This window comes from Homalodisca vitripennis, chromosome 8 (genome assembly GCF_021130785.1).
Source record: "Homalodisca vitripennis isolate AUS2020 chromosome 8, UT_GWSS_2.1, whole genome shotgun sequence".
NCBI lineage: Eukaryota > Metazoa > Arthropoda > Insecta > Hemiptera > Cicadellidae > Homalodisca > Homalodisca vitripennis.
Window position 1 is genome coordinate 74,582,659 of NC_060214.1, and position 144,179 is coordinate 74,726,837.

General features: G+C 31.1%; 1 protein-coding gene across 1 annotated transcript; it reads left to right on the plus strand.

Annotated features, from left to right (window-relative positions):
* Nucleotides 1–93,556: 93,556 nt before the first annotated feature.
* On the plus strand, nucleotides 93,557–94,501 carry LOC124368233. Its single transcript, XM_046825509.1, has one exon. It carries the CDS (start codon nucleotides 93,557–93,559, stop codon nucleotides 94,499–94,501), a length of 945 nt encoding a protein of 314 aa, XP_046681465.1.
* Nucleotides 94,502–144,179: the final 49,678 nt, after the last annotated feature.

Here is a 144,179-nt window from a genome sequence, read left to right on the forward strand (position 1 = left end):
CAGTAAATTTTTATATGAGTTTGTATTGCAATTTATCATTGCAGAATGTTCTTAAAGACTTGAAAAATGGTTTTGAAAGGAAGAGTTATATTGTTCCTGTAAGAGTAGGAAAGTTGCTTCCTCCGTCAGTTTCGTGGAGACTTTATTGAAATTCTGTCTGGTTTTTATATATTCAGATAATGTTTCTTATATTTCATTACTTAAATCATTTTAAAATTTTGCAAATTAGTTTTGTATGCATTATTATGTAATGAAATTTAGCTTTTGGAAAAAAATTGCTTCTTTTAATGTAGCACAACTACCGTAGTACAAAATATCACAGTTTGAAATAAATAACGGTTAAAAATAGTGTCAATAAAATATCGATATTGCAACTTTACCTATTAACTTCGTTATAGTAAAAAATATTACAAATCATTGCATCCATATCATGCACCTTATCGATGGTTTCCTATGTGGTGACTTCAACAGCCCGATCGGAGCGTGCTTCATTTTCCCCGCTTCTCCGATCTCGTTTAAGGTCATTGATACAAAAGTAAATATCTTATATGTTGGTGCAAAACCCACATGGACTTCATCCAAGTCGGATTTGATCTGCACCACTCTCCAACCATTGAAATGAAAGTGTTTAATGACCGCAAGTAATTTTATTTTTCCACCATAAGAACTAACAACGCAGTTACCACTTCAGCTGGCTGCCAACAATCAACTACTAAAAACCGTCACTCAAAACTAACTTTCTGTAATGTCCGAGGAAATATTAGGCCTACTACACATATATGTATATATATATATATATATATATATATATATATATATATATATATATATAATTTCAATAAACATTGAATCACAAAAAGTATTTGCTCCGCCGGGAGTCGAACCCGGATCTCTCACTTGCCGGGTGAATGTGCTACCATTACACCACAGAGCGTATTCACCCGGCAAGTGAGAGATCCGGGTTCGACTCCCGGCGGAGCAAGTACTTTTTGTGATTCAATGTTTATTGAATTTAAATAAGGCTATTGCCATTTATACAATTTAATGTATACATATATGTATAAATGTAAATATATATATAAATAAATAAATATATATATATATATATATATATATATATATATATGCTTATTTCTGTTTTGATACTACACATGTCCCATAGTTTATGACAACACATCGGTTACGTACCTTAACTGAAAAATTAAGTGATTTAAATTTTTTATTCATCCACAGTGGCCTATAATACACTGGTAACTACTGGAATTGCTGGAAAAACTCAATAAAAATCATAGAATGTTTTCTAAATAATTTTAAATATTTTACCGGTATTAAGAAAACCCGACTTCAGGTTTCCAAGGCAATGTTTTTTTTCAATGCCATTTATAATGAATGAGAAGATTTGATTATCTTCTAGAGACTATAATTTATCTCTGGAGTGTGAAAAAATGAATTTCAGAAAAGAAAAATGCGCATGGTGTTCCTGTTTTCCATTACTAATAATATTTTCAAACATATATTAAGTCTAAATAATCACAAAGTCAATAATAATAATACACATAGTACTGTCATGGTTGAATTAATCTTTTGGGATTGTTTTAAAAGAAATATTTATTCCAGGAATATTGCTACGTCAGAAACAACACATCGTGTAGTAGAAGGCCTATTGTATCCTCGAAGTTATTCATTTCTCCAGCTTTAATTAGATTAAACTGAGGCAACCCGACCTGTCTTCACGCGCTTTTGTTAAACAGATTCAATAACCCTCCCTCGTGTTTTTATTGCATAAACCTGTTTACGTTTCCATACATTGGAGATAAAACCTTGAATTGTTTATGTTTTTTATATTAACATTAAATTTACTTCTGTACAGACCATAAACATTAAGATTACAATATTTAAAAAAATATTTCTTGTATGAAAAGGATTTTATGTGATGTCAAATTTGAGATTATAAAGGGCATTTTTAAGATTTCTTGGCTTTCCAAGCTTCGTTAAGTAAAGCTTTATAATTATTGAATCTCCTTAATATTCACACATTGTATTAAATACTAGCTGTTTATAGATACCCATTGTCCTGTCAGATGATTTAGAAAATCATATAATACATTTTGCAGCATTATCATTATCATCTAGAAGTTGAGCTTTAAAACACAACCCCCTTTTTCTAATTATTTTAGTTCTAATTTTTTAATGGATTTATAAGACTAAATTTGTTTCAGAAATTGAAGTTAGGAAATGCTTATTGTCGGCATCAGAAACAAGCGAGATAGGAACTGAACTAATATTTTATTTGTTTTCCTTAAAATTACTGGCCATTTTTCTTTGCAACAATATTAACAATTTTCAAATAAAGTGATATTTAATAACCACCCCGTTTCATAAAAATTTGTAAATTTAGGATGGAATTACTGCATAAAGCAATTGCTTCATAAGTAGCTATTAATCAATCGAAAGCACATGGATGTATATATTTGTATATACAACTGTGTTTTCAGGGTTTTGCTTACTTTAACCCAAACAGGGTGGAGTTGAAAACACAATTTTATAGATAAGGCTCTTCGAAGTAGCCACAGAGTTGATAACAACTTTAGAACTTTTTCTAGAACAAGAAGTAAGTTAAGTAACATTAACTTTCACATTGAATCGGACTTGACAGAGAGGAAAATAACATCTGGACCAAGAATTTCTATTTTGTTATTTATGGCATTTTGTTCATTGCAATTTCTATACACACACAAATGTGTCACTGTATATCTGTTTCTTAATATAACCTCTTATATTAAATATATTATATTTATAATAATAAACAATGAACATCAATTCATATGTTATGCAACTTTTCCTGCAGATATTTAAAGGTTGCGGCTATCATATAAATGAAATCAAAATTGTATAGTTAGTCGCTAACCAGCAAACAGTTTAATCTAATAAATCTATTAACTGTCAAGATTTCAAAATCAAACCGACATACACAATATAATACCTGACTTAAGACCGTATATTTATTACTGAGCAACAAAGTGTACGCTGAATTTTAAGCTGATGTACCTTCTATAAGACTATACACGAGGGAGTGTTGTCTAAGAAACGAAATAAGAAATTTAAATTATGAATATTTACTTTTCTTAGTTGTGGTATTTCTGAATAAGGTATTTAATGGTAGGTATTGTAAGTTTTAATCATGTTAAAATGTTTATTTATTTCAAACCTGTTTTACCATTTAGTGTTTTATTACGTTTTCTTTATTATTTGGAATGGTACAATCAAATTTGTAAATTTAAACCCACTATATGTGCTTTTATGCATTTTCTTTCAATATTGGTGATAATTGTCTGAGCTTTATTGAATTTTATTATTTTTTGTCAGTGAAAGCTTTCTTTTCTATCAAACTGTCTCTCTATCTATCTGTCTCTCCCCACGAGATCTCAAAACGTACTGAACTATGGGCTTGGAATTGTACATTAGCTTCATTTTCTATCAAACTGTCTCTCCCCACGAGATCTTAAAACGTACTGAACTATGGGCTTGGAATTGTACATTAGCTTTATTTTCTATCAAACTGTCTCTCCCCACGAGATCTCAAAACGTACTGAACTATGGGCTTGGAATTGTACATTAGCTTTATTTTCTATCAAACTGTCTCTCCCCACGAGATCTCAAAACGTACTGAACTATGGGCTTGGAATTGTACATTAGCTTTATTTTCTATCAAACTGTCTCTCCCCACGAGATCTCAAAACGTACTGAACTATGGGCTTGGAATTGTACATTAGCTTTATTTTCTATCAAACTGTCTCTCCCCACGAGATCTCAAAACGTACTGAACTATGGGCTTGGAATTGTACATTAGCTTTATTTTCTATCAAACTGTCTCTCCCCACGAGATCTTAAAACGTACTGAACTATGGGCTTGGAATTGTACATTAGCTTTATTTTCTATCAAACTGTCTCTCCCCACGAGATCTCAAAACGTACTGAACTATGGGCTTGGAATTGTACATTAGCTTTTTTTCTACCAAACTGTCTCTCTATCTATCTGTCTCTCCCCACAAGATCTCAAAACGTACTGAACTATGAGCTTGGAATTGTACATTAGCTTTATTTCACTGAGTTCGATTATGGTTCCAGTTACTTCGTGACCGACTAACCGTTAAAGAATATTTTGACATTGGTCTTAAGCATAAGCGTGATGGCAACGAGAAAAATGCACAATATTCAAATTTGTAGACTAATTCATGACTATTAAGAGACCAAAACTAGGCAATACATATTGCTTTAAATTTATATACATTGCCTACTAAATAAAGGCAAAAATATATTTATATATTAAAAAAAAATTTAAGTAATTTTTAAACTAAAGTAAACCATATTTGTATTTTCAGACGACTTTTATAAAAAGCCATCATTCACTTCATTTTAATAAAATATAGTACCCTTAGCACTAGCAATATTGTTTATCAAAGTGTTTCCCCTCTACTGATAGCTTTTATATTTTACAGTTATTAATGTTTCAATAGTAAAATAAACCAAAGGAAACATAATAGTTTTTTTATTTTGAAAGCGAATCACTGCTACCATAGTCGTCCGGAATCGGCAAGTAACACGCTCTTGCGGACGACGAAGTTAGGTGCCAATTGCTAAATATTTTTGTTAATCATGTATTTGGTATCTTCACTTGCTGTTAAAAGGGAACTAACGGTATTTAAAAATCTAATAAACGAGCTATATTAATTTCTGCACATTTCCAATTACCGGATATTAGGAATTTAAGCTAGATCTACTATGTCAGGTATGCTAGGCAATGGGATGAAAACGGGTTTATATCATCGTTCTTAGGATTATGAGTATTTGCATTGGATTATGTATTTTGGATTATGAGTATCTTAATGTTATAATATTTATAATATTACGGTATTATTAATTAGTTGAAGTGGGTCACTTTAAAGAGCTGTGTCTCAGAAAAAAGTCTTAAAACTAAAATCAAAGTCATTTATTAGTAGTGGATTTCTTAAACAAATAGCTATAAAGAGTGAAAAGATTCCTAGATTTAGAATCTAATTATGTTAATATTAATATAAAACAGGTTTATAAGATTTTGACGTGCACCAAAATGAAGAAATTTAAAATTCACTATAAATAGTAAAATTGCATTAAAATAAATAATATAATACATTTGGATATTATCTTGACGTTATAATTTATTTTTCAATCTCTGTCTGGAAGATATAATATATCATATCTGGATATATTATATCAATAATATGTAATATATTATATAATACATTATTTTATTTTATACATTATGGTTGTATAAAGTCCACACGAAGTAAACACTTTATGGAGTGTTTTTTAATATTAAAATTTTAATAGAATAATACAGCGTTAATGATTATATTTATGCTACACATAAAATTATTACAGTAATTTATGCCGAAGTAGATAATTTCGTACTGTTGTTACAACGTGAGAAACATTGTGCTTATTTCTTAGTATAAAATCACAAAGTTATACATATGACTTCAGAAAACCTAGCATAAAACTTATAGAAAATTATAAACGATAGAGATAGTTTCTAATCACGGTACATTAACTGGAGCTAACACTGTAGTTTTTAGTACATGCGTCAGGTAATCACATTGTTAGTAATGCCAATAGAACATGTAGCAAGCTAATCACATCCTTAGGTTACCGATTCCAGTTGATTATTGAATTATTACGTTGAATTCTAGTTGCTCAGTTATCAAACTGGTTAATTAAGGGTTATCAAAAAATCCTTAGCAGTGCAAATAGAACATGTAGCAAGCTACTCACATACTTAGGTTACCAATTCCAGTTGATTATTAAATTAAAACGTTGAATTCTAGTTGCTCAGTTATCAAACTGGTTAATTAATTGTCATCAAAAAAATCCTAAGGATTGCAAGTAGAACATCTAGCAAGATAATCAAATCCTTAGGTTACCAATTCAAATTGATTATTGAAGTATTACGTTGAGTTCTAGTTGCTCAGGTATCAAACTGGTTAATTAAAGCTGAACAATAAATCCTTATAATATTTATATATGTCTGTCTAAATAATTTAGGCGAAAGCCTTAGTTTTTATCACAAAAGTCTTGATATTAAAGACAGATTAGATTTTTATATTACAATATTAAAATTGTATATTTAAAATATACATTTACAAGGAAGAGAATGAATGCCGAGTGATTCCTTTCATAAAATTACCAGTAAAAATCACTATGATTAAAAAAATGTGTTTTAGACACTCAGAATCCCATTTTCAGCCCTCAAGAGGTGTGATTATGTACATAATATATTTTGTATTCAAATTATCTTAGGCTCTATTCTTTACACAGTATACATTATTCCATTTTCGGACCCTCAAGAGGTGTAATTATGTATATAATATATTTTGTATTCAAATTATCTTAGGCTCTATTCTTTACACAGTATACATTATTCCATTTTCGGACCCTCAAGAGGTGTGATTATGTATATAATATATTTTGTATTCAAATTATCTTAGGATATATTCTTTAGACAGTATACAATACTCCGTTTTCTGACCCTCAAGAGACGGGATTGTGAGTAATGACAGGTTGTACACACTATGAGTTTTAAATTTTGATATAACAAAACCTAATTGTGAACGAATTTTAATGTAATATATTAAATATTTTATGTAATTTTGTTTGTGTGCAACTCATTAAAAAAAAATCTAGTAGTCGTTCCCTGGTTAACAGTCCGATAGCAGCACTGCTATGTGATTATAGGAGTCATAAGAAGCTTCACTCAATATCTGTAATTTCTCCCTAACATCGTTTTGTTTCATCCATTTGCCTGTGTAATACTATTTTTTTACTCAAATAAATATTTGTATTTTGTATTAAGTGTTCAATTTTATGATAGTATGTACATAATATAACGTAATGTAAAATTTGATACATTTTTGTATTATTTACTAAAAATTATTATAATGCTAAGGTAACAATATCCACAGTATAGGAATTTTAGGATATTATTTAGGGGTTAGGATATCTCAATCTAAGTCAATCACGGCTAACACGTAATTCTACTGAAATAAACTTTGTAGCTTCCACTCATTCACAGTAGCCTGCAAATGCTTACACATAAGTACCTGTAGATATTTATATTATATTTATTGATTCAAACAATTTGTTGGGTGATAATTACCTAAGCTTATCATTCAAGTGGTCTGTAAAATTTCATTTATATATGTATGTATGCCTTCCTGCGGGATAGTAAGGGAAATAACTGACTAACAGATTTCAAACTTTCATTAAGCTACATTTGTATGTAAGCAACATTGATTTTCATGAAGTTACTTTATAAGATTTAGTTAGCATAAGTTACAAATTTTTAAATTGGTATTACAAGGAGTACCTCAAGAATCCAATGAGACATATAAAAATAAATGTGGAAAGGTTTAATTTACTCTTTGTAAATGTTTAGCCAAGCTACACCCCTCATGTTTAAGCCAAAATGACGTCACGGTATATTTTTTGGGAAAATGCAAAAAGGCTTCACTGTAACAGCGATAACGGTTTCCGTATTATTTACGAATATGCTGTATGAATCATTTTCACCATGTGGTAGTTTCTTACCTTTCAGTGCAATAATGGAAATATTTGTTTGGCGTAACTCACTAATTAATTTATGCAATAAGAAAATTACATGTTTAATAATTTGTTCAAATCTAACTTATGCATAATTTACATAATTTATAGACAAAGATAATACTTACAGACTAACTATTACAGTTTCCAGTGCTGGTTGCAGCTGTTGCTATATTACTTATGTATTCTTAATGAAACTTCTTACTGAAGCCCCAAGTATAACTTCTTTACAGCTTTAGAACTGATAATGAACTAAGTGACAGCGTCTGATATTTGTAGACTGATAAATATAAACTTAACTTGATGTCAAATTTGACGGTATAATTTATCTCATTTTTTAGTTGCTTGACTTACGACACACACACACACACACACACACACACACACACATATATATATATATTTTAAATTTATTATTTTGGTTATAGTGAAATTTTTGTCTACAACACAGCATTGCAACATTGCCAGAAGTTTATAATACCGTATAAATATTCATTTTCTTAGTTGAATTTATTTTTCTCCATTTGTGAGAAAAATAAATTGTGGGCTCTTTTATTTTATTAATGACATACTCAGATTTACATTTTCTGAATTATATTATTTTATTAAAAACTATCTTTGAATGCCACCGAATATGAAAATATATTGCCCTTAAACAAAATGTTAAATCTCTGAAAAACATTGTGTATGATCAAGATATACAAGTTTTATGTTTGTCAAATTTTATTTAATAAAAAAAAATATAAACGAAAATCTTATAACTGCGCTTGAAAAGGAAATATATCTCTAGTTTATAAACTATGTTATTGTCACAATGCTATTGAAGAAGCAGAATCGCACAAAAAGAATAAGTTTAATTTTATCAGAGTGTGTGGTAAGGTTTGGTTATTTGGAGAATCTTTGTGGAATTAGTGATATATTGGTGTTTTTAATCTCCTTTCCCATAAAAAAGTATATTGTGGGTAGTACTGAATAATACACAAATTAATATCAATTAAAATGAAGTATATGGATAATATGAATTGTTAAAATTCCTTTATTAAAGAGGTCGAATTAAGACTGTGAAGACCTCTCTACATATAACCTTAAATATACAAAATTTCATTCTAATTAATGGTAGTGGTTTTTTAAGGAAAAGTTTTCTTCATTTATTGCTTTTTGTGAACTTATATGCAGGTGAAACACGCGCCGACGGTCGGGGACCACAGTGAAATGGCTCGACGGAACTTGTCACAGCCGTACACATTTGAAAATTGCAAGCAAACAAAGGCAACGTTTTCTAATAAATTTAAAATTATTTACCTCCCTTTCACATCAGGGCATCTTAATATAACTGCCTTTAATAAAGAAAAATTATGAATATAAAATACCTGTCTAGGTGTAATTGATTCTCTCATTTTTCAATATATCATTATTTCAGTAAAATGAACAAATTTATTTAATATATGCTTTTTTTTGAATGTATTAAATATTTTTTCAAATAACCATAACTGTTTCTTAGCAATGTATGAAAAACACTCTTTTTGTGTTTTTTTATTCGAAAAATCACGATTACGACAGATGAAGAGCAAAAACACAAGCCACATTGCACAGGCGAACATGGGACTCCCCACAGCTGTTTGTATAATCCAGTACTTGACTGAGCCAGTACGGTTCATTGCTAAATGGTCTCTTTACTGTGCAGTAACTGAAGTACTTTGTGCAGGTCTGGACCCGATTGAGTTTATATGTTCCACTACCCGAAGGTATTTGTAGAATTCACTTCTTGACTGAGGCAGTACGGTTCATTGCTAAACGGTTTCTTTGCGGTGCAGTAACTGAAAACCTTTGAGCGGCTCCGTACCCGATTGCGTATATTTGTTCCACTTCCCGATGGTATTTGTACAATCCATTACTTGACTGAGCCAGTACGGTTCATTACTAAACGGTTTCCTTTACGGTGCAGTAACAGAAGACCTTTGAGCGGCTCCGGACCCGATTGAGTGTATTTGTTCTGCCCGATGGAATTTGTGGAAATCACTACTCGACTGAGCCAGTACGGTTCAGTACTAAACCATGTGTGTAAGGCCCAATTCACAATGGTCTCTATACCAATAATCTTAGATGTTTCTTTGGTTACAACTCAAATGCATTTAGTTCCAAGTGCTTTAAACACTGAATATATTACTTACTTCAACGTGTAGTTTAGTTCTGTTTTAACCCAAAAATACTACCACGTAATTTTCTACTAACATGTTTTAAATTATGTGTATCTACATAATTTTATTTAAAATTAGTGTTATATTATTTTTTTAGAAAACCAAACATTTCTAAAAGTTTTTTTACAACGGTTTGTTCTTTTTTTAAATATTTCAATTTCTTTAAAATATGACAAATTTTCCTATAAAAACGTAACAAATGTACTGTTATTTCGTTATTTTCAAAGGAACAACGTAAACTATGCGTTATTTCATTGTTTAACATAAGAAAGGCGAAACCACGACATTCTAGATTGTACCACCTGTTTTTTTTTTTAATACAACATGTTCGGTATAATAAATTATAACATTTAACTTTTAAAGGCTTAATGGTAAAATGAAACACTATGTAATTTTAAAAAGTCTTCAAAATATTTACCCAGGAAGATGTAGATTAAATTGTGTTTAGTTTTATAAAGTTTAGTATAAACATATATATTAACAGAGAGCATAAATACAGTTCATCACCTCAGACAGGTTTACGTGCCAAGGGCGAATTACCGATGAAGTTTGGGCTAGACAGCGTAATTGAGTTATTTACGATTTCATGTCTCACCATACGTTGAATCATCCTGAACCAGTTTTACAGGTGAAATTATACAAATAACATATTTTATTTTAAAAATAATGAACTCTTTTTAAGTGGCTTTACTCTTAGTACGTGGATTATGAGTTTGACAATGCGATAAACAAATGTAAGTATAATGTTTTTATACATAATATGACAAATATAATTTATGGTTTTATAGTCCAGGAACCTAGGGTGAATTTGTATTATGTAGCGACACAACGTGGTCTTCCTAAAAATGCACAGAAGAACTTTTATTAAAAACAAATCTTGAAAAATATTGGTGGAATCAAAATAGTATATAACGAAAAGTTATTAAATGTTCAAATGTTTGTTCTCGGATGTTATTTGTCCTTGCGTATGACTCATAATATTGGTAACATCAACGTCATACAAGTTTTAAAACGATTAAAATCGTCAATTTAAGTGTGCATACATTCATTTACTTTTCTGGTTGTTCGTATGAAGATTGTTAAGCTGAAAAAATGTGCTCTGAGTAAAAATTATTGTTGAATATTTTAAACCATTTCATACACTGCTATTATCTTGAATTCCACTAAAACTAGCGTTGCTGACTAAACATTTTTCTGACGAAAAATTCTTCTATCGATTCCAAGAAAAATGGAATATGTGCTTATGCAATAAATACATGCTCTCAGCTAGTTCCTATAACATTTGTGAATATAAAAGGAATTAATGAAGTGAAAAACGTCAATATGGTGAAGTTAACGGTAAAAGTATGGGAGTGACGATATCCGAGCGGTCTAAGACGTTGGACTTCGAATCTGAGTTAGAGATAGCGCAGGTTCGAATCCTGTCTGTGACCGTTGCAACTTTTATCAGTACCATCGACCTTGTACTGTATCGAATCTCCCTCTTATTCTGCTTGATAAGATCCAGTGGCCCATGAGGATGGGCAGAGTAAGACAAAAGGAAATCGGCTTCTCCTTTAATAATAATAATAAAAAAAATGTTCGCCCGACTCTTTATATATGACTTAGCTGATTGCAACACACAGTGATTGGAGACATGACATAAACAAAACAATTTAAAATCTACTTAGATTTCCAACTTGTCACAATATGATTCCGTATTATTAGAATTTTGGAAAACCTTTTATTTTACTGGTACATTCCAGTTTAAATATTAAACGTTCAATGCATTTCAAGCGATTAAGGGAACTAAGCATTCATAGTTTTACATGTCTCTGATAATACTTTGGATTTGATAATCGTTACGTGATCAAAAATATAATACAATGTACACGAATTTATATTTCTTATAAAATTTCTCACCTTAGTTGGAATTAGAGTATATATATGCATATGTATACTTACTATATATATAACATACTAGGATAGTAGAGATCTATGAAACTACATCTAAAAGTGAACATAAATTGCCTGGTAGATTGATAAAAAGATATATTGAGCAAAATCTAAGAAATAATAAAATTTACTTTGTAAAATATTAATCAGTAATAACGTGGAAAAGTTTCATCAGGGTGTTCACTACTGTAAAAGTTATGTTTTAAACTTATCTGAGCTTAGATGTTATCCCACTTAAAACCGATTTACATAAAATTCAAACTCAGTCGATTGAACAGTGATAGCCTAGTGGAATTACGCAAATTCATTCCTTCCTCTATATGTTATAATGTATCATAGTGGTAATATGTTTTTATTATTTTAAAACAATTATAATTATGTACGTCATTTTTTGCTATATTTTTAACATCATTAACGCATTTTTATTTTATATTCGATCCTTAAAGTAATATTACATTGACGGTTAAGTAGTTGATGCATTAAATTAGTTCGTACTATATTTGATAAATGTTTCGCATAATATTTGTTAATAAAAATACTTACTTTAGTACCTTTTAAAAACTATGCTCAATTTAAAAAGTTTTGTTTTGGAATGTGTGTAGAGGAAACGATATTGATATTAATGTTAAGCATAAAAGAAGTGTTTGCATTTATAAAGAGTGAAAGAGTCTGAGAGGGATCAAATGCAGGTACACAAAAGTACTTGTTTAAAAAGACGTCTTCTATAAATTAAAGAAGATGGAAATGAGAGAAATTTTTGGGAGATTTATTTTCTTTTGAGAAAGCAAAGCTTTATATCAAACGGTGCCTACGACTCGGCATTTAAGCGTCATGTAAATGTTTGAAGAACTGTTCAAAGTGAATCTCTTTGTGTTAAAGAAACATTTCCCTTAAGAGTTGTCATTAATGTTTGATACTTACACTTTTCTGTACTTTACTGTTCAAAATTGTTTGAGGTAAGAAAATAATTTATCATTAACGAATCAAATACATTATATTCAGCTAGAGTTAGTTTAGTATTTACAATATTCTTCGGTATCTTCGTATAGTTCAGATAATCCAAAATGAACTGGTGAGTTGCGCCGTTGACCAATGACCTCATCGTCCAATCTAAAGGCCAACTCGCATTAGTGAACACGCCACTCGTACATCGGAACCGTTCTGCAGTTATAATCCGGTCGCGGTCACTTACAAAGACTCGTACTTTGGTCTCTTTTTGGCAGAGTAGTTCCATCTTAGATCTCTTAGCCCTCTTTTGTCGTACCGTACTCATTAGAAGTTGTACCCTCGGAGTCGATCTGGCCATCACATGCTCCGGTCAACAAAGGCCAAGACCTTTGTTATAGGTTGTATTAGAAGTTTTGTTGTGGGTCTCGATGCTCTTTTTCTCGTTCTCATTTTTATTATACGTGCACTTTGCGAATGCGGTTACCAAAGTAGTGCTAAGCCGAACACACCCCTCGTGTACGATAAACAGATCATTCCTCTCTAAGCCTGCACCCTTATATTAATGCCAACAACAATATACATGTGTTACAAGTGACCCGTTCTTACATGGATGTATTAATTAATTGATAAACTTAACAATGCTATATGTCATATACCTATTGTTTTAGATGTAAAGCATTTTTATTTACTATAATAGTGGTAAGCTACTATTTATATTCTTATTTTATTGTTGTTACACAGTTTAATACTGTTTATCATTCTTGTACATCGGCTGGATTTTTATTGTATTTATGCCTTGGTATTTTTCACATCTTAAACATTTTTCCCCTAATATTGTTAATATATTACATTTTGCACATAAGACTTGAAAAATTTAGCAAGCTGTTGGAATGTAAATATTTCAAATAAATAACCTTTGAAATATTTAGGTTAAGTTAAAGAGCTAAGATTTACTACTTTTAGTCTACTATAAAGTTTAATATTGAATGTATCTAAAACATACGGTACATTTATTAGTTATGTTACTGGTAAATTCAAAGAACAATATTTAGCAACGTATTTATTTACCATGAATTTATAAAGAGTACGTTAAACGTACTTACAAGCTTTGTAAGTTCCATAACGATAAATTATAAGGATTTTAATAAAGCAATGACCTTATAGCATTTGTAAAGAACCAGCCCTATATTGACTGATAATGTTATGTTAATAATTCATTCCAAAAGCGATTCATTAGAAGTAAATTTTTCTTTTAGCATATTACGTGATTCTTATAACAATTATGTTATGTGATTTATACTCCATTATTTCATCGACATTGGCTTTACTAATTTGCACTGTTTTGGGAGGTATCACTTGTAGTTTTCAATACACAGAGAATTGGATCTCGAATTTGTTTAGACGATCGTCTTCTTCCTCAATCGGTAAAGTAGGTAGATTTTGCAAGAAAAGTCTAGTGTTAGCTTTATTTAAATTATTTATCCTCATGGGATTTATATATTATCAGAAACTTAAAAATCCATTCGATATACATAAAAAGACTTGTTTCAAAAAGTTTTAAAAATAATATAGGCATTATGAAACAGTTTAATTGTTTCACTTGGTTTAAAAAGAAATATACGTTAATCTTTTAACTTTAACCAGTCGCCATATTGTAAAGAAATGGTGTACCAAGCTTGTCATCAAATGTAGTCGAGGTATTTAAACATAAATGTTTGTACCAAATATGAACTTCATACATCATTCCTATAGTCAATTGTTTGTAATTTAAAAGTTTTTATGTGATCGACATATAATAGATATCTCGAAAATGTTCATGGTACTAATAAATACTTGTCGCAAACGTTTTTGTAAGGTTTATAAACGTTCTAAAATACCATACAGTACTTAAAATTTTGAAACGTAGTTAGGTTTTAGGCTTTAGGTATCATATTCAATGGCGTTATGTAGAAAGTTTTAATACGAGGATGATTGCAATAGAATGATTTTGTATACAAAATCGACCTGTAATATGAGATGAATTGGAACTAAAAAATTTTTAATAAACCTGTTTTTATTAAATGTATGTAAATGACAGGCGTTTTCTCTGTGAGTATTCATAGCAACAGTGGTAGTTTACTCGAACAGTACTGTATTGCAGATTGAGAGATATGTTTTAGCCAAAGGTGGGTAATAAATATAAGTTATGGAAAACGTCTACAATTGATTAATTTCCGGAGGCCAGGGCATTTTATAGGCCAGAAACTCTTTTGAATATTGCACACCATAGATATGTAAAGCTAAAGTTTTATAAATTCCTGGAGTATTTGATTAATAGGAACTGGCCCATCCAAGAGATTATATCAACTCGTAGAAAATTAACAATTCATGATCCAGTTTTGGTACGTTAATTAACAGGATGACGAATATTTAAACGTTAACAATGTTTAGTAAACCTTTAGTTTGTAAATTTAAGTTCAATTGAAATAAACATACAAAACCAAGTTCAGATCAGCAATTTAATTTAATTTTTTATAAATTACTTGCCGGTATCGGTTCATATGAAGTGTATAAATAAAATTAATTACCCTAATACAGTTTAAACATCCTTAAGAATGTAAGGTAATAAAGTGTATGGTATGATCAACAAGGTTTTAATGAAGGGTAAGAGATGAATTAAATTTCTCAACATTGCAGAGATCTCGCACTATCCCAGGTAGCTCTTCTCTCAACACATTACATCATGTAAGCTATAAATTAAATTCCCGAAATTGTTCCAAGTGTTATTTCATTCCATGGCGACTTTCTACTATCGTGTTTAAAACTTAAAGTGTTGTTCGTGGTTAACTGAACAATTTTATATTAAATTGGTTTAGTTGTAAATGGTACTTCAAATAATACTACAATAGCTTGGCTGACAATGATAAATTTTGACGTTAGGAAATAGTTGAGTACATAGTAATTTATGTTTTTATTATTTCTAAAAATAAAAAAGATTGTAATAATATTTACACAAATTCTCTTCCCAACTATGCAATTGTGTTTTCCATCCGTTCACAACTTGGTGCGCACATAATCAGTGTTTTCAATTACCGATAAAAATTGCATTACATTATTATTATATAAAATATTAGCCTTTGCATATGAAATTCTTGCAAAACTGTTAACCACGAAGGTCTATCCCCTTATCTATGCTAAGTGTTAACGGATTTTCGTGCATATGATGCTACTGGCAGTGCTTTACACGTATGTTCATGCTTTATCTCAACAGATTCATGATTATGGCATGCATGTTTCAGCTTCATATACATGTCCATGCTTTAGATAAACGGGTGCATCTGGTACAAGTTTAATGTTTTATCTTGCATAAGTGGCGACGCTTCAAATCAATAGATCATACTGGGTTTCCACGTAACCTGAAATTGGCATCAAACAAAACTAGTATAAAATACTTACGATTTACCAAACTTGAACTTTAAACGAGATAATATGTATAGCGCATATAAGTACAATTACCCAATACGAAATTTAAATAGTAAAAAATCAAAATATATGTACAAATCAAACTTATAGAATGCTATATAATTTATTTATTTCAATATGGGAAGATTATACACAATTATTCGTCACAAATTTTAAATTAGTTTAATCATTTGAAAAACGTCAGTCGGAACCATACATGGGAGGCACGCCGCTTTAACACATTCACTACTACCTGTAAAAAAACATTTGACGTCATACCCGTGCTGAAAATTTTTTATAAAATAAATATTACCTTTATGCTGTAATTAGACGTCTGCGATGGACAAAATCAGCTTCCAATGTAGTATTTTGACTTATGGGGCAGTTCAAAATGGGGGCACTCCGGAGTCCCCCCACACCGTGCACCTTTCACCATGTGTTGGCACTGTGGAGTGCCTCACGCACTTCATCCACTTGCTGAATATTTCTTGTCCCCGATGTAGAAGGGCCGTTTGCTGCCATTATTATAGTAACTTATTATCACTAAACGTAGGTAATAATACCACAGTACGTCCACAACCACGCGACAATATTGTGCAATATGCCACTCATGAGTGCCGTGCAGCACCGTACGAACCAAACCGTCCACAGAGACGCCACAGATGTTCTAAACACGCACACAATACTACAACCGTCTCAACGGACCATCAGATTAATACTGATAGTCCCAGTTTAGTTTCGTTGTGCGGCACTCTAGAGGCCCAACAGCAATGTACTAGCTTGCAGTGCGGGTACTCATGAGTCCCGCCAGCAGTGTGTTTGTTAAGTAAAAACTATAATTTTTATCATTATTACATTGTTATTTATTCGTAGTTTGCATTACCAATGGCTGCTCACCAAAGTACACATAATATTACATAGTCAATCAATTATCAGTTTATAATAATATGATAAGATATATTAGTTTTTTATTTATTCAAGATTAGTTAGTTGAAGGGAATAGACTAATTAAGAGAATAAAATTAATCTTAGATTCATTTGCAAGAGCACGAATTAATAAATAACTAGGAATGAATTTCAACTATAAATGGAATATGATGAAAGATTATACATCTCTATTACGCATTTTAAAGAAGGTAACATTTTTGTTATGATTTTATAATATTTTAAAATATACTTTTATCTTATAAAATAATCGTGTAATTAGAAATTATGAAATTAACTATTCAATAAATCATTTGATAAATCACTAAATTATATGTTATCTACATTATTATAATATTTTCTGAGTTTATACCGTTGATAACTCCTACTACGGATGATATTGATAGCAACTTTTTGTAAAGCATTCAAGCAGATTACGTAAAAGTTACACCTTAAATTTGAGTAAATGTATACCTATTAATCCGTGACTAATCGGTAATGTTTATCAGGACAACCACGTGCATCATCCTGTACATAATTTTACTAACTCCATAACAAATTGCGGCATGTTAAAGTTTTGATTAAAAGTAGGCTTTTCACTTAACTCAGTAAATTAGACACTTATAGTATAATACAACTTATATGAAATATAATTATATACATTTTATTATATTAAAATTAAAGGAATGTATTTTAATCTATAAATCCTATTTAAAAATAACACATTCCTAATCTTGTATAGTACATAGCAATATATAAGTGCTACCTAGTACTGAAAAACCTCTTTGCTCTTAATATTGAATGGACACTTATGGTATTACTTCAATCCACTTTTGGATTATTTCAATCTATCAGTACACTTGAGGTATTAAATCATAGATCTAAGTCATGTATAAGAGATTAGCGTATTTTAAGTTATAAATAATTTATTCCAACTTTATACTATGTTACTTTGTTCTTGTTTCTTTAGCAAAAGACAGTTAAATATATAAAGCAGTAAAATATTGATTTTTTTCCACCAAAGGCAATCTATACTTGGAGAAAATGTTTGTTGAAACAATTTACATAGCGCGTAATAGTATGCTCTATATTGTACACTGCAATCGCTGTTAACGTATTGTCTTCCATTCTTTATCATCTGGTCCAAGAAAAGTAGTAAGAAACGCTCAATTCTCTGTAATAACTATTTTGATCGTATTTTTAGTTTCCATCTTATAAAATGCTAATGTCCTTATAACGTTGTATTGTAATCATTTGAAATAAGTTCATGCGAGTTAAATACACTTTCAATGTAATGCCGTCTGATTGACGTTTCTCTGGCTCCAATTCGAGAGGTTAGTGAGCCTGACGTTTTGAGTAATATTTTTTCTAATCATATTTTTATAAATAGTATAGCAGAAACTAATATTTGTGTACTTCAAAATATTTCAAACAGTTTGTCTTCTACAACTACATATAATATTTTGTAAGACTAACAGATAATACTTACTCAAATTTCTGTTAGTACCAAAAAATAGGGCCGAAAGTGGCTGCCCCTACCCTTCAACCAGCCAACCATCGCCTTCACGTTTAAGTGTTTCAGATATCCCGCTGGTGTAACGCGTGTTCGTGCTCTTGAGTCATCGTGCTCATTACTTACATTATGTGCATTGACAACTTCTGTGTTCATTTTCACCTGTCTGGACTCCAAGCTGATTCACGTGTATTTTATATTTCCCTTATCTTATTTCTGTTTTTACGACAGGCCATTGTTTCAAGTTCTATATTTCATTTATTAAATACATCTCATTTGATATTAAGAGGATGGATTTCAATACTCGAAATGTTGTTTTATACATGTTTTAATATATAATAATAGTATATATTCAATATCGTACTATCCTTACAATCCTTAGGAAAAAATATGGTAGTATGCGGGTATACACATTTTTCATTGATTTACTTATTTTAATACTCAGGTTCCTGAAGCAGGTCCTATATTTCGATCAATGTTGTTAATCTTTTAGTCATTAGGCGAGTAACATAGTCTAAGTACTCACAATCTTGTTATAAGTACCAATGTGGTCAATACAGCTTTTAAATAAATCTATAAAAACATGGAATAATATTTTATGGCCTATTGAATTGCCGTGAAGTCAAGTTTCATACGAGTGTAAGATAGTGAGAAGCAATGACAATGATGAGGCATTGCTTGAGGCTACTTGAAAGTCTGGAGGCAGATTTTACTAATTGGGCAACGAAAATACCCATAAAATTTAATTTATGTTTCTCTTATCACACTATTACGCACTACCTTTTATGCAATTCCTTTCTATGTTAGTATATTTTAATTTCGCCTAGTCTAGTGATCTCAACATGTCTTCAATCTTGTGTACGTATGTTGTTCTTTATAAACAACCTAAATCATTTACAGCACTAGATATATGAATTAACACTAGTACATAAGTTGGTTTCTAATTCCTACATACGTAGACATCTTTTTAGCAAATGCATATAAACAAAACCAACTGTGTAAGTGTAAATAAATTAGACCGGGTGTAAATTTCAATAGCTGGAATCAACCGAAGTAACCTTGGTTGTGTCGTAATTGATATAAATATTTCACTTTTACTAGAAGCAAAGGTTATCTATGACATTTAAAATACAAGTAGTTTAAACTGGAAGTAGAATAACAGTTCTGATAGCCAAAAATCTTTTCCCGTTAGTTGTTTAAAATTAATGTATGTTGTATATATTTTCTTTTACGTGTCAAAAAGGGAAAATCAACTTATTGCGTAAAGATATAACGAAATTAGTTTACCAGAGACGGAAGCAGCGCTTTTTGTCCGAAGTAGATTTTGGAAACAAGATAGTTGTATTTAATTTAATTGCCCCACCACCATAAATATATTATTAGACCGAATGTAAGTTTCTTTCTTCAGAATGGACACTGCTATACTGTTTCGCGATAAAAACTCTATAAACGTAGAGCTTATCAGTCTTATTGTATATAAAATGTTATAATATAAATTAAAAGAAAAAATAATAAACGTATTTAATCATATACTGGTGTGAAAGTTGTACATTGTTGTGACTATTCACGTGAACGAATAATTTCGAGAATGTAGTATTAAATTTTGGATTTGTATTAGGTAATACTTTACCAAATTGGAAAGAAATCCAATGGATTAGAACGCCTTTCAAAGCAGAGTTCAGAAAAAAGTTAAACTGTCATTGGTTGAAGAAAATTTGCTGGTAGGGTTAAAACTCCTATAAATTGTTTTACTCCTAAGTCGTCTTTAAACGGACATATATTAGTAGTAGACTAATAGTACCTATATTAGTCGTAACTGTTTTACAAGAATATCAAGTACTACTAAACTTGCATTAAAACATTTAATAGGCTTTTCTATTACTTACTTGGGTTAACGTCTTTTTCTACGTACTATTTAAAAAACGTACAGTTTTAGAATAATGTTGAACCGGAAGAATAAAATAGGCAACTTTTAAAGCAGACTTTTAAATATTGTATTTATTTTTATAAATTTTTAATTTCGCATGTACATTAGATTTTTTAACAGTAAAAAAACAATGACTGCATGAACTCACAGAGTTTTATATGTGTATGCGTGTGCACGCAATTGAATATACGTGTATAAATTAACTAGTTAAAAATAAGATTTGGTAGTGGACTTTAAGATACTGTTTAAAGGCATAATATTTTCCACATAAACAAAAATAATAGAACTGATGCCTTAGACGTATTATGACATCCAGCTGGGACATCCAATGAAAATATAAATAATTTTAAATGCTTCTGTAAGATTAAAATAATTTTACGTATAACCAAACGAGCTAATACTTAAAACTTTACAAGATTTCGAAAAATTACAACTAAATAAATATTGTTTAATATTTTACAATATATTATTTAAATATACAGAGGTAAAGAACTTTATCATAGTTAACCATACTTTTTCTAAACGTTTTGTTACAAAACTATTGTATGAAATATATCTTAAAGAAAAAAGTAAAGTATATATTCAAAAGAGTTTTTAATAAAGGGTACAATTATTCCGTTATTTAAACTTTGTGTGAAAGGAGCAATATAAAACAGTAAAGAAATAAAATAACAATATAAATTGTAAGAATCAAATCAAACTCTATAAAACTCTATATTTATTTGTAAATATTTTAAAATTTTTGGCTTTTTAGAAGATGTTGACAGAAATAATATAATCAGCTTAATAGAATTAAAAGTATTTACATTTATTAAGTTACAACAAAAACTTATTTTTAAATTTCAATATTTTTATTGATATTTAATATATAAGGTAAATGTTGTGGGCGGTAAGATAATGTGGCATGTCTCGATGTTAAAGTCAGTGAGGCCCCGCCTCAGTCCATCTGCTACTAGAACATATTTACGTATAATTTGGAATTCTGCCTCACATTATGCTATCTTTCTCCTAAAAAGTTAGTATACTGGGGCATCATTGTTCCAGCTGAAAGAAGAAACATAGCATTATATTTGTTATAAAAAAGGAAATATACAGTAAAATATTTTAAAAGTTTGTTTGATTAAGAAAAATACAAAAAGAAGGAAATAAAGTTAAGTAATTTCAGAAATATATGAAATAAAACTTAGAATAAAAAATAGCTCTAATGACAGTTAGACAAAACTAGTGGATAAGAAACTATAATATTAAATCACTAAATAAATAAACAGACTACAAAATATGATAGAATTGCACTATGTTATGCCGCCACGTAATCCATAAAATATTTACGCTAAAATTAATCAAGTAAATTAAAAAGTGGTCATCATACCAGGTTATTTACAACCCCAAGAATTGTAGTTCGTATAAAATTCTTATCTGGGATATAAACTCGCAAACTTGGATCGCTCGATTAACTGCAACCGCTTACCGCTTCATTAAGTGGTACGTGTAATACCGGTCATTCATAAAAAATTTACAAATATTATGATTTGTAATCCATAGCATGCAATGTCTTCTTTTGTATTTTCTTCTTTAATATTGCAACAGTAAACTTTAAATGCATGGAATTAACCATAACAACCATTATTAATACTCTTTCTAAATAAACGAGTATTGACTAAACTTTCAATCAGTATCTGATTTATAGTTACAGTAATCGTGGCAGTAACGCATCGTGGTTCATTTATAACTATATGGATCATACATATGATTTTATAGAATGCTATAAACACAAGAAAATCTACTCTATATACATTTTTCATTATTAACAGCTATATTTATCAAGTAAAATGTCTATTTTATTAAAATTAGTTTGTGTTTTCATAGCGATGATATATATATATCATATGTTAGTTTGCTGATTTAAACGCATATGTGACAGATACGGCCAAATACAAAATAATTGAATCGGAAAAAGTAAGCGCTCTGTGGTGTAATGGTAGCACATTCACCCGGCAAGTGAGAGATCCGGGTTCGACTCCAGGCGGAGCAAGTAGTTTTTGTGATTCAATGTTTATTGAAATTAAATAAGGCTATTGCCATTTATACAATTTAATGTAAATAAAAGTCGTTTGACAGGTATTTGGTCTTCCGATCATATGTTAGTTTGCTTATTTAAACGCATATGTGACAGATACGGCCAAATACAAAATAATTGAATCGGAAAAAGTAAGCGCTCTGTGGTGTAATGGTAGCACATTCACCCGGCAAGTGAGAGATCCGGGTTTGACTTCCGGCGGAGCAAGTACTTTTTGTGATTCTATGTTTATTCAAATTAAATAAGGCTATTGCCATTTATACAATTTAACGTATATATATATATATATATATATATATATATATATATATATATATATATATAATATTATAAAGTCCCTTCTATTTAGTACTAGTAGGTATTTTATATAAAAAACTTAATTTAGTTTACATTAAATTGTATATGCCTCATTTAGACAATTTTGGTATCAAAAAATTGAGCAACAAAGCTGGATCAAATCTGATAATAATTATATTAGTCTAATACTTTATTGTACACTAAACATAAAATTTTATTGCGAATCAATAATCTATATTCACCTAAAGTTCACTATTTAAGTTCCGGTAGCAATAATTCCTATAGCCTACGTATATGCAACAACACACAAAGCTTCATAGTTGATTAAATACTACATACAAACAAGAATAAGAACAATCTCACAAACAATGAAAAAGGGCCTATTTACATTTTTAGTCTATTATCTGATCAGTTTATTCCGAAATTAAAGTGTTGTCATATGTAAGTTTACTTACTGGCTGAAATATATATAATATTTAGTTTTTAGATATTTACACCATAATTATGAAATTTTATATAAATTGTAATAAAAACAATGTAAATATTTGTTTGCAGAGTCGCCTAACGATGAAATATTATGTTGTTTTAAAGACCCCATGCAAAAACAACAAATTATATTGGAAAAGTGTTGTTTTAGTCAAATTTACTGCTATATTAATATAAATGTTACTCGAACAAGTTATTAGCCACAGAGAAGCCACTACAGACAAGCTGTAAACGTATTTGTCTCAGCCGTGCACTTGGGTCTGAGAGCTTTAATGAGTTTTGTAATACAAGACCCAGCATAGTATTACTGAATGCACTTAACCTAAATTCATCAAATGCTACTACTGCTACAATTTAAGTATCATTCTATGTTCTCTAAATTTTATACTATCTTAATGTCATTCAATAAATTTTTGTAAATTATAAATTAGATATATATATTTTCAAAATTAATTGAGAATATACTTATTGTGCTTTTATATATTTTAGGTAAAACACTGTATGTTGATACTAATAATCAGTTAGAGTTATAGTTAGGTATAAAGCCTGTAAGTGGAAATGTAACGTACAAAGCACTAAAAAAAGTACTAAAGTGATAAATAATTTATACGTTTTAATTTAAATACAGTTTTCAGCGTTATTAAGAAAAGTGTTATTTTTATATTATATATAAGTTATATCTTTGATCATTTATGTCTTTCGTGACACAATGTGTTCAAATGTGTAAGGAAATTTGAAATAACAAACCTTGCATTTATCAATATAAAAAAACCCATTTAACTCTGGAGGACCACATTACATCTATAAATACAGTTATCTTATTATAATTTTAATAAAACAGCTTTTTCACTTTTAAATTTAATACTCTTTAACACAACTAGGTAGAAACATTGTGAGGGGAAGTATCAACATTGTTAGTGGAGCGAATACAACAGGTGCGTGACCATTCCAGTCCTAATTGTTGTTATAAGTATCTCATTACAAAACTATTGTGTCCATTTTTACCTTGTATAAAATACGGGTAGAACCACTTCTAGACTTGAAATCATTATTAAAATCACTTTCTTCGTTTCAGGATAACTGACTAACATGCGTTTCATTGTTTACTATTTGGCAAAGCATTGTCAGGGACCGTACCACATTGTTAGTAAAGCAAATAGTGCAGGTATCTGACTGGTCGGGCCCTAACGTTTGTTTGTTGTTTGTAAGCACCTCATTACCATACTATTGAGTATATGTATGTGCATTAGAGATGGAGCACTAGGTTAAATATTTATGCTTTCGCTCGTTTTAAAATAAATATAAGAGACTTAATATAATAGACCTAAGCTATAATATGCAACTTGTTACATAAATTTTTGACATGCCCGATACTTTTATGCGGCACACTACAGAGGAAATAAGCCAGCGTACTGAGTGGTATGCCTTAATCAGTATTAACAAAATACAAGGCATGCTTGTATATGAAGAAGGGTTTAACAAAACGTTCATATAAAAACTCGAGATATCTTGCCGCATAATATTATCACACTTTTTGCTTTATCAGGTTGTGAATTATATCAATATTTTAATTTCAAATTGTCCCACACCAAGGTAAGAAGTAATAATAATGACCTGTACAAGGTAGTTTGTTTTCCTGACACAAACTAAAATATGAAACACGTGTCTCATGCTCGGCCTTATCAGAAACTTTTGTAGAAATTAAGATAGCTAGAGCTTTTGTTTATAATGTAGTATTCACAGAGAAGAAGAATAGTTATGTGCATTGATATTATAATTGTGTTCATCAAAAGAACATTACTTTTAATAGATTTTTTTAAATATTAATGAGCAACCAAATTCTGGGACTTTTGGAGTCAGAAGGACTTATGAGTTTGAAATATTTGAACCTTCCCAACCTATAAGATTACGCCTTGAACCCTCTAATCAATTAAAGCAGTTTTGCCTTTCTGAAAGATTCTGGTTATCAAATTCTTGAATATACACACTACAAGATATAATATACTAAATAAATATATATATATATATATATATATATATATATATATATATTTGTGTGTGTCAATTGTTTAAATAGTTGTTGAAATCTTCAATTGGTGTAAAGATCGCTGAAGTCCTAGAAGATATGTGATAGAGTATGAATGAGTTTCAGATATCTTTTTATGGCAGGACATTTTCAGAGGCCTACTACTCATATAGGAAATCTTATACAGAAATAACAGTTCTTGCCGTGTAAAAGAAATGAAAGAAGGAATAAAAGAATTTGGTAACCAGAATATTTCAGAAGATTTAATCTTCTTAAGAAAGGCGAAACTTAACATTGACTGGTTAATTTAGAAGTGGGTATCTTCTAAACATTTAAGACAGCCGAGTCACGGAAGCAAACAAACTAAATCAGTGCTGGCCCCGCCTTCTTTTTATTGAGCACGAATGGCTCTTTTCACGCACTATTAAAGGCAATAATTGTTAAACAGCTTTGTAATTAGATACCCTTCCGATATAAAATATTATTTTTATTACATTTTGCAAGTATTAGTAACTTTTTAAACTATCCTATTCGTGTTATAACTGTAAATTAGTATAGGACTATAAATAAAAGTTTGATTCATTACGTGCCATATATGATGGCCGTTATTTTCTGTCTGACGGTCCGCCTGTCTTCCCATCTGTGTTATAACTTTGGAGACAATTAACTTTTTTATTAAATGGTAGACACGTACGTATTGTATTTTATGATTATATAACGAAAATTATAAAATCTTAATTTTAAAGTTGTTACAAGGTAAATTTAAAGCGTTATCACAACCTTTAAGATCTTTCAGAACCTCACACTAGGTGGAATATATATATATATAAAATATTGTCTTGCCACGAGTAAAAAGTGTTGTTAAAATTATACGAATTTTGTATAGGTATGTTCAAACTGCAGCCTTGTGAAAATAAAATTTTGAAACAGACATTAACCAAATTCGTCTAGGCCCTACGGTATTATTGTTTGTTACCGCTCAACAAAAAATATTTAAATGCATTTCTTTTAAATGCAATTCTTTTTGAATTACGGCCAAGTTTTATCTTATATATACAAGATAATATTATATCACCCTATTTACATATATGTATTATATCGACCTATATATATAAGGTTTACCTGTGCGTTCATACAAAATGTTTCAAGTAAATATAAAACAGGTAATGCGTCGAGTGAGTTTTTTTAACGTCATGACGCGACGTCTGAAAGAAGGGCTTGTTTAACTCAAGATGGGAACACTCGAGACAGATTTAGGGCCGGCAGCTTTATTCTATTTGTCACATCAGGCGGTACTGCTGGGCTTGTTAATGGATATTGTTTTTTATGTTATAAGTTTTATAATATAAGTTAAAGATACATATAACTAACTATCTCTTCTAATATTTGTAAAATTATTGGTCCTGTAGAAAATACTTATTTATTACTTGAGACAAAGGCTATAGCTTATTAAAAAAATTATTAGTTATACATTTTCGAGATTAAACAAAATTTTTACCTCATATTTTTCTCTCTACCGTCATAATTCTTTTAATACATAAAGATTTTATTTTATTAATATAAATATCTTCCCCTTCGTATTCAATCATGCATTTCTGGATGTCTTTGTACTGAAAATTGATTGCCTTTAAGGAAATAATATGTGTTAATTTAAATTAAACTAGTTAGGTACGAAATACATAAATATAGGCGGTAAACTTAAATGAATCAATCGTACTATTAATTATTACTTTTTTAATATATGATTAGCATTACCAGGTATTTATTCTTCATTTACTTTTTTTTGTAAATAAATTGTATTTAATTTTTCCATAAATGTACTATATATATATATATATATATATAATTAACAATTATTCATAAATTAATGTTTACAATGTACTAGATGTTTTGAATTCCTCACTGGTGCAATTTATAGTAACAGTTATATGACGACTATGTAGTTACCTCTCTGCATTAAACTACTGATCGAGCACTGTAAAAATAGTATTTTATATAATTCAAATTTAATCAATTGTTACAGTTGAAATTTAGCTGAAAAAATAAAAAAACACTCGTTGTCACTTTAATTTGGCTCTTAAAACATAAATACTACCATTTATAAGAATATTTAAAAATATTCCAATACAATTATAGATGTCCTTCGGTTTCAAGGAATATTAAAAATAACATTAAGCCATATCGGTCTAGCGGTTCTCTAGTAACAAATTTTTAAATTTGTTTTCTCTATAAGATATACTGCTATGAAATATAAGTCAATAAAAATCTCAATCTAGATCAAGATCATCTTCAGTAATTAACATTTTACATGAAATTCTGAATGGAACGTCTGGAATAGCAAGAAGTTTCTATGATAGTGGATCTCCAAATATGGCCTTTTCCATAGTGTCTTTGAAGTCTGCACCTAGCCAAATTATGCGGAATTTATTTTCTTTTTGCAAGACAGAGTGAATTAAAAACTTGTATTTTGGATGATGTACGAGTTTCTGTCCTACCGCAGCAAATCTTGAGGGGAAATTTTATACCCTCACATTTATATCTCCAGCACTAGGCTGCCAACAGTAAATTTCTTAAAAAAACGTTTTCTAAATTTACCTAAATGAAGACTAGGTTGACTTTTTGTACTGTAAAATCGGCGTCTAGTCTTTTAGACAAAATAGCTTTTAGCACTTTTACCACCTTATGTTTCTGTCAGTCTGAAAGTAGTAGATGTTAACTGTAATTCATATTTTTTTATAATTTGCAATGGCGTGTATTACTGAAATGTCAATTAGTGTAAGGATTACGGAGGCTATATAAATTAAATGTTATTAATAAATAAACATTTTAATGTGTAATGATAACTATAAATCTAGACAGTATTTTTTAATATGTATTCCTCACGAGATAGAGTAAAGGCTTTAAATTCCACTTACTACAACTAGTTTAGTGGTCAAAATATAAATAGTCAAAAACTTAATTATAAAAATTGCAAAGAGGTTTTTATATTACAATTAGCTAGATATACTGTCCAAACTACATTAACTTAATCACTGCACATGACATTGGACATGTTGCTTGACTATAGAACGTAAGTGATCCCTGTCACGACACTCTCCGCGAACCTCTGACCTTTACTCTGTTATTTCCAATACTTTGACTGCACATGACATTGGACATGCCGCTCGACTATAGAACGTAAGTGATCCCTGTTACGACACTCTCCGCGAACCTCTGACCTTTACTCTGTTATTTCCAATACTGTGACTGCACATGACATTGGACATGCCGCTCGACTATAGAACGTAAGTGATCCCTGTCACGACACTCTCCGCGAACCTCTGACCTTTACTCTGTTATTTCCAATACTGTGACTGCACATGAAATTGGACATGTCGCTCGAGTATAGAACGCAAATGGTTCCTGTCACGACCCTATCCCCGAACCAGTGACCTTTAAGTTACTCTGCTATTTCCAATACTGTGATTGCACATCACATTGGAGACACTTTTATACCCCCTAATACTATTGGTCACTGCTTTCTTCCATAAATAACTATAATTAAATGGTAGAATTAAGTAACAATATTTATAATTTTCATGGTTAATTTTAAAGTAGAAGTAAATCTATTACCCATTGTAATGAATTGTTAACATTGAACGAAAATGAGTTACAATAGTTTATAATTCCTAACGACAACTTGTAATAAATATATTACCAACAACAATATTTAGGCAATACAATACAGTTTTCTGTGCAAATAAAACTCAGCGATACTGTAATAGTGTTCTTAACAAAGGTATGTGATATCTAAATATTCATTGTTGATACAGTACATAATTTAATTTTACATCTAGATCTAAGTTTTTATGTAAATGCCAGTATGAAGACATAAATGGTTATCAAGAGTATTACACTAGTTACATATTAGTTAAACCGTTCCTAGAAAGTATTTAAAGTATTTTACAAAATATTTTAATTTAATAAAATGTGTGAACAATACATTAAGCGGAACAATTCCATAAATACGAGAGATTGCTATCTGCTCATCTATTTAAAATTAAATTGGAAATACAACAAATAAATCATTAATAATTTGTTCCGGTCCTCGCAGAACTCACTAATGTTTAAATTACCATTCACCACCAGTAAGAGGTAACATGCTTGACTCTGCAAACTACCCATTGTTCCCATTCTTCTCTTGAAATTGTTTTCTTCTACACAAATATGTAATATAAATTTATTAAGTATATAAAATATGATTTGTAACACCCCTATCTTGATTCAATGTTCAATGCACAGTACCTATATTGGTAATCCTAACGGTGAGAAAGGTTCATAGTAACAGCTACATTGATTTATAATATCGCTATTCGTATTTGCATTACTACCAGTAATATATGCAATGATATGATTCATAGTAAGTAATACTATGATTAATTATACAAATAATATGGGTCACAGTATCCCTAATCTTAGTACCGCCAATTCACAAAGCTACATATAATGATTCTATGTAACAAACATTGTGATTCATTGTATCACTAATTGTGGTTAGCAGTACGTCCAATTGTAGTTTATTGTATCTCCAATAGCGTTTAAAATTACAGTTAATCATGTTTTATTTTACCGTAAATCCATATTTATTATTTTATTATTATTATTTGTTACCAAAAGTCTTATTTATTATTAGGGGACTAGATATAGAACTACTGCCTCAGGTGACTAGTCCCTACATGGGCTCGTGCACGAGGTGGTGCAACATTCTAAATAGACAATATTAATGGTTTGAACATTGAAATTATTATTTAGATAAATATTAAACGTCTAGATTTTATAATTTGATTCTTTCACAGCTAGCAATCCATGGAGCTTCAATTACCACATGAGCGTCAATTTCGCATAAATAGTCAACTTATATACTGTAGTAAAAAGTTAGCCAAATATCACCTCTTAACATAACGAAATTCATATCGAAAAAAATTCAACCTTATAAAATGTATTGAATTTGAGGAATTTTCAAAAAATACATCAGCTGATTTAAAACTATAGGCTTCAGATTATCTAAGTTTAACATGAATTGAAACTTTTTAAATGGAATTTATTTGTTGAGACATATATTCTTCATACCAGTCGATGGATATATGTGGGGTATAATATTAATTTACGTTTTTTATTTTCGACCACCACATTTAGTTTGATTAGGAAATTGCGGATGAATTTACTTACGGGTAGGCTAAGTGGCCGTAACCTCTAAGGTAAGTTTCCTCAACTAATATACTTCAAAGCATAGATGAAAGTTGTGTTTTGACGTGCATCCTAATAATAAAAAACCATTATTGTAAGGTCTTAAAAAATCATTTGTGTTGTTTTAATAAAGTTATGGCAATTAATGACTAGTTTATATCACAAATACTAAAGGTAAAACTCACTTGCGTTATTTTGAATTTCACCTTTTTTTCAAAGTGTCTTTCTTAAATCAGCATCATAAATAAATATAAGAGGGTAGAGAGGAAGGCAGTAAAGAATGTTATGTCGTCGCTAGGAGACTGCGGTAAGATAGATTGTACGGGCGGTTTAAACGTCTCTCCTGCGACCAAACTTTGTATAGCGTCTGCTTCTCTTGTTTACACTCTAGTGGTATACACATAAAATGGCAGTTATATTGCAAATATGTGGCACTAATGTAGGATATATCTTTTAGAAATAAGAATTAAAATGTTTTGTATATTAACGATCAGAGTTTTTAAACCCAAACATAGCACAATTCATTATAGGCTGAACGCAAGTTTAAAGGAAATGCAATTCTCTCTGATTGCCTGTATGTCGGTCTACCTGCCTCTCTTTGTCCGCACCATACCTCAGAAAAACGCAGACCTATAGACTTGAAATCGTGAGTGACGTGTCATTTCTAAACAGGAAACACTATGATCAATAATGGTACATGTCACTTTGTGAAATTTTTCTGAGCGTAGTGAATTTTATTACATCGGCGTATGACCACTATGTTAACCGGGTTGGCATTCAGAAATTAGCAGTATAAATGAAATATGTAAACAAACTAAATACTAAATAAATTATGCGACATATTAACACATGTCGTCTAATTAACATATTCTACTTCACTTTAATTTACAATTAAAATTACAATATCTTATTTTCATAATTGTTTTATAAACACAAATACTTTATTTATATGTATTATAGAATATATTACGGAATTTCATCAAGATGATTAACAGAAAAGTAAAATTTTTTGTAATTTTGTAATATTTCAATAAGTATTTAACATAAATAAACCTCATGTAGATAAAATTCTAAACTTTAGTTTTTTTTTTCTTTTATTTAATTACAAGCAGTTTGTTTAACAATTATAATGAGTGGTTTGTGCTATATTTACATTCGAATAAATACTCAAACTACAAATATATAACAAACGATGGTGTTTTAGAACATATAACATGCAATCTATAACCAATATAATGTTCCAGTCCACAAACGCGAAAATCGGCCTGCCACCCACGGAAATTCAGACCGTCAATTAGAGTACTTATACTTTCTCGACCTTAATATTTATTTAAAAAGTAAATATTTTCAACGCTGCTTTCCATAAATAAAAACCAAACGAGACATATATATATATACATATACAGGGTGTTAGAAAAGTATGGGTACGGCTTAATATTTAAAAAACCATAGGAGATAACATCTATAAACTTTGCACAGAGTCATATGGCTATGTAAACTAAAAAACATAGGTATTTATTGTGTTTTATTTATTGTATTATAACTTTATAACATAATTTGCTAACTAAAAAAAGTCAGTGAAAACACATTGGTTATTAGAATGAAACGCCGCCAACCGCATCAGAATACGACGATCCAGTCAGAAATGGCAGCGCGTAATGTACTTCACAATGTGTATCTAAAACAACCCGCCATTTCTGATTGGATAAACCTTTTGGGATGCGGTTTACGGCATTCAACTCTACTAAGTGAGCTCTTTCAAATGAGGTATCACTTGACCCATGCTTCAATTTAAGATTTCCATGTTTTCCTCTGTGGGCCGTCCCTCCATGATTGGCATGTCATGGTAATAGCAAGAAATAATAGTTTACATAGCCATATGACACTGTGCAAAGTTTATAGATGTTATCTCCTATGGTTTTTTAAATATTAAGCCGTACCCATACTTTTCAAACACCCTGTATGTATAACATACTTACGTATAAAACAGACATAAAAACTACTGCTTATATTATTTGATTTAGTGTGGGAGAGAAATGGACGATACATTCGCATTGAGTGATTAAAAAAATATTTGTTTCATTAGGTTTCACTGAACTTTTATAAAAATGTGTAATAAATAAGTTTCAAGCCAATTTAATTACTCAAATTTTGACTTGAGTTGCCAATATCATTCTGTCATCCCAATACAATTCTTTGTTTTAAAACCAATGAAGGCTTATGTGTTGAATACAATTAATTTCAAATTTTTGTAATGATTTAGTGTTATTCAGTGAACAATCTCACTATGTGATATACTGTGTGATATATGTGATATCTGTGAGTGTGAGGAGGTACCTCAGCCTCTTAAGCTATAAGAAAATAATCAAGGAATTTAAAACAATAGTTACATTTAATATCTATCTATAAACTATTTGCTATGTATGAAATAACCTAAGGCTAAATCACAGGCAGATGTACAAGAAAAGGCCATGGTATATCCTTATTTACCATTTACCGGGTTAGTTATAAATAGTAATACCACATATTAAAACTGCAAAATTATTGAATTCAAAAGTTTGGTTATGCAATTTGAGTAATGTACAATTATGTAAATCTGTTGATTAATTAAACAAATTCGACATAAATTGAAGAAGTTGAAATGTAAAACAAAAAAATTACGAATTTTCAACGCGAGTGCTCTTCATATTTCATGATCAGCCTAATCTTTTGGTACAATACCGTGAGTAAAGGACTGAGTGATATACCAGACATCTGCAGATAGCGAAACATAGTTAACCAAACAAAACCACTGCATTTGTATTTTAACAACAATGGCGAGTGGTTCTGACCAGACACACGGATTATCTATTGTTTTGTGTGGAAGTTTATTGCCCACTTTTGTTTGTTTGTGCGCTGTGTAAACTGTTGTAAATATCATACGGTTTCAGAGTGCACTAAATGTGTCTGACATGTAAACTGGTAACCAATAAGAGATAACATGGCTAAACCAGTTACTGGTATTCCCAAAACTTTCTAACGGGCTTCGGTCAGAGAAAACAAAACCTAAGAAGTGCTATGATAATTATGGTTATTGGTGTTTTTTAATTCTTGTCCTAATAAGATATTCATACGTAAGAAACTGCTCAATTGGTCAAATAAACGTCCCCAAAGTGTATAACTTATTAACTATTCATAAGAAAGTTAATATGGCTGGGAATGTGGTACTTAAAAGACACCGGGTATATACGAGGTGTTTCACGAGATGTTAGCACAACCTCAGGATATATTAGTAGACAAAACAGTTTTAATGACCACATATCGTTTTTTACTGTCTGTCTTTTTCTCAGAACTTATGAATCAAAATACATGAAACTTGTCATTCATTTTAAGATACAAATGACATAAAAAACTTTAATACACATTATCACTTTCATTTTAATAAGGAAACATTTATAAATGTTCAAAATTTAAATTAAAAAATTCAATCCTACAAAAACTTTTGAGAATAATTATTTGTTTTGGATTTTATTACAAAATAATTATTTAAAATTTATTTGAATATGTTTTAAAATAAAATAGGTATATTAATTTTAGTTGGTTAGTGTTTATGTTATATTATTATAATTCTTAGAAAGAAGTCATAAATGTTAGTTTGTATTTGGATAAACTTCACTGGCACTATTTATTCTATTAGAGTAGTAATTATGTGCAACCTGGCTACGTAGAGAATTGAGTATTACTTTGATATGCGTTTACGAAAAACAGTGCTGAAATAAGAAGATTTACATAGAGCGGTGTGTTGGCAGACATATCCCTGATAATTTTTAATGATTATTATAGAAAAGGCTGAAGAATTAAAAAAATGAAATAAAAGAAAATATTTATAAATGGTAGGGGAATGTCAAGAAACAATCGAATGGAAAATTTAGTATAGACCAGTTGGTGCAGCATGGTGTCAGATCTATTCCATTGGCGTCATATTTCACCTGAATAAAATTCAGCCCTTCAAGGATCGAATAAAGTAATTGGTAACTTACAAGTTATATTCAGAATATAAATTATTTAAAAAAATACTTTATTTACATATGAATCTACTTTTTCTAGAAATGATATAGGAAATTCTAATAAAATGGATCCTTAAGGCAATAGAGAGTCCTTACGAATTTGTGATTATGTCCAACTAGCAGCGGATTTGTTTTAATGTGTGGTGTAAGAGTAGTATACTTGGAGATCACTTACAGAGTCACATATTCTTCTGCCCCGTCACAATCATAACATTTATCTAGAATGTTGAGTAAAATTGCCAGATTTAATTTATAATATTTGAATTACTGCAATTGAAGACAAGTGGTTTATGCACGATAGTGCACAGATCCATGTCAGTAACATTGCAACGAATAAACTCAATGCCACGCACCTTCTGAAATAGATTGGGTGACTTAGACCAATAACTTCAACACACTGGATTATATTTGATCTGGTTGCGAGTACAGTTATAACAATATAATTGATTGCTGTGAACAGTTAAAAAACTGTATTTCAAACGTAATATTGTTTAATATTAAATATAGTTTTTTATTAATTATACCTAATTTAAGTATAGGTACAGCGAAAGACAAACAGACTTTTACGAAACATTAACTTTTTATGTACAAGAAAATCTGCAGGTGCCAGGAGGATGTGAACCGTACATTGCAGAAAGATGGGCACACATTAAGCAGCGTTTGTTACTTCAAATCCTAATGTTTAATTTAATTTAAAAATAAACTTCCTTGTGCATATACGTGTTGTATCATTTTTTTAAAATAGCCATTGAAATCCAGTGACCTATAAATATAAAAATATGAACTGGTCTAAGAATTCCAGTAAGATATCATACACAGTAACAGAATAAAATTGTTGTAGTTATTTTATATCCTAACCGATTAAAGTAAATGGTGTATTGTTAGTTTTATAATTCAATTTGAAACAAATACAGCATTTGTTTTTAAAACTTTTACGTAGGTATACATTAGTTTATTGAAGTTGCCGTGAGAATGGTTTGTAGCCATTTAAAAAAATGTTAAGTAGTAATAGTTAAGTAGATATTTTTTCTGTTTAGTGGCCCTCTTTTGAGCTTAAAATATATTCAAATTTTCATATTATTTTCTTTACAACTCCAGAAATAAAAATTTCACTAAAAAGACACATATGGACATACAGACAATAATAGGAAGCAGATGAAACATGTGTTTATTTGAATTTTTTTGTATCACTAGTATAATATCCCGAAGTTGTGCCAACCTCTCGTTTCATCTCGTTTTTTTATTGTATACATATATAATACTGTGTATATATTATGACTTAAAATCAACAATAACAGCATCGGATGTACAAAAGAATAACCTAACTTTTAAACATAAACAAAATAAGAAAATTCCGTTTTCACAATCAAAATTTTCTGTTGTGCACCAAAACGCACAAACAGCTTCTAATACAGTTGATGAGCTATCGCTCATGGCTGGGGAGCTCCATCCGGACGTTTTCATAGTCACTGAGTATAGCTTCTCACCTGAAGCGGATATTGTGTTTAAAATTGAAAATTTTCTATTGGCAGCAATATTTCACCGGAAACATTGCAAAGGCGGAGGTGTGGCAATTTTCGTTAAGAAAAGGCTGATATTCCAACCCTTCAAGGTTGATTACAGTTGTGATCTAGACTTTGAATTGGGAGGTATAAAAGTCAATCTAAATTCCGTAGGAAAAATTACAATCATTGGCTTATAAAGATCCCCAAATGGTTGCTCAATAAATTGTTTTGAAAAATTTGAATCCCTTCTAAATTTTCTCTGTTCTTATCCGTTGAAGTTTATCATTTCAGGTGACTTTAACATTGATGTTTTGGACCACACCAACCCCCTGACCCAGCGGCTACGCGATATTCTCAAATCTTTCGGCTTAGTTTGGTCCGTGAACACGCCAACACGAGTGAGTGCTACATCGAGTACGGCCATCGACAACGTCATTACAAACGTATTAGACGTTTCGGTTTCCATTCTGGACGCGGCTATCTCCGACCACTTCGCGCAGGAGGCCGTGATCGGGAATCTCAGGCCGAAGATCGAACCTCTTTCGTTAAATATAAGAAGAGATCTTAAAATTCAAAATATCCAAATTCTTAACAGATTTCTCCAAGAGTAATCCTGGTTTTTTATTGATAGTTTTGATAATGCGGTGGAAGCGTTTTCTGCGTTTACAGACCGTTTTTACTTTTATTTGAACATCACTTGCCCTTATAAGTCATTCAAAGAGCGATCAGACAAAAAGCACTACACTTGGATTAATCAAAACATTCTCAATTTAAGAAAAACATTAAAATTTTATAATTCAATTTACATAGAATCGACAAATGAAGAATTCAAAAATTTCTTACGAGCATACAAGCTAAATTACCGCTAAGAAATAAAAGCCGCTAAGGCTCGGGATATCGAAAATAGACTAACGAATACTGAAAATGTTTCAAAAAGTGTGTGGAATATAATTAAAAATACAACTCAAACACAAGTCCTAAAACATTTCAAACCTAACCTTAAAATACACGGTAAAATATAAAAAAAATCCGCTTGAAGTGGCAATTAAGTTTAATAACTTTTTCTCCACGGTTGCTGGGCCGGACCCATGTTTTAGTGGGAACATCACCCGAGAGGACTCACTTATGGGACCGGTCTCGTCCATGGTCCTGTCTTCTGTGAGCGAGGCAGAGTTGGACAGTGTGGTGCGGGAGCTGAAGCCGAAAAAGTCTGGTGACATAAACGGGATGTCTGTGTGTTTACTTAATCGCTGCTTTAAGCACATTTCAGTACCACTCACAAATTTTATTAACCTGTTGTTCGCCCAAGGCGTCTTCCCGTCCACTTTGAAGACAGCAAAAGTCATTCCAATTTTTAAAAAGGACGATCCTTATGTCGCAAGTAACTATCGTCCAATTTCTATTCTTCCGGTCCTCAGCAAAATTTTCGAAGAAGCTTTCCTTCGACGATTAAAAGATTTCTTTAATCGCTTTGAAGTTATTTGTAATGAACAATTTGGATTTAGAAAAAACAAATAGACTATTGAGGCTGTCAAAATTCTCATTGATTCTGTTGCCAATGCCTTGGAAAAGCGGGAATATGTGCTTAGCAAAGGCCTTTGACTGTGTGCATCAAGAAATACTGTTGCACCAGATATGGTCAAGCGGTGTTCGTGGTTTGCCTCACAAATGGCTCTCGTCATACCTAAATGATAGAGAGCAGTGTGTGCAGATCGCGAATACCCTCTCAGGAAAAGTTAAAATGCCCTAGGGAGTCCCACAGGGATCGATTCTAGGGCCTGCCCTATTTCTCGTCTACGTCAACAGATTGAGTTCATCAATCCATAATGGAAATATGATTCAGTATGCTGACGATACGACTCTCTACATTAGATCGAAAACCAAACCAGATATTGAAATCAAAGCTTTTGAAGAACGCAACTCATGCATTGGTCATTTTTTCAATATCAATTTGAAAACAAACTGTTCAAAAACAGGCGTGATTAATTTCTGTTTTCGGCAACATGAAAACGAAATCCGACCAATTGAGATGGTGAATGAAACCATAATAGTAGAAGAAGAATCCACCAAGTTTCTTGGGATGCACCTTGATCGAGGGCTGACATGGGACGATCACATTGAGAGTGTCTGTTCAAAGGTTGCTTCTGGCATTTATGTCTTACGCAATTTGGCAAAATTCTGTTCATTGGATATTCTGAAGACAGCTTACTTTGGCCTAATACATCCACATTTAGCTTATGGTCTAAAATTTTGGGGTGGCTGTTCTAGATAAAAATTTAATAGAGTGTTTAGAATGCTAAAGAAAGCTGTCAGAATCATTTACAAATTAAATCAGAGTCGTGTAAATTAGCCTTCGGGGAGCTTGGATTACTGACATTGCCTAACCTGTACATTCTCGACGTCGTGCTATACTGCCGATTCAAGTGCGTCTCACTTCGGGGTAGTGACCTACGCCAATACGGAACTAGAGGCTGGGCCAACTTTCGTATGGCACAGCACAGAACTACTGTTTTTGAACGCTTGCCATCTCAGGTTGGTGTAGGGCTAATCAATAGGCTCCCTGAAGAGATAAAACGCGTCAATAACCACAAACAATTTAAATCTCGATTAAAACACTTCTTAGTGTCCAAAGCATTTTACTCATATGACGAGTTTGCGATGGGTCGCTGGGATAGTCTTCACTAACATTTAAAAAAATGCCAACTCCCCTTCTGATATCCAAGAAAATTTGGCCACTATCGAGGAAACGGCCGCAGGTGGCACATACCCAAAGAGTAATTTTTATTTTAAATTTACTTATCTATTATTTTTAGATTTTTTTTTATCAATATGTATTATCTACAAACTAATTAAACAATTATAAAGATTTAATTCCGATTTAACTTTTGAAATCTTTAACAAAAGCCTTGTGTCCAAATTAATTGATTATTTAATTTGATGAGATAAAAAAGATATATGTACGAGTGATTAATTATTGTCGATGAATCGCCATACGTGACGTCATTATTTACATTTTTGTTAGACTGTGCAGGACAAACTTTCCTCTTATAATCTTAGCAGTCATGGATGAATGTATATCATTTAAGAAAAGCTGGAACTTCATAACCTAATACCTTTCAGGTACAATAAAACATTTAGAATTTACAGTATTGCGTATACTCAACAACAATTTTCCATAACTAGATAGAATAAAAAAGTTGATTAATTGTAAGTATTCACCAGTCGTTGAAGTTAATAACTGTAATTCTTTATGTTTTATAAACAAGATAACCAATGCTGATACTTTAATCCTCTATACAGAGCTTAAATGCTGGCCAATTATACATAACAAGGAAAGAGATCAAACGTACATTCAGAATACGAAAAGTAGCTTTACGATACAATCGGATTCCATCTAAATATATATTTTTTTTCACTTAAATTAAGCAATTTATTTTATTATTAAAATATATGGGAATACTAAAACGTTTTTCAGTAATATGTTAAAATAAGACCACTTACAGTATTTTAAATTATTAACCAAGAAAATAATAAAATTTTGTTTAGTTTAAAACAATTGGTTGTAACATTCTAATTTTAACTATAATATGATTTTTCTGGCAACTGTGGCTGGAATAGAAGAAGAAATAACGATAAGTTATTTAGGTAGGTAGAATCGAATAGCACTTACGATTGATTATGTATAGAAGCCAATCTTCGGTGCGGATGTAGAGATGCATGGTGGTCCCATACCCAACAATAGTGAGGTGCTTGTCATATAAAAATAAACCAGTGAAACGGTTTAATAATGGACCGACCGAAAGTAACGAAAGAGTTGGCTTACTGGCGGAAAAAAATAGGTATGCATTTTTACATATTTACCCAAGAAAACTCTTATCTAGACCGAGTGGAACCTATTTCTCATAATTTAAGACTTTAAGACATTTTATTTAGGTGTTGTCTCTGAAACGAGCGGACGGACAGACATGAAGTTTACATAGTGACCAATGGCACCGTACAAGATACCAATATTTGTCGAAAAACAATTATTTTAGAATAACCAAAGTACTATCGACACTACGTCACCGTATTATACTGTTAAGGATATGGTTTATAAATTTAGAAAGGTTTCTTTGGTAATAACAATACAAGTTTAACAATTTGACTTCGAGTAGACGTTTTTAGAAACATACAGAAAATATTAAATAGTTGAATTTATATCGCAAAACAAGATAATGTAGATGCAATTATGATTGGGAGAAATTAATTCTATGAATATAACCACGTGAACCATCGTCATTGGCCAGAGTTTATAACTGTTATTTTTATAATTGAAAACGTAAGTAAATATAAATATATTAAAAATTTTTTTCAAATAGATACATATTTTCAGATAAATGTATTGAAAGATTTATACATAAATATCTGTAAGAAAATTGGTAATTGACATGAACACATCAACCACTTTTGACTGTAAACACATTGAACACGACGGCCAATTTAATTCCGTCAATCATTTCATGTGAGTGGAATATTAAAAAAAACTGCAGGATATTTATTTATGTCTTTGATTGAATTTCAATAATTATATCTTTACTGATATCAAATTAAAATTTAACATGGGTAAACATAATACATAGAGAACTCACTGGTTTATGAGCGTAAGCAAATCATTACTATTTATAGAGATCACAGAAGAAAATATAATGACACGTAGACAATTGTCACAATAATTGTTTATTTACACAAATTAAAAGAAAGTATTTGTAAGAATACACGTTCGAATAAAATAAATTGGTTGCATTTAAATTATCAAAATATAAAAATGAGTTCCATCCCTACTATAATTGAAATAGTGTTTACATTATACTCTATTTCATTTGACTTATACAGGCTATTTGCTTATGATTACAAGAATTCTAATATACATTTTCCGATAGTTTAAAAGACGACAAGAATTATTAAAGTTTAATTACAAGGGGGTAAATTGTGTCCATGGGTGGCACTAAAAATATAATCAAATTGCTTAATAATGCATACTTGTTAGATATTTTGCTTTAAAAAAACCACATGAGTGTGCTAAGAGTTGACGAGGATATGTTATGAGCTACAAATGAAGGTTACGTGGGTTTTCTTGACCATATCAACAACTAATAAAAAGGCCAATAGAGTGTTTAAAGACTTAAGAAATGTAAATGAACAGTTTAAACACTTTCAATTTCAATTTCTGTTGCAAAATTTTGAATGTAAATATTTTACGTATTGATGTTGCTTGTGAGCTTTACAACAACGTAACAACAATACAGACAATGTCCTGTACGCAATCAGTTTCATTACTAATTCTTAATATATTCCTAATTGGTTAGTTTAATTTAACAATAGTTCAGCAATTATAAATAGGATCTTCTTAAAATCTTATTTTTGAGAAAGACTAGATTTTATCAACGAAAGTTGCCTAATGTGGTTGCATTATGTAATTTTTTTATGGATTTATCTTATGTCTGGCATCGAAAACGTAAAATTAAATGGTAATTCATTTCTTCTAACGATTTACCAAATATAATAGAGAATTTAACTTGTCATAAAGCTTCAGTTAAATTCAAATAACGATATATTTTTCAATTGACACATTAAATTCAATTTAATACGTTATAAACTATCAAGTTACATCTAACAATTACTTAAATATTGCGTTATTTAAAATGTGAGATGTAACGTTTATTATTCTAATTTGTTTAACAAATTAGCGCTAGAAGGTTAAATAAAAGGATTTTTAGATATGTTAGTAATGATCTATACTGATAAATAGTAACGGTTCGTCTTAAAAATTGGAAAGCTTTGAATGATGTGACTGGTCAAGCTAAACAATTCAAACAGATAACACTAAACATAAATGACACATAGATTTCTGATCCATTTTCTGTTTTAAGGTATTGTAATTAGTACTTTTTACATAGAGTGAGTAGTTGTGAGTTTAAACCATACACAATCAAAAAGTTTTCCTCCACTGCATTATAAGAATTCTTTTACAAAACAATGCGAAGCAAATTCAATTTGTATTTATCCAGTTATGCCAATGAGCTGGTGAGTGTTATTTAATCACTTAGAAATATTAGCCTAATAACGTTCCCTTTTTAGACATGCATTTTTTCATTAAATTATATCTTTCTACATAAGTTTTAAAGATTTTATTTTGAAAGAGTAGTAACATGCCACAAAATATAGAATACAAGTAAAAATAAAGATCCAAAGATAAATTTACAGTTTTAAACAATTATGTATTTTTTACGATAACTTTTAGTTTTATTGCTCAAAGAACTGTAAACAATAAGCGAACAATATTAAAGATTTACGAAACATTAAAACATTGTTGAAAATACTTACAGAGTGGCTGTGAGCTTTGGAGGACATTTAATTCTTAATTAAAATTCAGCACTTACATTGACGATTGTACACCATTAGTATTTTCTATCATTACTAAATATATTTATCTGAGAGAATATCAATATGAGCAATAATAATTTAGCTATAAGTGGCCTGTAGCAAGGAACAAACGAGTAATTATCAGACAAAATCCCGAAGTATGACGGTGGCAGCTATTGTGTGAGGAGAATTTATTTATTTATATTAAAGTTAGGTGCAGAATTATTGGGATGAATTATAATAAGCTTATCAGTGCCTACTGCAAACCTTATGATAGTATCCTTAATATGTTATGAAATTATTTATATTATAGGTAATTTCGTTTTTCCGTTACTGACTTTGATTTACCTATGTTATGGATTAGTTTGAATCAATACGTAGTTCTTGTATATTTTATAGTCCTTTTTAACTGGAATTACAAAGGGCTACTTAGTCTTATCAATTTCAACATTTTGTAATGATACAATATTTTGAGCCTTTATGGTAGAAACATCTTCTTTTACATTTTTCACTTTTTGTATAAAAACAATATTTCATCAAGATTGGCACCACATTAACAAGACGCCCAAAGGCTCTTGAATTTTTAATCTTTTTTCGAAATATCTGAACATTATCCTGTAAATTCAGTTGAGGTTTAGTCTACAGTTATATTATTATTGAGAAACATACTTATTATTGAAGATACATATAATTGAATAAAGCAATCTTGAGACGTTTGCCAAACAATGATACTAAAGAATATTTTAGCAATCCTTTTACAAATCGCTTCTATGATTAGGTTAGATATTATTAGGTTGGAAAAGTTTGATTACTATTTTTAGTGGCCAACATATTTTACTGAGCGTCAGCGAAGCCTAGAACTTGAGGGGCTGAAAAAAATTAATTTTTTCCTTCTGTTGACACGATATTTCCCAAAAGATTTAAGTAGTGCCCGAATCTTATTTTGTCTTTACTCTGCCTGTCTTCATGAGCCTGTCTGTGCGAGAATCTGATCTAACAGTATAAGGAGAGTAGGAGCAGTACAAAACACTAAACTGATAAACTATGTTACGGCAGACAACATTTGATCTTGTTGTATTTTAAAGAAAAGAAAACTAGTAACAACATTGAAACTGATGTTTCTTCGAGGTACCACTTGAAGATATATAATTAATCTTTATTTAATACGTCTCAGCAAGCATACAATAATATTGTTTCGATATTTTATGCAAAATGATAAATCAATTGACCCTAAAAACAGGCCAACAGTGCGTTTAAGTTTTATTTTTATAATTATAATAAAATCTTTAAAAACTATTTTATATTTAAATATCAAGAAACTAACACAAAAATGTATATTAAAATACAATTATGTATAAAAAGTTAAATGAAAGTCTATCTTTGTGTCAACTCACTAACAAAATGTAACGGTCTCTTTGTTCCTTTCAAATATATCTAATATTAGTCTTTGTTAGGTAAGGTTACGTTTTTACAAAGGCATTTTTATTACCCCTTTAACAGCTAAAAAGCAATTCTCTACCATTAGAGGCAAGAATGTCATAAATTTTATTGAAAGAGTCCTCTAGAGATGTTGATAAATTATTTGTAACATAAAATGTTTTTAACACTCTTATTACATAATCAAAATCACCAACCAAGCTATTTTGCGCATTATTATACTACTAGCCTAAGCTGGCACTTAAATTATCATTAAATAACATATTTATTTAAAAACTGTACTATATTGCAAATATGTCCATTTTCCGTGCAATTTATTTTGATATTATATATAAATTATGCTATAAAATTCGGAACTCGTATGTTGGTCATGCTTTAATGTTTTTATGAGGTAGGCCTAGACATATTCATTACGTATAATACGTTTTTTTTTATTTTGAAAAAGAACTAAATATTATTTGGATTAGCAAATGTTACATGACCGAGTAATAAAATTCATTTATTATAACTATTACTTGTAAGAGTCTACGACACAATTTGGAATGATATGGGTGATTCTGATGTGAAGTAAAAATATTCAACTACGCATAGTGTTTCAACGGTGGTAATGGCTTCCGTTGGCGCTGCTCGCATAGTTTGACACGCAATATGGCATCTAAATTGCGTACTGCTTTACGGTTACTTCTCCCAAGTGTCGACGCCATTTTTACAACATGCCAATACAACTCAATAACTTAGTATTTTATAATTACACAATGCAATGCACAATGAATTTATCAGATTTGTATTATAATGTAAAATTATATTTTTAACTTTCCAAGTTTGAAAGCCAATTATTTCAAATTAAGAAAGAATCAACGTTATAATACCTGATTTGGACCAATACGTTGTAAATGTTACGTATATGCAAATGAAAAAGTTATGAATAGTATGTTTTGTAGTAATATGTAGTAGTATGTAAGAAATGTCACAGTAGAACTCTTAGTGAAGAGCGGGTTAAGAATCAAGGCTTAAGGTGTCTCCTTATCAAATAAGCTTTCCTCATGAGATCATCCTGATACGTTTCTAAACCACACAAACAGAAATGTATAGCTCATATTTCTTCAAAAAATTTCACTAAAACACGATTCAAGGTTTTTACCATTTTAACAGTATGACAAAATGTGTAAAATATGCCGCTCTTAAACTAAAAATCGCTAAGTTAAAAAATTAAAATTGCGGCTAATATGAATATTATAGAGATGTAGAAGTTTAATATAATATTTTGGTTTTAATTTGGAACCAGGAATAATACGTAAAGTGTATGTAGAGAGGTCTAGGACACTATACATTTGGATTATTTTGGTATTAGTTTTAGGGCTTACGACCGGGTAAAATATGTTTTTTAATCTGCTCTGTTACATCAAATAAAGCAAAATTTGAACAATACGGTAATGTGGTAGAATATCTTGGGAGTTTTCCAGTTGATACTGCATGGAATTTTTGTTCCTTATATCACACCAGTATATTCATAAAAACTCTGGCACTTTGAGCTTTTTCCAAATAAACGTGATAAGAAATTAAACATTGATCATTCTTGGAGTGTTGTAAATATTTTCAGGTAATACACCTAATAAATTACTACAAATCTTCCAATATAACTGTTATTTTTGCCAGTTGAAGGATTAAAGGAAAGTTAGAGTATTATTTAGATAACTCGTCACTGAGACTAATTACGACTCATGCGTTCTCAAATTAATGTTGGAGTGTTTTGCATAGCCTGTCTCTAAAAAGCCTATAAACATTTCTTTTAATTTTTTTTGTCTGTTCGCTCATTTTCTCAGTTTAAATCTAACGTAAAGAGATTCCCATGTCATATTGAATGACGCTTCCTATACATAAGAGAAACGTCGAGTAATAGGATTTTGTACGTCGCCCTCTTATATTTTAATGAGTGTTAATAGAAATTTTAAATTAGTGTTATAAATAACCATTATGATAACTTTAAAGTAGCAGATTAGTTATATTCCAAATAAATCTGAAAACAATAACGTGAAATGCTATAACTCGCCCTATTTATTCCCGAAATATCTCAATAATTTGACCAGTATAATTCAAAATTTTAAAAGTGTTTATTTCTACGTAGATTATCAGTAGCGTAGCATATTTCTTTTCTCCTGTAAGGATTATAAAATTGAGCATGCAATGTGGTTTGGCGTCCTACTACCTTGCTATAATAATGTGAATAACAGTAATTAGATTATTGATAATAATAATTGTATTTTATATCTTATACGAATACAAAATATTTTTAATGTGATTATTACAAATGCACAATTATATTGAACAAATAATAAACAACAATTATATTTTAAACTGGTGTTATCAAAACTTTTTTCAGATACGTAGAGAGTTTCATATGACCTATTTCCTAAAGTAAATCATGATGAAAATGAAACGTTAACTTATTATTAATACACAATTTTCACGAAATTTCAGTGTCATATATATTTATTTGATTTTGGTTTAGAAATACCGTAATAAAATATTTGTATTGGTTACTAAATACTCATAACAGTTAATACAGTTTCTTAGTAGTTGATTATGAGTAGTATCAACATGTTTCAAACGATCTGTTACATAACGGCAGTTAATTACATTATATCATTGATATAAACAATACTTTTAGTTACTTTATATACTGATGCATGAATGTAACAGTGGCTGTGCGGTGCTAGGTGTATAAAGTGTGCTATTCCTAACTGCTTATTACCTATTGATTATGTACTTTGATTCTCTAAATTTCGAATCGAGATAGTATTGTGAAAGTGAATAGAATATGTAAAAATTCAATAAAATTATATATTGAAATACGGTTATAGTAAGGTACTACAATAATATAACATAAAAAATGTCTAATTGTAATATTTGTAAAAACATTGTAAAGGCTTATTAACTTAAAATGGTTTGTACTGTCTTTTTCAGACTTTTTCCATGGGGAAAGTGTCAAGAAAAATAATGGCGATATCGAGTTTTGTGAGTGACAATGTGAGGTCATGTGAGCCTTGTACAAATAGGGAGAAAGCCTCACGCTTGAAACCTTTTAGTTTCATGTAACCCAGGTTGATGAGAATAAACACGATTTAGAGGATATCGTGGAGGCCAATTAATGAAATAAACACATATGAATAAGCTGAATAATTTAAAGGTTACTCATAGGGATATTTATGATAACAAATGACTGTATTGGAGAACATTAAGGATATAAGTAACTTGTTGGAAAACATATATCTACTGACGGCCAAGAATAAGCTTTTGAAAGAATTCATCAAAGTTTGCTTTTAGGATAGGATTGAAAACCAGGAGCCTTATGCTATGAGAAACTAAGTTGGAATACAAGCAATATCATCTCATGAATTAAATATTGTAAATCTGTTCAAAGTGTATGCCAACTTTTTTATATGAATATTAATGCGTTTATGTTGGATCCCTGTCACTCGCGTGACGAAACGTTTCTAAGGAGGCGATCAAAGAAAGATGCGTTCTCTAAACATCTTGGTTTGATGTCAGAGATTCAAAAATGCCGAGAATTAGTTTACTAACCATACCATACGTCGTAGGGTACATGATAAAAAACATTTATTGATTCATAGTAACTATTCAAATGTCGACTTTATTGGAGGCTAGTAAGAATGAATGAATGATGGCGCAACGAGACAGATTTGACTTCAAAGAAGTTGCTAAGAGAAGTATTTAGCCTACTAAGGATAACAGAAAACGTTCATATAAAAGTTCATTAAAACACGAGTTTCAACAACAATACAGAATAAGAGGGCTAGTTGATGCGTTCCAAGAGAACAATGATCAAACGATTAAAATTAATTACATCTTACATTTGATTTTAATATGCTTATTTCAAAATAAAGTTTTTTGTTTGCTAATATGAAACTATGAATGATCTTTTAAATGTCCAGGATATTAATATGAAGAATTATCGCAAGAGCTGTCAGACGGAGAAATGGATATAAAAACAATTGTTCTTAAGAAAGGCCTATGGAACTTCAGTAATTCAATTCAAAATGAACCACCGATTTGAAAAGACAATAGTGATGGCCACATTCGTTATCAGAGTGGGTTCAGAATAATTTAATATCAAGATAATAGGTTAACTAAGGTAGTTATGTATAATTTCGTACAAAACACAACACGTTGTTATATTTATCTTATCAAGTGACAGTGACGTCCAATCCCTTAAAATCATAAAGGCTAACAGTTTTTAACTAAGTGTGATTGAAGTCAGAATCTTCTTTGACATTGTTCCTCTGCACGATGTCAGGAGAACAATTTGGCCTATATTAGACGACATTTTGAACAGATGTTAATTTTTTTACAGGAGAGATCGAGTGTAACTGTGGTGAATTTCATGGTAGCTGAACATTATCAAAATTTTCACATTTCTCTTTTGGATAAATATGATGGCTACGATAATGTTTTTGAAAAAAATTTTGTAAACAAATTGAGTTTAATTATTCAAATTTGCAACATATATAGTATAACTACCAGAAATAATTACGTTATACATTTTAACTTTGATATTAACCTCAGCAATGCTACTTTTAACGTGGCAATATTCAACCTTGTTTCATCATGCTTTTGTATTAATGTTCTATATGAAGTTTTCTTTTAAACGGTTTACAAACACCAGGAATGAGATTCACAAAAATTATGACATTGTCTTATCATCTTATACATTGTAGTTCGTATCGTTTAAAATATAGGCATCCGTGTGATAAAAGGTTATGTTTGTAAACCTAAGACTTCGGATACTAACATAAAACAATCTAGCTCTGTTCATGCATCTTATTTATGGTGAATGAATTAAATAAGTTCAGCTCATCTCACGTCATTAGATACTCTATTCAAAGTACTGTTATTAAACCATATTTTTGGACATTCTTCCATGTAGAATCTCTTTAATGATTCAAATATTTATTAGAGACAAAAGGATAACAAAAGCATGGTTGTAAATTCTAGGTATGGCTTTATAATAAACATTCGATATATTTAATATATATGACAGATTAAAATTTATTATCAGAAAGATAAAGATAAATCCTCCAGCTAAGACAATGATATGTTCTTCTTCCATGTCACTCTTTATGAGATGGTACTAGCCATATTATAAATATTGGGGATGTTTTCGTTTGTAAAATAAAGGTAAAAATTACGATATAGAATTGCTATATATTACAACTTAGATGGTAATAACAATAACTCCATAAAAATCCATTATGTTTATAATTAGCCTACCTTATGTTGAACTGATATTTAGGAATAAAATATTATAAGCTGGACGAAATTTATTAGTTTACTAGTACTCTCTTTGTAGTACTGGTTTAGATAAGTTTTCAATGCTTTGCCATTTTGGCCTGGAAACTGCGAAATGAATAATGGAACATTTGTTGGCAAAGTTTAAAAAGTAGATAGTGGTGAGCGGGATTGGAGATTCATCAACAGTATATCAAAATAGTGGCGTAAATCTATTCTTGCAGGTTTAAAAGAAAATTATACTTTCTTATAAAAGTTTATGGCTTATCTTATAGACCCCAAAGATCGGAACTACTGGGCTTTTGATGAGTCCCTTGAATTCTAAAAATCCCGTCAGAATTCATATAGTAAATTCTTTTCCGATATTTATGGTATCCCTATTTATTATAACATTTAGTTTAAACTATGTGCTAGGTTATTTTACATTATTATACTCAAAAAATCCTTTTTTTAAACAACAAATGCCGAAGTATTAATATAAATTGTGTTGTTAAGAAGGGAAACTGAAGGCCTTCAGAGAGTTTTCAAAAAATTATTACTGCAATAATATATATATATATATATATATATATATATATATATATATATATATATATATATATATATATAATTTTGTGTGTGTGTGTGTGTGTGTGTGTGTGTGTGACATCTACAACAATAATTCATGTTACGGTATGATCTTTGTTAATAAAAGCATGGACAACGTTCTTACCGATGGCCGGGTGGTTTAAGACGTCAAGCTTCAGATATGAGTTAGAGGTAGCGCAGATTCTAATTCTGGCCGTGGCGTAACAATTTTTTTCAATACGATACACCTCGTACTGAACTGTATCTCCCTATCATTCTGTATGATAGACCACCGGTTCGTTAGGGTAGGTGCTATAAGACCTAAAAGGGATCAGCCTCTCTCCTTAAAAACAGTGTTTCTTAATTTTAGAATTTTATCCCTGTGTTATATTAAATCAAGTTAACAGAGAACAAAACGACGTTAGAAGAAGATGCAACTCCTTTAACACCTTGCTATTTTGCGTGGCGTCTTGGCGAATAGCAAATCAGATCCATTTTTATTGATACAATAATTTAATTTCTACATATTGTTTATGAAATTTCGTAAATAGATTAACCCTTTAATTTTTTTAAAATTGTTAAATCTAAAATACAAAAGACAGAATAATGCATGACATTTTTATTACCTCATTCATAAAGTAACTATTAGTACAACCAAGGTGTGTATAAACATCAGCGGATGTTACGTTCAGCATATACACATATACAGGAGAAGCCACGGATATTATTACGTGCAGGGATTTGTAAACATGAGGCTTATCAGGAGATGTATGGATGCTAATAATATTAGTTTGCTACACATGTGCGGACGGATAACAACGCCAACATTGTTTGCGATCTTTGTCAAAATGCCTGGTATTACTTCTAATGTGTTTTACTATTTCGTTGTTAAAAAAATATTTAGCAACTACGATTTTAATAAATCTTTGTTATTATACTTATATTGTAAATGAACATTATTTAATCTAACATTTTACAATGCAACTACAAAAACATCTATAACATACAATGTATTAAAATATTTGAATTAACGTTGTTCAATCCAAGATTTTCATAAACATTTTTCTGAAACAAATTTATTTCTCTAGAGATTATGTGTCATACACGTTAAGACAATTGTTTCCAAGTTTCTCACGAATCCTCCAACGAACATACCGTTATATTAGTAAAGAATTATCTGATCTTGAAATGACCTAGTTTTCCACTGTTAGATTGATATTTTTGTTTTTTTGTTATGGAATAAAGAGAATAATAATAGGCTTAGCGTTATTGAAAAGTAATTTTGAATTTCATAAAGCTATATCCGAATTAAACTTGTCACAACTCAACAGCATTCTTTAAGTTATCATGTTCATAAGTAATAACTAATCTTTCGGAATAAAATATTATTATTATTCCGTATATTATTTCATCCATATTTTAATGAACTCATTTTAGTTACCAAAGATTTGTAATTGGTAATATATTTTAAAACTTTTTAGGTATTTAAATTCTAAAAACTGAATGATATTTTTTACTACTTTTGATACGGCTTTCAAGACATTAGAGGTATCGAAATACTTTTTATTTGACAAAGGTAACATTTTTATGGAAAAATATACTTAATAAGCAGCTGAAATATTTTAAAATAAATGTTTTATTTACATTTGTTATATTAAAGAGAAATTTTACGAATTATAACCCTGTAATATTTAATGCGATGTATATCTTCATTTACGTATTAAATACGATACATTTTTACAGTAAATAGTAATAATATTTTTGATTAGAAAAAACTTAATTCCCGCTATTGCTGAGATAATCCTTATTTTATAGATAATTATGTGATAGTATTTATAATATAGCTGCCTGCACGATATATTTAAAATATGCTTATCTTTAGGCTTCAAGTTTTACATTAAGCTTCCTTAGGTCTGCTATAGAGGGCATATATGGAACATAGAGCTCGACGGCAGTGCACGTCTTTCCATGCAACTTGCTGACAGAGCGTTACTGAACCTATTTATATTAGCTTTATGAGAAGCTTTGATAACAATGAGAAAATCCCATAGTTAATAATATTTTGAAACAAACTTCAATCTTAATACAACTACAAACAAATGCAATTACATGGAATTTTTAATTATAATATAAAAAAACGTATATGTAAAGACTAAACATTTTGCACAAAATATCAGAAAGTCAGATGTGAGACACGTGATATGATGTATAGTATTAGCTTACTGATATGTTTTGGAAAGGGAAAGAAAAAGTATTTATACCTAGTCAGTAACATACTAGGTTGTCATGCTCATGGCCAACGACGGAAGGCCTGATAGAATGACAATTGTTTTATTTCATTATAAAAATAATAATAGACACGGAATAGATTACAAGTAGATATCTTCAACTTAGACTTGTAAAATTGAGTGTATTCTCTATAATACCACATATGTTTTAATTCAGTGGGTCACGTATGTATAAGTGTGTGTTTATTGCGTCTATGTAAGATTTTTGGAACCCCGAGAATTGAATTTTAATTGAGAAATGGAGTATTAAATTCCAATTGTACCCAAACTTTTTGTTGAAAGTAAAATGAATTCCAAGTGTGGGGCAGAATGTTATATTATGTAACGATTGGCCTTGATTCAAGTCATATTAACAAAGTTAGTTCGCTCCCGTTACGTTGGTTCCCCTTACCCTATTTGTTTAAGAGATGAACTTCCAGGGATAGAAACTATTCAATGAAGATTATTATTAAAGTATTTACAAGACAACTCTTGTGGTAGTAAAGTGTACAATTCCATTGGCGGATTTGAATTACAGATTATTAGCTAGAATATGACGTGTCTGAATGTTACCAGTTGAACTACAGAAATTTAATCTGCATGCCATTGAATATAGATGGGGATTAGGTTCAAGTTGTGTACATTTGATTGACCAGCGTAACTACAAAGGTCCTCACGACAAGGGGAAATCGACGTGTTGATTCCGTGCTCATAAGGCGTAGTTTAACTCATTTGTTGCTCATAACCGAAAAGTATTTACAATGGTATTAGTATTTCGATCGAAATTTAAGCAATTTAAGATTTTTTAATTAGGCATTTTACCAAAAAAATAGGATAAGTAACATGCTTTCTACAGAAATGCCGGCATTGTTAGAACTTTCCGGAAAGGATGCTTAACACTTTGTTCTTTATTCTAACTATACTCAAAATAATTTCCACTTTTCGAGTAAATATAACAAAATAATAATTAAACATTTAGGAGTGTGCCACATACCACATGTATCGCATAAGAGGGTTCATGGAGATAGAATGCAAAACGCTAATACATACTATAGCTACTTGTATTACTACTCACATGTTAAAATGTCAAAATTTTTATTTAATTTCTAAAAAAAACATTGTTAACCATCAGATAAACGTAAATATGATCAGTAACGCTCTGCTAAATCCCATTGAGTGACATAAAACAAATTCATGGCGTATATATTTTTGATGAAACTTAGTTTCTTTGTTCATTAGACAACAATTGAAGACAGTATCAACTATAAATAATTTAATATTTTTGTACAGTTCAGTTGCCTGTTACAATTATTATTAGATTTGGTTTCTTAGCTCTGTTTCTTACAATTTGGTTTTAGACATAGTTGGGCATTTTTATAGTTTATACGTCCAGTGGATTGTTTGTCTCACAAACGCTTAGTATCCTAGTAACTTTAGGGTACATCCGTGTACATCCCGATCCGTGTCTTATCTTAAACTAAATTTTATAAAGTTTATTTTGAGAGTTACGTATAAATTATATCAAATTTGTAAAACAATAGTATGTTATTGTGATATAGCTTCAATTAAAATTATTTCATTTCAACTAGCAACTCGTCTCTTCACACCTGGATGGCCTTGACCTGCCACTATCGTCCCAGGACGGACCTTATCAGACTTCAACCGATAAGTCTAACTCTTAATTACAACTTTCGACCGTATCGGTGACCTCTATCCTTTGTGTGGGACACATAAACAGACTCAGTATTTGCCACTTTAAGAGTGAAGTTATATGAACTAAGCTGAATAGTATATTGGCTGTTTCCATAGTCTATAATATTGTCATTTTAAACATGTATTAATAATTGTTCTATTTATTCTCTGTTAAGATATATGTGTCCTATTTATTATTTTTCGGTGACCACCGCTAATTATCTATGTATTGGCTAGATTTATTTTGCTCGAGCAAACTAGTACATCCTATCATTTAGCATAGTTAGAGCCTATTTGTTTAAAAAGTATATTTATTTACAGCTGCATTATTAGGGTATAGCTCTGTTTTGCTTGAGCTAACTGTTCTCATTAATTTAGCAAGGTTTATGTTTATTAGGGCATGAACCCATGATGCATGTCATTTCTTTTGTGTGTATTTATTGAGTGGCTTTTACTTTCTATTGCCTTGGCATTAAATTAAGCTCAAATTACCTAAACAGGTGCCTCATTGATTAATCCTCTCTGCTCGTTCAGTTACCAGAATTGTGTTGACTTGCACCCCAGATTGTAGATATTAACATTCGATCATTTTAATCCGAGCAATCGATATTATTAATATTCTGTCAAAGTTAATGAAGAGCTGAGACTAGTTGTGTACTGGGAAGTTTAACTTTAGTATTGATTATAAGTTATACAGTAGGTAGGTTCCATGGGATCGACCTAGACCTGATCTTAGTGATACTGTGTAAAAGCCGGCCTTACCCTCCCGACCCAACAGCGGAGCGAGAAAAATATTCCTTTACTTCTCTAACTCTTCTCATTCTCCCCCTGTGTCCTGTATCTTGCAAATGAGGTGGCGCCCTAAAGACCATTCCAGTATAAGTGCTAGACCCTCTAGGACCACCGACCCCGACCCATCTCTGAGCTAGCCACCATATTGTTTCCTGGGTGGGGTAACAATACCTCTTAACTTATAAAATGTTGTTGATGACAGGGAATTCCTGAATAATCTTTAAAATTTTATTATATTAAAAGAATGATGTATTGTTCGAAAATACTTGAGAAAAACTACTATTCATGCAGTTCACTATATGTTTTTGACAATAAATGAATTAAGTTGAGTTGAATTAATTTATAAGTATTTACTTTGTAATTCACCTCGCCCATCTTTCATTTAATCAATTATTGTTATTTGATTATACCAATCTCGCCCTTGTTTGAATAAGAACGTATGAGATCTAAAGGATGAATATCTGTTAAAATACTCAAAATATTTATTACATTTTAAATACTTTATAAAAATAACAATAAATAATTAATTGTACAAATAAATAAATAATAAAACAGGTACCTAATTTACTTTCAATAAAATAACTCTTGCTCACGTACTTACCCATGAAGAATTGGTAATATTTTAATTTGCTTGTGTTTGATCTAGAATATGATCTATTGCTATTTATCTAGTGACGACTTAACCTATACAATTAATTAAATTAACAAACTTTATTTATTTAGATTATTTAGTTATTGATTGATCTATGATCTGTTTGATTATTATCGTTGACTTATGGTACAACAAGAGTTCTGTTTAATCTTAAAAGAGTAGTTTTCCGTGTATTCCTTGTCTATTTCAGTAAAGAGAAAAGGATATCGTGCAACCGCCCCTCGTTAGCGGTAACATCAATTGCTTACTGGAGCCACGCAGTCATTAGCAGCTTCATCCAACATCAATCAGTTGTTCCACCTTCTTTGTGTTTTCTCTTATTGTATATTCTATACACATAAAATATACTAAAAAACGAACAAGATTTAATATTTTGATAGCATTGGAATTAAAGTTCATTCAACACTGTCAGTTTAGGCAGACTGAAGAAATATAAGTTTAAGACGTCCATGTTACTACTTTAACTAATGTTAAGTAATAATTTAATAAACATCGCTCTGGGCAATCTGATTGTTTGCGTATTCAAATGAGTAGGCACTGGCTACTTTAAATTGCGAAAACCTGCGCTACTATATCTTGATTGAAAATGAAAAGTTTGAAGTAGTAGTTTATAAAATTACACTCACAAGAACGTGACCTAATGAATTCCATAATGAGACTAATTCTGAGGTTTTTACCTACAAGTGACAACAAAACTTTTAACATCTTTTTTCATATGATTCCAAGGAAAACAAAAAAATTACCTGTGACTATTATGTAAATAAATAAATCACAGGTATTCCAGTTGTGAATTTGAAATTTGTAGTTAAGCTGAGCATGTAAAGATAATAGTTTTTTGAAGTAAATATTAGGTTGTTTTATGGATTGCGTTGCATCGGTAAAGGTCCTGAGGCTGGGAAAATGTTGTGCGGGATATTGAACCTTCCCAAGCCTAATACAATTGTTAGGAAGTACACAAATGCTCTCAGGGATTCCCTTTGTACTGTAGCAGAGAATGTGATGAAGAAGGCTAAATTAGAAGCAATTGAAGAGAATAATGAAGCTATAACGCCTACTGATTTTGCTATAGCTTTTGATGGAACCTAGCAGAAGCGGGTCTTCGTCTCAAAATTGCTGCCTGTACTGTCACTAGCGTAGATACCGGTAAGGTTATAAACGTATAAATCCTTAGTAAATACTGCAGTGATTGTGACCGAACAAAAGGTTCAGCAGAGAAAAAAACTGCCCATCCCCCTAACTGCCATAAGAATTATGAAGGAACCAGTGGTGGCACGGAGACAGTTGCTGCTGTGGCTGTTTGTCTGCGATCTGAAGCTAAGCGCAATGTCCGCTACGTTAAATTTCTGGGTGACGGAGATAGTAAATCTTTCAGTGCAGTAGTAGAAATCCGGCCTTATGGTGATTTGCAAGTGGAAAAACTTGAGTGTATAGAGCATGTTAGTAAACATATGGGTACCCGTCTTCGCAAGCTGAAGCAAAAGTTAGGCGGAACATTGCTTTCCAATGGTAAATCAATAAAAGGCGCTGGAAGGCTGACAGACACTCTCATTGATAAGTTACAACTGTACTATGGCAATGCTATCAGAAGTAATGTCAATGACTTGAATAAAATGAGGGAAGCTGTGTGGGTAATTTACTGCCATAGCTTGTCCACCGATGCTGCCCCGAACCATATACTTTGCCCATCCGCTCCCAACACATGGTGCAGATATAACAAAGCCTTAGCTGAAAAAAACATCGTAATGGAAGCCATTAGACCTGTGTTCAAGGATTTAGTTAACCCTACTCTCCTAAGGCGTTGCCTTTATGGCAAAACCCAAAATGTTAACGAAAGCTTCAACAATGTGGTGTGGAGTAGGGTGCCAAAGAATGTTTTTGTTGGGCTGAAAACTGTTGAATTAGGTGTTTTTGATGCCATAGTTATTTTTAATGAAGAAAAAATATGTAGAATAAAGGTTTTAAAACAGTTAGGCCTAACACGCATGGGGAAATACACTCTGGAGGCGCTGAAGACGGCTTATCTGTCGCGAATCAGAAAAGCGGAGATTGCGGCGCAGTTAGGAACAAAAGAGTCTAGGATCAAGAGAAGAAGGCTAAGGCTTGGGGAAGAAGAGGTTGATGATCCAAACTACTGCCCCGGTGGATTTTAAAATGTAAGTGGGGTCTAATTAAAGTTTTGTCTTATATTTATGTTCATTTTATTCAATTGTTTACGTATTTCTTCGATTACCGAAAAGTTCATTTTTTTGCACATAGGCACACTTAAAACAGTAACCGTTTTAAATATCTTAATGTAATTTTTTTACTTGTAGAGTATATCAGAATGCAGGTCTGGAAGTAAAATAATAGGAATATTTTGAAAAATGCCTTCAGAAAAAATTATTTTCACAAAAAAATATACAAAAATTATATGTGAGAAAAAAAAATCATAAGTATCAAAGTACTGAAGATATTTTAACTCTTTTAGTTCCAGATATTTATATAACATAGATAAATAAACATGCACAATTTCATAGCTTTATGTCTAATAGTTAAGGAGAAAAGTGTACCTAAAAAGCGTAAATTTAACATGGAAGGGATATGGACGTTGGACTCCCCTTAAGTGAGTTTTAAATTGATTAAAGCCCTTAGCCTAAGCCAAAGATAGGCTCTCTAAACTACTAGAAATCGCGTGTCCATAGCTGGGATTGCGGGTGTGGCTAAACGTGATTGAGTTATTTACCGTTTCGTGCCCTATCAGAAAATATAGAGAATCAGCTGATTTGGTACCATATGCTTTTGAATGTAATAAGAAACAGGTTTCCAGTTTAATACAAAATTAATGCGCGTTAGACTTACAAGTATTTCACGTTATATTGTATATTATATGCTCTTTTAATGTTTAATATAAATATATTTATAGTTTATTTAGTTATTAGGTAGGTATAACTTGTGTGCCGAAAACTTGCCCTACCTGTCATCGTTTCACGATAATGAAATAATTATCTAGCTTAGGAATACTAAGTTAAAGCATATTAAGCAATAACAGGAGCTCAGGTATATTATATATTGTAAAGCTATTTATTACAGTAAACTTATTTACGCAAGGGTTCAATAACGTATAAATAACACGATACCATGTTGATACCCTAAGACATTCTAAATTACCTACTTTACACAAAGATTTTGCATATTTATTTGAAATACTTGAAATAATCAATATTAAGATTAACTGTATCGAATAAATTATCATCAGTTTATTAAAAGCGCAGCGTTTCTTAAAGATACCATGTTTTTCTCTGATTGGCCAGATTATTAAAATGATTTATTAATCTTCAGGTTATCAACGGGCTTTAATACTGAAAATGTTATTGTTAATTCTTTCAAAAACCACCTACCCTCTAAAATAAAAAAAATTACTTAATGGATGGTTTAAAATAATGAGTTTACATATAATCTAATATATATACGTTCTTACTTATAGGACTACCAGAATGATCTTGGATTAAAATTCATACGGGGACGACAATCTTATTAAATTGTCCCTACTTCCTATTCCTATTATCTGAAATTTAAATTTTTGTATCTTACCGGTCATTTAGCTGTGTCTTCCCAACTTAGTTTTGTATTCTATGATCAATTAAGAAAGAGGACCTCAATCATAATATATAAAATATTATTGGCAAATAGGAAGTTACAGTCAAACCACAAACCATTAAATCCAGTATTATTGATGCGTAAAAACCATCGCTTAGTTTTGTTATATATGGTCGGTAAGTTTTCAGTAACATAAATGTAAGGGGCGTACCTGTATTTATCTAAATACAACTCTGAGGGTTTCATATATCATGTTTTAGTAAGTAAATGATAGTTGGCGTATTAAGTATTATATGGGTCACGCTTAGTGAAATAACAGAAAATATGTTTTAAATTATTTTTTACAGTTGTATGTATCATATCATAAATTTATTATTAGCAGCAGGGTTATATTATTATATTATAATGTTTAATAGTTAATCCAGATTTAATTATTAAAACTTTACCTGTTCATAAATTTATTCCAAAAGAAACCACTTAGCACTTTTAAATCCACTAAAAAAACTAACTTCCACTTAGAAAATACAAACTGAAACATGGATTCAAACAGTTAATGTACATCACTCGGCATTTTGCAGGGGTTTAAACGAATATAATTGAGATAACTTTTATTTATAGTGTAATTATAACATATATGTATACTGAATATTACCATAGATGTATACTTTAAACTCACTCTCAGTAATATTAGTGGCTAAAGCGTGTTGTTTACTCTGCAATGAAATGTAATTAGCAGTGGGGCATTGCTAAACAAACTTAATTATCACACTCTGGTGAAACTGTGTTTATACATTCTCCGTTGTGTACATGAGAGGCAAATTAAATTTGCTGATTTCATCAGTTGATATTTGTCAACTGACTACTTATAAAATATTAGTGCAGTAACGGCAAATGCAAAAACAGCTGTGTTAGCGATCAGAAAATATTGATTGGTAGGGCGTGGACAGCTCTTCATGAGCCCAGCAGGACTAGAAACTTGGAAAGTTTAGTGAAATAAGAGTATTTTTAAAGTAGTTAAGTGATTAATTATTGAGTGATAAGTACATGTTTAGTACAAATTTAGACTTACTGCCACCACAGTGTTGTACTTACATAATGGTTGCGGATCGTACAGTAGACCTAATGCATTTCATATCCAAATGCTACACTTTAAGGAATATTTTTATTAGTTGGTGCTAAGGGCAGAGACTTTTGCTTGCCGCATCACCTTCTGTTTGCATGGACTAGGTTCGGATCGGGGCTGTAAGTCCTTACGCTTGCCATGGAGCGGAGTACCTCCACGGTAAGTTTGCGACGCCAGGGCGTTAGTCTATCCTTCACTCCTCTCCCATACCAACCATAGTTCTATTTATGTTTTGGCTTCGAGTACAACACGTGTACTGGGTAACTAAGTTCTTGTTAGCAAGTATTTTAGGAAATTGATAAATATTTGCTATAATTTAATAAATATAGTTGTAATTAATCATTTGAAATACCGAATATAACAAGGTTTGTAATAGTGAATTTGTTTGAAGTTAAATAAAAAAGAATACACGCAAATAGTTATTAGGATATTTCCAGTTTTGTATTTCGACTCCTTAGGGAATATCATAGATAAAATGGAAATATATTCAGCTTTTTTCTACTCTACAGGAAATAAATATAATGGTATTGGCCTTTTCTTAGACCATATAATCATACTAAAGTTACATACCGTTCAATGAGAAAAAAAAACCTATAACATTACAACTGCATTAAATGTATTTAAAACTCTATAATGGGATTTAAAATCAGTGGACATATTTTCAAGGATTAACCATTTACGGTAAGAGGCTCCGATGGAATAGGATTAACACATAAGAAATCCCATCATTCTTTGACACCTCTGAGCGTGATATTGCCCGTAAGAGGTTCATAACCTAATTTTGACAGTTAGTGGGCCAAATGTCAGATTCTGTTTGACAGGATGTTTGCTCTGGCTGGAACGAACTACGTATAAAAGAAGTAGCGTATAAAAAAACACGTATTCAAAATTGGTCTGCCAATACTCACACCAGTTTGACATCATTGATACGGCTATTTATCATTGCATAAGCGCAAAAGAATACATTTAATACAAATAATTTCTTACGTATATTTTAACATTAGTACGCGTATGTTTTTAAACTAATATATAATTAAAATTTGCATATATATATATATATATATATTTACATTAAATTGTATAAGTGGCAATAGCCTTATTTTTAATTTCAATAAACATTGAATCACAAAAAGTATATTTATTGTAAAAGTATATATGTATATATGTAAATATGTAAAAAGTATATCAATGTTTATTGAAATTAAAATATATATATATATATATATATATATATATATATATATATTTATTTATACATAGAAGAAAAATACTTTATTATCCTTTTTGAGAATCATTAACAACTGCATTTGTAGAAATATTAAAGCATTATATGAAGTCTTTTCTTTTATTGTTTAAATATATATATATATATATATTGGTTGCAGAAAAGTATGTCAGTGCAACCATAGTGAGGAGACCTACACCGACCCCGTCCCAACCATCCACCCCAGATAGTGCTCCCTCATCGACGCCAATAAGGATGTTATACTACGAGGAAGGGAATTCCACAGACGGCATGCCGTTACTACAAAATACTCGTCATATACAGCAGTTCTGTGCAACGCCATCGGAACAAAGACGACCAGAGCGAGGTCTACCCACACCACTTTTAAAGATAAATTGGAAATCGTTAAAGAAATAACATGGAAAGCCAGAATTTACAACTGCATGGACCAATGTTAAGATTTTTATTGATTAGGGGTAACTTCAAAATCTTAGAATGAATATAATAGGGTTTATAATAGGGTATACTATATCTCATACAATAACTTTGGGTTCTCTGGAGCTTTGCAACAAAAGCCACTGTCATATCGTTTTTCATATTGTTACAGTAAGAAGAATGTGCTGTTACTATGAAACTTACTTTAGTCTTTACACCATACATGTAAATACATTTAAAATATTGGTAAAACTGATTAAACATATATTGCATTTACAAAGCAGTTTTTATACATCACAATTGATTATGTTTAGAATGTTGATTCAATTAATATTTTGAGTGCAACATGAAATTTATTATCACTCTACAGATGAGGGGGGTTTACCCCGTAGGGAGTTTTTAACATAAATATTTTAATAAGTAAGCTAAGAATGTCGACTTTGGGCATTATGTTAGTGCAAATTAATTCCAGAGGTAATAACATTGTTGGAACTACTTAAATAAATACATAGATTGAGAAAGCGAAATGAGAACCTTATTTCACACAGAAATCATTAAATACATACATATTTATAAGTGAAATATGTTCGCAGCAAAGGCAAATGCCTGTGTGCTGGGAACGAGCTCTAAAAGTCTACTAAACAAATATAGCAACCATAAAGTATAAATAAAAATATAAGATAGCAGAATAAGATAGCATAATTAATTATAAGAAACAAAAAATTAACTCTTGTAATGAATATATGAATAAGTTTAACATGACTTAAATTAGCGAATTAGAGATAGATGAGAAAAGAAAGGTAATACAATTTGAAACTACTTATTTGGTAAGCTAATTACAATGACCTAATTTGTAAAATTATGTAACACTATAAAATTTCGGCATCCTTTCGTCCTGCATGTGAAACTAACAACTAATACAAGACAAATCATCAATTTCTCACTCTATCTCTTTCTCGTATATAGACCACAAGAAAAAACTTTTCTTATTTTAAAACTTGTGTAACCAAGATTACTATAAGTATCTATGCAAAAAAATCCTAATAATCTTGAAATTAACTTCAATACTAATTCTGCAATCCACTTTTAGACTATACTTGAACTATTAAGATAAAATTAATTAATTATATATTGAGATAGCAAGGAATAAAATGTAACTATGTAACACTTCCTCACCAGTTTACAAGATTAGCTCTAATCAAAAAAACGTTGTATTTTTCCTTCTAAGTAAAACTTGATTAAAAAAAAGATCATACCTACATATTTTAATTGTACTCCTAAATTCCAGAATTTATTGTTTAGTTAATGAAAAAATCAAAATACACCTACGGAATTAACGAAATTCCTCGTTAAATTCTTAAAATGTCATAGAAAAATAAGTTATTAGACTTATAAATTGAGAAAATAAATGAAAACTTAAAGATATTTGATAATATTTTTAAAAGTAAGTAATTTGCTAACTATAACTTAAAACAATATATATCCTCAATTAGCTCAAGATTAAAAAATGTATGGAAAATACGAAAATAAAATGCTTACGTTACATTGTGATGAGCTATGAGCCTATCCTGAAGTCACATTGTCCTCTAGTTACTGTCCTCTAGCTCGTTTAGGCTGCGGAAAATTCTTACTGCACGAGAGTTCTCACTTTTCCGGACGAGGATCTTGCCGTTGCTGCACCAGGCGTACGCTAGCTTGCTCTCTCTGACCATGGCCTTGGCTTCCTGTAGAAGTTCTCTGTTGTGTGGGGAGAGATGCTCGACGACGAACACCGGGGCTGGCTTCAGAGATGAGTGAAGATCAGTCGTCTGGAGTTTCTTTTTCTTCGCCGCAGTCAACCACGAAGTTCTCACTGACCTCCGAGCAAACTGCACATCAATACTAGCGTGGAAGTTGCGGTTCTTAGGTGCTTGAAGACGATGAGCTGTAGATATATCTTCGTTGTTGAAGGGTACTTGAAGTGCATTAGCCACAGACTGCAGAATAGTGTAGACATCTTCATCACTTGTTACCGGAACACCTCTCACCTCCAAGTCGCTCATTCTTGTGTACTGCTCCATGTCCAGGATCTTGCTCTCCGCAGACCACAGTCTTTGGTTCAGTTGTTTGTTGTTCTCCCTCAGCTCACTGCACTCCTCCCTCAGTCTGATGTTGTCCTGCTCAACGTCTGATAACCTTGTGATTATATTCGCCATCGTCTCTTGGATGGACACCATTGACTTTTCCAGAGTGGCGAAAGTTGTCTTGAACTCCTTGCTGTCGACTGCCATCTGCTTTTGGATACTCTTCAATAGTTCTAGGGTGTTGCTGTCATCTGACTCAGACTTAGCGCTGCAGGACTCGCACTTCTACACACCTCCTCTAGCGTTGAGCTGTTTCAACTTCTCAGCAGTTCTGATGCGGCAGCAAGCGGGATGGAACTGGTTAGAACACTCTGCACACTTGGCCAACTCCGCAGAAGAAGACAAGGACTGGTTGCAGCTTGCACACAACATACTTGTCGGTAGTAAATGTAACACGGTGAGAAAAGAAAAACAACAACAAAAAATAACACCAACTTGTTATAGAAAAATGTTTCGAGATAGTAAAAGAAAGAACATGAAAAATTAGGCGGACTGCACGATAGAACTAGTTGGGCAGGAAGGCACGCACACACACTACACGTACGGAGCGCTTATCTCTACTCGACCTTCCAGCTCGGCAGACTGATAAGAACTGGCACAATGATTGATAGGCATAATGCAATGCAGGGGAACTAGGGGAGAAGCGGCGGTAAACAGAATGGTACGGTATTAAATTACTTTCAAAGGAATTAAGTAACTACATTTTTAGAAATAAATAATTAATATTTGTCCTAACAACTGAATAGAGTATAGTACCGGTATCAAAAGTATAGCTATACAATGTAATTGTTTATAATTATTATTAAAGTTACGATTATTTAAAGGTTAATTTTGTTAAACACAAGACAGGAAATGTCTCGTGTTGTCTTGAGGGGAGCTATGAAACTTAAAAAATGTCTATTATCAAAGTTTAATATTTTATTTCACTGAAAAATAAAAAAAAACTGCATCACTAGCTGAACGGCAGTCAGTGAAATTCTTCACGATTTTACTAAACAAACATATTTAACAAATGGTTTATATCTCAGATAGTTTTCTAAATAGTGTTTAAGTTTTAAAATGTATTAAATATATGGTTACTAATGTATTTTACTACATTTATTATGTATGGCACGGTTTATTTCGGTTAAAAATCTGCTGGAGTAGCGCATTATTATAAAGCATATGTGACAATTATACAAAGTATTGCGAGGTGAAACGCTCATAAACAACTTGTTACTTGTTCTTTTTAACATTTTGGTGACGTAATATTGTAAGAAATTTTAGAAATAACTATACACAATACATATTGGAATGTGCACATTATATTATAAATACCTAATATCACTCGATTCATAACATTTTTATTTTAAAACATAAATGAATTTTAGGTCTACAATAAACAAGGTAGTAGTCTAATACTAAAAGTATATGTCAATTAAATAGCACTGTAATTATAAATCTATTTTTAGTTTTTGTTATGAAAAGTATCATTTGACAATAGTTTAATTATTAATTGTTTTATTTACGAAAATTTATATCTTCAAGTTATTACTAAATGTGTATAAATCATAAAATATTTAAATTACAGTACAATGTTTTATAAACTACAATAAATCAATAATAAATATTTGTTAGGGTAAACCATGCTATTTTGCAAAACTCGTACAAAATATTGTTTGTTTGTTAGAAAGAATTGCAGTCAGAACAGAAACGTTATAGCATAGTTTATAAAACAAGCGCTTTAAGTGTAATTCTGACAGAAAGTAAAGATTTGTCATACAATACAAGCAAAGGAAATTATAATGCATTCTCAGTCGAACGCTTGCACAGCAAAGAAAACCTCACGTCCGTCCTACAGTTTCGAATTCATAGTCAGGTTTACAAAGGAGTGTTTTGTTCTGTCGCTGAATACATCATAATATTATGTGACAATGTGTGAAATATTGCTGCTTTTTTGTGTAACAAAAGTGGAAACTTTAGATTAAAAATATTTATGTTTCAGGAAAGTCTTTTTCAGTTATTAACTAACAGGTTTGACTTACATTCTTATCGAAACGACGCAAAGATTTCTTTTGATATTCTTTGCCGCCAAATTCTTTGGATATCTCCATACATATGACTCCAAATTCCAGGAGTGAATCATGTTACAGCGTCTAGATTACGCAGTAACAGGAAGGTGATTTTGAGCTTAACTCTTTATGTATCTTGATTCAAGACTTCCCACCATATATAGGCACTCTTAAGTTAAAGGTAGTTGTAAGGACAAAGAAACTCATAACTGGTAGTATTTTATAAAAATATGATGTATATAAAATATTTAGTTTCGTTTAAATGTGTTTTCTATTAGAAAATGTGCTCTCTAGATTATTCCGTGACAGTCAAAGCAGATTTAAAACTTGTTCTGAAGTCCAAAACTGAAACAAAATATTCTCTTATTTTTATCCTTCGTATATACTTCAACAGAAGTATATACGGGGTCACCAAAGCCACAACAGTAGCTTTGACTAAATGTGATTTGCGGCTAAAAATAAAAAACACAGCAATTCTTAGTTAATTAAATCTGTTTTTGGGAAAGCCAAACTGAATTGATGTTAAGAGCAGCATTAGAAAACCGGAAGCAAATTGAAGGTTTATAACCATTGATTTGGTTTACTGTAGAGTAGTGTATGGAGGGACACGAACATATTCTAGTCCTGGGAAATGCAGGACAGGAGTAAGTTTTGGTCAAGAACTTACTGCCATATAACTATGCAACTATGAACTAAACACTGCGGTAACTATCATTACATCACTTTCAAACATTGAAATCTTTTACATTATTACAAAATGTGAAGACATTTCTAGTAGCTTTTTCATTCTTTGAAAGAAGCCTAAACTTTAATATCCGAACATTGAACTCAGATATCGTCCAGAAATATGGAGAAACGACTGTGAATATGATAGTTCAACATAAAAACAGTCATTGTAAACGCTGTGCTCAATACTTTAAATGGGATTCCTATTCAATTTAGTATTTGGAAAAGAGCTCAAATCTTTCCCTGGCGCTCATTTGTTGTAAGTATAGCTACATATACAGGGTGAGTCAGAACTATGGTAAAATATTTTAAGACGTGATTATAGAGCCAAAATTAAGAAAAACATGTTTCATAAAGGTAGGTCCGGAAACGCTCCTAGTGAGTAATGGCTGGCGAAATATTCTGCTTTGTTTTCAGTTCACCTGGTGAAATTAAGTGATTCTGAAATGTTTTGTTCTTACTTTTTAACTGAAATAAGGTGGATTTATAAGCCAAATCACCTGAAAAATCTAATAAAACCACTCTAGAGGTTGTAGTGTGAACAGTTTATGAGAAAAAGTATGAATTTTGCCTAAAATCTAATAACAAAAATACCGTCTTAAATATTTGATGTCCACTAACATTGTTAAATGACGAATAAACAAATTTTTGTTCCTAACGCAGATTGTATAAAATTTAATTCTTAAAACAACAATAATAAGCAAAGTTAACTAAACGTGTAAAAAGGTATGAAATTGACTTCTCACGTATTGCACTAAACAGCAAACCTTTGCTGTTTTATAATAAGGAACAAGTATCTGATTGGTAACAGCTGGTAAATTAATATAGTAAATATTTTAGGAACACGTATTTCAAATTTTTCATAATCCATAAAAAATAAAAGTTACAAGAAGCAGCTAAACAGATATTAGCGTTAACTTTTGTAACTTTGCATAAGTCACTTGTGGAGGTTAAAAATTATGTTTGAGTTTTAACAGTGCACTTGATCTTTCCAATTGTAGATTACATCGATTTTATTTTCTGTTTACAAAAGTAAAATAGCGAGGCACTTACTATTGGTTGGGATGCGGAAATGGTAAGCACGGAGTAATTATATTATAGCTTATTTGAAAATTAGCATTTAGTATACATGATATGTTCTTGCCTATATGTGTAGTATTGTATCAAAAGAATTTAAAACTTTTTAAGGGAACACAGAGGGTTATTACAACGAACATAGTAAAATTGTATTTCACTACTAATGGACGCTACTGTGGTAAAAATTTACAAAAGAATATAAAATCTATTTATGGATACTACTTACTTTCATAAAAGTTTCTAGTGTTATCTACAATAATATGATGTATATTAGTTTTAATTATAACTGTAGTATTAAATTTTATTTCAATTTCAATTTTTTTTGTTTATATGTCTAATTACAAACAACGAGAAAAATTTTCAAATTAGGTAAAAAATTAGTTAAGCTACCTGTTTTCAAATATGTTTAAAGCGTGCTGGTAATACTCTGACTTAAACGAGACAAGTTTATCACATAACTTGTAACACATAAATAACAAGAGGCGAGATCTATGAGGAGACGTTAAAGTGTAAAGTCTAGTATACTTTCAGGAATGAAGAGGGTCTCTTATTTATGAGGGTGACTTATATTGTAAAGTTCGTAATCTCGAGGAGAATGAGAAATTTCATAGTATATTAACACCAAAAACAATGGTAATTCTCCACAATTTCTGGAAAATATTTATCACATATTACAATTTGAATTTCTTGTTAAATACAAATACATATATTTACAACATATGAATATATATATATATATATATATATATATATATATATTCATACATATACATATGTAACCTTATCATTATATGTACTGATCTGTCCTTGCAAAATCATTATTAATTTTTATAAAAATGCGGTAATGATTAAATAAATTCACAAATTATAAATATCCAAGGCTAAAAATAGTGATCTAGTAAATTGACCTTAATATATATCATATAAAAAACACAACAAATAACTAGTGTAATTTACGGTGTGTAACCATTATAAGGCTAGGCTGGCTGGCATTACGTAGATATTATCCAACAGTAGGATAGTGAGACGATATTGAGATTATATGCACTTAAGATATTATTCATGTAAGCCACTGAACATGTGTGATAAGGCATTGACTATGAATATCTATTAGAGGAGATATGTTGGTCATGTTCTCTGCACTTTACTGTTGATATAGCTGTAAATAACAAGCTTGTCTGTGGTTACGACTGACTATTGCTTTACTGTTAATCAGTGTTTACACTCTAGCCGGTGTTAAGCCTGTTTATAATACTGGCTCAATTATTAAGTGTAATAAACAAGTAATCTGGCAAAAAAGCATCTACAAAACAAATCATTACATTAATAACCAACAAATTATTGTAAATAATAGAAACATGGAAAATATAAAATTTTCTATCGCCCATGATATATTTTTGAATAATTTTGTACGTAGTTGACATTTTGGATCTGGAATTGAGAAATAGGACCTGAAACATGCCAAATGCTTTAATCTTGGTGATATGTGGATTATTATGCTGGGGTTCACATTTTCATTACAATCAGGATCAGAGAACTTAATACAAGATAATTCGAGTATCAAAATGTATTAAAAATACTATAAAAATAGAATTAACATTTAATGCTAGAAATCTATTTGTACCCCATATTGATATAAAACACCTAATGGTGTTCTGGTCACCTTGTCTGTAACCTTTGATATTTAATTACCAAAAATTTTATACCTAAATCAAAATAAAATATTATTTTATACCCTGCTTGCAATATATAGCACAGGTCTATAACAGGCGTCCTATCACTCCATTGAGTTATCCAGATTTTATTGACTAAACGGATTTTTCTGTACCCAAGTCTTACGGAGAAGCTGGATTCTTAATAATAGCTAAACAAAACATGCAACATATCCAATCCGTATCTAAAGTAATTCTCAAATATAACGTAAATATCACTTTATTAACATTTAGCTTAATCCTGTGGGCAGTCACGTATCACGGTTACTATGATATCCGATAGATACTCTTCAATGAATATTGCAGGCATTATATTCTTTAGCTAGAATATTAAAAGATTTTTAATCTCACAAGGCTGTTAGCTATTTACACTTACCCAGGGTGCGTCACGTGGAGGCGAAGAAACAGTACTCCTTGCTATCAGCCATACTGTAAAGAATATAAAGAAATAACTATGGTGCAGTATACCTGGTTCAGTAGTCACCTGGAGAAGTAACAGTCTTTTAGTTTTTACCAGACGTTTATAGTTCCACTACATCAATTTCCCAGCAATATATAGTAATTTAAATTGTATAGTCTAATATTAAATTGTATGGTTTCTTACGTCATTATATAAATTTTATATTTTATGTTGAGCTTTCCAAATTATGTAAACCGAAAATTTGTTAAAAATGTGTTAGACAACTGCTGATATTTTAAAGAATGAACATATACCAAAAATTCACATTAAAAAGAATACTTAATTTATCAATGCCAATAACACGCCAGTTATTCGTTGATGTAAAAATACAATGTTTTAATTTGACTCATTTGAGCAGGGAAAGTCTTATCAGCACAAGTATTGTAATATTTCGGAACGAAATTCACGATATAATCTTTTTAATAATGTATTAAAGAACTGACGATAGAATTTCTTCCTTATAGATTTATTTTAATTTATAAGCAAAAGAAAATTAGATCTATTTTTTATTTTATTTTATTCTATTACCATATAATTTTCCTACTCCATGGACCAATATATGAAACATGGCTACTAAATTTCAAACAGCAATTTACTCCACAACATGCGGTTTCCAGATGCATCTTTTTAAGACCCTTTTAATTATTTTTCACCGAACAACGTAATAACGTTGATGTATTACAGTGTATTTGTACAGTAAATCATTTTGAATAATTTTAAAATAGGATAATATTCATTCAAATTGGTTTTTTACTAAACCGTTTTAGAAAATAAATGTCTTATATTAGGTCCAACGAGTTTTATACAGTTTTATTTATTGTATAATGCGTAAACAATTACAATTATACATCTACCTGTGTAGGAATGTCAAAATTTGAGAATTTAAAATTTATTAATGCTGTAATTGTATTAACTCAGCAACGATATTAGGATACAATACATGTTATCTTGTTATTTACTTTAAATTTTTTCATTAATACGTTAATTCCGTTTATTGCAAGCTATAAGGAGAGCCTTCATATTGTTAAATTTTTTAATAATTTCTGTTACTATTATAATCGATATGCTACTAAAATGTATCTATATGCGTGAAAAAGGTAAAGTTCAAGGCTCATTTCATTAGATACACGTTTAAAAAATCATGTAAAATTGACTTAAAATTGTATTTTTTTCATTGCCTTTACGCATAATAGCAATGTAAAATTTTCGCCAACGTGAGCGACAAATCCAATGGAGTAACATGCATCCAAACTGAAACTTGATCAGCTTATATATCTATATAAATGAAGCTTATGTAACATTTTAACTCTATGTCATTTTATGCACGACATATCATATATAGAGACATCATATATTTTATCATACCTCAGCAAGGGAATCCACACTTAAAATTTTAGTGCTATTTTAACTTACTTGCTCTTACTTGTCTCATGTATAGGAAACAGTTTTAATAAGTTAAATTTTAATTTCGTAAACTTTTACTCAATTTAGGTACTATCGATATAAGAAATTACTCATCGGTTAAGGCTTGAAGTGGCCTGTAACAAGGGAACAAATGAGTAATTATCAGACATAGGCCCGAAGTGTGACGGTGGCAGCTATTGTGAGGAGTTTTCATTGATTTACTGCTAGGTGAAGGTCTATCAGGATTTTTTCTACTTGTAATTGTGCTTCAAAAGTTCAACTTTAACCGTTTAGTGGTTTATTTTCCCCGAATTAATATATTTTTATATGTTTTATATAAAAATATGTACTTCGTCAACATATTTTTATAAACTATTTGAAAATTTACTTAGATGTGTTCTACGGTAATATCACTGTTACAATCATAGTTGTTAATATGTACAGTTATAGAGATCTTGAGACATTAATTAGTCTGCCAAGCAACTAGGCAACAGGTGTTTTTTGGAATCCTGATGTTTTCTGTTCATCTGTTATTAGGTTAAAATTGCATTTATCAGGAATTTAAATTGGGTAATTTATGTAGGAACATCACTTTATTATATTAATTACCATAAAAATTAGCTTGTTGAGCGTTTTCAATCACTTGAGGGGCCAAAAGTTTCATTTGTCTGTCTGCACGATATCTCGGATACAAACTTACCTATTGAATTGAAATGTTACAAGAAATTTAATTTTTATGTACAATAAATTACATGGATTATGTTATATATTGTGTTTATCAATCCATTGGTATATCATTAGGAGTATTCAATATTTTCACGATGGTCTTATTGGTCACCAATAATAGCAACGAGAAAATTGAATAGTTAATAATTTTTTTATTACCTGGCAATAGCAAAATGGCATTTAATTTGTGACACTATCACATGCAATTACGGATTATAAATTAAAATTCTATAAGAATCAACTAATTCATTTTGCTGTAATTTTTAGCTCAAAGTACATTATAGACTTGTTTATTTAATTTACTAATTATTTTATTCTTTATAAAGGAATACCATATTCTATTTTTATTCTTATTTTGCCTAATCATAGGCCACTGAACAGTGCAAGGATATTATCTAACAGGAAAAGAGGAGAATCGGTCAAGTAAAAGAACACTATACTGATAAACCACACTACGGTCTCATACTCCATTTATATCTCTCATATTTTCTACAGAAATTAATTATTCAAAACTGCGTTTCTTTAGCGAACATTAGAAAATGTATATTTAACATTTCTCAATAACTAAAGAATAATAATAATGTTTCAATGTTTATTAGTACAAAATTATAGTTAATAACTCGTACCTTTAAATTTCATTTTTCTCTTTATATTAACGTTATTTATTATTTTTTAAAGCTACTTTAATGTATATGGTTCGTTTTAAACCTCATTAAGTGAATACAAACTTGTTGTTCAAAAAACAATAATGTATACATAAATTAAAATAAAAGTCTATTTTTTCCGTCTCATTAGAGAAATAATGATGACGTCGTCATTATGACGACGCGAAACTACTGTCTCTTCCTTCCTTTCAAACTTGTCTCATATTAGTGTTTTTTTTTCAGTTCATAAGAGTAAATCCATTATTTAGTTAAATGTAATAGTTACATATCTAGACACTTTTTTAAACTTACCGGTTTAAGGAATGAACTTAGATATGAAATTTTATGTGTATATTTCACATGTTACTATCAAACAAAAACAATTAAATAAAAAAAACTTGATCTTTAGAAGACATAAATCGGATAGATTTGTCATGTACCGAACATTTAAAGTTTTGTCAACGCATTCACGATATTTGAAGTAAATTAACTTCTGTTTCTCATGATTTAAAAATTTGATTGTGGTATAAAATAGAAAATTAGAATGCTTACCTCTTAATCATGTGAAACTAAAATTAATTATTCTCCTTATAAAAGGAACCGATTTATGCAAAATAGTCAGTAAATGATCCCTTCATAAGGAATGAGCAAGGGAATTCCAATAAAAGAATAAATTTTTTAAGACCGCATTATCTTGCCAATAGTAAACTTTAACCTTTGCATTCTGTCCTGATTTTATCACATTGTATCAAACTTCTGAAATGAAAAGCCTGTTGGTGAAGGAGGTGAATATATGAATTCAGCAACGCCTACAAAAAATCATGTTTCCTTCATCATTTATCAATCGAAGAAAACAAACTGATAAATTAATTATACCATTCTTAGACTGTTATTTGAAACAATATTTGACCGGTTTGTTTGATATTGCAAGCTTTAAATAAAACTGTTTAAGCTTAATTCAAAATCAAAGTGTCGATTATAAGAAGGTTTTCTTTGAAATTAAATTATAGAAATCGGAATTAGGACCGTATACCATCTTCAAGCCCGATTTGCTTGTGTTGCAATGCTAGGCCAAATCGTTAGCCTTATTTGATCCGGAGATAATATCATTATAAGTAAAGAATGATAGACTGAATACACACTAAGCAAACTCCATAAGTATTAGAATGGCTCTAAAAATTTGGTTAAATTCAAAATAAAGCTTTATGCCACCTTCAAATCGATCTTTTCCTTGTGAAAATAAAGTTTCTTGCAAATAATAACGTTTTTAATCTCAATTAGAGTTTTAAATATAATCTTGAGTGATATAAATGAGATGCAACATCATCAAACTAGATATTTCAAAGAAGAAATTAAAAATTATAAGTCCATAACTCAACTTGTTCACGAAAAATCATGAAGACAAGTATACAAAAATCCTACACCCATTATGCTCAGTCAAATGCATCTTTACCTCTAAGACATTATTGCACTTACTGAATTATGTTCAGTTTCTTTTTGTTATGTTTAATGTCATATGGTAAAATTAATAAACATTACACAAACCAAAGTGGGCACTAAACTTTCAACAACAACATGTTGATAACCCGTGTGTTGCGGTCAGATACATTTGCCATTGTTGGTGAAATTCATCTGCTGTGGTTTGTTTGGTCGACGTTGTTCCACTCTCATAGCTGCCTAGCATACCACACACTTCTTTTATTTACCATAATTTACCACTAGATTAGGTCCATGTTAAATAAAAAGTTTAGGTACTTTAATAACAAAATTGCAATTGTTTTACATTTATAATTTACTAAATACTTTTAAATTTTAAGCTCGATACAGAGTTGACTAATTTTACATTAACTGGTAATTTAAATTTGATTAGTAAATTGGTATTTCAAAGTCAATTACTATTGAAAATTTAATTTTAGGTATTTTGCGGTAAAACCTTCATTAGAAAAGGTCATCGATTTTACAACATATACCTTGAAAGACTGCACACTTTTGTATTGCAGTACGTGTTCAGCCAGAGAATTGTCAGAGAAAGTGTTTTAAGCACGTGTCTATTGTATATTCCAGTAAAAGACAGTCAAAATTGTTTATGGGAGTAAAATTGTAATTGTATCCCATGCACTCTCCTCCAGAAGCGTTCACTTTTGCTAGTTTACAAATTCTAATTGAACAATAATTGATAACCGAAAAATATTATGGAGCTGACATCTGGGTAACCAATTGGATGTTTGGGAGTGGCACACCACCAAACAAATTTATAAAATATTGGGATAATGGTTTAATTATATGTCAATACGTTTAGTATACTGCGAATATGACGGAATCAATGAAGTTCTCTTAATGTAGGTAGTATAGAAATAAGAGAATAAGATCTCTTACCTACCTTATTTAATGGAAGAGAATTGAAAAGAAGTAGCTTCCTCGTCATCCAAGGTGACGTGGCAAAGGTGTATAGCCATCTTGTCTGGAAATACTATAACTCCTGATCAAAATGAAAAGGTCCTTTTTGAACTAAGCAATGAGGGTTTACCTATTTATCTGATCCTAAGAGAAAAAGGTTTTAAAAGAGTCCAAACTAATTAAATCTGTGTTCTGGATTTAGAATAAATGTAAATATTTTTATTTGGATTTCCATTCATATCTGACCTGTTTCAGCCTACAACAGGTCTACACGGTTCCACTATAACACTTCTTCTTATATTTAACAAGTAACCTTAACATCAAAACATAATCTGTCAACTGATATAAAATTATGCCTGAACCATGGACCGATTAAAAACGGCGGTACAATTTTTATAGACACTAGCACTACGAATATTTTTTATTCTGAAATAAAAATTCATATCTTTTGTTTCGCTTCAAAAATAAAAATTCCAGACCTAACAAATCTGTAGTTTTTATTTGGAGAAATGGATTAATTAAGGTTATTTTAGGAAAATCTACTAAAAATGAGTTTGTTTGTAACAAATCAATAAAAATATGCACGCTAAATATGTGAGAGATTACCCTAAATGTTATTTTTTATAAGGTAATGATAACGGTGCTAAATTTTAAAATTAATCTTAAAAGCAAATATTAGTTTATATTATTCATTACGACTTTGTGTTTTAGCATATATTTCCTCCTATTATTGTGAGTCCGGTAGGGCAATATTGAATTCTGAGCCGGGGCTCAGTTTGGACAATTTATTTTTGCTGGTTGATTCCTCTTAGGAGTGCCACGGCGTCGCTCACCGTCAAGGCACTCAAGTCCCGCCTTCTACAGAATTTTGGAGTGCCCGCCACCTTCGTCTCAGACAACGGCACACAATTCGTGTCGAGGGAGTTTCATCGCTTCTGTTTTGGGCATGGAATCAAACATGTTACGACATCTCCTTACTACCCCCAGCCTTCTCATGCTGAGCGGTTCAACCGCAATCTAAGAGCCGCCCTCATCGCTTATCACGCTGAGAAACAAACTACCTGGGATGAAAACCTGAGCTGGCTTCAGTTAGCCTTCAATTCTGCTCTTCACGAAAGTCATGATTCCACGCCTTTCCAGGTCATGTTTAGTCGTCCTCCTTCTGATCCCTTGTCTAATCTCTGGAGTCTGGATAGTCTTCTACCAGTGCCTGGTACTCCCAATGTGAGTGACACTTGGGAGGCAGTCAGGGTTAAGCTCCTACAGTCTAGGGAAAGGGTGAGGAGAAAATTCAATAAGGGACGTATTGCTAACCCCTTCCAGGTGGGGGATCTTGTCTTTTGTAAGGCCCATCCGGTCAGTTCGGCCGTGGATAAACGGGCAGCCAAACTTTGCTATCGGTGGACAGGTCCTCACCGGATTCTTCGTTTTCTCTCCCCAGTTACTGCTGAGTTGGTTGATCCCGTATCGGGGAGGTTGTGGCGGAAGGCCCACGTTTCTCATCTGAAGGCCTTCCGTGGTGACACCTCAGGTCATGCTCTGGATACTGGTGCGGCTGCGGGGGTGTCCGGGGACTGATCACCCCTGGTTTTCCCTGTAGTGTCGTTTTACTCTCTTTCTCTTTTCTTCTTTCTCCAAGAGAGGCGCCTCTCAAAATTTCAGGAGGATCGTGTTTTGTCTGCCTCCTGCTCAGGACTTCGTTTCCTGTTAGGGTTCTCGACTTCCCGTATCCTGTACCAGAGCTTGTGGGTTCTTCTTTCAGTGGGTGAGAGGTTTTGTTTGGGGTTGCACCCTTTTTAGTGGGGGAGGTTGAGCCGGGGCTCAGTTTGGACAATTTATTTTTGTCTATTATTTTTCCCACCTCGGCCACTCTTGTCAGTCGGTGGGGGAGTCACTCCGTCAGAGTATTGATTTTCTGCCTGGTTGGACTGATTGGTTGAGGTCAGCTGGTTGACCTTGACTAGTTTACCGACCAGCTGTTCACCGGCACCGGCACCGGCACCGGCACCGGCACCGGCACCGGCACCGGCTACTGTTCGGAGCGGTCAGACACGTTCGGAGGAAGCTACTGCTTTGCTGTCTGTTCACTGCTCGTCCCGTTCCACATGGCTGGCTAATTCTACTACTTTCGGCAGGTAATTGTCTTTTTCACTCTCCTTACTTAATTAGTTGGCGGTTTTTCTCTCCCACCCAGACATATATTTTCGTTGATTAGTTATAAGTAGTTTATATATATTATTTTGTAACTTGTGTTCCTCGTGTACGTGTTCGTGTCGCAAAGTGTTCTATCCGGTCTTTCGTACGTTCTAAATTTGTTAATTTATTTACTATGCTAGTTAAGTTTTTATTTTTGCGCCGTGCTTTCTAACTGATCCGTTCGGTGAACGGAAATTATTTATTCCGTGTACACACTTTGTCTTTATTTAGTGTAAGCGAGACGGTACAGACTTTGCAAATTTTTGTTACCTCGTGTTTTGTGTTGCGTGCAAAATTGGGTGGCAACATTCATGATTTCAATTTTATTATTTAATTATTGCCTTTATAGTAGCGTGAACTGATTATAATTTAATTATTGTTATTTGGGAAATAATGTATTGTTATTATTTGTAAATTATATAATTATTATTAGGCCTACCTTACAATTAATATTTAATAGCAAAATGTAAATTATTATAATATTATAATAGAATGATTAAAATCCAGCGAAATATAGTTACAAGTAATTGTTATCACGCTTAATCATTTAGTATGGCTGTTCTAGCCTATAAGTAAATGTTTATATATTTGAAAATTTGTTTTGTTTGTAATATTTAATATTGTCACCAAGTGTAATATTTAATATAATACTTGTGTCTTGAGGTATTTTTGGGAAATAGTCTTCTGATACTTAAAAGGTACTGTTAGTTACAGATTGTTATTTTTTTTATTGTTAAATTTAAAAAAAATTTATATATACTTTGTGGCAAACATAATTAAGTTTTTATTATTTCTCAGGTTACAATAAAATTTTTCTAAATATCTACTGGTTATGTTGGGATTCATTAGGGTCCCCGTGAGTGCCGTCAACGGAATGGTGCGGCGAGTCTGCCCAATGGTAACAACTGAAAAATTGAATGCCCTCGCCCTGCCAGCGCTTCTGTACCGGCATCCAACCGGAGTGTATGTGCTCCTATTCATTTCATCTGGAACAAGGTTGGATCAAAAATGTGTTTTTTTTCTTATACCACTTGAGAGGATAGGCTTGTATGGAGCGCTGCCAGATGTTAGATCTGGAGGAGGGCCAGTATATTAGCCAGTATTATTTAGTTTAGTTACATGAACTGAAGGGGAGGATTTCATCTTTAATTCGGATTCGTGGAGGCAACTAAGCCCCCGCCTCCTTCTATAATTGGCTTTAAATATTTTTTTTTTTAATTTTCGGCTACAAACTTGAAACCAAATTACTTTTTAAAATTAGTGGGCCTAGAAATTCTACAACCTTTTCCCTCCCCTCAGTTCATAAAAAATTACCTGTTAAAATTTTTAGATTTACTACTGCCGTACCTGAAATTGTTATTTATATATCAAATCTCTATATTTATTATGTTATTATTTCTATTTATTATGTTATTGTCTATATTGGAATTTTATCTTTTGTTATTTAGTTTTTAAGTTACGCGGTGCACCGTGGTGCTGAAGTAGTTGTATTTTGTATAAAAATGTTTGCCACCTAATTATATCTTGTACTGGAAATTTTGTCTCGCTTTGTGTCTCTTCCCACTAGTGGCATGTGATTGTTTTTTTTGCTTTGCTCCGAGTTTGGGAGGGGCGCGCTTCCGAGACCTCCTGTTATTTTTCGCTAACTCGGAACAATTCATATCATTGTTCGACCTTGAGTCTCGTAATTTTCCGACAGTGTAAGCAGTAACACTATTGTCTGTTCTTGGAACCTCGGAAATTTGTATGTAGTTTCATTTTGCCGCCTATTATACAGTATAACCCTTATATGTCTAAAGTTATTACGTTTTGTATTAAATTAAAACTCCATTATGTTAAGTGCAATAAGCTTTTATAGTTTGTATACATCTTTAAACAAGCTTGTAGCAAACATTGCATAAGTGTTATTTTATTCATTGATTCTTTATTACGCGTAAACATAGTTCAAGTTAAAGTTCAACTGAATGAATATTAAAGTTTAATCTTTCTATATTAATTTTCTGTGTTTTACTAGCAGTATTATGCTGTGTACCTTAACATAATTAACCCCTCACTGTCTGAGATGTGTTTCAGATAAATTATATATAATTATATGTATTACATTTAATTACATAGAATATAATTAATTATTTATTCGTGGCGGAACTAGTACGAGAGAATATTTCCACTTGACGTATTGAATTAAACTCAAAATACAAACAGAATAAATGTTATAAGACATTTATTTAACGTAAAATTATTTCTTTATATGATATATTTGTAACGGCCAATTCATTCTTATTAGGAGTAGAAATAAAGCTGAAAATGGACGAAAGCCTGTAAGGTAAGCTAAGATAGACTTTCAGAACTAATGGTCGGTATTTTTTGTGAGATTAGACACAGGAAATTACGCTCTTTCCCAGATTAAAACTACTTAGAGGAAGATATTGCATAATTGTACAGGCTGAGACTCTCAGCCGACTTTTTACCTTTTGGCTAATTACATTGCTGGACTATCTTGCTCTTAATTATTATTCTTTCTTATTATTTTCAAGCTGTGATGTTGATTTGTGATCTAAAATTGCTATCATTTATGTTTTCATTTATTTATTTATTGAATTTTTTTACTGTATTTTGTGGTGATCCAGTTAAAATTTTGGAACTTGCTATTTTATATTTACAATAATGTTACACTGTCAATAAATTATATCCTCAGCTACAAAAAATAAAATGTTACTTTTCCAATAAGAATTTTACAATCCTCAATAAAATAATTTTTTTACAAAATTAAAAATTTATTATTTGACTCACATTTCATTTAATATAATATATACATTATATTAAAGTAATAATACGTTGTTAATTCTATTAATATCTGCACCTTCAAAATATAATACTATTTGTGAATTTGTAATTTAATCACAAGTATAACTAACTGTCAATCTTAAGTACCACAATTTAGTCAAGTGCGCTGTCAAGTGTAAAGTCTGGCCATTGAATGTCAGACTGAGTTGCGTGTTCTGTGAAATTGGTTTGGATTTTCATTGCTGAACTGAATAGGCCACTGAGCGTTGAATCGATAAACTAAAACATTTTTCACACAAACGTATACTTCATGCGACCGTATGAAAAAATGTTATCGTTATTTTTATTATCGGATTAAATAACTTTCAAATGATAGTAGTAGTAGTTCAATAGATAGAAATCTATTTTGTTAATATATTGGAAAATGTATATAGTCTCTAGATATTATTCAAATTCTTAATGTAAGTCTATCAGAAGCAATAAAATTTTAGAAAAAATTCAAACTCATACTTCAAGCATTCTATAATATTCACTGAGCATAAATCCAAGCACCCAAACCTAACAAGTGAATCCAAGCCTTTATGGATACATAAAAGATTGGTATACTTTTCAACAATACGGACAAAACGGACATCTCTGAGGTTGCATTAATAACTACCAATCTATAACTCATTCAAATATTGAGATGTTGTGTGGGCAAACATACAGACAGACAATCATACATAATATAAATTTACATAATAATTTCGCTCAGCCAAATTACATGGTTTGACAAGCACAATTATTATGGAACACAGACGTTTCTATGTAGAAATAAAATCCTGATGTTTAGAATTTTTAAAATATACTAGTGAAATCTTTCTCGTGTTACCTAGCAACACGATATATTAAAATTTTTGTTCATTAGGTCAGGTTCTCATAGCTAAGTTCAAATAATAAATCTTTCCGTGAGCTAGGGAGGCTACTACGGCACAAGAGTACTCTAAAATGAAATCTTGTCTCAGAATTTTAACATTAAACTTCCACCATATTATTTTTATGTTACCTTATGAGATGGGTGGATATGAAAATCCTATTCGAACCTTTACAAATGTATGAATTCCACTATTTTCCCGTTGCCATTGTGGTTGGCCGTAAGAAGTATTTAAGAATATTTGTGAACGTCCCACTATAACCCTTGGAGTTTGAATGAGGGAATGAGTGAATTTGAATGAACGCAACATTTCTAATCTGTAGGTTATTGAGTTTTCGAGTTATAGTGAGCAGAGCTAGTTTATGAAGTGATATTGAACAATCTCATAAATGATAAGATGTATGTTATTATATACAGCATCCATCTATTCTCTACATACGCTAGAAATTAAGCAAGAGAAGAATGGTTCGTACAAAGTTTGGTCACAGGCCTCTCCAATCCATCGGTCCAATCCATCTGGTGGATTTGCAAAAATTGTTACTGATTTTCCGTTCCTTAGCCCTACTTGTAACGCGTTTACCAAAGCTACTTTTATTATAGTATAAACTGTATTTTAATGCAATAAAATTACTTTTTTATGATTAGGTTATGACTAATTTTACAGCTCCAGATTAAATTTAATACCATTTATACTGTAACTCAGTAAAACTACACTTGTATATTAAGTGTATGAGTTATTTGACAATGCTAGAATGAGTATAATAGAAATGTTGCAGTAACGCAGTAAAACTACACTTTATAACAAGTGTATAAATTATTTGACAACGCTAGATTGAGTACAACATATATTACTGCAACGTATTTAAACAACACTTTGTGTTTGTCACTTATTTGAAAACTCTATATTTAATTAGAGATAATTTTAAATTTTTCTGTACCGTATATGATTTATTTCTCAAAGCTATATTGAATATAAGGTTGAATACACGTTACAAAATATTAAAATTTAATTTAATGTTCTCAATTTATTACATATGACACCTGGTCATATCTCCGTTTTTAGGGGCCTACAGAAATGAATTTATCAATTAATTATCGATAAGGTAAATAAATACTAGAAAAATTATTAATATTCAGCAATCATATAAGTAATACTTTATTTTGATATATACGATATTGGTATATGAACTAACGTATCCATCTTGGCAGCTAAAATATTATATATATATATATATATATATATATATATATATATATCTATATAATATACATATATATATATATATATATATAATCTTATAAAGTAATATGTAATTCCTGATTAAATAATAACTAGGACAAATACGACATTACCCAACGTAAAAGAATTAGGAAAATAAAAGCATATATTACAAAAAAACTATTATATATAGTTTATGAATTAAAAATCATACTTGTTTTAGATTATGATAAATTTATTCCATTTATGTAATTGCATAGTCTTATGTGTATATGATCTTATTAGGATAAAAAAATACTTATAATAAAGTATTTCATTGATTTCCAATTCCAAGTAATAAATTCAGATTGATGTAAAAGAATGTACTCAGAGGAGTCATATACGATTTTATTCAGAGCAAAACACGGTTCTATTAATTGGGATATCTCCATTATTCCATCCATCAGCTGTCAAGCATATTTCGGTTTTGTGTATTATGAATTACTTTATTCAACACCAATATTTCTGTGACTTATATTAGATTTATTAATTGAAACTTGTGTGTATATTAAAGCCTAATTTCCTTATTATTATTTATGCAAATATTTATTTTGAATGATTGACTAAATGGAAATATGGTCGTGTTATTAAAATGGTCTAATACATTCCTGGGCTTCAATATAAAAATAATTGTATACACTAATAAAAATTAAGTTTCCAATTTATTCTATTTAATGTCTGAGATATTAAGAACATAAACTACATTTAAGTATTTCAATATATGTTTATTACCTCGATTTAAAGGTTAAAATTTTGCATGTAAAATTTAGTACTAAAATTTATATGGGTAATATTGGGATGAAGCAAACTCAAAAACAATTAGTTTCATCTGTGTGAAATATTCCATTTTACTACTAGCTTCATTATTTTTGACATAATTACAATGTTAGTTGAATATTTTATTATTAAATACCGGTTGTATATAAACAATATCGATTTGGGGAAAATATAATATCATACCCGTTTTATTCGTTTAATATCTTATTTTATCTTATAATATCTTATAAATACGCCGAATATAGCTGTCAGCCCTAATCTGTCTTCAGTGTTCCCCATTTATAAAACAGGCTCTAATTCGAGTCATCGTGAAAAACTGGAAAAAATAGCCTAACAAATATTATCTGATTAGGTTAGTTGTTGTGCGTTATACCTGAAATCGTACTAAAATTTATTTTATTGAATACATTTATTCCTAGAAAAGCGTTGTAATAATCCTAATTAAATGGTACTTTTGTGTTCTGTTACTGTAATTCAGTCCATTCATCAGACAGCATAAATTATGTTGTTCACTTCTTTTAATTTTGTAAAAGTTATGAACAATATCTATACTTGCTGAAACTTACGTTTGTAACTAAACTATTTATACATGCAATGAGTACATATTCACATTTACGTTACTTTATACTCAGGATTTACAGTCTTCAAAATTGTGATATACTATGGAAGTTTCTTTGTTTGAACATAATTTGAGTTGCACACATAAAAATCTAATAAGATTTGAGACGTAGTGTACTAAGTACAAATTAGTTTAATATCCCCCAATAGTTGTTTGCGTTTAAAATTATCGCAATTTTAAACGCTTATATATTTATATGTCTACCACACTTATAGTCCACATTTTGAAAGCATATAGTAGACTTCACAGCAGCCACACTTATCTAAGCTTTAATTCTACCATTATTGAGATCAAATATCCGGATAATAAAATTTGAAGTTTTAGGAAATATACATATTACAATTTAAATTTTAGTAACTATTGAGTACTGTATTGCTACGTATGTAAGTAGTACTGCTACTATGTAGCAAACAACAAATAAAAAGTTATTATGTAACTTATAATACCATGTCTACAACATTTTTGTTTTAAAAATATAAAATTATATAAATAAATTATATTTTGCTGAATGCTTCCTTTAAATTATTAGGTATTTATAAAATAAAATTTTCATTGTTATTATAAATATTTTCCGAGAGGTATTTTTATATCGAACAGCAGCTATCCGCGTGTGTATATGCGATTTCCTATTGATTAATGCCACCGTTTTATAAAACATATTATTAACTTCTGATAATAAGTAATGGCCGGTAGAATGTATTTTAATCTCTTCATAAATTTCAGCATATTTTACTTTGTTTAAAGAGCAATATATACAGACTATGAATTTGGGGAGTGGATGAGTTTTTTTGAGTAGCAATAAATGTCTCTGCGGCGTTCCATAATACTTTAAGGAATAGCTCCAACATTTTCATAAAGCTTTTAGCCAATAAGTTAGGCCAGTTTGATTCAGTTCTGTAATAGTTTTAAATAGGAAATAAAATTTTTAAGTTATATATTATATCTCAGTTTACTTTAAAGATCAGAATTTAAACAGCATTTCGACTGGGTCTTATTTTAAGTTTAGAGAAACGAAAAAGTACTTATGATTTAAAACTATTGTATTTTACATACACAATAGCATTTCTCTTGTTTCTCTTCACTGAATAAAACGTATTCAATTCGACGGAATACTAGAGCTACGTTGGTAAAAAAAGTGTCAACCCTTTGAAGAATAGGTGGTAAAAGTTGATCCCAGTACCCAATTAGAATTTTCATTGTTTCTCCGATTAAAAAAATATAAAAACCTACTTTTTGCCATTTTTAAATCTTGAAAATATGGAACAAGTTATTCTGAAACATTTACTTCAGCCAAAAATTGTAATATACTTTCGGTCTAATGTATATCCGTGTTGGCGTCTGGCTCAATCGAGAAAATATGTATATATAAATAGGTTTGCAAAGTTTATAGTCGTATGGCAGTCTTTGGTAGAGCTGTTTAGATGTTGCCAAACGGCTTAGGATATAGGTTAATTCTGTTATTAATTTCGTTGTACATTATATTAATGTAATAATCGGAGTTCTGATTTTTTACCGTCAGTTGACAGTTTTGTAAATTATTTATTACGTTTTATTTAGGGTGTTGTAAACCCCGTTCTTATGTGACATACTTGATATTGGTTCCGGCTTCCTACTTGCTTTTCCCTTTGTAGGTGCACCAGGAGGATATCCGAGCTACTGTAAAAAGTGTAAATTTTACAATTAAATATTCCATATATTGTCCTCATGATATTTATCCGTTAATAGGTAATCTTGGTGTTTGATGTAAACCAGTCAGCGTAACGTAGGATACATTGAGACCATTCAAACGCTCTATACAGCTTGCATTCAATCTGTACCTTTTTATACATTTTGAAATTTTACACATAAATTTATACTTCTATACACATGTTTTTTTATAGCCTCAATTCATTTAATATGAGTAACCGTCACAGCAACAAGAACATCACAGAACAGATAAAATTTCGACATTTTGAGTACAATCATTTGAAATTCAACAGATGACATTATAACACATATAGCTATAGACTTTAAATGTTACAACCACAGCAAAACCTGTTATGCGACACTTGGTGTAACTTATTTCTACCTTAAAAATATTAGGATACAAACATATGACATTTATGTTTAAAATTTTCACAGAAAATAAATTAACTACACGCTCAAAAGATTGTTATAAGATATTTATAAAAATTACAGACACATACATATTATGTGGAAGAGTTGGTTTAACGATCCTAACTTCAACTCTCATTAACCTGTATTTTATTTATATTTGTTTCTTAATCACGATAAAGCAAGGTAGGCTTACGCATCAACACAGACCTCGTATTGAAAAATGTGTATATACACAACAAAATAGAGCAAAACCGATGTAATTGTTACACCCAATGGTGTATTTCCAGTTCTAATCAATGAAACTAATTTGTAAATAGGAGTCCAAGATTTTAATAATAGTTCAGGTGGCACTAGTGAAAACAGTAATGAGTACATTTATTTTTATTTTATTTTATTTCTTAAATGATTAGTTATAATGTACATAAGTAATATTTTTTATTTTTATTAATACAATTCTGACTTACATCTCAGTATTACAAACTAATTTATGCTATGTTAAAAAACTTAAAAAAATAGGCAATACTACATAGTTTACTAGTAATAACCCTATTAGTGGAAACGACAGTATATTTAGTTATTACATGACAAATTTGAACATAAATAGGTGTTTGTACCCAATGGCAAGTTAACGAGCTATTTATAACAAATTAGAAAATCGCCAATCTAATTACTTATAAAACCTCTCAAGTGACAAGAGACAAAATTTAACTATTACATGAAAAAGAATTTTGGGATTCATAACTTATTTTATACAATTTGTTTATCCATCGTGAATTGGATAAGATAAACACGATAACTCAAATCAACTATAACAATGGACATACGACGGATATATAAATACAATTTTTTAAATACATCTAATTAAGCTACAAAGATAAATAAGTTACATAAACTTGGTGGGAGGATAGAGCTATAAACTAATTTGGTGGTTTACATTATGGGACTGCTATCACAAAGATCACAGGTAACCAAAAAGTAATCGATTCCTAATAGAGCCAGAGGGGTCTAGATAGTTTCATCTTACCGCAACGTGCATGTTAGTGAAAGTCCATATCCAGGGAGAAAACTTGTTTAAGTTGGCATGTACCGGGAGTGTGGGGTGGCCGAAGGAACCCGAAACACTGTAATAGTGTATACAAACTCTTGTAGGCTTAGTAATTAAAGTTTATGTGGAAAATGTTTTAAATAATATTAATTTGTATTTTGGAACCACAATAAAAATTTTTGTTGAAACTAAATTATCACACTAAAAGTACGTCTTAAAACTGATTATCCTGCTTAAAAAGCTAGTTTAATGAAAAAATAGTGTTATTGATTATAGCAAAAAACATTTTGAGGAAACTACAAAGCTTAGCTTTGCAAAATGCAATCAATTTCTAGAATAATATGGCCTCTAATTCTCAAGCAAACGAGTATGCTAGTGTTAAGAGAGAAATTATTAAGAAAGATGTTGTAAAAAAGTACTGTTAGATAGGTGGACAATAATTTATTTCACAAATTAACAAAAATGAGGTATACAATGGTAAGATTATTAAAAGACAAACTAAATTAAAAGTAAATTCCAAAAGATAAATTCTTATCATACTGCTTTTTACTTAGCCGTTACCAACAAATAAGTTCTTAATACAATTTTTCTCTTTTATTATTATTAAAGGTTTATTTACATTTCTTAAAGTAATAAATACTAAATAATAATTGTAATAATCGTGGTTATTACTCAATTAAAAAAATACTTATTCTTTAATAACCTTAATATATCCCAACCTCATTATTATACACCTTTTAATAATTGTCATATGCATTCATTATGTCGTATCCAATACATTACCACAAGGAGATTGGTTAATTAAACCTTAGTAAAAATGTAATTTAAAACTTTTCTATATATTTTACTATTTAAGGTATAATGTTATAACTGTGTTGTTAGTCATGATTTGTTAAATATAAACTTTCAATTGCAATAAAAAATAAGCAAAATAATTTAAAAGCAATCATTATATGTCGTTTAATTAGCTAACTACCGACTTATTATAATTATTTACTACTTGCAATTAACATTTCAGACTATAATTTGATTAATTATACCCGTATGGTGTGTATACAATGCTTTTGAAGTCTCATAGATTAGCACAGTATTTTAAAAACTATAGCGCTATTTTTACAGAGATATGTACTAATCTCTGATTGAGGTGAATGTGGGTATTCTATCTGTTTTCACCAAAATTATAGCTATTTTATCAAAAGGATTAGTAAAATAACAATTTCCACCCTCGTGGAGTCTTTCATCTGTATTGCCCAGATTTTCTAAACTTAGCCTTGAAGACATTCTGACCTCTCAAACCTGCCTGGCTGAATAATTTCTAGATATTCTATTAGTAGAAATTTTGTAAGTGAAATCTTCGTGCTTCTGTAAATTTACATAATCTGAGAACTCTCAAATTTCAAACGCTTTTGCTTCTCCACAGCTTTAGTCTTCTGACGGAAAGTAGCATACTATAGAATAAAACGCTTCGGGCCCTGTACACTTCCATCCTTGAGGAGCTCCCTAAAAATCGAAGACACAAAAATTACGCGTATACAATATCCATGGTTTTACATGCTTGACTATAGATCACATAATACTTCATAATTTCAGTTCTATGTCACTATGTCAATAGTTTTTAATAAGATTTTATATCCAATTAAATTTCCCAAATTCAAAAAATTGCCTACTTAATATTATTATTTTATTTTAAGAAACGTGTGATGGAAATGACTAAAGATTTCATAATTTTTCTACTAATTCCAATAAACTAAATGTGTACAGTTTTTATTAAAGTACTACGTTGTTATTGGAATTGTTATGTGCTGACAATCTTTGAATAATCTGCAATTTATTTGTCTATAAAAACACAAAGTAAATTGTGTAAATAGTGAACTATAGGATATTTACACGTATACAAACGTACAATTAAAATAAAACAAAATGTTTTAAAATACTAAGTGAGAAATTTTAAATTGCATTTTTACTTTTTTTCAGACTGTTTAATTTAATCAAAATGATCACTTATTCATCAACGTGTGTTTTTTTAATAATTTTGGAATTAGGTTTACCAGCATGTATCCTTATCGTTTTGATCACATGTGTTATCACTGGGCCACATTTACGTTAGAGTCTGTTTATCGTCCCGTAGTGTTCTAGCAGAGTCAACAGATGTGGCGATGTGTGTTTGTACTTCATTAACATGATGCGTAAGCGGTGACAGTGTCTACAATAGCCAAACTATGGTTGCGACTGCTGCTCCCAGATAACCTCACGGTTCGCCTGCTCACTTCTACAATCAGAACATACCCTGTTTACCGTCCTATAGAGTGCCACGAGAGTCAATAGATGTGGCGATGTGTGTTTGTAATTCATTACCAGGATACGCAAGAGGTGACGGTGGCTACACTAGTCCAAGTGTGGTTATTGCTGCTGCTCCCAGATAACTTCTCACTTCATTGTCCTACGAACTGTCCTAATTAAAGTATTGTTTAGTATTAATCTTCAGCTGAACACGCAAATCTTTTATTTGAATGTTAGTCAAAGTTTTAAATTTTACTATATCATATTAAAGAGATATTAAAATAATATAATTAATTATAATAATATAATTATTTTAACATTTATGTTAGCTAATTTACAATCTCATATTATCAATTTTAAATCCATCCAGGATATTTTATTATATAATGAAAAAAACTTAACTCATCGATACCTTTAGGAATTGTTTATAAGACAAAAGTATTCGTATTATGTTAACATTATGTTTGTCCATAAGAATTTGCATCGCTAGGAATTGAGCATTCACAGGAATATACTACTTTTTAATAAACATTGCAAATAGAACACCTTATCTAAGATGAAGGTAATATACAATGTTGGTATATTTCACTGTATAAGATAGTTTGGGTTTATTGATAAGGTGGAGGCAATGCCATTGGACAGTCAACGTATTTCGCTTTTTTGGGATAGGAGTTACGAAGCCCATCGCCCAATCACAATTCCCTCTTCTAATTGCTTTCTGCTTCATTCCAAGAAGGTGCCTACTTAAGACTTTAAAAGGATCCTACAGTATTAGGCCAACAGTTGGGAAACACCGATGCCGTATTTACCTTCTCCTATTATCGTGGTTTGTAGCCCGCTTTCTTCTTATGTAGGCTATGTAGTGAAACACTGTCCCAATAATGCCTGCCATTTTGCTAAAAACGGTGTTCGGCGAGAGTTGGCCTATGATAATATCGAACGCTCTTCTCCCTTTTTCCCATTGTATTTTCCTAAGGAAGCTGGTTGGTGGGGCTACTACGAGATTTCAAACTTGCCCAACTTGACGAGTTACCTAAACAATTTTTTTTTCCTAAAGAGAAACAAACTGCCGTCAAACGTCTGCTCTCTAGCAGCCATTGGGTTATGGTGCGTGTTCCCACTCGTATTCCCTAGTATATTGGCATCTTGATTGTAAGTTAAAGTTAGTGCAATCACTGTGATTTCAGACAAGATTTTAAGGGTTATAAAGACCTACAGGTCAATAAATTCTACAGTTGACACAACCCACCCTTCCTGGTTACTGTGATTTCTTTGCAAGACGATGATATGTTTGCTAGGCAATATAACCCCAGTCATTTGTGCAGCTGAATTGGGAATTTCACTGCAACTGTACCACCAGCATATTTCTCAAAGCACTGCTTTGAATTTTTAATATAAATTTCTAAAGGTTGTATACCAAAGAGGTTATGATAATTCAGTTATAATAGTTGACGATATCTGTTTAGAATTGAGGAAAACACTATGTAAAAAATATGGAAGCTCATCATCTTCTTTTTTGCATCTTTGATAATTCAGTGATATCAATAATTTCAACTAAAATGTGATTTGTTTATTATTATTTTGACCTACGTTTAATGTGGTTGAAGCAAGAAAAGATTTCTGTAAGATCACTGTTATATAAAACTCTATTATAATATATTTTTTAAAGTCATGCAGTAATAAGTTAATGCTCTGCAAAAATAATGATCAAAATTTTAATAATGTATAATGATGAAATCGTAATGATATATACTATAAAGCTATGATTCACCAACAAGAGCAAAATAAATTGTGTAACACATCTGTTCCCATGTCGGAGTTTATCCCCACTTATAAACGAGTATTAAAATATGGCCTTGGCATAGTAGGGTAACACAGTACCAAACACAATGTGATAAACAATGTCTTGATGTTTCTTATCTGTATATTCCGCAAGAGTAGATAAAACTAGGTCGGATTTAGTCCTAGATGTGATATAAGTAGTTTTAGACACTGGAAACAGTGTTGTCTCTCAGAACGCTTTATGTGGACAGTATCTTGTGCTTTGTATTCGAGTTGTGAAGCGGACCTTATAGAACAAGTTCATATTTCTTTGGATGATTTCAACAGAAAATAGTAGGTATCAAGTTGTATATAATATATATTCTCACGTTTCTAATGTAAAACTAATAATAATTATATATAAGAGCAAATGATAAAATGTAGTTGAATATATTGCAATTTTGTAAATTAGTTATGTTTTTAATTCTATGTTTCGGTTCTGTTTCACTGTATTATGATTTTAATTGATGGAGGGTTCTGAGAACTTGAAAATTAAAAGATTACCACTGGATTTTCTGTTTTGTTTAAACTTGTATCTAATTATAAGAATGTATATACAAGGTGTTTGAAAAGTATGGGTAGGGTTTAATATTTTACAAACCATAGCAGATAACATCTATAAACTTTGCACAGTGTCATATGGCTATGTAAACTATTTTTCCTTGCTATTACCATGACATGCCAACCATGGGGGGACGGCCTACAGAGGAAAATATGGAAACCTTAAATGAAAGCATGGGTCGAGTGATACCTCATTTGAAAGAGCTCACTTAGTAGAGTTGAATGCCGCAAACCGCATCTCAAAAGGTTTATCCAATCAGAAATGGCGGGTTGTTTTAGGTACACATTTTGAAGTACATTATGCGCTGCGATTTCTGACTGGATCGTCGTATTCTGTCTGGCGTTTCACTCTACTAACCAATGTTTTTTTCACTGATTTTTTTCGTACAGACTCCAGCGTGCTCAGAAATATTGTATTAGATTTATTTTTAATCTCAGACGTCAAGAGCATGTTACACAATAATTTCAGCAGTTTTTATTCATGAAACTTTATCAACTACGTAAATTCCAGATATTTTATATTCTACATTTAATCATCAAAAACAAATATCCTGTTTATCTGTCCGCTAATTTCAACTTTATCTCTGATATTAGAAGGGGAGCCACATTTCTAACAATTCCAATCCATCGATCATCATTTTAATTGGTCCTTCACTGTTGAAGCTTGTCGTATTTGGAACGCTCTCCCCAATGATATTACACGTATTTATGACCGTGCACGCCTCGGGGCGAGGTTAGGGGCCTGCTGGGGGGCCTGTGGGGTGACCGGTGGTGAAGCTTGTTGCGGTAATGTGGTCATACGGTGTGTTAGAGTGATTGAATGTCTTCCTGTTTTTCATTTTGAATTTGTCTTGTATAAATTACAACATATATACACTTTTCTTTCGTATTTTAAGTTTTAAAATCATTTTAATGTCAATTTTTACTTTACCCTCATTTAATTGTACGTCGGTTAAGTATTTTTTTATTTTAGATTTGAATTATAATTTGATAATTTGCCGAATTTGTATTAAAATATTGTAAATTTACTGTATATATAATATGAAGTTGAATTGTAGAGAGGACTTGGTAGCTCAAACTCCGTCTTTTTAATAAAGGCATTTTCATTAATTTTCTTTCATTTAACACTAAGCTGAATTAGTAGACCTTAACTGATTGTCTCTGTACACATCTAGTCATATTTATATATTTTATCAAAATACTGACACTAGTAGCACTCTATTGGTGGACGCTTAATGTGATATTTTGGAACTTTGGATATATGGAACTTTGCTTCAGGGAATTACCTCAGAAACATTCTTGTTTTATAAAACAGCAGTGAAATGCATATGATTGTAAAATGCAGGTGTTTAACATTAGAAAACATTTATTTTTCTATTACCTAAGCTGTTTCAATAAACTTAACACTACAATCATAGGGGGATATACATTTTATTTGAACGATTGAAAAGAACACAGTACTTTTATATGGTTAGCTTAGGAATTTGTAACAGACTATCTCGAACATTAAAAAATATGTTGAAAACATGTTATTAATAAAAGGTTTACGTGACGCCAGTAAATACGTTTAATCACAAAATTATGGTCTGAATCATTAATAAGAAGCAATGTCAGTTAATGAAGTAAAAACTCGATAAACCAAACCAATTATATTTTACAGCTTCTAATCTATTTTGGCATATTTAAGTGTTTAAATTAGTTTAACGATAAATAGCATTCTTTGTCAAACACAATTTTACATTCTCAAATTGCTGATTCCTTGTAAAAAGATTTTAAGTACTAATTTGTTATCAGCATTTAATATTAGATCGGTAAAAAGGATTATAAATGTTAAGCTTAATAAAATCTTCTGAAACATTTAAGCTACAAGAGTGATTTCAGTTGTTATTTTACAAAATAGACAGAGAATGAACTAATATCTTATTGAAAACGATATATATTTTGGAAGAATTAGGCATTAAGAGTTACGTATAATGTATTGTATATTAATGTAAATCTATAAGTTTTTAAATGAAAAGGTAATTGTTTTATTACTCTCAACTTAAAAATGTTATATTTTTTCATATTTTTCGTGGAAAATAAAAAAAAGATTTAACTGTTCACATAAACTGAACGATTTGTTTTTTTACAGAACTATGGAAGCTGAATTACCTACCTGGCTTGATGAACAATTTCTATATTTGGTTCTTCGGGGGACTGATTTAAAATAACGGAACAATAAACATAATGGAGTACTCAGTACAACCTGCTGTGGCTCCAGGAAATAACTTCGCTAGCCATCTATACAGAGTCAAAGTACACTACATCGACAATAGTTTTGAGAAACACCACATGTGTCTAATCGTAAAAGTTCCAAGTACCAAAGGATTTCTTGGTGAATTTTTGGAAGTTATGGATCTTTTAGGGAAAGAAAGAAAAATCTATGATATAACCCTGCCAAATTTCAAAGAGACTTTACGAAAAGAGTTGGGGCCAAAATCCTTGTATTGTCCTCTAAGAAAGGGTTTATTATTGCAGGACTTAAAAGAAGAAGGCTACAAAATGTGCTATAAGTGGACAAGGCTTGACTTTCATCACTGTGAGTTGGTTGTAAAGACAATCGCTAAATACCACGCGGCTTCAGTATTATGTTACAACAATGACACAAAACTTGTAGAGTCTGTTTGTGAAGAAGTTGTGTATCCTGATGGAGGTCCTTATGAAAATGAGCTTAAGGTGTGGGTTGAATCCGCCTTGGAAAATATCGCAAAGAAGCTGAACATAATTAATGACTGCAAGTTATACGCGGATTTTATTTCGGGTAAAATAGACCAAATGTGGGTTTCTGCAAAGAGTATGTGCAAAAGAAAACAAACTGGTTTAAATGTTCTTAACCATGGGGATTTGTGGGGCAACAATGTAATGTTTAAGTATAACAATTTTAATGAAGTTGAAGATGTGAAGTTTATAGACTTTCCCATTGCAAGATTCACATCTCCTGTACTTGATCTGATGTATTTCTTATGGATGAGTGCCAGTGAACGTGTTCTAAGGGACCGGCAAGAGGAGCTTTACAACATTTACTTACTGAACTTGAACTACAATCTACAACAGTTAGGCTGTGTAGAGAGGATGACCAGAGAAGAGTTGTTCCAGGATCTCCGCTTACTTTCTGACTGGGCGCTTCTGTAAATTTGTCTATTCATACCGAAAGTCATGTCTGAGCCAGAAGATTACAACATGGAGGTCGAGGTTGGAAAGACTAAGGAGTGCTTTCAAAAACTGCTGAATGGCAAGAGTTTCACAGAACTGATGCCTATTCTAGTTAAGTTATTCGTAGATTGGACACAAAGACTTTAAGAGTTTGTTTGATTTTAATGTGCCCATTTAAGTTTATTTGGAGTTTTGAGAAAAGGGTAAATAATAGTTACTTTACAGTGGAATTATTAAGTTCAAAATAAATTACGCAACCTTAGAGAAAATCATAGCCGTATGTCTTTTACATTACTGTTGATATTACATTACCCAAATAGTGATGATAATTTCGTACAGCTTAGGGAATATAAGACAATATTTTCATAGAATACATTATTATAAAACTTAACAATTAATTAAATATATGGCCGTTTATGAAGATCTATCGCCTTAAACTGAGTAAAAAAAATGTTTTCTTAATATTTCAATTTTTGATTATAGGCCAAATTTTAAGTTTTGCAAGATACATGATTGTAAAATTCATATTAGAAGATAACAGTGTGTTCCAAAAGGTTAAAATACATGGGTAATTTTTAAAAAACTTCCATCGAAACTTGAAATTATTGTACTATCAGCGGAGGGGGAAAATCCCAAGCATTCAAAATGTTTATTCCTTATATATTGAATAAGCGGGAAACTTTTATTGAATAACCAAAAGTTTATTTACTTAATATACAATAACAGATTAGTTTCCTGAACGTTCAAAGTTTGTTTATTCGGTTGATGCTATTATAGTCCGTATGATTTTAAACAATTTAGCAACCGTTTTTAAACCACATTTTTCAAATTTGCCACAAAGATTTCTCTTCTAAATCTACATTTATTTAGTTTTATCCAGTGTACAACCTAAGGACTAAGGGGTCATAGCTATACGATAAATACATATTCAATGATTATCGTATAAACAATCGATTACATAAAAAATGCATCAACTATCACAGATAACTTTATATAATAATTCCGAAAATGGAGTCCCATTTAAAAATGCTAGAGGGTTGAAGTCCTTGGGTTAAAACCTTGAATCATGTTACTGGTCTAGATCTGCTTTTTTTGGAAAATATTACTAGTAAATTTGTTATAAATATTTAATAAATTATGTGACAACAAGTATTGATATCAAACAGGTTTATAGCAAAGGTATCAGGCCCAAGAATTGAAGATTGTAATATTCTGGGAGCTTTGCAAGGAAAGAGTAATTTGCTAAACCGGACATAGTGAGTTTCTGATTCGTTCAAAAGTCTTCTACATGATTTCCATCAAAAAAGATCAATCGGGGTGACGACCTAATGTGGTAGCGATAAAACAAGTAAGTAATTACACTCAACAAAGAAAACTGTTAAATTTGATTTATATGAAGCCCGAATGTTGGAAAGCCTGACATTTTACTTAGATTCAGGTACAAATTCTTTTTCTACACTTTTTACTGAAAACTTTATATTATATTTTTCGATATATTTCACAAATTACTCACTTACAGTCACAAATTGCTTAAATGTCTCATTCTATGACAATGTTTTATTATGCACCCAAAATATCGAACAGCACCTGTAGAATTACACAACAGAACAAAGAGAAACATATAGATATAAAACATAGGTTATTTAGAAGAAGCATACATATAAAAATACAAAAAAAAACATTACACAGTTTTATATGAAAGCCAAATATGATATATAATTACAAGTTTTCGAAATATATATTTAACATTTAACAATAGAGTAGGAGTATCCTTTTGTATACAGTGTTTCAAATGGTAGTACTTATAATTGCATTATTACGATTCATCAAATGCGGAGGTTTCCCAGATTGATTCTTCAAATCTGCACGTGACAAGCCCTTTCATTATTTGACTTTAATAGTTCTAGTTAGTCTTTTTTCTACTTTATATTGTTATTCTTATTAAGCTTATTAGTCAATGTTTGGACAATTTATATTGTTGTAATTATTGAATTAACTGAAGCGTGTATTATTAGTTTGGTTTTTTGTTGTTGGTTAAAGTTTACATTTATATTAAAAGAATGCTCGTGACTTGGCGTTTTATATTTTCTCTCCTTCAACTTTTATACGAAACAATTTCCAAGTATACGTATATTATTGTACAGTTCTTTAAAATAGAAAAATAAAATCAATGTTATGCGATTTAAGATTATGCTCTAAAATAGAGCAAGACAGTCAACGTAATTGTAATGAAACTGAATGGTTAATTAATTATTGATCTGTTAAATAAAAAGATTTGTCTCAAAATCAGCGTGTTTTTAACTGAATGTTTTCCAATCTCTACTTAGTAATATAGGAGTCATATTAAATGTAGCGCGTAGGGGAAAAACAAGATTTTTATGCGTTTTGTGTTTCTCTGGTTCAACGTGATATAAAACCTGTAATTGAACTATGAGACAGTTTAACTTCTCATGAAATAACCAATATTTTACTTTGTGATACTTGACATTTATAGGTCCATTTCAACACCTCAATATATAAGTTAGTGAATTAGAAATCATAGGTCCTAGGAAATCTTGTAAAATATGACGATAGTCAACGCCCAAAGCATTAACAACCTTGAAATAATTCATCCTTGATAAAATGTTTTAACTAAGGATTGCCATTTATAACTATATATAATAACCTTTGTTAAATACCGAGGCATGTAGAAGGGATAGGCTAAAGACAAAGAAAATTAAATATATGTATAAAACAAAAATGAAACAAAAAATGTGTTGCTAAGCATTAATATTGACCTCTGCTAGACTAATTTGGATAATTACTTTTGTAAACTTTTCTTTCACATCCAAAGAAGGGTTATTTCAAAGGCCTGAATCGTTACCTAGAATATTTAGAACTCGGACAAAATTATTATTATATTGTTCTTAATCCATATTTAGATGACACTATAGTTTTTGACACTTTCGGCAGAAGTTTGATAAAGTTACTGCAACATTAATTTTATTTAAAATTTCATTAAATATTAAGTACACAGTGCACGATCTAAGACAAAGTTAATATCTAATTTTAATTCCGGATTGCACCAGTGACAAATAAATAACAACTAATGCGTTGTAAGTGCTATCTAGACACTGATATTATACCACAATAATAAATAAAGCTTTAAATGTTTTAGATGTTCCACTTCAAACTGGTGGACTTCCTCGACGTTGTCCTATGGCATTTTAACACTGGCTTAAGAGAAAAAGTTGAAAAAAGAAATAAAATTGCTCAATGGTCCATCCCACCCACATTACAGCCTGAAAATAGCAAAATTCTGTAACGCAAAATCTCATGAATATTGTTTTGAAATATTGCACGAGCTTAATAAAAATGCTCTCATCATACAGAAACAAACAAGAGATCGTTAGGATTTCTCTTTAGAGTTTACCTTTTCGTTTATGTATTTTCTTATCAGCGGAATAACAAGGTAAACTCAACTATGAAATATCTTAGACAGAGTAGAATATAAGATCCGGAAGGAGACGCTTTTTGACAGAACTATTTACTATATTTACGTACGTACTCTGTATACAGGGTGTTTCTGAAAAAAGGTGCCCATAAGTCAGGGTCGTGATTCCTCACATCAAAAATAAGAAAAAAAAGGTCTAATTAAACATATGGTCCGAAAATTGCCTTTAGATACCAAGTTTATACAGGGTGAAAAGATTTTCGTCTGCATTATCAGTTCCCCTGCTGCAACGAAGCCCTACGGGTATATTGTTTGGCTGTTAAAATAAGATGTACAATTTAGCGTACTATTATGTAAAAAGAACTGAAAAAATTGAATATAAAAACGCCGTTTTCCCAGACCTGTAGGCTTACAGTAAATTTTTTAAGATTAATGTGACGAAAATACGCGAAACTTGGTTCCCGAAAAAACAAGTTCAATTATAGGTTTTTTGAAGGCAGATTTAACTATGTTATAAATGTACGAATTAAACACAAAATAATTTTTTTTCACGGTACTCAACTGTAGGAAAAATTTAATTTCGAAGAGAAAGAATGTAAAATAAGTCTATAATAGACAAACGCAAACTTTAAAAAATAATTCCTTAAATTACATACAAAACGCCATGAAAAATAGATGGGACAAAATCTGTTAAGCTCTCCTACAAATTCATATTGAAATTAAAACATCTGTTTTTATTAAAATATTTGATTTGGAGAAAAACAAAATAAATTTCTATTTAAAACATATGTTTTAACATAATGTAACATTGTTTTATAATAATTTTAAATAAAACATTATAAATGTCTAAGCAGCTAATTTTTCCAATTGCTCATTAAGTGCGTGTGGTTGATCTGTACTTTAATACAAGTTAGTGCGAGTGCCGTTGAAAGTTAATTTTTCTGATAACCTAATAATATGCTTAATTCATCATGGCAGGTGAATATGAATATTGATGTACCAATAATGGTTGTAAATGGCAGACATGCATTTAATGTACTGTCCTTGCACATTGTGCACACAGTCCGTCAGGCTATACGAACTCTATCAGGAACATTTTCCTCATAGACAGTTACCGACTCATAAAATGTTTTTCTTCCCATTCATAGAAGGCGAAGCGAGACGGGAAACCTTTAAATCTGGAAAAGTTGGTAAATCAGGACGGCTACGTACAACGTGTACAGCAGAATTGGAAGGAGGGGGCGTCCTCCAACCATTTTACATAAAGTACGCTAAATTGTACATCTTTATTTAACAGCCCAACAAAATATACCCGTAGGGCTATCGTTTGTCAGCAGGGGAACTGAAAATTTTCAGCAACGAAATCTTTGCACCCTGTAATAAACTTGGTAACTAAGCATTTTCGGGACCCTATGTTTGCAGGTAATTAGACCTTTATTTTCTTATTTTGATGTGAGAGGAATCACGCCCTGACTTATGGGCACACCTTTTTTCAGAACACCCTGTATACGAGTACGTACGTAAATATAGTAAACTAGTTCTGTCCAAAAAGCGTCTCCTTCCGGATCTTATATTCTACTCTGTCCTAAAATATTTTCATAGTTGAGTTTACCCTTTGTTATTCCGATGATAAAAAAAAATACATAAACGATAAAAGGTAAAACACTCCTAAAGAGAAATCCTAACGATCTCTTGTTTGTTTCTGTAATGAGATAAGCATTTTTATTAAGCTCGTGCAATATTTTTCAAAACAAAATCCCATGAGATTTTTGCGTTACAGTAATTATTTGCTATTTTCCAGGCTGTAATGTTGGTTGGTGGAATGGACCCATTGAGCAATTTTATTTTCTTTTTTTCAACTTTTTCCTCTTAAGCCAGTTGTTTAAAATGCCATAGGACAACCGTCGAGGAAGAATCCCACCAGGTATGAAGTGGAACCTCTAAAACCATTTAAAAAAGCTTTTATTTATTATTGGTGGTAAAATATCAGTGTCTAGATAGCACTTTACAGACGCATTAGTTGTTATTTAATTTTGTCACATGGTTGCAATCCGGAATTAAAATATAGAGATATTAACCTTTGTCTTAGAATCGTTGCAACTGTGTAACTTAATCATTTAATGAAATTTTGAAATAAAATTAAATGTTGCAGTAACCTTTATCCAAACTTCTTCATTCTGCCTGAAAGTGTCCAAAAACTATAGTGTCCTCTAAATCTGGGATTAAGAAACAATATAATAAAAGAAATCAATTTTGTCCGTGATGTTTTCATAAATTATTCTTAGTAGCGTAACTGAATCAGGGCCTTTGAAAATAACCCCTTCTTTGGATGTGAAAAGAAAAGTTTTACAAAAGTAATTATACCAAATTAGTCCTAGCAGACGGTCAAGAAATTAATGCTTAGAGCAACCACATTTTTTTGTTTTTTCATTTTTGTTTTATACATATAATTTAATTTTCTTTGAGAAACAGGTACTTTTTGTATTGATAAACCGCAACCTTTCCGGAAAAACACAAAAAACAGGAAAAAATACTGCTTTATATACCTTGTTTCCAGTACATTCCAGGTGCATAGGCTGGCTGAATCATCCTTCCTTCGCTCCTCCATATTCATCCTCTCAGACATTCTTTTTAGTAAGGTTTTCTTCTGTCTAATTATTTTTTTCTCTATATCTTTCTTGAGCTTTTCTCTGCCTTCCAAATTCCGCCGGCTCGGGCCGAAGCTTTTTTCATTGCTGTAATAAAATGCTGTCCCTGGTGACACTCCTAATTTCATGAAATACTTTACTTTGCATTATGCCTAATGTAGCCATCATTAAAGAAGCTGTAACATGCTTCATAAATGCCCAAATTTTTCCAAAGTTGTAAATCTCCACAAATGTTCTTTTAGGTTAGTAGGTCCAAATGACATTGTTGAGGGACTCATCAATGGGATATTCTGAGTTTTTTTATCCCTTAGTAACCTTTGCCCAGTAGAGTTGGATTGGCTAAGATCATTGAAAAATAAGGTATAATTAAATGGTCATTGAGGTTTTCAGGCAACAAAATGGGCTAGCCGATGATCATATAGTTTTACATTGGATTTTACGGCATATGCGTACTTACCCCAGGTTTCTTCATCATCTGGACATAGTACCATGTTTGAGAAAGGCCTTTCGATTTAGAGAGACATCACATGGATAAAACTACTCTGCCCAAATGGCTTTTTTTCATGTCTTCAACAGAGTATTGTGTTGCGTCTAATTGCCAAATTTCCCGTGAGTATTTTTGGGAGCGTGAATAATGGCAGAAATCTATTAGCTTGTTCTCGTAGGCCGCCACGTCGTGAAGCCGGTTCATGGAAGTGTTTTAGTCCATAGCTTTTAGATTTTTTTAATCTCATCCCATCCGTTTTCTGGACATGGCCTATGCCATTCTATCTTTGTTATTGCAGTATCACCATAGGGCTTGGCTTTGCATCGCATACACTTGGAGTACGCCTTTGCTGTCTCCCATCACCAAGCGTATTCCAAGTAATCGGAGCCCTCATACAATTGCCTGCGAGCGCCTGAAAAATTGCGACTTGCATGCTTCCAGCAACTTCCATGGCTCCACTAGAACCTACAAAGTTTGCTGATACAGCCATCACCATGCGTGTTTGTTTACGTCAATTAGTGCATCTGCAATATTTAGATAAAATCTCGGATGTCTAGGACCCATACCGGTTTGAATAAAGATATGTCCACTGATAACCACTCCCATTTAGTGATGAAAGGTTACCCCCGACTCCCGCTGTCTGCCATGAAGCCATCAGCAGCTATAGCGTAGGTCTCTGTCTAACCATCATTATCCGATAACAGCTTCCTAGCACAGCACTTTTGCATTGACTTCTTACACACTAACTCATGCAATTGAACCCAGTAATGCTCATGTTCATGATATCCTCAAAGGCGGAGGTGTATAGATTCATAAAAGCGCAAATTTTTCATCCGCAGGCCACTCCCCTACCTTTTGCCTATGTTTTACGCAAAGCATAAACCAAAACGAAGAATTTAGGTCATAAAATGTGTTAGGCCCCTATCAGACTTTTGCTTCATTCTGATTAGTGGTGTTAGGCCTGACTAGATTCAGAAGTTTGGTCATCAGTAATATGAGTGTCTCCACAACCAGAACAGCGGAGCTATAATTTTTGATGCTAGGCCTACAATGGTGTTTTTACTTTGGTAAACAATTGGTCCATCGGCAATTTTTAACACACTGAAGACGTTACTAAGAGCCTCATTCAACAATCCTATATCTAACTCATACAGTTTTCAACAGACTCATCATTATTCATTCAAATTGGTAACTGTTTCAAAAAAGGACTGACCTTCTTAGAAGAATTGCACGTTGAGGTCTTGGCCCTATCCACATTTGGATAGTCTTGGTAACCCTCATAACGATTGTTACTTAACCTGAGAAACTGAGGGCCTAGGACTAAGTTTGGGAGGTTATGTTGAATTTCCTTTTGAAAACGCGTTTTCTTGAAAGCAGGCTTTGAACGGGGCATTAATAACAATTCACGTAGCACTTATAACAAAAAAAATACTCAGAACTCTCCACTAAACTCACAAAAAACCATAATCATTTACGTAATGTTTGCACTCTCTAAAAACAGAAATTGTCAGTAACCTAAACATGTATGCTACCTAGGTTTTAAGCAGATGGTTTATCAAAACAGAAGGTTTTGTTGATGATTGTAGTGTAAGTTGTTGACAAAACAAACAGTCACTGCCAACCAAATCAATGAACATGACTGCAACGAAGTAGTACTAGAACAGCACCCATTCAAAGTGGTGACTGCTACAAGGCCCGAAAACAGCCTGCAGGCCCTATTTAAAAAAAATAAGTTTCGGACACTTCTAGACATCATCATAAAAAAAAATTTAATACCACCAATTGTTTATCGGTAAATTCCAAACTTTAATAAAAAAAAAAAAAAAAAACAAAAATTTGTAAATTTATTGAGATTTTTTACGGAAGATGCTTCCCACTTAATAAAACAGCTGTTTTAAATTTCAAATATTACATTTGTAGAGGAGCTTTAACAGATATTTGTCTATTTTTTTCATGCGTTTTGTTATGTAAATTTAAAGGAATTATTTTTTAAAGTTTTGCGTTTGTCTATTATAGAGAAAATGAATCTTTATTTTAAGCCATCTTTCTCTTCGAAAGTTAAATTTTTCTACAAGTACCGGTGGAAACAAAATAATTTTGTGTTTTATTTACATTATAACATAGTAAATCTGCTTCAACCTAAATGTAACTTTGTTTTTTTTCGGGACCAAGTTTCGCGTATTTTACGTCACATAATCTGTTAAAAAAATTACTGTAGCTACAGGTCTGAAATAGTTTTATTATTCAATTTTTCGTGAGTTCATTTTAACATAATAGTACGCTTACATTGTACATCTTAATTAACCAGCCAACAAATACCCGTAAGGCTTCGTTGCAGCAGGGGAACTGAAACTATCAGACGAAATCTTTCACCCTTGTATTAACTTGGTAACCTAAGCATTTCTCGGACCTATGGTTAATTAGACTCTTTTTTATTCCCTTATTTTGATGTGAGGAATCACGCCCTACTTAAGGGCAACCTTTGTTTCAGTAACACCCTTGTATAATTGTGTGATCGGGGCAACAAGGCACCGAGTAATAACAATTTGGCATTGTTAGTGAATTTAAAAGGCCTGTATTAGACATGTTTTAACCGAATTAATCTTCTCAGTCTTATATTTACAGTATATTAATCTTATCTTTATCTGTAGAAGGAAAACTACCATGTCACTGGAAATATCTAAGAATGAATTGCATGGCAATGGCTAGAAGTAAACGCTTTGTGACAAAAGCAGTTTTACGAGACCTATATAGTTGCCTTTTCTTTATTGGAGCAACAAGGAAGACTCAGGTGTGGTGACGGAAATATACTAATAAATTCAAACAAGAAATTCTCCTACGCACGTAAAACCTGATATAAGGGTCAGATTAAACTGTATTTCCGTTAGTTAAGGCAACTAAAATAACACATACTTGATGTGAAGGAAACAGGATTTTTTCGGACATTTGCCATCGTTCAGTGAAACAAGAAAACAGTAACACTACGTTTCGAGATCTGCAATCTGATCTCTTCTTCAGGTAAAGAACTAAACTAATACATAATTACAAACTAGGTTAAAATAAACAAATCTTACTAAAGCGTTGTGGCACGCCTAAGTCAGGAATCACAACAACCTACATATTGTTGTCAACGTCACTAACACTAAAGACATGCACTTAATACAAAACTATACAAAACACTAATCATTAAAACTAAACTACTACCACAGTAGTGTTACTGTTTTCTTGTTTCACTGAACGATGGCAAATGTCCGGAAATATCCTGTTTCCTTCACAATCCTTCCATCGTCAAAAATAACCTTTATACTTGATGTATACTTACGTAAATTTTAAACATGTCATAATAATCATTTTACTAAGCAGCATAAGATTTTGAAAATTCCTTGTAAAGCCGTTGGGTTGTAAGCAGTTGAATAAAAATTCCCACAGGAGAGCCAGCCGTTGTTATCGAGGATATATTATTGAATTCATCGAATTGTAATTTAAACTGTAGATGGGTTATAAACATATAAAAATTTTAATTGGCCACTAAATTCAATAGATTAACATAAAGACCTCTACTCTAGCTTCTACATTCTTCTTCTTCTTATAATATCTTAATAATGACAAGTAAATTTCTAGGGATTTCCATATCATGATTTTTAATTACCCCAAAATACTCTATTTTGTTGTGGGGGGGGGGGGGAAAAGCAGTAAAACTTTTTTCACATAAAAAAACATATCAGGTAGTCATTTCAGAATCCCCCCAAAGTAAATTACACAACATCTATTGATAAGAAAGTTAATAGGGTTGTTGTGACTTTTAAGACACCCCGTAAAGTCCACTCATAAAGTCGTGGATTTTTGATAATCTTCTTCCAGGCCTTATACACACAGTGACATATTTTCTTTTTAAGACAAAATTATCTTCAGTAGTGTTAATGGAGAGTTTTATATTTAAATCCAAACTTAAGATGACGTCGTTCTTGTAGGCGATAAAATATGATGTTCAAAGGTGAATGGAACAATCACAGTACTTGGGTAATATAGAAAGGGATTAAATTGAGTTGAATAATATTTTAGATATTTTACGATTAACACACATCATTATATTATAAACCATTGATATTTTATATGGCTTGTCTGCACCATGAAAGATAGAATAAAAAAAGCTTGAAGTATGAATTAAAAGACTGGCCAGGCACTATCTAAAGATAGTGGTTATAATATATTACACTCTTTATTGACATAAAAAATATCGTATTGAATAAAATAGCATTACTTGATTTTACTACACTTTTAATGTTTAGCACAATATCAATATTATATTGATATTTTTTCGGAAACTCCAATATTATTTAATAAATTTTTTTATTATAATTTCATTTGAAAAGTTTTAAAATACATACGTTATTCGGTATTTTATTTAAAATATAATCCTGGAATGGAAAATAAAACTCTTGTAAAGGTTTTGAGGTTATATTAACGATTAAAGCAACAAGGACGCTAGTTTACGTTTCTAAAAACTGCCGAATTATTCATTGCTATTATTTTATATAAATTCCTTTAATATAAAATTATATGTTTAATACAAATTTAATTACATTATTTTTGAAGGTCGGGTGACAAATGCAATTGCGTTGCACGTAACTGGTGACCATTGTAAAATCTGTGTATAGTTTTCCCCGATTGTGATATTTCTATTATATTTTTTTGCAGCTTCAATAAATTACTTAATTAATTGTGATATCCTAACTGTGTATTTTTATATAATTGTTCTAACATTGTAAGTAACTAACTATTATTATAATATATACAATATTTAATAGTAACTCCCAATCAAGCTTTTGCGCCCTATATATAGTAAAAATAAAATAAAATAAACAATGATAAGACTCATTTGCTGATATGTAACAAAGCTTTTTACATTTAATTAACAGAAAAAAATATCGAATTGAAATTATACATGCAACCTCAGTGTGGCATGCATTACATAGTATGGCATATTTCTAACTTGCTAAAGAAGAATGCATTATGAAATAAAAATTTATATTATTATGACATAAGAGTTATTTTACAACTGAATTACGCTTTGAAGCGGGGATGATTTAAAATATATAAATACCAAAAGGTCTGTTATAGTGTTTAAGTAGTCAACTACCAAAAGTATTGACGTAGCACTAACGATTTTGAGATAATTTCAATGTCTGTAAGAATTAAAACAAAGCCAATATTGTAACATTGTACCGGATACCCACACACGGATAGAATGCAGTGACAAACTTTCTCAATTAAAAGTTCCAATGACTCAACTGTTACTGTGTATCTTTCAGAATACCAATTTGTGTGCTCACGGTAATCTCCATCATGTGGTCCCTGTGAGGCCAATATTGATTTTATGTGTGATAAGGAGAATAATTTTAAAAACTCCGTTCACCACGTTAAATGACGCATCACTTGTCTGGTAACTATAATGTTTTTTCAATTAAAACTGTGAGTATTATAAATTATAATGGGTGAGGAAGTCTACTCGTTCGCGATGTATAACAGCTAAACAGAGACATCTACTTTCTTACTTTTAACAGATCCCCCCATACTTTTACCCAAACAGTTCTTAAAATAGATATGGGTAGTTCCAAAATGCTACTGTAGGGTGAATGTAAAAAGGATCTATCACGGGTTTGATAATTACCAAAGGATATCAGATCAAAGAAACTAAAATATATTATGTAAATCTTACTTTAAGTCTAAGATATATTAAAAAGTATTCAAAATTAAACTTTAATTCGTTTAAATATGATATACATAGAAATATAAACAAACTCTTATAAAAAAATATTATGTTGCTTAGACTCAAACATAAATCTAAAAGTGTGTTTAGTTTTATATTTTCTTTTTTACTTATTTTAAGTTCATTTAAACTTGTTAAAATATGTTTAGGAGTGATTTTGAAATACCATAAATATAAAAGATTCATGAAATCATTATTTTATTTTAATCTTTAATTTGTTTAAAGTAAGTGAACCCTTCCAGATAAAATTATTTCTTGGATCCTTTTAATTTGAAGCGAATAGCCTTTCTTTTTACAATTACTCGTCACGTAACAACAATAATGCCATTCTGGCATTTCAACATTAAAATGCTCTAATGTGCTTTATTTGATTGGCTAAGACATATTTGTAAACACATATGATAGTCTCTATATTTATAGTCATATTTCCAATATTTTTCTGTTTGATACTACTAAGTATTGACGTAAACCGTCACATGAAAGGACAAGTTGGAGAGTTATTTAAATTATTTAACGATTTTCCACCTTTCTTTATGATTGATTTTATAAACAAATTCTGATGAATAGCTATTTCTCATTATTAAAAAACTTAGCAATGTAGAATTTACTGGTGTAGACTGAGAGACATCGACTACTAAATCTATTTTTATAAAACTAAAATATGAACTAAAATTTAATAATATTGATGTCATAGTATTAACTGATTGTATCATTATACTACAAATCATTATATTAATTTGAATGTTTTTATTTTAAATGCAGTAATTAACTGTCAATAATATTTAACTAAATACCTTGGAATAATAATATAAAACAATAGATTTAAATTTAAAATATTTTAATACAACTTAACATATACTTTATATAATGAAATAGTAACCTGTCTGTAAATCTCGATATTTATTTAATATCTGATGGACAATGGTGTAAGGGGACTAATAAGGTAAGTATTTTTATAAATTTTCTCCTGTTATTTCCATTTTTTTTCTTTGATCGTATCAATCACTACTTAGTAGGCTTATGAAAATGATCATTTTTATATTGAAATAAAAAGATAATGTAAGGAATATTTGAGGAGTTAATGGGTCAAAAGCATCGAGTCTTTATTTTCTGAGCGTTACCGTAGCTTATCAATCGAGGGGTAGAAATTGGCAATCCTCACCGTGTGTCTGTATTTCTGTACGTACGTTATCTCGATAATGACTGACTAGTAGTCTCTGACCTTTTAACGAAGCTTCATTTTGATGTAGGCAACACCGTTTTAAATGCTAGTGTATTTTATTCCATAGGATTATGCTGAGCGTTAAAGAATATTTGAAAATTATTCATATGGATAACAATAATTGCAACTTGAAAATAGCAATATAATGTAACTGAGAACAAGGATGACGTGATAATTGTGATACTTCCATTCCTCTTCGTTATTTCTAACACTACACCAAGAAGATGAAAAAGTTACAGTTAACTGATAAATGTTTACAAGTAAAACTCCTAGACCTGTAACATGTAATTTTATATTCTTGAAGCTCTTGTCCCTTTGGAAATTATATATTACTATAAACAAACTCTCCAATAATATGAAGTTTTTTTATTTTATTCAGTTGTATGAGTCCGATGATGTACTCATTGAGTACGAAAGGACTCACAAAAATAAAAAAACTTTATATTATTGGAGAGTTTGTTTAAAGTAATAGGTAATTTTATAACATGCAAGAAAGGCTCTTATAGTTTTCTTAGTAAAATGACCAATCACTCCAATATTACAACTCACTAATATACTAGTACCATCAAATTTGGTAAATAAGTAAACGTTTTAGTCGTTTACAATGCATTTTACAACTACTATCATGCAAAAAGAGTAGTAAACATAAATTTTTTAATAGTATGAAGTTAATTTTGAATGAATAGATTAAGGTTAAATGAAATACCATAAAATAAGAGAAGGACATATCAATATGTAGAAAAGTATCCTCTTAGTATGCTGTTACGTTATAAATAAAATCATTGAGATGTACAATCTCCTGAAGGTTAGACATTTGAATTTGCGTAACAGGTGTTATATATGCACGCGCTTCCGTTAACGTGATGTATCATCAGTCAACAAGTCAGTTTGTATGATCTGTCATGTGTTACTAATTAGAGTTCAAATGTTATGTAGAAGTTTGTTTCCGGCAAACTAAACACGTTGGGCAAGTTAGGGTAATCAAAAATCCGCTGCTACATATGTTGCCATGGAGGAATTTGCCAAAAAATCATGACACAGTCTAAAATATACTTTATTATGAAATTTCAAATAATAAAAAAAAAACTATTTATAACGTTTTCCTGAGCATATTTTAATAAATGAATAGGAAATTCGTAGGACTTACCTGTACGAGAAAAGGGATATTTAATTTTTGACGTTGCGAGTCGACGCAACGTAGTAAATTCCACATAAAAAAATCCTACCTTCCAATCTGTATAAAATAACTAAAGGACTATTTGTTCTACAATATGTCAATTATTATTCAATAAAAGTGTAATGTCAGCTATCGAGGTTTTATGGGGTAAATTAGTTTCTTGTATGTGAAAGTTGTATTAGCTAATGAGATTAATTTAGTACGTTATTATTTTGATACTCTAAATACAAACAAGGAATTAGAATGTTTATACTGTTCTGTACGTTGACGTAGTTTAAAAAAGTTAATTGACTGAAAGCTGTGTAAGTACCATTAAGGTGAAATAACCAATAGTGTGTCTCTGTTGATCCATATGATACTCTTCAACTTAATACACTTAACAATAGATTAAAAAAAAGTAATACAATACAGTACAAGAAATAAAAGAATCACAGTCAAATATTTTACCTACGTCTGTGTTCTTTGAATCATTCTGAAACGGCTCCATAAAAGAGATTATATACCGATACGCTGGCTATGGTGTAGTGGTCTCTCTCTCTCTCTCTCTCTCTCTCTCTCTCTCTCTCTCTCCCTCCTTATGATCTTGACGGGAAAAGATTATTTATGCAGAACAACCACCCAAAGGGGTTTTTACGGATTAGCAACCATCAATTTCTGAATTCGACCAGAAGACTAGAGAATTTTCCTGTGACCATTACTTATATTCAGTAGTGTTTATTACGCCATTACAAATGATATGCCCTCCTTTTTTCACTGGAAAATCACGTGTAAATCCGCGGGTGACTCGTATTTCATATATAAATTGTTACATACTGATGTTTGATCTCCTTATAATTTGGTACTATGCTGAAATAACAAATTAATGTGATCAGGCTATATAATGTAGAAGCTATGTATATAATAGATACTGTAACATGTATTTTATCTTATATATATTTATAAAAACTAATATTCTACATCCAAAAGTAATCTTTCGTTATGTATTTAGATAACGGAACAACTATATATGAGCAGAATAATAAATTAAAATCCTGCATTAAAAGTAACAAGTAATGAAATTAAATAAGGATATTTGATACTCCAATTGAATGTCAGATTTGATGTTTTACATGTATTTTGTAATCTAAGAGTGCTTCCAGTATGTACTAACTAAATGTATATTTATCTACAGCACCCTTAAATCATTTTAGGTTGTGATCAGAGGAACGCTCTTCCATGATCACAATTTTGGAGTTTTCTAAATAATAAGAGATCTGAAAATAGTAAGTTAATGGTTATGGAATATAATGGAGTCAAGCTAGATAGTGGAATAGCAATCCGCCACTGCATTTGCAGAATATTTCAGTTCGGTTTATAACAGATATACAGCGGAGCCGAGTGTAGAGTCAGCGACGGGGGCGCCGTGTCTGGCGGTGTGTCATGCCTTGCTCTCCCGCGCATTAGCGAACATGACGTACTGGAAGCTATTAAAAGGTTAAAATCTAAAAACACCACTGGGCCTGATTTTCTGCCTCAATATTTATTTAAAAGGGTGCGCGGACACTTTAGTAAAAACCATTAACATTTTTGTACAATTTAAGTCTGACCTCTAACGTTTTCCCCGACAAATGGAAAATTACAAAAATTACTCCTATATTTAAGAGCGGAAGGAGTATCGGAAATAGTTAATCACAGGCCAGTGGCAGTTTTTGAATGTATCAGCTAAAATATTTGAAATAATTGTACATAAATCTCTATTTAATCACTTTAAAAAATACATTTCTCCAGCACAAAACATGGATTTGTTCCGGGGGGGGTCGGTTAGTCACAAATTTGTTAAATTTTACAGGAATATATCTCCTCGGGGCTAGACTCTGGAGCTCAGACTGATTCTTTGTTTTCTCGACCTGGCCAAGGCTTTTGATAAAGGTCGATCATCAGATTTTATTGCAGAAGCTGCATTTTTTATGGCATATCATTAAGTTTTTTTTAAAATTTTTCAAATCTTACATTGTTGATAGGAAACAATTTGTTTTTTTATAATGGTTTCAGCTCATTAACCTTTAATGTTCAATCAGGAGTTCCTCAAGGTTCAAATTTAGGGCCTTGCCTGTTCACTATATTAATAAATGATATAAGTAATTGTATATTCTCTTCTAATACTCTTTTGTTCGCGGACGATTTAAAAATATTTAAGCAAATAAGGTCACATTCGGACGCTGACGAGCTGCAAGCCGATCTTTAATAACGTTTTTAGATGGAGTATTGTAAACAAAATGTCTTTTTAAACGCATCAAAATGTCAGGTAATGACTTTCAGAAGATCTCGTAATTACATAGAAAATGATTATTTTTTGAATGGAGTACTAGTATCTAGAGTGAACGAGAAAATTAAAGATTAGGTATTTATATAGACTTTACTTTATCTTTTAACTGTCATGTAGATGCGTGTGCTTCAGCAGCTAGTAGAATTATGGGGTTTGTTATTAGACAAAGTTTCAATTTTAAAAATGTTGAAACTCTGATATTGATGTATTGTTCATTGGTCAGGTCGAGGCTAGAAAACAATATCATTATTTGGAATCCTATTCACATTACATATCAAGATATGTTAGAAAAAATTCAAAAACGATTTTTAAGGTTTTTTATTTTTCAAATGCTTTAACATTTTTACGTACGCAGTTCCATATGACGAGTTGTTGGGGCTGTTTTGGGTTCGGGAGTCTTGAATTGAGGAGGAGGGTGGCTAGCCTGATGTTCCTATATAAGCTGGTGCGAGGCGTGGTAGACGATCCTGCTAGCCTGGCCGGTCTTATCTTATCGCGTACCTTCATTCAACAGTAGGAGCAAACTTCTGTTCGCGGTTCCATTCTGCCGCACGACGGCTCACGCTTCCTCGCCGCTCTACCGGGTGATGAGGTTGTACAATTTTATACAGAGCTTAGGGTCTGATGCAGACATTTTTTTTTGACTCACAAAATGTATTTAGAATTAAATGCCTCAGAAGTTTAAATTAATTAATCAGCTGTGTACATTGTAATTAATTTTTATTGTATCTATGTTTGTAACTGTTTGATATTCCACCCAATTAATTGTTTGTTCCTATTTATTTCATGTGCATATATTTATTACTCATTTTTTTGTTGTTATCAATTGATATATTTATTATTATTGTTATGGATTGTTATAGATTTATTTATTCTCTTTCGTTAACTTATAAGTTAAAAGTTATAGATTATATAAGTTATAGGCAATAGGCTGTAAGTAAAATTTTTTTTTATGTTATATCACATAATTTAAAACCATATATAAAGTGAAGTGAGTGAAGAACATTTCCCACCGTTAATTGTTTATATGTAATAACTGCTTTATTGTAAATGGTTAATACTGTTATAAAGCATGCAAATAAAATAAAATAAAATAAATGATGACTACATTTTGTTATACCTAAATTAAATTTTTAACTATAAAATGTTTACGATGAAAAGAAGAAGGAACAAAATACAAATATTTCACCGAAATTCATATTCTCAAAATTTTGATACATATGTATATTGAGCGAAAATAATATTACTTTAACATTACACCATTTACCTAAGATATGTATGATAGTATGGAATTCGAAATAAGAAAGAGATAAATCCATTACTCAGTTAAGATCAAAAAACAACTTCTCCAGATGTGGAAGATCTTCATGACTAAATATATTTCCAAAGACTAAAAGACTACAAATAAAAACTAAGTAGTTGCGCTTGTCATTCATTAAAACACTTACGAAGATTTTGAAATAAAAAATTTAAATTTAAATTTTGCAGGTTGTTTTGAAAAATAAGGAAATATGGAACATAAGGACATAAGGAACATAAGAACATGTCAACAAAAGGAAATAATATATTTGGTAGTATAACAAAAATTATAAGGTAGGGGGCCCAAATATTCGCCCACTTAAGGGAAAAATTTAAGTTAACGGTTAATTATGGGTCATTTTGTTCAAATAATTGTTGAAATACGTAAAGTAGGTATTCAATTACCTTATAACGTAACTTATATTTTTCTAAAACAACACAGTTTCACATAAACAAAAATAAGACAAGTTTGAATGTTTTAACCTAAAAAAAGTGTTCCTAATATCGCCCACCATGTGTTCCTAATATCGCATATGGGAATAGTATTGGAAAATTAGTATAAACATTTAAAAATTTTTTGAAAAAGAATTTTAATCATAGTAGTACAAAATTATTTGATTTTGTTGTGCAAAAAGTTACTGGCTACAATCTTGACAAACGTAAAACTTTTGTTTTTAGACTTTATTTTGTCACAAGCTTCATGAAACCATAGGAAACATTTCTTCCATTTTAACCAAGTCCTCACCATTTTTGTCACTTGAGTTAAAACCATCACAAAGTCCACATTGAGCATCATCAACCATCACCATAACTACTGTCACTGTCATCCGTTGACACATAGGGTGGGTCTTCGTCGTCATCAGTTGAGTCAGGAGACGGCATCCCTTTTTTCTGTTTCTCTTCTTATTCTTTGCCTGAGGACTTGCTTGAGTCATAAGTCAACTGCCGTTTATCTTTCGTTGTCCTGTCTATAGACCCAAGTAGTGCATTTTTAAAGGGGAAGCACTGACAACAGCTGCTGATCCAGCCCTGGAATTCGATGTTGTTGGAAGAGAAAGAGACGGTACAGGATTGATGTCTGTAGGGGAAACTGTGATTGAGCTTGGCTATTTTTGTTGAGGTGTCTGTATTTCTTGGACTTCTTCCATTCTAGTGTTTTGTTGGTGATTGAGGAAATCTTCATCGGTGAAAATGTTAGGATTAAATGGCAAAATCCCTGTAGCTGCAAACCCTTTTTTGGCGATTGATAATGTAGCCGACTTTTCATAGGCTTTTCCAACAAGCTCACCTATTTGAAATACCGTAATGGCTCTAAATGAATGGTTTACCAACCAGTTCTCAATTTCCTGAGCGTAGTAAGTCTTGAAGCTCTTCATAAACGTTTTATCCAGAGGTTACATGTGGTCTGAAGAATGAGGAGGGAGGCACACCAATGAGACGCCATTTTCACGAGCTAGATCGATCAATTGCGAGTGTGAGTTGTGTGGCCATCAAGAATCAACATCACTGGATCATCTTTAGTTGGTTTTTTACGTAAGAAATGAAATGTGTAAACCATTTAGTAAACAAATCTGTCTGTATCCAACCTGAAATATGACAAGCAGCAATACTGCCAGAGGAGCTCCATCCATCAGTTCAGGCTTTATTCTCTTCCGTTGGAACACCAGCATTGGAGGAACAAAGTTTCCTGATGCTGACATACAAGCAACAATGGTTATGAGGCGACCTCTTTCGGCAGATGACAGTTTATGAAACTTCTCTTTTCCCCTTTAAAGATACAACTCGCATGCTCTTGTGCTGTACACTTGTTACACCATTCTCGTCGACGTTAAATACCCGAGTTGGTGACAAATTAACGCGCTCTAGTTCTGGCCTTGAGAATATCATAAAACTTTTTCACATTTTCTGGTGAAAATCCTTTATTCTGGCCAAGGACAAGGGTTGTGGTTTCCGTAATGACAACTCAGGATGGCGTTTAAAAAACAGCCGTAGCCATTTCCTTCCTGCACTTTTTGTTTCCTGCGAAAAAAGGGTGGGCAATATTGTTTTCGTATAGCTAGTTGGAAGGCCATTCTTTTGATATCTATTGCTGTGAGCCCATAAAAAGACCTTTCCATTTTTAGATAATACTCTACAAGCTCATCCTCCATTTCAGTCGGCAAGAAAGGTTTTCGCCCCAATGGAACTAAAAGAAGCTTTACTAGTTTCGTCTTCACTTTTTTTTTTACGTAATATTTTAGTGTCGATCTAGGCACCATAAATATTTTAGAGGCTTTTAGCAAACCATTTCTTTATTTTTCACTGAAATTACTGCCTCCTTCATCTTTAATTTATCCAATGTTTTCCTATGCGCCATCTGAAAAACAAAGAACGAAATGTTTAAAAAATGTGTTCCCAAAATCGCCTAGTGGGCGATAATAGGAACACTGCGGTGAGCGATATTAGGAACAACTCCTCAAACAAACATGGCGGCCACTGCAGCCAATCACGCAAAATAAAATGGATCAAAATATTACTTAAACCAAAGCTGTTTCTGAAGTTTTTGAATAGGATCAGTAAACATTTTGTAATTACCTTAAACTCTTAATTGTATACTAATAATAAGTCACATGGGTTTTTAACTCACCTTAGGCGAATATCTTTGAAAAATCACAACATAAAACTGAGACACGCTAACCTTGCCAAACTTTCACAGATTACTCCAGCTGACGGCTAGTTAGTAGTTCAAACGTTTATGGGTAGATCGCAGCACTAACCAGCAAGTTACTGCAGTGGGCGATATTAGGAACATGGGCGATATTTGGGCCCCCTACCTTATTAACTATTAAAAAAGACGTAGAAATTTGGGGCAATTTTTCCCAGGTTTGCTGGTCCCATGGGTATTTTATACCTTTATTTGTACTTACCCAGCACTATATCTTATAAATAAAAATGAAAGCGAGATGTGTTGGTAAGCGCTAATCTCGATAACAGCTGGACCAATTTGGTTAATTCTTTTTGTAAAATGTCCATTGAAATCCGAGGAAGGTTTTTATGAAGAAAAAGTTAAAAAAAGTTACCTGGAATATTTTTGAATTAAAAATAAAATTGTAGTTTTCACGTTTCATAATTCAAATTAAAGTGGAACTAAACAGCTGTTGACAGCTATAGTTCAAAAAACTTTCTGAAAGATCTGTTTACACTTAAATGTTATCAATAATAAGTAAACAGTGCTTGATCAGTAGTGTAACGCAAATAGTAAATAAAAAATGATTATATAAACTTTACTCCAGATTGTGCTAGTGAGGAATTAAAAATCATCTAATGCATTAAATACTGTTGTAAAACAAACCGTAATGAACAAAGATATGAATGTTTTCACATATGTTACTTTATACTGGTGGGCTTCCTTGACATTGTGATATTACATTTTGACAATAGATTATGCAAAAACAGAGAAATGAATACTAACATGCCTCAACGATTCATTCTTTCCCTGGCTACAATACAAAAAACAAGCTTATCGCAAATCTTTAATAACGATTAATTTGGAATGTTGCATAACCTTAATAAGGATTTCCCCCTTATACCGGAAGTACATAAGAAATAGGACTTCTCCCTAGGCCGTAATAGGCTTTTCAGTCCTACTTATGTGTTTATTTTCTTCATCAGGACAAGGAAAACTCAACTATGTCAACACGATTTGGACCGAAATAGATTTCCGAGAACTAGATAATCGAACTTATACATTATTTTGATGAGAGGCAATATGGCAATCTAAACTGTGACATAGTAGGTAAGTTAATTTATTTATTTAGGCATTAAGTTAAATATGTATATATTTATTTTTTTTCTTCTACAGAACACCACGGCGAACTCTACCAAGGGACTGGAAATATCTTAGATCTGAAATATATGACAAGGTCTGGAAATTTAAGCTTTTTGAACGAAGTAAGTTTTCGAGACTCGTGTAATCCGCGATTTGTGTTTTCTTGATCGGGATAACAAGGCAGATTTAGCTGTGACGTTATGTTTATAATTAAATAGAACCAGAAATGCTCCTACACGTGCCAAACATGATATAATAATTAAGTTAAACTCTGATATTATTTACCATGAACTGAAATAATATCTACCTGATGTATGCTTCTTAATCTTTAAAAGTTTTACAGGACTCCCATCATATTAAATCATAATTGCTTTTACTAAGTCATGTAAGGACTCCGGTTCTATAGATTACGTGCGAAGCCGCGGGTAAAAGCTAGTACCTAATATTTATGAAAATGTACAGATAGAATTATTAGTTTATTAAAAGTTTTAATTTCCATATCTGTCTATTTTATTACTCTGTGCTCAACACAACTTTTTAAAATTATGAAATAAGAAATTTTACAATCAAGCTTACTCTATACTTTCAAGACTTAAATGTAAACAAATTGAAAGTAATGTTTACGTTAACTAAAATTGTGGTTGTATGCCAGAAAGTAATGTTTAAAAAGAACAGCTGAATAAATTTAACAGGCTCTTTCATTTAATAACATTGGTTTGGTGTAAATGAACTGTATAGGCAAAAGCGGGAATTTTGCAACATAGTGGGCTGTTGTTCGAATGGACTATCGAAATAGGAATAAACCTGTGATATGATTACCAAAGACCCTAAGTATGTCCGTGTCTTTAGTACAATCGGTACAGTAATTTTGACGTAATATAGTAAAGCAAACACACCTAAAAACACACACACACACACATACCATATAATAATAAAGAACAGTACAGAGTTTAAATACAAATATTACTTAAAGATGCGTAATTGTTTTCAAACTATGTGCATTAAATTTTAAAAGTATCTCATATGAATATGTAGAGTAAGTTTCAAGTACCCTGCACCAATTGTCACGTTGCATGCAAATATTAAAGTCTAGTGATGAAGTCTTTTTTGAAATATCGTACAATATGCATTCAGTTCTTGACTCTTAAGTTAGAATATAATTAAGTTACCAGTGTTCAAATAGTAAAGTTTGGTGATGCAGCCAGGGTAGTTCAACGTAAGAGTGCGTCGTAATCAAATACTGTCACCGTTTTATTACATTTAATTTGCACTCTATGGTATTCTGTATTAAGCTTTTAACATTTCACATGTTTAAAATCGCTTATATAAAACTAAATACGCTATTTTTAAGTTTCCACCATACTTACCCATATGAACAATATAAGATGTTTGCTAGTACCCAGTTGAATCCCATGGAGTGACATCTGCCATTATTTAACTCGGTTTTGTTCTTCATGAAAAAATTCAAGTAGTGTTTATGTTTAAGAAATCTTGTGGATAAACAAACAGTAATGGGACTATTCAACCCCCTTTATAGATATACTTTATTATAACTCGTGAAATAAAATAACTCGATTTTTTAATAAATTAACTAAAATGTACTAAATGAGTAGGTATGAATTATTTCATCACTATTGATTTCAATTTAAGGAATTTTCTGTTAAGACTGGTTTCACTTAAATATCCTAACAAGTTGTTATACTAAAACATTACGACTTCTCTAAGAGCAAAGTATTAAAAGTTTAAAGTATTGTTTCCTTAACATTTAACTGTAGTTTTGAAAGGAAGAGAAACTTTTAACAACATTCAACTGTAAAACCTTATAACGAAGTGCTTTCGTTTTACCTTCTAAATAAATATCTATTTACTAATGTCCAAGTCCATTATTTCTTATAAGCGAATTAAGGTTGATTATGCATCGTAAAAATTATCAACTGAATCCGTCATAAATATACAAGTAAAATAATAGGGACATGTTTGCGGTGTAGTTGAGTGCTTCAATTACCGTTTAGGTTATAGGCAAACCTTGAAAAAAAAAATGATTTGAAATAAGAACAATTTTTATTGTTAGATTATACTCCGAATTATCACGTATTATTTGTTAAATTAATGACTTTTTTGTTCCATACGCATAAAATTTTAATATGCGAAGGAGGCTAATATGATGATGAAATTACGATTGCATATATCAAAGGACAAAACATAAAATACGTCTAAGCGATATTACGAACAGAGTATACTCTTGTACATAATGTAGACAATAAAATAATTTATATGACATATCGTATTATACAAATAATCATATTTAGAGAGATATGAGAGACATTGGTACTCTTTCTCAGACAATAAACCACTACCACATCACTTTTACCATGTATATATGTATAATATTCCTAATTTGGTAAAACATTAAAAAGTTAGATATCAGTAATTCATGTATCAAGATGACTTCTGTTTCAGTGCAAGATATATCTTACACTTTGTACTAATTATTATAATCTTCTATTACAAAAACAGTATGCTTGTAATTTATGGTATATCATTTGTTAATCAAATGTAACTGATTCTCTGATCTATTATACTTCAGTGATTACGACACGTACCTGGGTTCTTGGAGAACACAAATATAAAACAAATTAAAAATATTACAACTTTTCCACATAACCATACTCGTAATCATGAAATATAATAATCATAATCATGTATAATATATTTTATACAAAACAAATGTATATATATATATATATATATATATATATATATATATATATATGTGTGTGTGTGTGTGTGTGTGTGTGTGTATAGTTTTTCAATAAAATGCTTCAAAAAGCAAATTCAAAAAATATTTATTTCAAAAAAGTTAATTTTTCAAGTTTAAATGCATATTTCTCAATTAATAAACACGATAATTTACGTTTTAGGGGGTTTTAAATTATTCGTATATTTTCTTAAATATTGTTTTAAATCACTATATTGGTATTCAGTAAACCCACGAACATTAACAAAACCATAAAAACATTCTCACCAGAAACGTATACTTCAATCTCTTTCTGATCTGAATCACGTCTGTGTATTCAGACAGATAGAAGAGAAAGTTCGCGAGCCTACTGATAGATCCCATGGATAGACACGCTTCTTCACGGACCACTAGGATATCTATGAACATGCAAAGCTTTTAGGTCTATTATTTCCGAATTAAGTTAAAAAAAAATAAACACACGAATACAGATAGACAGACAGAAGAGGTATTTTGCCGAAAAGCTGTGTGATAGAAGACAAAAGAAAAACTTTTAAATCTTGTGTGACGGCTCGAGATAGTGTGGCTACATGTGTTACTATTTAACATCTATTTTCAATAAACATTGAATCGCAAAAAGTACTTGCTTCGCCGGGACTCGAACCCGGATCTCTCACTTGCCGGGTGAATGTGCTATCATTACACCACAGAGCCCTCACTTTTTACGATTCAATTATTTTTTATTTGGCCGTTTCTTTCACATATGTGTTTAAATAACCGAACTAACATATGATCGGAAGACCAAATACCTGACAAATGACTTTTATTTACATTCATTAAATTTGTATAAGTGGCAATAGCCTAATTTAACATCTAAAAATATACATGATTTCAACGAAAAATATATATATTCTGCAAAATTTTATTAGCTTGTAAGGTCACCTAAAAAAATATTTTTTAATGTTCTCTCATGGTAAGCCAAATTGCACTCCTATAAAATAAAAATCCTAAACACCGAATTGTGTTGCCTATATAGAACTGATTTTTTTTAAGTCCAAGGCTACTGGCCAGTTTGTTCTCTAGACATAAATTGACAGATATACAGAAAAGTGAAAGGACAAGATCTTAGAGTGGGAGGTTAAATAACGCTTAGGAAATAAATATGTGTTTTAACTTACATACAAAAGTTTATGCTTTAAATTCAAATAAAAAACTAGATAGAGAAGTATAAGGAGTGAAAAACAATTTAAATATCATCGCTTCTTTGTATATAAATAACGCACCTATGTTTTATGCTATGCTACTAGTTATGGATGTTACTAAAATTAATACACACGCTTGTGAGTTATTCAAGTAATCCAGTTTATAATATATCAATTAAACATTTCATTCGCGGAATGGATTGTTCAAATAGTAAAAACTAATCAATGCCTCATGCAATACCGGCAGCAATTTTCACCTTCCAGAATATTAAGAGCAAACTTGCTTTGAGGATTTCCACACCCACGCACTCACATATTGCTATGTACTCTACTGGATTAGGAATCTGTTTCTCTGATATTGGACTTGTCGTTTTACATAAGTCGTTTTCCCTCTTATAAATAAAATAAAGTTTTATCCTTGTAAAAGTATAAGTTACTGACACGGTGAAAAATTTGATTTATGTAACAAGTTTTTATACTTGTCGTTACGAAGTATGTTAGTATGGGTATACTAACAACAAACCTATATGTTAGACGGACTGAAATATAACGTGTAGACAAAGTAGTAGATAGTTAATAAAATAGTTACTCTTTAATAACTTATATCTACTGAATAAATAAAGCAGTACTACTCAGTATATTGAGTTATATATATATATATGAAATGAATTTTAAATGTTGTGTGTGTGTGTATATAATATATATATATATATATATATATATATATATATATATATATATATATGTATATATATAATATTCATGATTAGTTTCTCGATTCTTACTACAAGTATACTTTTCGGCTACCGATCAGTCTTTGCAGCTGTGAAAACCGATGTACCTCAGGGGTCAGTGCTGGGACCCTTGTTTTTCTTTTATACATCAATTATCTCCTGAACTATCTAGTTAATAATCACCCTAAGGATTCACTTACGTTATCGCTACTTTTCTGATGAAACTTGTTTAATTTTTATCCAGCTAACCATGATTCTTTTTCCTAGCACATTTCACAGCCTTATCAAGACTCCCAGATTGGTTCTCCTTAAATAAGCTATTTTCGAATTCACCAAAAATGCTCATAATTGAATTTCACACTCAGACGACATCAAATGTCTCAGCCTCCTCATTGATTTTAATCTGAGATTAGACTCTCACGTAACCAAACAGTTGAATTCAGCTACCTTAGCCACGATGTGATTTTCCTACTTTTCTTTACAAGAAGTTCTGAAACTGGGTTGCTTTAGCATATTTGAATCGAGGCCTACATATGGCTTTTAATTTTGGGGCTATTGCGATACAGAATTGTTTTAATTGAATTTTTTTCCAACAAAAGAGGGATTTCAGAGTCCTCTGGGGCTTGAGACAACGAGACAGTTGTAGGGAGCATTTCCAATCAAGTGGAATTCTTTTATTGGTTAGTCGCTTTTTTATCTTACATTAATAATTGTTTACAAACGTAAAGAAAGATTTTCAGTCCCTAATCACAAATATCACACACTCTACACAAAACAAATCATATGGTAGAAAAATTTAGATTAACCCTTCATCAGGCGCTTAAAATTAGAAACACCATCAGGCGCTCACGGAGGTTTCATCCAGGTTAGAGAATAATGTATATCATAGTCGTTTTAAACTGTTTTTATTTTTTTTTAATATTCGTGCTGATTTAATTACAATGTAATATATTCATTTTTAAAAATTAAATAAAAATTACTCTCTTATGTAATGAATTTTCCAAATAAGAAATTCAAAATCTTAAAAAATGTTATTGTATCGTAACAACATGATTAATTTTAACGAATAATGCAATTAATTGTAAAAATGTTTAACCTACTGTAATAATATATGGAAATTAACTTAGTTTTCTTCTTACAAAAACAACTTACTTCAATTCTTGAGATATTATACAATTGTAATTTCAATTATTACACTGAAATCAAAATTTATTCTTTTCTAAACATTTTTTTACACACTACACAAAGTTTCAAAACATTTTCCTTCTGGTTCTTACAACGACAATGTTCACTCCATAAAGAGTACTGAAATGTTCCCTAACACACTGGTACTGTACTGACAAGTCTCTCGTCTTCATTCTTCATTTCACAAAATTCAAATAAAATATATTGTAAAATTTTAAAAAAATCCTCGCAGGTCACACATTTAGTAGCACATGGATTATTACTCCATAAAAACTAAACACAACAAGGCGCTCACGGAGATTTCGTCCAAGCACTACAAACACACCATCGGGCGCTCACGGAGGAATCGTCCAGTCTCGCACGGAAGTAGACCTCACACTGACAGATTTTGACAAAGATAAGCGGGAGGTTATTGTTTCGCTTCCCCGAAAGATGCTCGTGAAGTACACTGCGGGAAACGACTGCCAAAATCAGAAAATTAGTAATACTTTTAATAATAAAAAATACACGGAGGAAAACTCCGTTTAGCGCCCGATGTAGGGTTAACTCTGTTTAAAAACTCAATATTTTAATTTTGATTAAAATTGTTTAACTTAATTCCAATGCATATAAAAAATATAACGATCATGAAAAAGCATAACTTTTACTTGAGCCTCGAGGGCCCACTTGGTTCGAAATGCTTTTTACAGTCTTCATGAGGTTCTTGATGATCCTACATAAAGTCATCATGTCAAACTGTAAATAAAGTGGACATAAATTTAAAAAGTAATTTTAGCATTACTCCATTCTTAAGTATATTGTAATTTTCTAATTCAACTTGTATATGTTATGACGCACTAAAAACTTTTTCTACTTTGTATGTAGCCCTAAAAACTGTAAAGTTCTAATTCTTCAACACAACGAATATTGAGTATAACATTGAGTACTTATGATACCTGAAAAAAATTCTTTACATCTCCTTCATATTGAAAACTATCAGCATACAAATTTGTATTCTGGAAGCAGAGAAAGTTTTGATCTTATAGAACTTTTAATTAACTGTCTAAGTTCACAGTGTTATCCACGTGCCTGGTTTTCATCAAAGCGTAAATCTCGATTAATCTGTAGGAAGTTATCAATTTAATAATTTAAATTTATATAAATAGCAACTTAGGATTTCAATTCAACTTTATGCAATTAATTAATTTATTGATTACTTGAAGTTATCCAAACATTGCACGAGATTTCCTATTGAATACCAAGTAACCTAATTTAATATCCTTCATATTGCTGCAATAAACATTTCTGAAAACTATTAATTGTAACGGGATGATATTCTAATCTACTAATAAATTTCAGAATAGTTTTAAAACTAAATGCTTGGCTACTTTCAGTAACACATTAAATATTCAAGGCCGGAGTAATAGAATGGTTTATCGTTAGCAAGCTTTGTGTAACCAAATACAATGTACAGTAGTATGAAGGAGTTCCATGAAATTTTCTAATTGGAAAAAGACATGTTTATGGTATTTAATACTCGTATTGCAGGATATTTTCAAATAGGTTTAGGAGTAAGAGAATCCTTTGCTTATTGTTTCATATTTAGCGTGCAAATAAGCGTTTCTAGAAGGAATTAATTATATTATGCATATATTTGCTTCTCTTCCGAGAAAGAAAATCTATATATATATATACATTTTCTTTCTCGGAAGAGAAGCAAAATCAGCTTTGGAGCAAAAAAATATTAGGACCAGAGTAAATAAAAATTAATCTAAAAGATACACTTTAACACATAGTATTAATCAAGTTAAGAAGAAAATTCATCATCGTTAGGCGTCTGAAATATAATTTACTCGAACCAGAAGTGCTCATTCAGGTGAAACACCTACGAAATTGCCTGTGAAGCCAGCCGCTGGTAACTGCTAGTGCTTTCATATTTGTCATTTTCTCTTGGATTCAAATATAATATATGTTTTTATACAGATGAAGTTAAATTTTATTACAAATGTTCGTTTTTTAGGTATTTTATTTTCTTATGTAGATTATAATATTAAATAAGTATAATATATTTTACCGTTTTTTTAAATATTTAACAACAAAAGTATAGTACATGACACAATCTACTTTAACAACTATTTTAACTTGCATTCGACTACTAACGAAAATTTTTATATGAGTCTGTATTGCAACTGACTCTATAGAATGGTCCTACAGATTTGAAACGTGGGATGTTGGTTCATATTATTATCAAGGAAGAATTATATTGTTGCCGTAAGAGTAGCAGAGGTGCACCCTCAGTCATTATCATAGAGGCTGTAGTGAAATTCTGTATGGGTTCCAAATACTCAGATAATTTTCGTAATATCACATTACTCACATAATTTTAAAATTCTGCCTATTCTTTTTATAAGTTTTATATCATGTAATTAAATTCTGCTATTGGTAAAACATATTGGGTTTTTAATGTAGCTCAACTATCTTAATACAAGATATCACGGTACATTTTGTATTAAATAACTATTAAAAATAGTGACAATAAAATATCGTTATTGCAACTTAACTTATTAACTTTGCTATAATAAAAAAGTATAAATCTAATGCTGTTATTGATTTCAACACAAAATAATAAATCGACTACTGATAAATGGCTTTGAACAGTTATTTAAACAATACCAGCAATAACAGCAACTGAACTAATGATTAAATTTGTAAGTATATCAATATTATTAATAATTTTAAATTTACGCTCATTATTTAGAATAATTCGAACGGATTTAAATTTTTCATTGGGTTTTTATAAGGTTATACAAAAGGGCATACTTGTATGTAAGCTTGTAAATAAATAGCTTTATAAGAAAACGCAATGTAAATTGCAGGGTAAATTACAAATGGTGGCACAAATGTGAGTCGCCTTTGTACGAAAAATTTTTCAACTTAGTACCCGTTGTAATTTGTCTTGCCTCAGCGATAAATCTTCAACTTTTCTTTAGCCGAATGTATCCGTTACATAACTGTTGGAAGAGCTTTGACGTTTCCGTTCTTTGAACAAGTTTTTCTGTATTTCTCACGTACAATCAAGCTATTTTGGAATACAATTACATACAGTGTTAACCCATTACACGTATTAGAAAAATAATACTTGTTTGAATTTGTGTATTTTGCATCAATAAAATGTTTTGTAATATTTTGTCGCTGTACTATAAATGAGCCCTACAAGTATATTTAAATGAATTATTATACATCGCTAACTGTAAACATTTACTAAGGGTAACAAATTTATAACTAAATTCAAGATATTGTGCGCATTAATTACTTATAATACAGAATTATTATTGTTTGAAAACTAGCATTTAAACGGATCTTTGTACTAAATATATTGCCAAATTTTATGTAAGTCATAGGTACATAATGGTGTTTTTTCATGGCATACATAAAACTACAGAAACTTTCCTGGAAACTTTATTTAATGGAGATTGCAAAATATTCAAACAATAAACTCCAGTTGCACAAGCTGAATTTTAGACGTCTAAATTCAAAGAGTAAAGATATTTTGTAGATACCACAACATTTGTCATCAAATTTATCTGCAATGCTCTTTGCTTGCATCATAAAGGAAATCTGTAGCTTTCTTAGTAAAATCACTTTTGATACAATACGATTTAGTCCTATGATATAATTTTAATGGAAGTAGTCATACGTCAAAGTCACAGTTTACACTAAAAAAAATTGATTTGAACTAGAACATTTTTATTATACTATCAGTCAAATCCAAGGTTGTGTGTTGGTCATCCTTACGGTGACATTTCGTGTGGGTCAATACATAAGATTTGACCCACAATTTCTCTTCCATAACGACAGGACAAATTTTATAAAATTACTTGGCTTATTCACGTTAGGCTACAAATCATCTACATATTTCTTCATAATTTTCCCTTTAAAATCAACAGCTCATTACTATAAACATTACTCTAATATAGATTTTCGATAGAAAAAATCATTTCACTACAGTCTTAATCTAGTTTTCTAAGATATTGTTTCATAATTGGTTGATATATTCTGATGTAAACTCATTGATAGAAAGTGGGCAAAAATTTTGAAAACTAAATGCATGTCTGTCATTGTTTAAATACCTAATTCAGATACTATAGATATTTTATATTCTCTAAATATATTTATTTTGCTTCTTTACAGTGTAAGCAACATATATATTTGATCGTTATGTCAAAACTTCTGTTTTTTATTTAAGTGATGATACTTACCTATGGCTAACTTCAAAATTATGCGATTTTGAAAATACGGAGGGTTATTGAAAGGTGACTGGGGGCTTTATATATAGATTAATAGCCTTATTTCACACATTTTTTCCTCTACAAACAATGTCCACTATAAAGAGTGTCACAAATTCCTTTACATACATTTTTATTAGATTAACCGCATTTATTTATCTAGTTTAAATAAGTTATAATAAGTTATAAATAGATTAGAAAAATAAACAGAAGAATAATGTTTTTATCACTTTAAAAATGTATGAATAAAATACAAATATGCAAGATTCTTTATCTAGTTATAAAAACTTATTTTTCATACCCGAATGCTTACACGTCCACTTGTTTTATAAAAATTTTCTCAAGAAAATGATTTCTTATATTAAATTTAAGTAACTAAATTAAAGATAATTTCTTGTTAGAAAATTAAAACAAAACTAAAAATTAACTCTCTTATAAAATTGAAATAAATTATAACTTTAATTCAGTTTAAAATAATATTTCAGCTTCTTTATTATAAGCGAAGCTAAATAAAACAATTAAATACTTGAATTTTTAAACTAAACTCAACTTACTTTAGTGAAATGAATAATAACTTATTTGAAATGAAATAAAATATATTGCATGTCTCGTTTGCTAAATTATGAAGACACTTAAGGCAACCGTCTCATATGATTCAAGATTATTAAGTCTGAAGAAAACGCGTTCATATCGGACACAAAATGAATAATCATCTGTTGAAGGAATTGCCCTCTCGAATGACTTTTATATGTAGACTTTATTGGTAGATTCATATCGCAGATTTAAAACTGTTACGGAGAGAATATACACTGTCACCACAAATCCTAATTTTGTCAGAAGTATCTATTTATTTTGTACAACATTTTGAATTGAAATTATAACTTTTACAATTAGTACAACAAGTTATAAATAAATAGTGATCCAAAAAAACTAAACTTGTATATTTATATTTAAATTTAATTGCAAAATACATTACACAAAATATTTTCCTTGAAGATAATTCTTTTAGTACCGTAATACTGTTTTTAGGTAGGCCTAGATTAATTTAAATATTTACAAAACTAATTTTAGTATATATTACGAGAAATCAAGATAAAAATTTAAGTTGTGTTTTTTTAATTGATAATGTGTAGACAATATAAAACATAAGTGTTTATAGACACTTAAGGATACATTGCTCTTTCATCTTTGCTGGAAGAATAATATAGTAAAAAGCAAATATATTCTTCAGTATATAACATATATATGAATTTAATTGAGTTAAATTTATTCACATATCTATGTTACAATCAGTTGAAAAATATATATTTATATATACAGTGAAAAGTCCCCACAAAGACTATATGATCTGTGGCTGGGGACGAGTACCTTTATCAGATCGTTATATCCATGATTAACTAATTGTACAGTAATATTACACAAATAAAAACTTAAATCTATTACAACTTTGGCTTCTTGACTATTATTTTTTATAGCTGCTTAAAAGAATAATATTCTGTAATAATAGGTGCATTTTCTATTCATATCTTTGTATTTTTAGAGATAACTCTACGCAGATATTTTTAATAAACCAATGCGGATATACAATATTTAAACAACAAATTATAGTGTAATATACGTAAATTGATATTTCAATTGTCTCATTAGGCGCACAATTGGGAGCAAAACGAAGTTTTTTGTCACGATCCCAAAGCAGTTAAAGGGAATGCGATCTAGAACTAAGATCAACATTCACACTCAACTATTCACACCATGACTACGTTATGTGTAAGGAACTAAGACTGTTCAAGACACGATCTATATTACTGATGAGTACTCCAGTGTCCAAAGCCCCAAATCGTACAGTCGGAACTTACATATATAATTAATATTACTTTACAAGTAACGTATCATGCAAACATATTTCATGTATAATTATTTATACGTGGATTTAATATTATGTTCCTTTGTGTGGACTCTATAGCATATTTAGATTTTTTACATATCAAGGGAAATATATTTTTGAAACAAAGCATTCTATTCCACTGAATTAGTGCTGGGTGATAAACTAACATTACTATTCAGATAATTTTTAATAATAATATTATTCTTATATAACATAATATATTTCACGATTAATTAGTAGATATGTTATTTCAAAGAGAGGACGGTTTACTAAAGTACATTCAGTTCAGTCCCCCGTCGTTTCCAAATGTTAGAACGTAGTATTACTGTATAGTTCACAACTATACGTGGATATAAAATCCCGAGTATGTAACATGAAGTACTTTACTAACATTCTGCAGTGAGCCCACTATACAAACATAAGACGCAGTATTTTATGAGCCTAAACACAAATAAATCTCATACTGTTTGTCACAGAATGTACTACAGAATCCAAGTATAAATTTTAATCAAAGCGACACGTCATTTAACGTTTTAGTTAACATCATGTGAAATTACTGCATAAAGTGAATAATTTAAATGAAACATATTTATATGATATGATCGTAAAGTTTCGTTAACATGCAATTTTAATTATATTTTACTTTATGCAAACGATGTTAATTCTAGTTTTTTTAAAGATATTTTTCATAACAAATTAATTTTAATATAACAAAAATTCTTATAGAATTACCTCTAAAAATATTTTTTGTCTTAGAAAGGTGAAATTTAACACAAATCGTCATTATGAACTCAACAGACTATTGGCACCGGTAATATATCAGACCCAAAGTAGATTACAATGTTTGAAATAGCTGTTTATGACTGTAAACGGCTCTATAATAGACTAACGTACACTGGAATAAAAACCTGAAAGTTTCTACGGTGCCGGAAGTATACGTTTTTATCGATGAAGGCTCTTTAGGCCAAATATTTTAAATTATATTTTCTTAATTAGAACAACATTAAAAAATTTACTAGGATGTTGAAAAAAACATTTTTTGTTCTCTTAGCACAAGAAGCTTGTACATTGCACTTAGTCCTGTAAGAAATTTTGCGCCACTTCCGGAGTGACATGATATTCAGGATGGGTAAGGTTAGGGAGTAGGGGCCGCCTTCTATCAAGATCAATGAGGAAGAATTAGGGCACTACATCTCAAAGTCATGTCTCCCTGGAAGAAGGGGATGCCAGCACTGAACCAGCCTCTCTAGCCAAAGTAGACAGGAGGTGGCACATCCTTTTTGAGGTTAACAAGAAAAAATGTAACCTAATTTTCTGGTATTAAGAAAACCTAACTTCAGGTTTTCAATGCAATTTATAATGGACTAGCGGGCCCGGCGCGCTTTGCTGCGCATTTCAATAATTTTTTGCAAAAGTTGCCCGCGGCTTCGCACGCAATTTCCCGTTGAAAACAGTACACTATATTCACTTATTCTTTTTCTATCACATTCTAAACATTGCTGAGATAATTGATAGTCGTTCCATCGTGAGCCTCTTGGGCGTATTATGAAGGTATGTACCATATTCCTGCCTCTATCTAGCTGTTACCCACGGCTTCGCACGCAAATCTTAAGAACCGAAGTCCTTATATTACTTAGTAAATTTTTTTTTTACTATAATAAATTTTAGATTAAATTAGTTATATCTCCGATGCCACGATTGAGCTTGCTTTGTTGTCTCGATCGAGAGAATATGTACACACGGAGTTTTGAGAACCATACTTCTGTCAAAAAAAACAACTAAGGTTGATTTTATAACATTCTTTATATTTGTAGCCAACGTAAGATAGTAATTATGATATCTGCATTACTCTTCTGATCAAGCATGAGCATGGTTTATATTAAATAAATATTGCAGTTAAAGGTGAATTTTTACGTCAAATTTGAATTGTATTATCTGGATAGTAAAGTCTATGTTTAACAGTGATTGCAAAAACAGTTTAAACAAAATTTGTCGTTTCTCTTAAGCTTACTCTATGCTTTAAAACTATAAGTGTAATATATGTTTACAAAGAACAGCTGATTAAAAATTTGAAAAGACGTTAACATATGTTTGCTGCAATGCATTTCTTATGGGTATTTCTGTAACCAGTGGGGCGGAATCCTGAATCGGGAAAGGGATGGGCATAGCTTATAAACCTTCTCCGTGGAAAAATACATATACGTACAAATTTTCATCATGATCGGTCCAATAGTTCACGATTCCATAAAGGACAAACATACAAACATTCATTTTTATATATATAGATTAGAAGATTTTATTGTCTTCTAGAGACTATAATTTATCTCTGGAATGTGTAGAATTTCATTTAAAAAATACATTTAAAAACATAATAACGCCCATGGTATTCCTGTTTGCCAGTAATAATACTATTTTCAATCATTTATTAAAATTAAATCTTAAAAAAGTCAATAATTCTAATACACTTAGTAGTGTGATGGTTGAATTAATCTTTTGGGATTGTTTTAAAAGAAATATTTATTCCAGGAATATTGCCTCGTCAGAAACAACACATCGTGTTGTTGAAGGCCTATTGTATCCTCGAGCTATTCATTTCTCCAGCTTTAGTTAGATTAAACCGTGGCAACCCGACCCGTCTTCACGCACTCTTTGTTACACAGATTCATTAACCCTCCTTTGTTTTTATTGCCTAAATCTGTTTACGTTTCCATATGTTGGCGATAAAGCCATGAATAATTTTTGTTTTTTATATTAACATTAAATTTACTTCTGTACAGACCATAAACATTAAGATCACAACACTTCAAGAAAAACTTTTTTATTAAAATAATTTTATTTGATGTCAAATTTCAAATTATAAAGCGCATTAAATAAGTTTTCCTGAAAATAAGTAAAGCTTATTAATTATTGAATCTTTCTTAATATTCACAAATTGTACTAAATACCAGCCGTTATAGGTACCCATTGTCCCGTCAGATGATTTACAAAACACATTTTACAGCATTATCATTATGATCTAGATGGTGAACTATTTTTCTCATTATCTTAGTATTAATTGTTTCATGGTTTTATAAGTATAAATTTTTATTAGAAATTCAAGTTAGGAAATGTTATATTGTCGGTATCTGAAAAAAGCGTGATACGAACTGAATTAGTTTATTATTTAGTTTTCTTTACCTTAAAATTACTGGCCATTTTTCTTTGCAACAATGTTAACAGTTTTCAAATAAGGTGATATTTTATAACCACCTCATTTCATAATACTGTATATTACATTATAAAACTTAGGGTGTTTTACTGCACAAAGCAATTGTTTCATAATTAGCTACCAATCAATGAAAAGCACCTGGCTGTTTATATGTTTATATAAAACCACGTTTTCATTGTTTTTTCTTACCAACCCGAACAGGATATAGTTGAAAACACAATTTTATAGATAAGCCTATTCGAAGTAGCCAAAGAGTTGATAACAGCATTACAACTTTTTCGAGAACAAGAAGTAAGTTAAGTAACTTTAACTTTCACGTTGAATCGGACTTGACAGAGAGGAAAATAACATCGGGACCAAGGATTTCTATTTTGTTATTTATGGTATTTTGTTCATTGCAATTTCTATACACACACAAGATATGTCACTGTATACATGTCTCTTAATATAACCTATTATATCAAATATATTATATGTATAATAATAAACGTTAAAACATAACTTAATATGTTATGCAACTTGCCTGGCGGATATAATATATTGTAAAGCGTTCAGTTATTATAAGCGTTATTATTTTAAGTTTCAAAGTTGATCGCTAACGTTGCACCAGACGATCTAATATGTCTTCTTATAGACAAGATTAGTTAATAATACCGACATACGAACCTGATACCTGACTTACGTCCGTATATGTATTACTGAGCAACAATGCATACGCCGTATTCTATGCTGGTGGGCCTTATACAAGATTGGGCACGAGGCAGTGCTGTCTAAGAAAATAAATAAGAAATTTAAAGAATGAAATCTCCCTCTATTGGTTGTGATATTTCTAAAAAAAATCTTTAATGGTATTTATAAATTTTTTTTTAGGTCATTTAGATTTTTTCCAGACCATTCCTATCATTTAGTTTATTTATTACGTTTCCCATATTATTTGGAACAGCACAATAAAAAACTAGGCTAGTTTCAGCCCACCATATTTGTTGTTGTAACATTTTCCATATCTTCTTTCAAAAATGGTGATAACTGGCTGAGCTTTAGTGAAGTGTATTGATCGTGGTGATGGAAAGCCTTAATTTCTATCCAATTGTCTGTCTATATATCTGTCTGTCTCCACGAGATCTCAAAACGTACTGAACTATGGGCTTTAAATTGTACATTAGCTTTATTCCTTTATGAGGATCACTGAGTTCGATGATGGATCCAGTTACTTCGGGACCGACTAACCATTACAGAATATGTTGACATTGGTCTTAAGGATAACCGTGATTGCAACGAAAGAGTTGCACAATATTCAAATTCATTACTCATAAGAGACTCAAACTAGACAGTACATATTGCCTAAAAACTAATATAAATTGTACTACAAAATAACTGCAAAAGTATATGTATACATATTTAAAAACAAAAAGTTTTTTATTAAAGTAAACTATATTTATATTTACAGGCGACTTTTATAAAATTCTATCATTCACTTAATTTTAATAAAATTTAATACCCTTAGCACTAACAATATTGTTTATCAAAGTGTTGCCACTCTACTGGTAGCTTTTATATTTTACAATTACTATTTTTCACTAGTAAAAATCAAACGATACATAATAGTTTTTTTTTTTAAATTTTTATACCGAGTCACTGCTACCATCGTCGCCCGGTATCGGTAAATAACACTGTCATAGGAAAGAAAAAGTATGATGCATATAGCTAGGTTTTTTAAATCATGTAGCTATTATCTTATTATCTTCACTTTTCAGTATAAAGAACCAAACGGCATTTCAAAATCTAATAATCGAGCTATATTAATTTCTGCACAATTAACGCACGTCAGTAATTTAAGCTAGGTCTACTAATTCAGGTATGCTAGTCGCTGGGGTGAAAACGGGTTTATGACGTTATTTGTATCATAATAATATTACTGTATTATTAGATAGTATAAGTGGGTCACTTTGAAGAGCTCTGTCTCAGAAAAAAGTCTTAAGACTAATATGAAAGTCGTTTGTTAGTAATTGATTACGTAACAAAATAGCTATAAAGTGAAAACATTCCTAGATTTTTAATCAAATTATTTTAAGATTTTTATAAAATAGGTTCCTAAAATTTAGACGTGGACTAAAATGCTGCAATTTTATCATCTAAATAAATAGTAGTATTTCATTGAAATAAACATAAGACATTTGGATACTTTCCTCACGTTTAAAAAGCATTTGTCAATCTATGTCTGTGAGATGTATACATATAAGAGTAATAAAGTGGCAATAAATATAATTATTTTGAATATTAATGCTGCACATAAAATTATTGCAATAATTTATGCTGAAGTAGATAATGTCATACTGTGGTTACAACGTGAGAAAAAGTTTGCTTATTTCTTAGAATTAAATTACGCAGTTAAAATATGACTTCAACAACTTCAGGATATTTCTTATAGTAAATGATAAACAGTAGAGATAGTCTCTAATCAACTTACATGAACTGGAGCTAACACTGTAGTTGTTAGTACGACAGGTAATCACTTTGTTATCAGTGCAAGTAGAACATGTAGCAAACTAATCATATCCTCAGGTTACCAATTACAGTTAATTATTGAATTATTACGTTTAATTCTAGTTGCTCAGTTATCAAACTGGTTATTATGAGTGATCAATGAATACTTATAATATATATATATATATATATATATATATATATATATATATATATATATATATATATATATATATATAAATATATAATTGTCTTAATTATTTAGGAAAACGCATTCGTTTTAAGGCAAAAACCTTAGTATTTAAGACAAATTAGATTTTGTGTATGACAATCCATAAAACTTTTTATTTAAAATACATAAGATCAAGTGGTGGAAAGAATGCGAAGTGATTCCTTTCATAAACTTACCAGTAAAAACTACTTTTTTTGAAAAAAACTTAATTAGACGAAGAAAAAATACTGCACTCTTAGATTAAACTTTCCTCAAAAAGAAAATCATAGTGTGGGAAGATCTATTATTCTCGTAAATCTAAGAATATAATATTAGTATTACGTTTCATAGAGTGGCTCATTTTAATGTTAATACAAAATAATTTAAGAACTTAATGTTGGCAATATATATTATCAAATTTTCGGACCCTCAAGAGGCGTTAATATGAATATACTACATTTTTTCACGTGTATTCTAGGCTCTGTGTTTTAAACACCATACATTATCCTATTTTCGGACCCTCAAGAGGTATTATTATGAATATAACATATTTTTTATTCACTTGCATTGTAGGCTCTGTGTTATAGACACACATAATCCGATTTTCAGACTCTCAAGAGGAGGGATTATGAATATAATATTTGTTTTATTCAAATTATTTTAGGCTCTATTCTTTAGACAGTATAGATTATCCTATTTTCGTACCCTTAAAAGACGGGACTTTAAACAATGACTGGTTGTACAAACTATTGGGTTTTTAATTTTCCTATAAGAAAACAAAACTGTAAACCAATTTCAATGCAATATACTAAATATTACACGTAATTATTGTATGTGTGCAGCTCAGTAAAGAAAAAAATGTAAAGTAGCCGTTCCCTGGTTTGTAACCCGTTAGCAGCAATCCCACTCAATATCCGTCATTTCTCCCTACCCTCGTTTTGTTTCATCCTTTTGCCGGTGTAATGATATATTTTACTCCAGTATATATTTGTATTTTGTATTAAGTGTCCAATGTTATGAAAGTATGCACATTATGTAACGTAATGGTAAAATTTGTTAGATTTTTTTATTATTCACTAAAAAGTACTATAATACGAAGCTAAAAATACTCACGGTATAGGATGTTTAGGATATTATTAGGGGTTAGGATATCTCAATCTAAGTAAATCCGGGCTAACACGTAATTCTACTGAATAAAACTTTCTACCTTGCACCCATGCACAATGTCCTGGAAGTGCTTACACGGAAGTTAGATTTTTACATTATCTTTATTTATTTGAATCATTTGTTGGGTGATCATTATCTAAGCTTGTCATTCAAGGGGTCTTTAAAATTTCACTTATGTCTGTTTGTGTATATTTCTGCGGGATACAAAGAGAAAGAACTGAAAAACAGACTTGAAACTTTGTGTTAAGCTACACTTATATGTAAGCTACATTGATTGTCATGATGGGGCATGTTACTTTATGGTATTTTAGTTAGAATAAGTTAAAAATTTGTAATTTACAAGGGTTTCTTCAAGACGCCAACCAAAAACATAAACATAAATGTGTAAAAGGCTTAGTTTACTCCTTGTAAATGTCTAGCTAAGGCGCTACACCCCTCATGTTTAAGCCAAAATGACGTCAGAGTAATTAGGAGTATAACTTCTGGGAAAGTGCAAAAAGACTTCCCCCTAACACGGTCCTCCGTATTATTTACAAATATGCTTTATGAATCCTTTTCTCTACGTGGTAGTTTCCTATCCTAAAGTGCAATAATGAAAGTGACTACTCAGCATACCTCAATAGTTAATTTATGCAATAAGAATATTTCTTTCTTAATTATAACTTCACCTCTAACTGATGCATAATAAATAGACAAGGATATTACTTTCAGACTAACTGTTACAGCTGCCAGTGCGGGTCACGGCTGTTACAATATTAGTTATGTATTCTATTAAACTTCCAAGCCCCAAGTTTAACTTCTTTACGGCTTTAGAATTGGTAATTTACTTCACTTAACATAAACTTTAATGGTATAATTATCCCAGCTTAGTTGATTCACTAATAAAACACACGCAAACACACACACACACACACACACACACACACATATATATATATATTACAGAAAATATTATTAGGAGTTTTTGTGGAATTATTGATATATTGGCATTTTTGAATGTCCTCTCCCATTACAAGGAATATTGTAGGTAGTACTGAGTAATACACAATTTAATGAAATTAAGAATAAATAATATGGAGAATATATAATGTTAAAATGCCTGTATAAAAGGGGTGGAGTTAGGGCTGTAAAGACCTCTCCGCATATCAACCTCATACACATAATTCCATGTTAATTAATATCAGGAGTTTGTTAAGTAAAGGTTTTCTTCGTTTATTGTTTGTTTGTTGTCTCATATGCAGGTGAAACACGCAGCGATCGATCGGGGATCACAGTGACATGGCTAAAGGGAAATGTCACTACCATACACTTTTAAAAATTGCAATCAAGCAAAACCAAATGTTGCTAAGAAATTTAAAACTAATTACCTCCCTTACACCTCAAGGTATCTTAATATCATAGAATTTAATAAATAACGATTATTGTCATATGATGACAATAAAATACCTCTACAGGCGTTCTTTATTATCTCATGTCAAAAACGGGAAGTGAACAGCACAAAAACAAGCCACATTTGCGCAAGCGAACGTGGGACTCCTGTTTGTATAATCCACCAATCGACAAATCATAACTAAACGTCTCTGTACGGTGAAGTAACTGAAGACATTTGTGCGGTCCCAGGCCTGATTGAGTTTATGATCTCCACTGTCCGATGGTATTTTTACAATCCACTACTCGACGGAGTTAGTACGGTTCATTACTAAACGGTCTCTGTACGGTGAAGTAACTGAAGACCTTTGTGCGGTCCCAGGCCCGATTGAGTTTATATGCTCCACTGCCCGATGGTAATTTTACAATCCACTACTTCACGGAGCTAGTACGGTTCATTATTAAACGGTCTCTGTACGGAGAAGTAACTCAAGACCTATGTACGGCTCCGAACTTGATTGAATTTATATGCACCACTGCCCGATGGTATTTGTACAATCCACTACTCGACGGAGCTAGTAGTACTAAACGGTCTCTGTACGGTGATGAAACTGAAGACCTTTGTGCGGTCCCAGACCCGATTTTTGTTTATGCGCTCCACTGTCCGATGGTATTTGTACAATCCACTACTTGACTGAGCCAGTACGGTTCATTACTAAAGGGTCTCTGTACGGTGATGTAACAGAAGACCTTTGTGCAGTCCCGGACCCGATTGAGTTTATATGCACCAATGCCCGATGGTATTTGTACAATCCACTACTCGTCGGAGCTAGTACGTTTCATTACTAAACGGTCTCTGTACGGAGAAGTAACTCAAGACCTATGTGCGGCCCCGAACTTGATTGAGTCTATGTGTTCCACTGCCCGATGGTATTTGTACAATCCAATACTCGACTGAGCCATTACTTTTCATTACTAAACGGTCTCTTTACGGAGGAGTAACTCAAGACCTATGCGCGGCCCCGAACTTGATTGAGTATATATGTTCCACTGCACGATGGTATTTGTACAAACAATCCACTACTCGACGGAGCCAGTACGGTTCATTACTAAACGGTCCTCTTTACGGAGAAGTAACTCAAGGCCTATGCGCGGCCCCGAACTTGATTGAATCTATATTTTCCACTGCCCCATGGTATTTGTACAATCCAATACTCGACTGAGCCATTAATTTTCACTACTAAACGGTCTCTTTACGGAGAAGTAACTCAAGGCCTATGTGCGGCCACGAACTTGATTGCGTCTATATGTTCCACTGCACGATGGTATTTGTACAATCCAATACTCGACTGAGCCAGTACGGTTCATTACTAAACGGTCTCTTTACGGAAAAGTAACTCAAGACCTATGTGCGGCCCCGAACTTGATTGAGTCTATATGCTCCACTGCCCGATGGTATTTGTACAATCCACTACTCGACGGAGCTAGTACTAAACGGTCTCTGTACGGTGATGAAACTGAAGACCTTTGTGCGGTCCCAGACCCGATTTTGTTTATGCGCTCCACTGTCCGATGGTATTTGTACAATCCACTACTTGACTGAGCCAGTACGGTTCATTACTAAAGGGTCTCTGTACGGTGATGTAACAGAAGACCTTTGTGCAGTCCCGGACCCGATTGAGTTTATATGCACCACTGCCCGATGGTATTTGTACAATCCACTACTCGACGGAGCTAGTACGTTTCATTACTAAACGGTCTCTGTACGGAGAAGTAACTCAAGACCTATGTGCGGCCCCGAACTTGATTGAGTCTATATGTTCCACTGCCCGATGGTATTTGTACAATCCAATACTCGACTGAGCCATTACTTTTCATTACTAAACGGTCTCTTTACGGAGGAGTAACTCAAGACCTATGCGCGGCCCCGAACTTGATTGAGTATATATGTTCCACTGCACGATGGTATTTGTACAAAAAATCCACTACTCGACGGAGCCAGTACGGTTCATTACTAAACGGTCTCTTTACGGAGAAGTAACTCAAGGCCTATGCGCGGCCCCGAACTTGATTGAATCTATATTTTCCACTGCCCCATGGTATTTGTACAATCCAATACTCGACTGAGCCATTAATTTTCACTACTAAACGGTCTCTTTACGGAGAAGTAACTCAAGGCCTATGTGCGGCCACGAACTTTATTGCGTCTATATGTTCCACTGCACGATGGTATTTGTACAATCCAATACTCGACTGAGCCAGTACGGTTCATTACTAAACGGTCTCTTTACGGAAAAGTAACTCAAGACCTATGTGCGGCCCCGAACTTGATTGAGTCTATATGCTCCACTGCCCGATGGTATTTGTACAATCCACGACTCGACTGAGCCAGTACGGTTCTTTACTAAACGATCTCTTTACGGTGTAGTTACTGGAGACCTTTGTGCGGTCCCAGATCCAATTGAGTTTGTTTGTTCCACTACCCAAAGGTATTATTTTTAATTCACTATTCAACTGAGCCAATGCGGTTTATTGCTAATCCACAACGTAAGTCCCAATTCACAACGATCTTCATACCAATACTTTTTTATCTTTCTTCGGTTACAACTCAAAAGCTTTTAGTTCCAAATGTTTTAAACACTCAATAAATTACTTTCGTTCCTATAAAAAAACCTAACAAATGTACTGCTATTTATTTTTTTTTTTTCAAAGGAACTACGTAAAATATGTCTCATTTCATTGCTTGACATATGAAAGACTAAACAACGTCATTTTAGATTGCTCCACCTGTCTTTGTAAGTATAAAATATTTAGTGTTATAAAATATTACCTTAAACGTTTAAATGCTTAGTGGTAAAAGGATATAACGTTTTAAATTGAAAAAGTAAATGTTCGAAATAATGATTTAGAAAGCTGTAGGTTTAACTTTATTTAATTTATAAAGCTTATTATAAACATTTATATTAACAGAGGGAGATTTATAATATAGTTTATCACCTCAGACAGGTTTTCGTGCCAAGGGCGAATTACCGAAGAAGTTGGGGCGAGGCAGCGTAATTGAGTTATTTACGATTTCATGTCTCGCCATACGTTGAATCATCCTGAAGCGATGTTACAGGTGAAATAATACATATAACATATTTTAATTTAACAAATGAAGAACTGATTTTAAGTGGATTTACGCTTATAACGTAGATTATGAGTTTGAAAATACTATTAATAAATGAAAGTATAATCTTTTGTAAATAATATTACAAATAGAATTTATGGTTTTATAGTCCAGGGACCAAGAGCGAAGTGTGATAGCAATAGTGTAGAGGAAACGATATTGTTATAATTGATAAGCATAAAAGAAGTGTTTCCATTTATGAAAATGTAAAGAGTCTGTGTAAGAAGGGTAAAATGCAGGTACACAAAAGAACTTGTTTAAAAAGACGTCCTCTTAAAATTAAAGAAGATGGAAATGAGGGAATTTTTTGGAGATCTCTTTCCTCTGAGAAAGCAAAGCTTTGCATCAAACTTCATAAGCGCCGTGCCTACGACTCGGCATTTAAGCGTCATGTAAATGTTTGAAGAACTGTTCAAAGTGAGTCCTTTTGCGTTAAAGAAACATTTCCCTACGAGTTGTCATTAATGTTTGCTACTTACACTTTTATCTGTACCTTACTGTTAAAAATTGTTTGAAGTAAGAGATCATTTTATAATTAATGTATAAAATATACATTATATTCAGTTAGACGTAGTTTAGTATTTAAAACATTCTTCGCTTTATTCTTATAGTTCAGAGAATCCAATATGTACTGGTGAGTTGCTCCAGTTCCAGTGAAACTATCGTCCAACCTAAAGGCCAACTCGCATTAGTAAACACGCTAGTAGTACATCGGAGCCGTTCTGCAGTTATAATCCGGTTGCGGTCACTTACAAAGACTCGTACTTTGTTCTATTTTTGGCAGAATATTTTTATCTTATGTCTCTCTTTTCTCGTACTCATTAGAAGTTGTACCCTCGGAGTCGATCTGGCCATCACATGCTCTGGTCAACAAAGGCCAAGACCTTTGTTATAGGTTGTATTAGAAGTTTTGTCGTGGGTCTCAATTATATTTTTCTCGTTTTCATTTGTATTATAAGTGCACTTTGCGAATGCGGTTACCGAAGTAGTGCTAAGCCGAACACACCTCGTGTACGATAAACAGATGATTCCTCTCTAAGGCTGTGTCCTCTATTAATGCCAACAACAATATAAAGGTGATACAAGTGGCCCATTCTACCATGCATCCCACTGCGGCCCTGGAAGCCCTGAACAAGCTGGAAGACACCTATATCACCATATCAACATCGTATGTTGGGATATATCCTCATTCTATCTTATGTAAAACCTGCCCCTTCCGCCTTCGGATCCACCTGTTTACATTCCAAATTTTCTTTAAGTATGATACCCTTTAAACGTCCGAAACCGTATCTATCTTAATCTGTATCCTTCTTTGCAGTAAAATATTAAATATTTTCCCCTCGGGACGCATCTCTGTTTGTTTCATTGCTCTTGATACTCGTATATGTCTTCTCAATACTATGTATCTTGGTCCTCCAAGTCAGGATCCATTTACTTTTATCTTTATTTTAACCCCTCAGACTAAACAATTTGGGCAGAAATATGTATCATGTAATTTAGTATTACATTTTCTTACGGTTCGTGTTATTATAATATGATAGTATCATTCCTCTTGTTAAACTAAATGAATATATTCTCTGATAAACTTCGCCTACAAATCGGCAAAAATTTTATCGCTTTTGCCGTATGGAACATCATATATTATTGTGCCATGTACTCGTATGTCTTGATATAGTTCCTAAAGAAGATTATAAACCGTCAGGAACGTCACTAAATCAAATAAGTACTTTCTTTTATAATAAGAAACATATCGATGTTTACTTAATACATTGCAACAAACATACAATGTGATAAATTCATGCATTTTGGTATAATCTGTCGTTACGGCAAACACTTTTTCTCAAATAAGTACTAAAATTATGATTGGAATTATTAATGAAAGGTTACAGCATACACATAATATCAGAAATTGGTGTATCACCTGTCACGATTTCAAAAAGAACATTACCTTCATCTGTCACCACGTAAAGTGCGAATGAAACTTTTACAAATCCTGCTATTTATATCGCTGAAGGCACGACTAAATGTCTCCTATAAAATACTAGATTTTTTATTATATATTCTACCAAAAATGGTAATTTCTTAGTCTACATTTATATTTACTACGTCAAAACTAAGTTTTCATGAGATATATTCAATATATTTTTAATCGTAGGGCAGGAAGCTTTGGAAGATATTTTATGATAATGTACACATATCGAAGAGCAATTTTACTACAAAATATTATTCATAGTATCGTGAATTTTCTTATAATTTAACTCTATAGCAGCGTCGCTGATGACTGTAAATGGTTATTTAAAGAAACATGGAACAGTTTCTTGTCTAAAGAAACACTCAAACCGTTCTTTAGTCTGTATACATTTAAATATTTCTATTGGCTCTCAGACATTTATAATAATATTTACAAAAAAAATTTTATATATATTTCAAATCTCAATAAACGTTAAAAATACAAAAACATGCTTTAAAAAAAATATAAAACAGTATATTTGTTTCACTAGGTTTAAAAATAACAATACGTCATTCTTTAACTTTAACCAGTCGCCATATTTTAACGAAATAGAGTATTAAGCAGCTCATAGAACGTCTTCGAGGTATTTAAACATACATTTTTGTACTAAATATGATTCAGCATTCCTATATGCAATTTTTTGTAAATGAAAAGTTGTTATTGGAACAACATACAATTGATATCTCGGAAACGTTCATGGTGCTAAAAAATTACTTGTCACAAAAGGTTTTGTAAAATTTATAAGCGTTCTAAAATACCATACAACACGTAAAATCTTGAGACGTAGGTAGGATTAGCTTTGAATATAATTTTCAATGGTGTTATTTAGAAATTAAGACTACGTTTTAATATAATGTTGATTGCAATAGAATGATTTTGCATACAAAATCTATCTAAAATATAGAAAGAATATGAGATGAATGAGAACTAAAAAGTGTTTAATAAACCTAGTTTCTTACATGTATATAAATAACAGGTGATTTCTCTATTAGTGTTTATAGCAGGAGAGGTAATTACTTGAACAGTACTGTATGCAGATTTAGGGATATTTTGTTGCGAAAGGTGGATAATAAATATTAGTGATGGAAACCATTAATGAATTTCCAGAGGCCAGGGCATTTTAGAGGCCAGAATATTTTGAATATTACAGACCATAGATATGTAAAGACAACGTTTTCGAAACTCCTGGAATCTTTGATTAATAGGAGCTGGCCTATCCAAACGATTATATCAACTCATAAAGAATTAACATACTCATGATCCAGTTACTGATAGTAAAATCCACTGTAGATGAAAAAATTTCAGTTAGAGACGTAAATTGCCTTACAGGCCAAAGGTTATTAATAGGGATAGCTGTTGATATGGGAAAAACTGAAAATTCGTGAAAGGTGGAAGGAATAAATTTATTAGAAAATAGTAGAATTATTAATGATATAAAAACGTTTATTAATTTATAAATATACACATATATAATCAGAAGTCAGTAGCTCTTCTAAGTCTAATAGTTAAACATTATGAGGTATTGCTCGTTGATATTGAAAGAGCTTTTTATTTATATTAATCTTTTTTGGTACGTTAATAAATAGAATGGCAAATATTTAAACGTTTACAATGTTCACTACACCTTTAGTTTGTAAATTAAAGTACAATTAAAATCAACATACAAATACAATTATTAAAGTTCAGATCATCAACTTAATTTCTATTTTTATAAATTACTTGCCGGTATCGGTTCATATGAAGTGTTTAAATACATTTTCTTACCTTAAATAAGTTTAAAACAGCTTTAAGAATTTAAGGTAATAAAGTGTATGGCATGATATCAGCAAAGTTGTAATGAAGGCTGAGATGACTTAAATTTCTCCACATTGCAGAGATCTCG

Coding starts and splice junctions, on each gene's coding strand:
- LOC124368233 (XM_046825509.1), top strand. CDS start 93,557: ATGGAGTACTCAGTACAACCTGCTGTGGCTCCAGGAAATAACTTCGCT.